This window comes from Mytilus galloprovincialis, chromosome 1 (genome assembly GCF_965363235.1).
Source record: "Mytilus galloprovincialis chromosome 1, xbMytGall1.hap1.1, whole genome shotgun sequence".
Taxonomy (NCBI): domain Eukaryota; kingdom Metazoa; phylum Mollusca; class Bivalvia; order Mytilida; family Mytilidae; genus Mytilus; species Mytilus galloprovincialis.
In genome coordinates, this window is record NC_134838.1 from 78,981,304 (window position 1) to 79,117,646 (window position 136,343).

General features: G+C 31.0%; 5 protein-coding genes across 5 annotated transcripts; 3 read left to right on the plus strand and 2 right to left on the minus strand.

The window, feature by feature from the left end:
- Positions 1–25,703: 25,703 nt before the first annotated feature.
- On the minus strand, positions 25,704–36,872 carry LOC143085148 (PI-PLC X domain-containing protein 3-like). Its single transcript, XM_076261336.1, has 3 exons — positions 36,760–36,872; positions 32,650–32,765; positions 25,704–27,211 (listed from the first exon to the last, which is right to left on the minus strand). Exons 2-3 carry the CDS (start codon positions 32,735–32,737, stop codon positions 26,385–26,387), a joined length of 915 nt encoding a protein of 304 aa, XP_076117451.1. The 5' UTR covers positions 32,738–32,765; positions 36,760–36,872; the 3' UTR covers positions 25,704–26,384.
- On the plus strand, positions 36,862–45,664 carry LOC143085151 (transmembrane protein 243-like). The gene is made up of 4 exons (XM_076261350.1): positions 36,862–37,130; positions 40,031–40,081; positions 42,675–42,779; positions 45,354–45,664. Exons 1-4 carry the CDS (start codon positions 37,068–37,070, stop codon positions 45,480–45,482), a joined length of 348 nt encoding a protein of 115 aa, XP_076117465.1. The 5' UTR covers positions 36,862–37,067; the 3' UTR covers positions 45,483–45,664.
- A 3,244-nt stretch (positions 45,665–48,908) lies between these two features.
- LOC143085158 (cyclin-D-binding Myb-like transcription factor 1) lies at positions 48,909–76,743 on the minus strand. Its single transcript, XM_076261363.1, has 18 exons — positions 76,725–76,743; positions 74,305–74,656; positions 73,771–73,884; positions 73,230–73,282; positions 72,557–72,704; positions 70,866–70,942; positions 69,879–70,069; positions 68,247–68,356; positions 67,815–67,883; positions 66,505–66,664; positions 65,123–65,191; positions 64,538–64,620; positions 63,234–63,371; positions 61,208–61,356; positions 57,141–57,294; positions 52,749–52,780; positions 51,214–51,322; positions 48,909–49,657 (listed from the first exon to the last, which is right to left on the minus strand). The coding sequence occupies exons 2-18, from the start codon at positions 74,645–74,647 to the stop codon at positions 49,548–49,550; spliced, it is 2,109 nt and encodes a 702-aa protein (XP_076117478.1). The 5' UTR covers positions 74,648–74,656; positions 76,725–76,743; the 3' UTR covers positions 48,909–49,547.
- A 259-nt stretch (positions 76,744–77,002) lies between these two features.
- On the plus strand, positions 77,003–94,608 carry LOC143085166 (succinate--CoA ligase [GDP-forming] subunit beta, mitochondrial-like). The gene is made up of 11 exons (XM_076261376.1): positions 77,003–77,110; positions 79,087–79,228; positions 79,676–79,775; positions 80,455–80,545; positions 84,308–84,460; positions 85,159–85,248; positions 87,713–87,809; positions 88,506–88,667; positions 90,163–90,305; positions 91,407–91,527; positions 93,287–94,608. The coding sequence occupies exons 1-11, from the start codon at positions 77,042–77,044 to the stop codon at positions 93,442–93,444; spliced, it is 1,326 nt and encodes a 441-aa protein (XP_076117491.1). The 5' UTR covers positions 77,003–77,041; the 3' UTR covers positions 93,445–94,608.
- Positions 94,609–99,403: 4,795 nt separating this feature from the next.
- On the plus strand, positions 99,404–105,166 carry LOC143085170 (complement C1q-like protein 3). Its single transcript, XM_076261390.1, has 3 exons — positions 99,404–99,521; positions 103,039–103,236; positions 103,649–105,166. Exons 2-3 carry the CDS (start codon positions 103,056–103,058, stop codon positions 104,050–104,052), a joined length of 585 nt encoding a protein of 194 aa, XP_076117505.1. The 5' UTR covers positions 99,404–99,521; positions 103,039–103,055; the 3' UTR covers positions 104,053–105,166.
- Positions 105,167–136,343: the final 31,177 nt, after the last annotated feature.

Genomic DNA, 136,343 nt, shown 5'->3' on the forward strand with positions numbered 1-136,343 from the left:
TTTGTGGAGTGTTGTCTCATTGGCAATCATACCACATTTTTTTTTTATGCAAGCGCTAACACGGTGATTTCATCCCTTCGAACCAAGATCCATCTTCAAACATACGGACATAAAGCAGTTAAAAGGTAGAACGTATAAAAATCAAATAAGGAACAAATGAGTATCGAACATAAAGTAAAAGGATCGGTTGATCACAAACACATATAAATAGGTCATAAAAAGATCATTTTACCTCAACAAATTTAGAACTATTACCAGATATAAGAGTATAAACAATTAAAAAGGGGGAAGGATATTAAAAATCGAATAAGTAACGAATAAGGAATAGGGAATAAGTTACGAATAGGTAACGATAGGGAATAGGGAATAAGTAACGAATAGGTAACGAATAGGGAATAGGGAATAGGTAACGAATAGGGAATATGGAATAGGTAACGAATACTGAGGTAACGAATTGGGAATAGGGAATAGGTAACGAATAGGTAACGAATAGGGAATAGGGAATAGGTAACGAATAGGTAACGAATAGGGAATAAGGAATAGGTAACGAATAGGTAACGAATAGGGAATAGGGAATCAGTAACCAACTTGACGTCCATATGACTCACAAACTTACATCCTATTTTAAACTTGTTTCTTTTATTTTCTTGAATGTCTATTTCGTCGTTGTTAGATGAGTTGTCTAATTGCTGTTTACTTCAGTGTTACCTTTTATATGGTTCTATACTTGCGTGTACATTTTGAAGCATTTTACTTGCATGTTATTAATGGAAACGGGATTATAACGGAAGTTTGATATAGTTCTTACCAAAACTGAAAAAAGCTGAAAAAAATATCTAATAAACTGAATTTCAATTTAAATAGATTCAAGATATTAAACAGCAATTCATTTGAAAAATGTAATTATGAAAAAATAGATTTCTTAAATCTTTAAAATCGGTGATATTTAGTGTCAGAATGTAATACATGCAACAACTTGCCAGTGTCTTCACATAAGGATGAAACATATCTTACACGTGATTCTTTTTCCTTACCACATTTCCTCTTCTATGCCTATTGCTTCAGCACATTCCTTTCATATTGTTCTTTTCCTTCATACCATGAACTGTTTAAACCCCCAAAACAGTACAGAGTTGAATACAAATGTAAAACATCATTTGTATCATGATCCGTGTATCACAATGTAAAGGGAAAAATATCAAATATCAATAAGAAGACGTGGCATGATTGCCAATTCTTCACCGTGAATTTGTAAAAAATAAAAAAAAAATAGGTCAAAGTAAGGCCTATGACAAGGAGCTTGGCCCAAACCGAAAAGCAAGCTATAAATGGCCCAACAATGACTGGTGTAAAACAAATCAAACAGGATAATCAACGGTCTAATCTATATTAAAAAGGAGAACCACTTATGACAACCTTTGAACAACAGGCTGTTGACTTAGCACAGTTGCATACAAAAGTGTGCATAAATCATCGAGGAACTATAGCTATATTACCAAAAGGGACATAAAAAGAATGTTGAAATCTACCTGCGGTTTCCGGAGTTTTCTAATAATTTATACAATTATCAAATGCATAAAGGAATGTAATAATTAACGAGAAGTGCTGTAAACTAAGCTGATGGTACCAGCATAGACTGTTAACGGTGACTTTGATAGAAAATGAAAACGACAATTTATGAAGTGGGTGAGTCTGAATTGCCAGTTTAGGGCCTGTAACAAGGGCAATAACAAAGCATTTCCCCCATCCAAACATTAAAAAGAAGTAAAAATAAGGTGCTAATTATTCAACATTCATCAAAATAGAAATATAAGAGCAGTTGGTCTTTTAATTTTAAAGACTATTAACATTGCAATAGGACCATTAAAATACCATCATAGCATGCTGCAATCCCATTAGAGATGTAATATTGTACATATTATTGTTGGTCAATTGGTGAAATGAAATCTGCACTCGGAAGTTTAAGCAATACAATCGTAGAATGTAGGTCACGATGACTTAGCATCGGTTTTATGGAATATGGTTAATGTAACATTCATCTTTCATCACACGATCACATAACTTAAGCTGCTTCAGTATACTTTTAAATATTTAGTTGAATGGTTTGATTAATTTAAGTTACTCTGAGATCTGGTAGTTGACGCAGACACAGGCATAAACCCCAGGGACACTGCATAATTTTCCCCAACTTCTTTTAGGCTAACTAAAAAGAAAAGGAAACCCTAAACTATTGAAAAAAAAACCCAAGGTTACACTTGCTTTATAAAACATAAAAAAACAAGAATGTGTCCCAAGTACACAGATGCCCCACTCACAAGTATCATTTTCTATGTTCAGTGGACCGTGAAATTGGGGTAAAAACTCTCATTTGGCATTACAATTAGAAAGATCATATCATAGGGAACATGTGTACTCAGTTTCAAGTCGATTGGATTTCAACTTCATCAATAACTACCTCGACCAAAAACTTTAACCTGAAGCGGGACTAACGGGTATATTTTAATCATCGCAGAAACAATGATTGTAGTTTGATAATATTAAAATAGTTTTTCTGCTTTCCAAAATTTCGTAATCGAAGTTGCAAAAATAGTCGACAACAAGATATTAAAAAGTCTTGGTGCTTTTAAGTCTGTAACATATTTTCAAGAAATGTGTTGGTTTCCTTTATCTGTCATATTGACTTAGTTATAATCTTTTAAGTAATAATGAAGTAATGCCAGGCATCAGAAACATGATGAACGGTTTCCCGTTACATCGTATCGAAAAAAGGAACTACATTTCTAGTTCAAACAAATACCCCAATATAAAAAGTCAACAAAGAGAGGCAAATATGTACTGATCTAATAGAATGAATGAATGGTTTAAGGATGTTCGCTACTCTGTTTAAAAATAACAAGCTTTTTAATAGACTATTATGAAATAATAGTTGATGAATAAAAAAAACTAAAAAAGCAGAAAAAAATGGAGGGTCCGTGTGCTTGTTTTCGAGATATAAGCCATAGAAAATTTGGCGGGAAAGAATTCTCTCTAGATTTATCTTATATTTGACATTGGCACAATTTTTGTTTAAAAAAATACGAAAAAATAACAAGGATTTTATAAAATTTTGATATATGGCTTTTAAAACTTTATGTAATAAAATTATGAAAAGAAAAGTAGGGGTTAGTGTGCAAATTTTTTTAATGGCAATACATGGACAAAACCAGGGATTCCGAAAATCTGGCAAAAATTCAAAAAAAGAGAGGAGCAAACATCCTTAAAACAATTATGACAAAAAATCAGAATCAGAGGCTCTGATTCAACTGAAGTATGCTATGAACAGAATATTTTTTGAATAATAAAAAAAAGTTCAAGAACAAATGAAATTACTTTCCTGCGTTTGAAAATGCCTAATCCAATAGCATATTCTCTAATTAGTATCATTTAAAAGTGATCTAGGTATAATTTTGTGAACTGAAATGTAGGCTTATAAGAAAAATTCACGTAGTAACAATTAAGTCATAATTATTCTCTTTAAATCTGTGATATATAATGAACAAAAACATGTTGTTCCTTAAAATTATTTAGTGTTGTAATGTTTCGATTTGTAAGGTTAACTTACGGTTTAGTATGTATATCTTCAATACGGCGTTCATCATGCAATTAAACACTTCTATATAGATGATATTTTCAAAAGTTTTTTCAACTAATTAATCCTTGAATAACCAAAAAGTCTACTGTTCCTTTACAGAAAGTAGTCGGCAAAAAAAAGCATGCACAGAGACAACAAGAATCAAGTTTTTGTATAAAACTATAATAATTCAGGGACTGCATCAATGAAAGATGTTTCTAATTTCACATGGCTAAACACACTGTAGTTATGAATAAAACACGAAAAAGTAAAGAAAAGAATAAGGAAAGAATAAGGAAATTTCTAATCCCAAGTCAGATAAATATTTCGTTTATTCCATGTTACATTTTACATTGTTTTATCGTATGTTACATAATACATAATACATAAAGCTTTATTTAGAGTCGGTATAAGCAAGCAATTACAAACATAAGCTCTGAAGAGCTTTTAAAACCGACATAACAACAAGTAAAAACAAAACACACATATCGAGTCATGCACACAACATTAAACATATAAAGCAAGAGTTCATATCAGTATATAACCATGCAACACAAAAGTTCTTTAAGCATCGTATAAGTTAAACACATACTGATACATGCAATTATGAGATAAAAACAAAAGCACAAATAAAATGGTTTGCACATAGAAAGCACATTAAAAGCACATAAAGTTTCTAAAATTAGCACAAAGCAGCAGAAGCACTATAGTAAAGATAATGAAATAAATTTGCCATGCTGAAATTAAAGCAACAAACCAAAAAAAAAAAAAAAAATAATGAACATAGATTAAGTGGTTTTTAGGCAAAGCATTGGCATGAGCTGCCAGACCAAGAATTTATCAAGTTCTTGAACTGATTTAAAGATGATTGCTTTCGAAGCTCATCTGGCAGCTCATTCCAAAGCCTAGCACCCGCATACCTGAAAGATTGTAGGCCATATGCAGTTGTTCTTACATGTGGTAGATCTGCTGTATTCTGGTATCTGAAAGAGTAAGTGTTTTCCTTTAAGTGGACCAAATCCTGGAGATATACAGGACAATCTTTATTTATAATTTTGAAAACTTCAATCGCCAAAGATCGCATTCTTCTTATTTTTAAAGATGGTAATTTTGATTTGCATAGTAGATCTTCATAACTTGCTGAATGGTCTTCATAGATGAACCTTAGTGCTCTCTCTTGAATTTTCTCTATCTTTTTTGCATTTACCTCCCCACAAAAGTGCCAAACTAGAGGGCAGTAGTTAAAGTTGGACATTATGAAAGAATAATAAATTGTTAATTTTCCGAGTTTAGTCAGGTGTTTAGGCATTTTGGAAAAAAAAGTTTGTTTCCAATTTTTGGAGAAAAAAATAATTTGTTTTTGATTCTGAGAAAAAAAAAATTGTTTGTTTCACCCTCAGCTGCCACTATATGTAATGCTAAAATTGAAAGAAAAAAATTGTTTTCGACTTGTCGCGAAAAAAATAGATTGTTTGTCGCCGCAGGCGAAAAAAAAAATTTGTCCAGAAAAAAAAACCATAGCCCCCCCCCCCCCCCCCCCCAGAAAATCAAATGGTTGCTGCCTTACCTATTCTTTTTAATACATTTAATTGTTTGGAGTTTTTTTTACATATTATAGAGACATGTTCATTGAAATTTAGTTTAAAATCTATTGTTACACCTAGAAGTTTAACGTCATCTTCACACTCTATTTCATTACCTTCTAATTTGAATTTTAGGTTTTTGTCTTTAGTTTTTTTACCTACAGCTATTGCTTGAAATTTTTCTGGATTTGCTTTCATTTTATTAATTGAGAACCAGTTTATCAAAATTTTACTTTCATCTTCTAAAGTTTTAATTAATTTATCTAAATCGTTATCTGCGTATGAAAGGGTGTTGTCATCTGCATAATTATAGAGTTCACTTTTATGAATAAAATAGAAAATGTCATTTAAAAAAATATTAAATAATGTTGGCCTTAATATTGACCCTTGTGGCACCCCTTTAAACATTGTTTGCTAATAGCTTGAATTAGTACCTACTTTAACACACTGTTTTCTATTAGTTAAATAGCTTTCCAAAAGTTTAAGAGATGAGGCGGAAACCCCATAGGATTTTAATTTTAGTAGGAGGAGGTCATGGGGTAGGCAGTCAAAAGCCTTGGACAAGTCCATTAATATAGCTGCTACATATTTATTCTGATCTAAAGCCTTTTTCCAATCTTCAATTATTTTTAATAAAGCGGTTTGGCATCCATATCCTTTTCGAAAAGCTGACAGAAAAATGTGGAAAAATGAATTAAAGTATTCAACAAGTTGATTTTCTATAGACCTCTCAAAAATTTTTGAAATCATGGGCAATATACTTACAGGTCTATAGTTTCCTTTATCAAGGGTGTTTGATTTTTTAGGAAGGAGTATTACTTGTGCTTCTTTTAATTTATCTGGGAAAACAGCTGATTCAAATGATTTATTTATTAGTTTAGAAATTGGATTGGATATTTCAGATTCGGATAATTTTAGTATTTTTGAAGAGATTCCATCTTTTCCTGTTGCCTTTTTGATGTTAATTTTATTGATTTGTTTTTTTAACAAACTCTGAATATACTGGGCTAAAATTTAGTTCTTCTTTTTCTGGTTTATTTTCATTTATTATTTTAATACTTGGATGATGTTCATCTATTACAGTATCTATTGATCCGATATCTTTGGCAACATTTATAAAAAAGTTATTAAATAATTCAGCAACTTCATTTTGATTGTTAATTATCTTATTTTCTTCACAAAGGATTAGGTCTTTTGAAAAATGTGAACCTTTGTTTGTTAGGAAAGGCTTGATTGTTGGCCAAAAATCTTTGCTGTTAGGTCCTCCTTTGCATCTTTCCATGAAATAGTTTCTGATGGATTTCTTTTTAATTTTATTTACTAGATTTCTTTGTTTTCTGTAGCATTCCCAATTTGTTTTATTTTTAAGATTTTGATATTTGTTGTATGCCATTCTTTTTTTATATATTTCCCTTCGTAAAGTTTGATTCATGAATGGTGCTGGTTTGTTGATGGCTTTCTTTTTTTTCATAGGTATGTGTTTGTCTATAACCTCCATGAAAGTAGTTTCAAATGTGTCATATGCTGTATTTACATCTGCTGATTTTTCTATTATATCAGTTAAGTTTTTTCCATTTAAATCTGTCAAAAAAAGTTCCTGATCAAAGTGTTTGAAACTTCTGTAATTTATGAAACCTTTTATGTTAATTGCAATCGAAACTAGTCGGCCTTTCTGGTTGCACGAAGAAATAACTTTGTACTGCATAGCGAGAATGGCCGAGTAGTTACGATTAATGTTAATTGGGAAGGGTCTCTTACCATTTTGATCTCAACTTGATAAAATATTGCATTACTATTCGTCTTCATTATAGGATTAGATAGACGTATTAATATATACGCCAAAGTAGGTCTTAGAATATAGAAACGAAATTGTACGAATTTCATGTGTGTTTGTGTTATATGACAGAATAGTGTCCGGGTGCATTTCGGCGTCAGGCTATGACAACCTGATACATTTTGTCCACTTTAAACATCCTACCTATATTTACCAATACTAGTGGTCTGGAGACTAACGGCTGACTGTCAGTCATCTATGTACACAGACTGTCATCCCAGTCTATTTCGTTACATGACACTATTATACCTTTTTATTTATTCAAACACTCGAACATTTCTCAAGACTACTTATTCTCACCAAAAACAAACTGAACTATCAATGGAAAGATGACCAGAGAATTAATCTTAGTTAAATTATTCATATGATAAAGTAAACTATTTGCTCCAACTTTCTATACGGGATGTATCGTTTTGTTTGCCTTTTTACTGTCATGACCTTGATCACACAAGTTGACGAACAACGTGTTAGGAACTGAAATATACACTGTATATGTTGAACAACTATATTGTGAAAACGTTCTTTCATGATTGTGACGAAAACTAAGAAAGGTGCGTGTCTTTTCAGTAGCTTATTGTGTCAATGACAACACGTCATATTTATCTTTGTTGTTTCTGAACAGATCATAATTAAAAAAAAAATGTTTGATGTTACTATTGATTACATATCTTTTAATACAAATAATAAATAAATAATCTTGCATTATTTGTTTGCAATGGTTAACATTTATCATTTCCAAAACACGATTGTAAAATACAAAATTACAAAATTAAATCTTTTATTCATCAAATAAATTTTTTAACCTATTCCTGCAAAAAATAGTGACAGTGATTAAAAACATTAAAAATTCTTTTCTAGAGATTCACGAAGGCAGTGTCCAATAAAGCTGTTTTATTTTTACCTTGTGTTGATATTTCTTAATATTATTAATCGAATATTTTTAAGGATTTGTGATTCGTTAAAACTTGATCACATGAACATTCGTAATTACTCGGTTTGCACGAAAATACTGTTGTGTTTAGTTTTTCGAAGGTCAAAAACAGCATATTGCACAGGGCATACAGCATGTTACTAAAAATACATTCTAGAATTCCCCAAATTAACATTGTTCATGCAATAACTTTCATTTTTAAGTTTGCATTTTAAGGCAAAGTTGCTGACCCCATCGAATATACTCTCATTTTTAAGTGGCAGTCCAATTGTTTCCATCATCCTCCCGGACGGCTTCTTCAATAGGATCTACATATCGTAATCATTGTTTTTATATTCTCGTTCTAAACATGCAAGAAATATTTACAACTGATTGTTAAGCAACCAACCAATAATCACCCATCAATCAATCATTCATTTGTCCTGATTTTAAAAACAACGAAAAATTCGAAAGGGATAAAAGGACTTGGGATGCTTTTAGTCAGATTGAAACATTCAAGGGATAAAAGGACTTGGAATGCTTTTGAGATTGTTTATGAACAAAAAAAGACGTACATTAATAACCGTGTGCTTGTTACTTTACAAATCCTTGTGACAACAAAGAACATTGCCTTAATAGTAAAGTAACAAGGACACAGTTGTTAATGTACGTCTATTTTTGGTCATAAACAATTTGAGTATTTTTAACGTGTTGGAAATTAATTTTGGAGTTATTAATTTTCCCGTGTTTTAGCTTATTACAAGTATGTGCTACTAAAATATTATCTATCATTGAAAATAGGAATAAAGTGCAAATTGAATACACAATTATATAAGAATGTTACCTTAAGGATCAAAACTTTCTTTAAACATACAAAAAAAAATTTTGCAAAGTATTTTTGATAATAATACTTTTATTCATGCAGGGACATATTATAATAAATAAGTTGTCTTCCAAAAACAGTTCTGCATCAAATTGAAGTCTTCATAGCCTGTGAAGGTTGATAAAACCAATTAGATTTCATATTGTTGTTTAAAATGAGGCTTGTATAGGGTATATCGGGATACGGGATATTTGCCATTTTAATTTTAGGGATATGGGATATTTGTCCTAAAAGTAAATGGGATATGGGATATTGATGCATTTATAAGGATATTGAATTTTTAACATGAAAAAAAATAAGTGGAATTTAAAAGTTAAGTACAGAAATATTTACATCTCACTTGATAAAATTGCCCAAAAAAGTTTAATATTAAAGGTCATTTTAGTGCTTTGTTGATTTTAATTTAGTTTATGGTCGTTTTATTTAAAAGTCATCCAAACCCAAGCGAAAAGTATTGATCTATTTTCGATATTTATCTGCTCATATCAGAGACATATATACACATATGTGTATATATGTCTCTGCTCATATGTACTGATAATTTTAAAAGTATTTGTTTTGCTTTCCATACTTTGTTCCTTATTGTTAATTTTCCTTTTTTGGATGGTGATGTTCCTTTGGCACTATCTTACGGTGTTTGTATATATATCACAACACCTCCGCTATGCCCGTGTCTGTTGTAACGTTTTGGATTTTAATGAACGAAATCTATGAAACGTCGCACGCTACTGGTGTTACTTTGGTAAAATCACGGACAAGACACATTCATCTTCTTAATTTTTAAACATAAAAATTGATATTATAAAGTGTTGTATATCATTTTAAAGCTTTTGAACTCTTCTTTCAGATTATTGCAATTTTGTATATGTAACAGACCATTTTCATTAATTAAAACTCAACAAAACCTTTATTTTGCAATATGATTTCCTTGTCCCGCGTTACTACACTTTTAGTTTTGTGAAATTCTGAATACAGTAAAAAACATATAAATTTTATTACCAAACGATTTAAAAGTTTGTCTAGATCAAGCAATTCATAATTGGGCGATGACGTAATGTCTATTTTTTTCTCTCGAAAAGACTGAAATATAAAAAAAAGGGATCAAGATGATACAAATTATGTGTCCCATGCACGAAAGGTTGCCGTAATTTTTGTTTAATTGTCCCAAAAAAGGGAATTCCAGAGCAATCCCAATGTCGAAAGTACTAGTACTATTATTTTTTACAAAGATCACACTTTCGCCTCATGCAATAATCAGGAATTTTTAAAATAAATTCTTATTATTCGAGTTGAATAGCAATGTCCGACATTTTGTCCCCTTCAAACCAAATTAAACGTAGGGTTACGTTTTCTATTTTTTCATGATGTTTATTTAATACAGTGCCATTCGCTACATAAAAAAATATAATGGATAAAAGTACAAAAAATTATCTATTCTGATATTAAATTCCCATAAATTAAATCGAATATACGAGATATCAGATAAAACTAAAATGTCCGATACAATGTCCCCACACACGATTTTGACGTTATTTAATAAATATACTTCTAACGTTCCGTCTAATTGTCATTATTGTGGTTTTCACAGACGATTTGGAATACGGCTATTTTATTTTGTTGCTTAATAAGAAAACTTTAAAATTAATATTTTATGTTGAAACTCTACCGATTCATAGAGAAGGGGTTGGGAGAGATTTTCTCGCGGAACTGAAGTGTTTTCCGGACTATAATAGTCGAATCCGCTATAATACAAATGAATAGAAAAAAACCAGCAGCATATATTTGTGCAGAACTGACATGCTAGATATGCCGTAGTCCTTTCGCCTTGAAATTCTGGAGTGCAAAGATTAGTGCATAGTTTATCCATAAAAAAAAGTAATCGATTGCCTTTAAAATTAAAATGTATATAAAACAAATGGTTTTAATTCAAGTTATTTTTTTATTTTTAATTTGTTAATAAAACTAAAGCTTAACATCTTTTATCTAAGAAAAAACAATTAATCCTTTCTTAGGGAAAAAAAATCAATTCTTTAAAAAATTTTAAAAATTTATTGTAAAAAGCCATCTAAACAACATGCATTCCAACGTTTTTATTTTGGCTTACGTCTTTGATTGTGTAACGTTAGGTGACACCAGTATCGTTCGACGTTTCTATGTATTACTGGTAAATTATTAAGTTAGGGATTTCGTTACCACAAATCACTTAAAATCTTTACTAAATTCTAGATTTGGTTTTGAAGTTTGGTTCTACCTGAAGAAAACTTATTTCATTTTCACGGAGATGTTGTTTACCGTGCCATTGGATGCTGGAAGTGTAATAATTGATAATTTAGTCTCAGATGCATTACTTTTATTAGTTGTAATTGGCTTTGAACTAGCTGTCAGTAACTGCGAGTACTCTCAGATCTGTACTTAGTGTCTTTTTGTTGATGGGATGTACAAGTACTCGGTCACGTCCACTCTCTGTTTTTGTTAGATGTATTTCTATTTGTATCCATCTGATGAGTTAAGCCCTTTTCAACTGATTGTATAGTTCGTTCTTATGTTGTACTGTTACACCACTGTCCCAGGTTAAGGGGAGGGTTGGGATCCCGCTAACATGTTTAACCTTGCCACATTCTGTATGTATGTGCCTGTCCAAAGTCAGGAGTCTTTAATACAGTGGTTGTCGTTTGTTGCTGTGTTACATATTTGTTTTTTGTTCATTTTTTTATACATAAATTAGGCCGTTAGTTTTCTCGTTTGAATTGTAACAGTTCTACATTTGACTTTCAGGACCTTTTATAGCTAACTATGCGGTATGAGCTTTGCTCATTGTTGAAGGTCGTACGGTGACCTATAGTTGTTAATTTCTGTGTCAAATGGTCTCTTGTGAAGAGTTGTCTCATTGGCAATCATACCACATCTTTTTTTATATTATAATTATGCTCATATGCATTGATAATTTTCTTGAAATAATCATAGATTTTTGTTAGATGTATCCATCTGATGATTTAAGCCTTATTGTTGTCAATGTTTTTATTTGTTTTGATGCTTTATATGATTACAGGATATTTTCTTGTGTTTTACCTCTTATTTTTTACGTGGCGAGGATCTTCAGAGGTCTCCACGTTTCACAGATTGCTCTGATGTGCAACGGCTGTTTTGCCAGACAAGCTGGGGCCGAGGGACGTCAGAGCACGTCCCATATCAAAAAGTAGATATTTCACCGTATAAACTATGTTAATAACGAATAATTACTAAATAATCAATGTAAATTAATATATTTTCTTTCTATTACTGGTGTTGTGAGGAAGGAAATTAAAAAAAAGTAACAAAAATATTGGGATCTATGTAATTCATAAAGTTGAAGATCACAGAGTCAAATGTTGTGTTATTTCTTTGCAAAACAAGGGCTATGCAAATTTTACCTGCTGTAAAAATATTGCGACAGTTAAGTGTAATGTAGGTACATTAGCAGAAAGCTTTCTTGTGTTAAATTTTGAGTTATTGAACTTGCATGCTAAATATCCACTTTTTGATATGGACGTGCTCTGACGTCACACAGTCTCAGCTTGTCTGGCAAAACAGCCGTTGGATGTCAGAGCAATCTCAGACAAGAGACAGGGTTGAGTCCTTCTGTTCTTTCCAACACAGGTTAACGTGTAGGATGAAGTTTCTTATCAATGAAAGAAGAATGCTATCAAAATGAAATTTTACAGTCATATACATCACGGTTTGAACAATTAAGAAAAAAGTCTGAAATTAGACCCCTTACACTAAATTTATCGTTTAAGATCACATAAAAAGAGATTGTTATACAAGGCTCTAAGATGGAACACTTCATCGTTTGAACACATATACTCTTATTTAACACTGGAAGTATGCACTGTAAATTTCCTTTAACACAGTTTGTTTTCCCAGTCAAAATTATTGACGTTGTGATGATGAGGAAACAAATGGGTTTGGGAATGAATTTATAATGATTTTTTGGGATATTTCAAAATAGTTTTAGGGATATGGGATATTTGTAAAAAATATTTATTGAGATATTAGAGGTAAACATTATAGGGATACGGGATATTGGGATAAAAACTTAATGGGATATGGGATATTGATACCCCCCTAAACAAGCCTCTAAAATGGTAATCATGTCTTGTAACTCTGCAAAAAAGACCTACTGTATTTGGGAGTCCAGTGAGACAAATACAATTTTATTATTAATGCCTGTCTATATGATGATATTATATTTTTGTTTTATCAATAATTTTATTAAAGTTCAAAAGAATCTTTAAAACTACCATTCAGAGTTAATTCTTATGTTGAAATCTAACAAAATGACTGTTCTAATGCAAATTTTATATATTCATACATATATATATTTACTATTTATTGTATTTTTTCAAAACACGTAATGCATAATCCGGATAATATAGGTATATAAATTAATTATTCGTACACATATTGTTTCATTTATTAAAATGTTCTATTTTTGATTATTTTTACTAGGGAGTCACCGAGAAACTGGGACTGATCAACATCTGACTCCATTAATAATTAGCAGCGGTAAAACAATTCCATGAGATCTGTTCAGACCAGGAGCAGAGTTTCAGTATTGGAACTGGAGTTAAAAAGAGGGATAACAGTTACTAAAAATGAGTTGAAGAAATGGAAAGGTGCTGGCAATAGCCATTATAATAAAAGGTATTTGCCTTGTGAGAGAAAACTTTCCCAAAGAGCGCTATAACCAAACATTGTTACTATGGTCACAGAGTCAATCAGTCATGAGAACAACGAAGGAGCTATTTAATCGAAATTTATTACCACAGACGCCGCATCTGTCAGATATTCGGTAAACAATCAACCACCCAAAGTTCAGTTAACACAATCAGACAATAATTGTATTCAGAATAAGTTCAACAGACATATTGCAAGACAATTAAAACAAAACGGAGGGTACGCAATTGTTGTTCCAAAATACAAATTGATTTTTGTTTGGTGCGAAAAATCAACGTGTACTTATGATTCACTTATTGGAAAAGGATATTACAATTCATCCAAGGTATTAACAGAACAATATTGCATGATCCAATAAATGGCTTAAAGACAAGCGGACAACGGAGCAAGCAGTTATAAGAGCTCCGGAATATTTATATAAACAAATGATGGTTGGAAAATTCTCCGATATATCTTCTTTCACAGAACGACTTTTAAAAAGGATTGGAAAATGGAATGAAAAAGTTGAGAATTGCATCACATCTAGTAAACATATATACCAACCACATGCTACAAACTCAAAAAACAAACTCTTGACATTTTACAATTATAATACAAAAAGCCAGGATTTGATTTTTAATTTATTTTCTAATGATGACAGAGTTTTTGGTTATGACAGAACTTATCTTAAGTAACTATGATTATGTGCAGCCTCAACAACGTCTCTAATTTATACTTATATTACTTATATAAATGTATATTAAAAGAAAGATACACATATGGCACGCCGTTATTATATTTATTCAATTTCGAGATATCTTATTTAGTTAAATAAGATATGTTATAAACTAATTGAGATATCTTAATAACAAAATGAGATATCTTATAATATATTAATTGAGATATCTGATTTATTAAATAAGATATCTTATTAAAATGTTTATAAAGATATCTTATCAAATATATAAGATATCTTATTTAAAATATAAGATATCTCTATTAATTTATAAGATATCTCTATTAATTTATAAGATATCTTATTAACTATATAAGATATCTTTTATATAGTTAATAATAGAGATATCTTATTTACTTAATAAGATATCTCCATAAGTTAATAAGATATCTCTATTAGTTTATAAGATATCTCTATTAATTAATAAGATATCTTGTAAAGTATGTATTTAAAAGATATTTTTATAAAGAAGTAAGATATCTTATATACTTTATAAGATATCTTATTAATTAATAGAGATATCTTATTAATTAATAGAGATATCTTATTAACTTATAGAGATATCTTATAAACTAATAGAGATATCTTATAAACTTTTAGAGATATATTATTAACTTATAGAGATATCTTATTAACTTATAGAGATATCTTATAAACTAATAGAGATATCTTATAAACTAATAGAGATATCTTATTAACTTATAGAGACATCTTATTTAATATATAAGATATCTCCATAAGTTAATAAGATATCTCTATTAGTTTATAAGATATCTCTATTAATTAATAAGATATCTTTATAAAGAAGTAAGATATCTTATATACTTTATAAGATATCTTATTTATTAATAGAGATATCTTATTAACTTATAGAGATATCTTATAAACTAATAGAGATATCTTATTTACTTTCAAATTAATTAAGATATCTTATAAACATTAAAGATATCTTAATACTTAATAAAATATCTTGTTAAATAATTAAGATATCTTCAAATTTGAATAAATATAAAAACGGCGTGCCATATACACAGCCTGAGTGACTTTAACATGCATTAGATGACAGGTGTGTCATCACTGCAAGTCACAAAATTTTGTTTTATTTGAATAATTCTTATAGGATTTACATATTAGGGAATACGTTGATATGATTGGTCGAGAAGACTTCCGGTAGTTGATCTTGACGTTGGTTATTTTTCGATAGACGAAGTTGACAGAACTTCTTTTCGTAACCAATATAAACCAGATGGCGGCGATAATAACAACGACGTTGAAAAAAATTATTTTCACTAAAAGTTAATCGTTAAATAAAACAATACACAAAAACGTTCGTTTGAATGATAATAAGAGTTTTTGTAGTTTAATTTTTATCAGATAGCAAATTTCATTGAGTACATATTTTTTCGTTAACCAACAAATAGATTCATCGCCAGTTGTATTCAATGACATAATTTATATACAATTTACGTGTAATAGAGGTAACGAGTGTGAAAAAATATATTCCCTATATCCAATTTAAAAGAATTATAAGAATTAAACGCCTTTTTAAAGTAATTTATTGGTGTATAAACTGGACCAAGTCACTCACAAACATATCATAAAAGTCCTGCGGACTTTTATTTGTTTGTTAGTGAATTGGTCGAGTTCATACACCAATAAATTCCTTTAAAAAGGCGTTTAATCCTATAATATTCAACCAACTAATGTATTATTGAAAGTACAACGAAACACACTTTTGACGTTTAAACTTTTCCCAAAAATATAGTTTGTCAAACATTTGTGAACATACCTCCCTTAATGTTATATTTAAAAGTATATAAAAATAATTATGTTTATTTGTGGGCAGATTTTTCTCCCCACATTTGCTATTATTTGTCATTTATTCAATTGATATGATATAAGTTGATGTAATTTCGTATTAATTATATATTATTATTTCTTATTAAATATGAACTTTTATATCAAATGTTGCAACATGTATTTTTGTATTTTATTATTTTTATATAAATGAACTTTTTTTGTCATGTTGAATGTCTTAAAGTACATAACAGCTATGTTTGCCTATTCTCCAGGACCCAACACATCGTGTTTCTGCATTACAGAATAGGACAAACTCTACGATATTCCGTGGCTCATATGAAGGGTGGGTGCTAATTCTTCAGGAGTCCTGACCTAATCATGCATGTTGTACTAAACTTTGACTACCTAGCTAGTTAGTATTTCTTTTAAGTTCAGATGTCTACTATACGCCACTATTGGTGATTTGGGAATTAGCTCCCTACATTTCGCATTGCGAAGTATTTTTTTATAATGTTAACGCAAAACTTTATTTATATTTCCTAACATAAAGTGATATTTAGTTACAAAAATTAGTGGTATCTGCTTGTTAGATTCGTGTTTAAAGCGGAGTAACTATGACCATTCGATATTGAGAGCCGATTCACAGTTGCGATGTATTTCATGCTCCTTATATCCCCTTTGCTTAAGATGGCCTTTGAATTTACAGATTGTATCTTTTAAATTATCCGTGTTGTTGTTGTTTCGGTGGCGGCTGATAGCTCCCATTTTTATAAATCCAGAGAATCTAATATCACAAATTTCTGGGCTGCATTTACTTCCCATACTAGCGCATATTTTCTTTACAAAGTATCGGTCATTAAATTCAAAATAATTGTTTTTCAACACGGTGGCTACTAACGATTTAATTGTTCCACAGCTAGGTAATTTTATCGGATAATCTTCTTTTACCGCACTGCAATAAGCCCGTCCAACAGAATGAATGAATGCATTGAACTCAATGTTGGTATACATACTGGTGCAGTCAAAAGAGATTAAAAGGCAATTCCTATCAGGCATTCCCACTATCTTTAATGTAACCGGTCTGACTTTTAACTATAGGTATCAATAAGTAATCAATTAATTTGCTAACCCTTTCGGTGACATCGAGAACCATTGAGAAATAATTGGTCTGCCAGGGGACAATTCATTTACTGCCATCGTTTGTATTTATATCCATTGAATAACTTAGTTTGTGAAATTTAGGAAGGAGAAAAGGCGACCCAATCTGGGTCCCTCTTTCAGTGGATGAGCCACGGAGAAAATCAAGAGTTATCCAATCAATCTCACCATTGTCAAACATACTGCTAATTTGTGTTTGTATATTATTTCTAATCAGTAATGTATATGTTCTTGTATCTCCGTGTAATGGATAGAGTTTAACTGTATTAACACTTCTTTAATGCGATACTAGAATCTCTAAAAGTATATGTTGTGGCAAATGAAACAAAAACACGTATGAATTCTGAAGCAGCAAGCATCACAAACATAAGCACCAGTGATATCCGTACATTTGAATTTGTTGTTTTAAAAGTAAGGTGCTTCTTTTAAGTGATTAAGTAAAGGACGTTAATACTGCTATTGACGATTTTTAGACAAAAGTTAATTCATCTATGACATCCACAAGTGAATTACAAAGACGTGTTGTTAATGTCGAAAAGAACTTTCAAGCAAGTAAACGTGAAGTAATTACTAATGGAGCAGCCGCAGTTCAAACAGCAGATAATTCTGTATCTGCTGTACCTTTAAATCCTCCAATTAAACCCTAGACACCTCGCGCTTCAACAGCATGTCCGATATTACTAGCACAGATTGAATTCATGTATCTTTTAAGACAATACCTAAAACGAATAATTATCAGGTCAATAATATGTCAACTTTACCAAAGAAAATCGTGGAATCAAAAAACATTCAAGCAAATGATACAAAATATATTTCGTTACATTTTCGGAGATCAGTATGTAACACCAAAACCTCGGATTTTAGGGTTTCAATCGCAAAAGTAGACATTTTAGTCAATTTTATATTTGCAGGATCGATAAATCTCGTAGTACTGAAGATGCTTTGCGATATTTTCTTTCCGAGAAGAATATACGTGTGACATTTTAAAGATATTTCAATAGACAATCAAAACGTATTGCCGCCGCTCAACTCAATTTTTGTAGCAGATGATGAACATCTAATACCTCATCCAGAATTTTGGTCCCAAGGTATTTACATATAATAGTAACCAAAGTTACCATGGGAACAACTTGCCAGTGAATATTCTATAAACTCAACTTAATTTCATATGTTGGAATTGTAGAGGTGTTTTTTCGTGTATACCATTATATACCGTACTTCTGAATGTCTTAGGATGTATAATGTTAATGTAATTATTCTCGCCTTATCTGAACATTAGCTACGTACATGATCTTGATTCGATTGATTATTTCTTATGCAGCAAAAATACTGCAATCTGATTGGTTAATAACCCCGGTGTAAATAACACCCCACCCTTGTTCACCCCGGGATAAATAAAACGTTGCCAAAAAAAAAAATTCAAAATAATAATTAAATGTCGAAAAAAAAATATATATATAAAAAATTTGAGGACAAAAATTTTCTGAATTTTCCCAAAAATAAAGAAAAAAAAAGTATTCGACAATGCGCAGGAACATCGACATTGAAAAAATGTTACACTGGAACTTTTTCATTACCATTTTTCAATTTTACATCCTGGTTTAAAAATGAGTAAAGGAATATAAATTCGTTATCTTGGTGTAATCAGGGGTGTACGGAATTTTACACCGGTTGCGCCTCAGGGTGTTTGAATTTTCAACAACGGTATAAAATTCTGTACATCCCTGATTACACCAAGATAACTAATATTATGATTATATCTCCATTGCAAAAGGAACTGTTGAGCGTATTACTAATCCTGGATAACTTAACTGGAATACCATTTATCATATCCAAAGACATGAAGCCGTCTACATCTTTAATTAAGGATAAAAGCGACAGAATTATCGGTATTGAAGTAAATATACCAAACAGTTAAAGATATCATGTGTTCTCCTTATACTTACCTGCAGTAACTCAACCGTACAGGTATTTCATTGAAGAAGTAGATATGCTGTTCAAATTGTCGTCCGTCTAAGTAGAATTTGGTTCTGTATATTAAATGAAAGACTTTAATTCGAAAACTGGCAGTCCGAGATGAAAAATAAAATCAAAGAACTGATAGCTCTGAGGTGGAAGAAGGTGAAAAAAGTGTAACTTGAATTACCATAAAAGCAGCCCCACTAACCCAGCCTGCTTTGTTCCATTATTGTTATGACATATTTTTTTTCTTTAAACAAGAATGTGTCATAAGTATATGGATTTCCCATCAATACAATCATTTTCTATGTTCAGTGGACTGTGGAAATTAGGTAAAAACTTTAATTTGGCAGTAAAATTAGAAAGATCATATCATAAGGAACACATGTGTACTTAGTTTCAAGTTGATTGGATTTCAATTTCATCAAAAACTACTTCGACCATAAACTTTAACCTGAAGCAGGATGGACGGACAGACCAGAAAACATAATGACCATAAATGGGGCATAAAAATAGTAAGACTTGTTACATACCCCCAACTTTTGAAAGTTCCCATGGTTTTTTTTAGTGCGCGACAACAATTTTAAAGGTTACAATTTTTAGTGAAGTATTAAGCACGATCGATTGTCTAGAAAAAGTGTCATATTTGTATGATGAACTTACATGCCTTTTTCTTAAGTCTGTTTGATTGATTCTAGTTATTAAATCGGTAGAAAAGATGAACATGTAGCTAGCAGACGAGGGTTTATTTTCTTGTGTAAGATTATTAGATGCTTGTTGAAATTTTCAATTTTGAATTATGCACAAAGATGAACCTTTAACAGGTTGGGAACAACACTCCAAATGAGGGGTAACCCTCATTGGAAGAACATTTCAACCCACTGTAATAAATGAGCACCTTTCTATTCATATTATTTGATGAAACTTGTCCCCAAGAACTATGCATCTATCAAGTATTAAATGGTCAAAACATGTCAAAAGAATTTTGTGATGTTTCTAGACTTATATCTTCTTTATTAATTTGACCCCTCATTTAGAAAATTTGTACCAAATATAATGAATTTTCCCACTTTTGAGTTACAAATCTTAGAAATTTTCTATCTTTTTTTTATCAACAGTAAATGACACCTTGTTTTAGGGACAGTCCCTCATTTAAGGGACAGCATTCATAATGGGGGAGGGGGTGTCTCAACCTGTTTATTGGTCTTTGTGAAAAAAAATAGTACATTTCCTTTAAATGATTTAATTGAATACAAAGATAAAATATGTTAAAACAAGTATTATGTCAATAAATTAGTGAAAAAAAACTTTTTATTATCTTTATGGTAGTACTGCATCATTGAATTTTGTCAATCAGCCGTGCTTTTATCCTTAAGCTGTGTAAGAACCTGCTTGCAGATGAAAATTCACATTCCATGTTAACTATTTTCACCGATTAGATGAAAATAACACAAGTTCAAAATCTAGCATGTAAGAATAATCTTCAGAGAAAACGTTTTTGATTTGCTTATTTATTGATCATGAGAAACACAGAATTTGATTGGCTGAACACCTCGGCAACAAAATAAGGAACAGATGATTTTCACTAAATCGGATTTCAGAGTTTTTTAACTATACCCTTAATATTATTATTTTTTAATAAATACAAGGACGTATTATAAAACGTCCTCGTTAAGAGCAAAGAGAATGAACACAGGGCGAACGTACTATACGGGCGAAAGAACTCAGGACGAACAGATCAAGGGCGAACACGTAAACAGGGCGAGTTGTCCCGATACCAACTTAACGCATGCGTACTACAAATATCTACATTAAAAACATCCGGTTACGAGTAAACAAATAACGTTCATGTAGATGAGATGAGATTAATTTACATCAATAAAAGGGTGCATATTTACGATAGTGATTGTTTTTCAATCCTAATTTACAAATTAAATGATGCAGATGGCTAATCATGTGTACAAATCGGTGTCAGGAATCAGAAGTTGTTATGAAATTGTAATACACAGAAACGAATGCGGCATACGGAGGCTCAATGATTTTAAAGTTGGCAACATATAGGCCTTCAGAAGACTTCTTCCACCAAAAACGACCAAAGAAGTAAACTTTGTAAACCTTTGATATCAACTCACAACCTTTGTTCAGTGAATATGGAATGAATGTGTAATGGACCTGTTAATACGTTTCAATCTTAAGAAGTTGGTCCTTCGACTTGTATTAATCACATCTTAATTAACCGTTCAAAATTGAAACACGTTAAACAAGCCAGTAAGGTAATTGACAATCATTCATTCAGCACATCCGATCATCACCCAATATTATTAACCTTAGAAACAGAATCTCATCTTCATAATCAAGAGACCAATGACCCAACTGTATCTTGTGAACGCGCACGAAATACAAACTGTATAGAGGATAACCCTTTTCCAGTATCATCAAATCTGTGGACGGTAAAATTCATTCTTGCATAGTTAGTGCTATAAAGAAAGCCGAAAAGATACTTTACTGTATAAAAAGTTCAATCGCCCACTCGAAACCGTATTGGAATCACAACCTACCACAGTTTTACAAGACTCGATGCGTAGTATTCGGAATAAATAGATAAACAACTGTTACTGTCATGATACACACTGTGGGTATTTTCATAAATACCAGTCTGCAATTAACAGAGAATTTCGAACAGCTTTAAGAAAAGTATTTCTTGAAGATGAAAGTAATCAATTTAGCAAAAACTATTGAAAGTAACCTTGATATTGATCAGAAAACGGTTTAGACAATAATAAATAATCGGGAAAGAAATCAACTACTTGTAATACGTCAGTGAAAGAAGGCATGACATATACTGATCCTTAAAAGATCGACGACATTTTGCCGTCTCATTTCCTAGATGTATTCTTTAAAATAGAGAAACAACAAAGCGTGTGTGGCCACGACAGCTTGTTTAATGAACACATACGATCGATTATAAAACATTTACATCACCTTTTCAACTTGTGTATCAAATGCGTGTACATTCCGAAAGACTGGAGAAAAATTATTATAATACTTCTTTAGTAAGGTGGTAACAAGCCAACAACAGATAAAAACTCACACAGAGGCATCTTGTTAGTGCCGAGAATCACAAATTCTTCGAGAAGATGGTTGATTTGCTACTTACATTATTGCGTACTGACTTTTCGAATGTCCAAAATGTAGCTAACCAAAAACTCCTGTCTAGTTTAAATGCTTCATTCAACCTTAATAAAGTAACTTTTCATCACATAGAAAAGAACAGAACAGTTATAGTTATTTTATTTGACAGCACTAAAGCATTTGACACAACTCCTCCTGATGGATTACGTATTAAACGTTTTGAATATGGTGCGACCGGCAAATTTTGGATACTATTAGATAACATGTACACAGATTCTTTCTGTTTTTCTATCTGGTGGAAAATTTTCTAGATTGTTTAAGCTGAACTGTGGTGTACGTCAAGGCAGTGCTTTGTCATGTGCACAATTTATTTTGTATACTCTGTAGAATGAAATTGATAACAGTGTAACTGTGGCCATTGATTGACGAATTAAATTCATCCATTTACTGGGACAATCAGGTGAACGTTTGTCTGTAACGACCACTGTTCACGACGTTAATTTTTTTTCCGGACATATATTTTTTTGTCAAAAATATTTTTTTCTTTCGGTTTTAGCATTACATACAGTGGCAGCTGAGGGTGTAACAAACATTTTTTTTTCTCAGGGTCAATAACAATTTTTCTCTCTCCCAAAACTGGATACAAACTATTTTTTCTCCAAAAAAATCCATTTTGATTTATAATATCGAAAATCTAAAAAAAAGTCTTTACTAGCGTACTAAATTATAATCCTGGTACCTTTGATAACTATTTACACCACTGGGTCGATGCAACTGCTGGTGGACGTTTCGTCCCCGAGAGTATCACCAGCCCAGTAGTCAACACTTCGGTGTTGGTTGACATGAATATCAATAATGTGTTTATTTTTATAAATTTCCTGTTTACAAAACTTTGAATTATTTGAAAAACTAAGGATTTTCTTATCCCAGGCATAGATTACCTAGCCGTATTTGGCACAACTTTTTGGAATTTTGGATCCTCAATGCTCTTCAACTTTGTACTTGTTTGGCTTTATAAATATTTTGATATGAGCGTCACTGATGAGTCTTATGTAGACGAAACGTGCGTCTGGCGTACTAAAGTATAATCCTGGTACCTTTGATAACTATTTGTTATGTTTTGATAATCAATTAATATGATATTGCACGTACTTTTAGAGATTATTTTTTAACTGACTTTAAAAATTATAATGCATGTGTTGCCGGATAATTATCTTTTTCGGACGTTATAGGGATTTATCAATTGCGGTTGTCGAATTATGTCATCTTTTTAACTCTTATCTGGTCTGAAATTTTATTTTTGAAAGAATGCATGATCAACCCAAAAGTTGTACAAAATCAAGACATATGATATAGACAAAATATACTTCTGCTCTGTCTTTTTCGTACTTGCAAGTAATTGGATAGTAAAAAAGGTATTTGGATCAAACCTTCTGAAATTTCATTATTTGCATTTACGTTATTTCATACATACACAAAATGTATAATTTGGTGTATATAGGAAAGTTGAACTGTTCTGTTCACTACTATACTTGTGAAAAACTCTTGCCAAAAGAAATCTTCAAGGGTTGTCTCATTAAAGACGATGTCCTCTCAACGTTTGGTGACTATATTGAACCAGAGACATATATACGTATATATGTCTCTGATTGAACGTATATATACAAACGAACATGCGATAAAAGATACAACAGATACAATTAACTGAGTAACATTAAGAAATTGACAAAACTTTATTACAAAAGAGATGATTTCAGCTTCCCGATTGTGAACGGCTTTCCATTTCTATGTAGCACTATATAAATAAACTATCAGAAAATGAGGCAACTTTGCTTAACTTCACAGTATAGCTTAACAAGAGTTCACACGCTAAAATGTCTCGCCTTCTTTACCAATCATTGATATTATGTTGATAGTCCTAAATATAAAGCATTATTAAAACTTACCATTAACCAAGAGAACTAAACATTGACAAATGAACAATGAAAATGAGGTTAAGGTCAGATGAACCATGCCAGGCAGGCATATACAGCTACAAATTCTTCCATACAACAAATATAGTTGACCTATTGCTGATAGTTTAAGAAAAACAGACTAAAACACAAAAACTTAACACTGAGCAATGAACCATACAAATGAGGTCAAGGTCAAATGAAACCTGCACGACTGACATAGATCATAAAATATTTCCATACACCAAATATAGTTGACCTTTTGCATATAGTATTAGAATAAAAGATCAAAACTCAAAAACTTAACCTTGCCCACTGAACCATGAAAATGAGGTCAAGGTCAGATTACACCTGCCAGCTAGACATGTACACTCTACAATAATTCCATACACCAAATATAGTAGACCTATTGCATACAGTATAAGAAAACCAGACCAAAACACCTGTAATTCAGTGGTTGTCGTTTGTTTATGCGTTACATATTTGTTTTTCGTTCATTTTTTTATATAAATAAGGCCGTTAGTTTTCCTGTTTGAATTGTTTTACATTGTTATATAGGGGCCTTTAATAGCTAACCATGCGGTATGGGCTTTGCTCATTTGCTCATCATACCACATCTTCCTTTTTTATACAGAACACAAAAACTTAACAATAACCACTGAACCATGAAAATGAGGTCAAGGTTAGATGACACATGTCAGTTGGACAAGTACACCTTCAAATGAGGTTGAGGTCAAGTGAAAACTGTCTGACGGGCATGAGGACATTGCAAGGTACTCACATGCCATGTATAATTACCCTATTACTTATTATAAAAGAGAATTTAATATTATAAAAGATCTTAACTTTTTGTTCAAGTAGTCACTGAACCATTAAAATGAGGACAATGAACATGTGACTGACGGAAACTTCGTAACATGAGGCATCCATATTCAAAGTATGAAGTACCCAAGTCTTCCATCTTCTAAAATATAAAGCTTTTAAGAAGTTAGCTAATTCCACCACCGTGCCGCTGGATCACTATCCCTATGTCGAGCTTTCTGCGACTAAAGTCACAGGCTTGACAAAATTGCATGGGGACCTTTACTATTTATTAAATTTAAAATTAACCATGTTTAATGTACATTTTGGCAAAGTATTCGAAAATTTTATCTGAGTTTAATATATAGTAATGATCCACCCTTATAAAGTTCCTTGGTCCAATGCTTTTAAACAGAACTCAAGGTCTTATTATGCACACTCCACATTCTGCTTGTAAATGTTTGTTTTCTACATGTATCTTCATTTTATAAGATGTTTTTGGCTATATTTTAGGTCCACTTTGTTCATATCACTCTACAACTGCTTAGATCTTGTACATGTTATTGGCTTTCAAATCTTTAGATTTTAGTGTTCTTGATGAAGGTAAATCTAGAATAGCGCTTTGGATGCAAGAAATTAATGAAGTGTTGTTTTCAATTTTTTTATTTTTAAATATTTATCACAACTACATATAATAAATTGTTCACAATATTTATGAATTGAAGAAATGACCTATAATCATGATAATAATTGAACCTCTAGCTCACGACAATTTTTCAAAACATGGATATATTAACCAATATCTTTTATCTCACTTTAAAATGGTGTGGTATACTGCTGTGAATCAATTAATTCGTTGGCGATTTGATTTGTTGTTTTTTCATTAAAACTTTTCTTACAAGCCTAAAAAAAATTGTACTCTGTAGAACATTTAAATTCATGGTGTGCCTTAAGGTGGTACCCAACACTTTCACTAAAATTAATTTGGCTCGTTTAATTTTCATAAAATTTTGTCAAAGTATTTACTTTGAGACTTTAATAAAAATATAAAAATTTACAAATTTTTGAACTAACCGTTATGTCAGAAAAATTACACTGGTTATATAGCAATTTGACAAACACCAATTTTGATCATTGAGAAGCTTAATATTCCTTTTACAACACAACATAATTAAAACGTTTAGCTGACTTTACAGAGTTATCTCCCTGTAGTGTTAGGTACCACCTTAATCAACAAAATCCAGGAATAATGATGAATCTACAGTATTAAAAAAACATTAAAAAGTTAGTTAGAGTGATTATAAATTTTTAATAAAACATTTATTACAACATTATTTATTTAGTTTTAATACATTTGGAATGAAGTTTGCTTTTTCTACAAAATCAATCATACAAATATTGATTCCATGAACTCCAGTCTGTTTTTCTTTTAACCACATAACAACTCTAGGAGCTACTTTCTCAGCAAGAACATTGTGTAAACTGCTGTTTAAATGTGCCATGATAGTACCAGCCCCTGGCGTGAGAACTCCTTGTGTAACGATAAACATGTCTGTCGTTTTACTCGACTTATAATTGGACTCGAGGAAAGTGATAAGATCTTGCACATTTGTAGTATTGGCCCATGGAGCTTTTATCGTAGTGTTTGGCCAAAACATCATATTGCCTTTGATAACCTCATTGTGATAGAACACAATCACTTGCAAACCCTGTTCCCACATCGTAGATAAATTAACACTATCCATGTCTAAATGTGGACACATTTTACTTTCGAATGTTTTAAAAATCAAATCTAATAGTTTTTCATGGTGATTTGAAGTCATATCATAGAGGTGATTAAAATCCAATAATACAATTTCTTTCGGATGTTCATCCAAAAAAGATTTTATTTCATCTAACCCTGTGGCTACTGGCATGCCATATAAGGAATGCAAAAAGAATATGCCTTCTTTGTCCTTTCTCGATGCTACTCTTAAATCAAAGTATCTGACCCCATGTTCTAATTGTTGTCGGAATGTCAAGTACTGAGTGACCGACCATTCTTTCATCACAGATTTTCCCATATCTCCAAACATAGAAATAAATGGTCTAATATCAGCCTTGTCTGGCCCTATCTCTGAGGTGGTGTCCAACTCATATGAAAAGGAATTATGGCTGCCTGAAAAAGCATAATAAGAAATGATATTAAATTCAATATTTAATAAAAGTATTGACATTTCACATTTCATTCAAAACTGGGCATCATGAAGGAGGGACTGGATGGGGGTCCCCTATTCCTCTAAATTCTTCATTGTTTAAGGCCATTTTTTGTTATTCTTTATATTTTTTGCCCATTATTCTCCATTCTTTATATTTTTGCCCATTATTCTGTTTTCTTTATATTGTTTGCCCATTTTTCTCTATTTTTGGTATTGTTTTGCCCATTATCATCTATTTTTTATATTTTAGGTCCACTTTTCTCTATACTCTATTGTTTGCACATTATTCTCTTTTCGGTTGACCCCCATTCAGACCCTCATGAAGAATGACTGTCATCCAAATTCCAACCAGATCTGAAAAATCAAATTCCGTCATCAGATAGAACAGGAATCTACCTATATAAATATATCAAATATATCAATGTAATAGTATTAGTATACAACATATAAAGCTGCCATTCATTTACTCAATTACTTTTTAAATCATGTTTATAGATGTTATATTCAAAAACCTTATTTTCCTGCGATAATTTAAATACGGTGACCATAAAGACAACAATAGGGTGCATCTAGACAATTTATCAAGTATAATCAATCTAAAGATAGATAACTGTTACAACCATCATTTTTTTTTCTAATCTGATAACTGTTACAACCATCATTTATTTTCTAAATCTATGTGAGGAACTGTCAGAAAACAAGTTTTATATAATTTTCTATCAGCTTTCATTTTTGGATTGCAAAGTATGTATGCATATAAAAGGTTTGAAAAATGAATAAAAACAAATTATCTCCCCTGAATATCACAATGTTTAGAAAGCTTTGTGTGAGGATGAAAATATTTGTATAGAAATTCTCTTTCAGGTTTCATCCTTCTTCAGACATTTTTGTAGGCACTGTAAAATGTACTTGTATACTTTATTTTCAAATCACAATTTATTCATTTTTGTCACGGAAAATAGAGGTTTTCAATATAATTCTTGCAAACTGTATATATATCTAAAATAAAAAACAAAAAAAACCACCCATCTTAAGATTATAAGAATCAATTCTAATTTAATTTTTTTTCATCAAATCCATGCAGTGCTTTGTTGCTAATTTTAATTATGCAATTAATTGTACAACTGTACTGTATAGAAAGTCATGCTATATACTTTGCTTGGCATTAGGTCAGTTAATAGCTTCTACAGATAAATTTAGATGACATTTTTTTAGTGTGAAACGACGTTAAAAATGGACATTAATTTTATTCCGACCTTCTTTTACAATTGTCTTCCTGCCTTTTAACTTTACAAAGTGTCTCATCCAGCCTTTTTTTACTCAAAACACCTGTCCTGCCTATTTTTTTCAAATTTCATCCTAGCCCTCCACCCTTAAACTCAAATGGTAGCTCCCTTAACTGGTAAGGATGATCACATATGAAAGTCATGCATGGTTGATGCATTTACATCAGTGGTAATCAAGGTTCATTAGTAGATGCATATATACTGAAATGTAGAGATTTTTATATATTTCTCAAATAGTAATGAAGTCTTTAGTAGCACAGAAAGCATGTATATGAAGTATATTGAATCACATATTTTCATTAAACATAAATTATTATGCAATGTATAAAAAAACTTAATGTAAAATTAGAATAAATTTCAAAATCACTTACAAATGTATAATGTACAATTAATTGATTGTAAATGTATGATGGATTAAAGTAAGCTCTCATTTAAAAACAAGAGGACAGGCAAGGTCCTTTCACAATTAAACAACCTGAACATGCATATATATATCCTGTTAGAACAAGAATCCATCACTGTCTGTTTGTTGCTTAGAACTCATAAAAGAAGTTGTTTAGCTGACAGTTTTGATGTAAATGAACAAGAGTAAAATAAAAGCATTACTCCTTAATACATGTATATTGAGTCCATGTAGTTATCAAAGCAGCTGTAAACAATGAAATAGTTTCATTTAATTTAGTTAATAATTAAATGAGCACCTAAAAAGTCAAGCAGGTTATGCATTTATAGTTTTGAAATTGGAATACCCTAAATAACTATTCCTCCTTTTTGATGAACAGTTAGTTTAAACATATTTATTTAAAGTGGATTGGGAAACAAGTTTTGCAACTTATATTAATCCCTTTTCACTTTGCGGGTGCAAGTGCTGCCTTGAAGCGGCATTAGCCTGCTCTTATTCAAAATCTACAAGGGTGTCTTTTACCTGCAAGAGATATGGCTTTTCAGGGAGGATGTCACAATAAGTTATAAACAAATTACCATCTTTTTTGAAAGTCTATACTCATGATACTAAAATAATAAAATAATAAAATTTTAAAAGTGACAGACACTACAAATAAAGGGTGATATATAATTGTTTTTGGGGATGAAAATATGAAAAGTTTACATGACAATAGATAAAAAGAGGTTGAATGCTTAAGAAAGACCTAACATGTCTCATGGTGTAAATGACAAGGCACATGGAGTCATAAAGCCAAGCAAAGATGCTGTATATCACAAATTCATTTTATATCAAGTCATATGGCAGGGCATTATATCTGTTAATAATGCCAGTTGTTGCTTGCATCCTACTTACCACAGCTGTCAAAAGTAAAAATGTGTTTGAATAGTATATCATTTTCCATTTATTAAATTATTTATCAAAAAAAGGGGGGACCTTGATGGAGGATGATAATATCAGTTACTCACTTTGACACTGTATTTTGTATTTATCACATTAGGGAACTACAAACTGTTTATCAAATTCATCTTACCGACTATCTTAAAGGGGCACTATAGCTACGAGATATATAAAAATCTAAAGAATGATTTGTTTTTGTTCAATCAATAAGGAAAGTGAAAAAGTGAAATAATAATTCGCTTTTAGCAGCCAAAATGGTTCAATTTTGTCAAATTAAGCTAAATAATATTGATAATGAATTATTTACTTGCAAGTCAATAATTCAACCTCATTAAATCCCTATTCATGTGAACTTCAATTTAACCCCTTAACTAGAGATGGACAACGCATGCATTTTACGTGTGCTGGTTATTTAAAGGACTAGAATGTCAACATTGAAAGTGAAACAAAGGTTAATCATTTAATGACTAATTCGATCCACATAAAATCTTTATTATACAGTTAAAAATGATGAGAAGCATATATTTTTAATCTAAAAATATAAATAAACAGACCTATAAAAATTGAATTGCACGAGTTGGCTTAATCTATTTATATCTATATTCATTTTTACATAGCTTATATGGTCAACTGAGGTCAACTCATTAGTTAATTAGATGGCGTCTTAACAAAAATACACACGAAACGAAACTACATATTATCGACCTTATGCTCTGTAAATTGTTTACTATAGACCTTTGATAGTTTTGATAAATGTTTAACATTGTTATTAATAAAATATGAGAATTTGAGTCAAATCGGTGACCACAAATTTGACAGCTAGTGCCCCTTTAACATATGTAATTCAGACTAGAGGCATGTGATGAAGTCTTCAATATTAAGAACCTACTTTAATTGGTTTATACTAAAACAACTACAAATATTAACAATTTGTTAGCTTTTAATGTGTTTTTGCATTCTGCTTGTTTATCGTCAATTTCTTCACCTGAGATCTGGGCAAAACATTTCAGATTTTTCTTCAACATAATGTTTGTTCTTAAGGGATTTAACATTGCCACTACATGCGTAAAATAAAAAAAACGCCCTCCAACCCAATATTAAATATACATGGGCTCTATGTGCTTGCTTTTAACCAATTATATTCCTAGAAATGTAAAAGGAGGTATAAAAGATAAAGACATATATCATTTGTATATCATGTATATTGTGACTTAAATTATTGCTATAAACAAAAAGTCTGGATTGCTATGGACAATTTGATTTAACCTAGTTTTAACCAGATATTTGATAAATTTATGTTAGTAAAAAAATTTGGTGTAAATAATGGCATTAGTCTTTGATACTTTTTGTTCAATTTATTCATTTTATTTTGCCATAAATGATACAGGGCTTGACATACTGTATCGACTGTTTATTGTTGAAGGGTGTCGATATATTGCTTGCTCTGTTTCTACATGTGTTGTTATTTGTGTCATTTGGGTTGCTGTCGCATTGATGTTAAGGATGTTTGCTCCTCAACATTTTGATTTTTTGCCAGATTTTCGGAATCCCCTGGTTTTATCCATGTATTAACATTGAAAAAAATTGCCCACTAACACCTAATTTTCTTTTCATATTTCTATTACATATTATTTAAAAAGCCATATTTCAAAATCTTGTGAAATCCTTGTTATTTTTTCATAGTTTTTTAAACAAAAAAGGTGTTAATGTTAAGTGAAAGAAAAATCTAGAGAGATTTATTTCCCGCCAAATTTTCAACGCCTTTTATCTCGAAAACAAGCACACGGACCCTCCATTTTTTTCTGCTTTTTTTGTTTCTTTATCTATGTACTTTCAATTTATAACAGTCTTTTAAAAAGCTCATTATTTTTAAACTGAGTAGCGAACATCCTTAACTCCATTTCTTCTTTTATTGATATCATTAGACACAAATATCACAGATGATAGTGAAAAAGGATATTTGCTACATGACGGGGAAATGGTTAAAATGACATGTAGGTTTCAGGTAGTTGATTCCTAAAAGATTTCTACTATCTTCATAAAAAAGAACTATTCATCTACAAAATCTTCTTGATGCTATAAGTGTGTGTAAGCTAGATTTTATAAATAAATAAATACATTTGTTTCAAAACTGACCACTGGTTTTGTATGAATATTAAAAAAAAATCTTAAAGGTAAAAGTGTTGAATATAAAGATAAAAAACAACTGTCCTTTGGAACCAAACACACAGTTGTATATAATTATACTTTTGAAAGTAATACTTCAATATCAATATTCAAAAAGCCTATTACTTATAATTTTAAAATCAATATCAATCAGTAACGCAACCTGATCAGCTATTTTCTTCACAATCTTGTACTTTTACTTTCCAACTTATGTCTCACGATTCCACTAACTGAATTCAGTTCAATGTCAAACAAAAAAAATCTAGTGAGATAAGATAATTGGATAAGGGAAGATAAGATAATTTATTAGTATAAAATCCAAACAAACTAATTGTTACTTAATACAAACACAAATAAACAATACAAAAATGTAACATTTAATATTAAACCGATTGTCTCCCCTTTAACTTATTTATCTAGGGCATGCTATGCCTTAAAACTTTTCAAGCTGCACAGGTTTGTCTGTACTCAAGAGTAAATTTTAAGGTGAAAATGCAGCCAGTTTAGACGAAGTGTTCACATGAACTGCAAGATTACATTATTGAGAGGGAATGGTGCTTAACTCAAAGAGTTAAGTGAGAAGAATATCAATAGTAAAAGATACCTGGAATAGCCAACTGATTGAGTGGAACTGTATGTAAATGCTCTGGTAATTTTGACATCCAGTTAATAAAATCTTTACTTTCTGCCATGTTTACGGTCAGTTAAAGATTATCATTTCTGAAAGAAAAAGAGATATATATTAAAGCTGATATTCCTTCCTACTTATAAGGTATAGAAACAGTAATTTGGCCTGGTCAGAAATATTACATACAAGAAAGAATAGTACATATTTTAAACAAAATAGTTCCTACCATCGTTTTTACCATAGCTGTTACTGTGTCAACATGGTCAATAAATAAAATATTTGGATAATTCTTGTATATACATGTAATCAAATGAAAGCTTAAGGACTTGAGATTACTGAAGAACCTTTATTGAAAATATCTTTTGATTAATTATTAAAAATATATGAAATTAGAATAGGAGGGCACGTTTGCTCTGATATTCAAATTAGAAGTACATATTTCATAACTTCCATGAACACTAAACTTAAAGGTATGTTGAATTTTTCATCACAAGTCAAGATAAGTTATAGTTTTGACATGAAATGACTGCAACTTTATTAAACTTAAGACAAAATAGCCATTAAAGCTTCAAATTGCAGAATTTAACATAGAAAGCAATGGGGCTATATATACATGATAAATGAATTATTGATTTTATTCCTTATACATGTTATACTGAAATGCATAAATGTGAAATTCAAATTTTAAAATCATACCCAATCATACCATTACAATCAAAATTGGTCACATTTGTTAACTGTTAGTTATCATGTTACATGTACATTAATATTTTATGTAACAATTTATGCTGATGTCAAATTACAGCCCTCAAATTTTTACATTGTAAAGGGTATTTCAACCTTTTTTTCATTCATATAATTAGCATGCATACAGCATGTACAGTCATGACAGTTAAGACTTAAAATCAAAGTTTGATTTATTTTTATTATTTAAGACTGAAATCAATGAAACATATACATGTATATTATTATCACTGGATTAAAGTAAAAATACAGCTTATGGTCTACTTTTGAAATTAACAGATATATACTGTTATTGATTTGAAAAAAAGTAAGTTCAATCACAGCACCCTTCAGCAATGAGAAAGTATTTCACTCGAAGTAGCCATATATTTTCATGATTTTTATTTATTCACAAAAATAAGTTAAAATAACCTTACTAATTAGCGACAAGGAGCAACAAGAAGAAAAAATTAGCAACAAGCATTACAAGTAAGTTTATTTACTGTTAAGGTGGCTCGTGGGTACAAAAATTTCAGCAAAAAATTAAACCTTTTTTTTTTCATTACAAATTTTATTTATTACACTATTAGTTATTACTTTATGATATGGTACAAAAATCAACCCAAAAAAACGATTCGGTTTGTCCCCAGATGACTTTTTAAATGTTTATATCATTGAAAAAGCTCCAAATTATCTCCCTTCGGTGCAAAAATGCCATTTTTTGGCATTAAATTTGAAATATCTTTTTTAACTCATCGGTGACCTATATTTTTTCTGTAAATAAACTAAATAATTGTAAAATTTAAGCTATTTCTGTAATTAGGTTATTTTTTTATTTCGATATTACCTCTATTTCTCCTATTAGCTCAACAGAAAAAAAGGACATTAAGGATGTTCGCTACTCAGTTTCAAAATAAACAACTTTTCATAAAACTAGTATGCATTGATAGGGAATAAATTGAGAATCAAAAAAGCAAAAAATATATATAGTGGTCAATGTGCTTGTTTTCGAGATATTAGCCATTGTAATTTTGGCGGGAAAATGTTCTCTCTTGATTTATCATAGCTTTATCATTGACCAGTTAAAGTTCTCAAATACTATTAAAAAAATAAAAATTTTATAAGACTTTTACAAATTACTTATAATTATCATGATTATACTTGTTAAAGAATTATAAAAAGAAAAATGAGGGTTCATGGGGAATTTTTTTTTAAGGCATTCAAATGGATAAAACCAGAGGATTCCGTAAATCTGACAAAAATTCCAAAACCTGACCAGCAGACAAGCTTAAAGTCATAAAAAACGAGTGACCGGTGAAAAATAATGTTCTTCCAATTCTTGAACCAATGCATACAAACATCATAAACTTAGTCTTCTATGCACGAATTTATCATTTTTTTCGTGTAAACTTTGTATGATAGTTAATTTTTTTTTTCAATCAGTCAGTGTTGTTGTGAAAATATGGCAGGTAATTAAAGTTCGTGTTTTGAAGCCAAAGTTTAACGATTGTCACCTGTTTGTCAACAATCGACAAAAAATCAACAAAAAAGCATGGAAATTGAGCACGTGTTTAACATGTAAATTCAGATAATAGTTTATTTTAAGGACATCCATGCGTATTGTGATCACCAGATTTTTACGAGATGGGTCACACTGAGGTCACTTTGCAAACAGAAAATATATCGGGAAGCAATTCAAATAAAGTAAAAATCTTCTAAATATGAATAAATTTTAAAGGAATTTTCTTCAGAAAAAAGTATATATACATAAGTTTTATAATGAAAACTATCCATTGAGTTTTAAAAAAAAGTATGCATATTTTTTTTGATTTGAGGTTTCTTGTGACTTTAACAAAAATGTATGCTTCTTCCGGAGGCAGATTGTGAGCTTAAATGAACAGTGACCCCATTTTTTTATTTCATTTTTCTTTTAAGTATATGATAAAGTTCATTTATAAAAAAATATAGTGAAATCCTATATTAGAAAAAAAAAAGATTTATATCCTGGAGCCCCCTTAAAACAACAGGTTTATATAAAGTATGATTAATTACAGTTTACATGTTTAAGTTAAAATTATGAAGCATGCAAGTCAAGAATTTAAATGCCTTGCTTGCAAACTTTATTGGTTGTTTGATCAGACATAATCCATGTAATCACTGAACTTATAACATATTCGTTTAGGGGCCAACTGAAGGACTCCCCTGGGTGCGGGAGTTTCTTGCTGCATTGAAGACCCATTGGTGGACTTTGGCTGTTGTTTGCTATCATGGTCAGGTTGTTGTCTCTTTGACACATTCCCAATTTCATTATGAATTATGAATGGTAGGGGTGTAACAGTCTGTTTACTATATTTCACTATACAAATCATTGGCTACCCATTTGATGAAGTTGTCAATCTTAATTACAATGTCTGATCAAATAACCAAACAAATTTTGCAAGCAAGGCACTTTATAAACCCTTGAGTGCATGCTTTATTATTTTAACTGCAAGAGTCCATAAACATGATAAAATATAGAGAAAAATGGAAGTTAAAAATTAAAAAGAACCACCTCTTTCATTTGTGAGGGAGGGGACAGGGCCCTTTTCAGGACATTGGGATCAGGTGTTTTTAAGTTCAGGATTTCGGGATTGACCCTTTCATGATTCGTGAATTCTTTTTTCAAATTTTGGGATGTCAGGATTTAAATTACTTTAAATTTGGGCCCTAAGGATTTCATGTTTTTAAGCCTTGGATTTCAGGATCAGGACCCCTCCGACCCCCCTCATTTGTCTTTTTTTTATCCAAGTATTTGTGTATACTTTTTTTTTGAATTTTTTTATTAATAATATTTTAAAATTTGTTTTCTTAATTGTCATTAAATTATACCTCTTGTTGCTAAATTATAATTAATTATTGTCCCTAATTTGTTTCATCTTGTTTATTCAATTCATCTCTTCATGTTAATACCAGAAGGCAGAGTTGTTATTGTCATGATTGTCCGAGTATCCTGTAGGCCGACTTCGAGTTTGTTTAAGGTCGACTTAACCAATGTGACTTTTGAGTTAAAGAGAGAGCCATATATATATCTCTTGCACGTTAAAGACACACTTGTAGATTTCGAAAAAGAGCAGGCTTATGCCGCTACAAGGCAGCACTCGCAACCGCAAAGTGGAAAGGGATTAATATAAGTTGCAAAACTTGTTTCCCAATCCACTATATTTTTAAATATGTTTAAACTAACAAATGTGAGTTAAAATCTAGAGTTGTCTTCCCTCTTTTCTTTCATAACATAACAATGCCATTCAATTATTATATTTTCATATATTAATTGTATATTTGATTATCAATTTATTTATGAAAGTAAATCAAACCATAAGATACCTTAAAACATTTCAATTTCATCTGAAAAGATGAAAAACTTGCTTGTCATCATTACTGAATTTAGTCACAGTTGTCCGTTTTTGGTCCCGAATTTGTAACCAGATGTATACTTCCGGTTGTCACATGAAGCAGGAAGTTTCATTTTAACTTTTTATAAACAACTCTGAAAAGTCTCCTGATGAAGGAAATTTGTTTATTTATGCTTCATTAATGTACAAAAATATAGACACACGATTTTTTAACGAATGACAGTTCGTGTAAATTGATATTATGTGTTACTAATAGTCCTTTGACTTTGTATTGTAACGATGAGCGCTACTAAATATGATGAATCAGCTGAAAGACCCTTGTTTGGAGAGCCTCAACCAAGGGTAATAATATGAATCTATAATAATTGCAATAGGCATATCAGTTTTCATTAGAGATATATGCATCAACCCTGATCCTGACCCTAACTTGCCTTAAAGGCCAAGACTAAGCAATACACCTTATCCCTATTTGTCCGCCATTATTGGACATCACACAAGTTCCTGTTAAAATTTTGACGTCATAAATAGAAAATATCTAACCACAATAGAAAAGTGATTGTTGTATGATGTCAAAAGTTCAAGTGGGACAGATTCTTGGGTCAACATGGTCAAGCGAGAATAGCGATATGGTATATGATAAGGCCAAGGAGCAAAATGAGGAATAAGGTCAAGCATCACATATTTTCAAATAGCCTGGTCTATTTGATACAACCTTTCTCTATAGATTTGTTTCCTCTTATGGTACAACATTGCTCAATGTAATATCTCATGGTAATTTAGACTGTTTTCATGGTTTTGTGCAGGATCTAGATTCAGGGCTTGTCAGTTCTTGAAATTACCTGGATCTATTCTTGCTTTATAAATTATAGTCATCTACAATTTGAGCTGTTGCATTGTAGGTTTCAATATTTGGTGATGACAACATTGATTTAATGTCTGTCATTATTTCCATTGATCTAGACCTTTCTTCTTTTTTTGGTTGCTGTCTTGGGTAGTATAGTAAGGCCAAATAAAATAGTATGTGTGGTTCCAGTTACATCTGAAAAAAAAGTTAGGGTAGGTAGGTAGGGATTTTTTTTTATTTTATGTTTTTTTTTTTACATTGAGTCTATGGGAGCATCATTCTGACTTTAACAGTGCTTAATGAAAAATGACAATAAAATCTTTAGGGTAGGCTATTTTTAAGCCGAAAAAGTAGGGACGGTAGGGTTACTGGAACCACACATATATTTTTATTTGGCCTAAGAAATGTTACATGTATATGTGTTGTTCATCTTCCTATCCACACAAACTAAATGAGTTGTTCCAGCTGAACAGATGCCTGCTACATTTTTCCTTTGTTTTTGGGATACGATTGCTTTCAAGCAATCTGTAGACTTATACCAGTGGCTCAGAACAATGCCCTCACGTCAACCGTTTTATTCTAAACATTAAGGACCATCTCAGATTCTTATGATTGTCTTGGTTTGAAAGGTAAAAACAAACAAAGGGATTGAACTTACTGGTAAACAACTTTCCTATAATGTTCTTTTCATAATCTTCATGTTTGATATTTCCTTTGACTTATATGCATGTTTTTAACAACACGGAAAATCAGAATCAAGCAGTATTTATATTCAGTGTTTTTATAAATTTAGAAACACATCAGAGGGAATTCCCCAGTTGTGATAAAAATGTCTTCCATATTATCGTTTCAAGTTGTCTCCCTTCCGGAAGTCACTTCTGTGAATTCTGAATCAAAACATTACGTTGAGCAAAATTAACTCGTTCTGTCGATAAATGTCATATTATATTAAAAACGATCGCAATTTAAACCGAGGAATGTGTACGGAAAGGAGTCATGATCACTGACCCAAAGGAAATTAAATATTTAAAGAGTTAGGAATGGGGTTCCTCATAGAATTAACGTAGGAAAATAGGTGATAAGATACTAAGTGAAATACTTCTCTCACTCTGAGTCTCAGTGACTGCTGTCATGGCTGTGGAAAGTAAACTTGGAATTGATTGTACAAAAATAAAACACAATAGGCCTAAGTACATTTTTCATACACTTTTAACCAGGATTCGCTATTTTGTAACTATTCAGATTACGTAAATTACATTTAACATGTGCAGTTGAAAAAGTTTTGAAAATAATAGTATCCATTATATTGACCAAACTGTGTGTTTTTCATTTTTAAAAAACCTTCAATGTTTTACTCACACCAAGCTATAAATACATTCAGTATTTACACCAAAGCGATTTAAAACAACAATCATGATTTTCCAATTATTCAACTGGAATTTGAATTAAAATTGGGCGCGAACGTGTAGAGTGCGAACGGACCTTGGGTGCGAACGTGTAGGGTGCAAAAGTGTATTGGGCGCAAACAGACCTGATACCATCCAGCTACATGCATGACATGTATACATGTGTCAATGAAAACAATGGCAATCATATCCCTCAGAGCAATCTGCTCTTTGATTTTTGTAACTCACCACATAAGCAGCTGTTGTGTTCCATAGATCATATTACTCACGCCTTTCTGTCAAAATCTAGATATCTGACATGTCTGAAGATGGTGAAAATACCAGGTGTCAGCTAAAAAAATATTTCTTAAAGAAGTAATTTCTGAGCAGGAAATTAAATGACCAGAACTCAAACTAAATGATATTTACATGAAGGTCTTGATAACAACACTAGTTAACTAGCAATAACTAACATGACTATTAAACTGTGTAAAATTATATCAGAGTATTTCTACTCAGTTTGATTATCTATTTTATATTCTCTATGACATATGTTTTGAATTGAAGAAAAAGTATCATGATATAAAATCACTCCCTCTCTAGTTCTGACATATACATGTTCATTAAACATGTTAAACATTCTACTCATTTTTGTAAAATTGCAAACTTGTATTAAAGGGAGATAACTGTCATTTTAAATAATTTTGAAAATAACGACTGAAATATCACTTATTTAAATAGTACTTATTTAAAGTTAATATATTATATTATTATATTTAGAACTATGTTGAATGTTGAATAGGCATCTATATATATATTTTTTTTAAGTGAGAGGTCTAACATGGAGCACTTAATTTCAAGTAAAAATACCATTTATCATGTTTATTGTGAAGTTTATTACAATATTACCCTTACAAAACTTTAACATGTGAAATGATTTTATCAACAAATCACTTAAAAGCTGAATTTAAGTATAAATTATCAATACTGACAAATTTTATTTTTCATTTCAGGACCGTATGCTGAATCTAATTGTTGGTGTTTTCACTTCAATTGCAGTAGTTGTAAGTATAACTGAATTTGATCTGATTCAATCAAAGGAATTAGGTTTGAGAATTTGTATTAATAGATTTGAAGCTAATTAAGTTACAAAATGAAATCCACATACCAGTTTTGCTATAGATGTTTTTAACTTAATCAATATACATTTTTGAGCAGCAAAATTGTGGAATGTTTGTCGTAATTTTTAAAATGGGACAATTTTGATATAAATACATTTCTTTGTGATTCATATTTTGTACAGTGCAAGATAAAATGTTTTTCAACTTCTATATTATTATTATGACATAATTTGCACAACCTGCAGGTACCTGCTTCTTTCAATTTCAAGATTGTGTGCACTTAGCCTAAGTTTTGCCAAAGGTGCCCCATCTTTCAACATATTCAATTGATCAACATATTGTGCATGTTTATTTGAAAACCAGAAATGGTCGTAAAAGTGATAATTTTGAAGATTCCGTAATATATGAATTCTGTTCCTGTAAAATTTGATCATGAGTTCGTTGCTTTATCTAAGCAAGCATAGGTTTAATAGGTAGAGGAAAAGAAGTTAAATACAAGAAGCCCAGATTTTGATTACATTTCTTATATTACTAATGTCCATAGGAAATTGTTTCCTCTTGTTTTAATAAATATCTCATGAGCTTAAGATCTTGTCAGATGAGATTAAATGATCTTAGAATTTCATGGAAGACAACAATATTTTACCGATAGGTTTTAAGGGGAGTCTTACAAAGCTCACTGATCAATCTTTACAATGAGCATTAAATTACTCTTCTAGTATGTGAATGAAATCATAAGTTGTGATAGACAATTCTGAGTGGGCAACATGAAAAAAACAAACCCAAGAAGGCATATAATTGACAATTTTCACTGAATAATCAAGTACCTTTTGCACTCTGACTGATCACATAGATGGTGGAAGATACATGTATTAGACAGGTTAGAGGGAACATTCAAAATTCATAATTCTAAGAGAATCAGACAGTGCCATGGCAAAAATGACAAAGACCAACAACAAGTCCAAAAACACTGTAGAAAACTAGAGACAGAACAACACAAACCACATACAAAAATGGATGTTCTCAGGTGTTCTAGAACAGTATTGATTATACAGTGTTCTCCCCAGATATTTCATATAGCATCTTGGTAAAAAAGGAAATCTTGTTTCTAAAAATTATAGCATCACATTCATAACACAATCTATAAGAAAATCATTTCAGATAGCATCACATTCAGAAATATAGCATCACATTACCAGGATGCTAAAAGGTCCTGGGGAGAACACTGTGATAAAGCAGATCCTGCACCAGAGTGTAAAAAGATGTAAAATTTTGAATGAACAGTCACTTTTAATAGGTGAATTCGAAGAGATTCAAGAGAAAGACTCATACTGTAAAACAACTTAATTTCGCAGATACTTTATCATGTTTATTTCGTATTCAGACCTTTCTAGCCCATTTTGCGATTCTCAAATTTACTTCATGAAGTTAAGTAAGGAAACATCTAAGTTTTACATATTCACGATGATTTATATTCGCGAAAATAAATCGCTGGCGAAAATTAGTTGGTTTGGCCAAATAAAAAAGTATGTGTGGTTCCAGTTACATCTGAAAAAAAGTTAGGTTAGGTAGGTAGGGATTTTTTTTATTTTATGTTTTTTTTTACATTGAGTCTATGAGAGCAACATTTTGACTTTAACAGTGCTTAATGAAAAATGACAATAAAATCTTTAGGGTAGGCTATTTTTAAGATGAAAAAGTAGGGACGGTAGGGATACTGGAACCACACATATATTATTATGGGCCTTTACAGTAATCAAACCATCTGTAAAATGGTAACAACAATTTTATATGGTTTTAAAAATTTGTATATGCTCTGTAAAAATACAATGCACCTTGGTATATATATATCAATTTACATGTATTATAGCTATTTTGTGCATTTTTCCTTTGATCTTTTTTTGTGATAATTTTCATATCATGCTACTTGCTTGAGATGGAAAATTATCCCTAGAAACTGAGGAGGCACATGCCGTTGCTAATGAAATTGACATGAAATTGACAACATTGTCATAGGTACGTTGTAAAATAGCAATAAACAGATTATCATTGGTCATCTCAATTCAAGTGATTTTCTCGCTTTCGCCGTACCGGCTCAAACGAGAAAATCAATCTCGTTGAGATGATAATCGATAATCTATAATTATCACTTCCTATGATAACTCAAATTTCTCATGAATTTTAACTCAAAATTAGGATTGACACAAGTCCTAATGTACACTTTTTTTATATGTTATTCTAGAGTTTCATGGCAGCGGACTCCAGTCCTGTTTTGACTTAGCATTAACTGGAAATAACTGCCTTTTTAATATATATTTTATCTGCATTCTAAATTTTAGTTTATACAAATTCAAATCATTTTAGTAATATTAAGGAAGTAGAATATAGGATGAAATGTCTACATAAATCATTTTCTTATATATATCATGTATATTGTAGCTTATTTCAAATATGTTCAGTGTTTCAATGATCATTGCTTAGTTTCACAATGAATAATCATATATCAAAATGTACTTATATTGTAATTCTATTTCAGGTAACCTTAATAAGTGCTTTTATATTCCCTCCAGGAAAAATAAATGGAGTTAATGTATTTTTTGCCTGTATTATTGTGCTTATTTGTGGATCACATTTAATATTGGTAGGTAAAAAGTTAAAAATCATTTTGTAAATTATAGGTTCATAAATTCATACATAGTTTCCCAAATACATTGTACTTACCAGTACCAATCATATATCTTCTTCAAATAAATTTTTCTATGATAACATTCTTAAATCCATATTTTAAAAAAGGATATTTTTGTTTTTGGAAATTTAAAAAAAAAAATATTCAACTGTGGTTAAATGCATTTATTTTATTAATGTATGATATGTATTTAAGAAAGTTATCTTATTTGAAAAAATTATCTGAAAAACAGTTATCAAACAACAACAACTGATGAATTAAAGGCTCTTGACATGTGACATGCACATACATAATGTGGCAGATTTATATAAAGAAAAAAATGTGGTATGAACTATTGCCAATGAGACAACACTCCACCCAAGTAACAATATTATAATATTTCAATAGGATGTCAGAGGTTGAACCCTGAACAGTCTAAGTCTAGCAAGCATAGACATAACATTAAAGCTTAAAACAGCTCTGAACTTGGATTGTGATTGAATATTTTACACAACATATGTTTGTGACACAAAATGAATGTGGTAAAAATCTGATTTTTTATACGACCACAAAAAAAATTTGCGGTCGTATATTGATATGGCGTCAGCGTTGTCGTTGTCGTCATCGTCCAAAGACACATTGCTTTTCGCACTATAACTTTAGTTTAAGTATATAGAAATATATGAAATTTAAACACAAGGTTTATGACCATAAAAGGAAGGTTGGGATTGATTTTGGGAGTTTTGGTTCTAACAGTTTAGGAATTAGGGGCCAAAAAAGGGCCCAAATAAGCATTTTTCTTGGGTTTTGCACAATAACTTTAGTATAAGTAAATAGAAATCTATGAAATTTAAACACAAGGTTTATGACCATAAAAAGAAGCTTGGGATTGATTTACAGAGTTTTGGTCCCAACAGTTTAGGAATTAGGGCCCAAAGGGTCCAAAATTAAACTTTGTTTGATTTCATCAAAAAAGGTTCTTTGATATGCCGAATCTAACTATCTATGTAGATTCTTAATTTTTTGTCCCGTTTTCAAATTGGTCTACATTAAGGTCCAAAGGGTCCAAAATTAAACTTTAGTTTGATTTTAACAAAAATTGAATTCTTGGGGTACTTTGATATGCTGAATCTAATCATGTACTTAGATTTTTGATTTTGGCCCAGTTTTCAAGTTGGTCATGTTGGTCCAAATCAGAGTCCAAAATTAAACTTTGTTTGATTTCAACAAAAATTGAATTCTTGGGGTTTTTTGATATGCTGAATCTAAACATGAAGGGGTACTTAGGTTTTTGATTATGGGCCCAGTTTTCAAGTTGGTCCAAATCGGGGTCCAAAATTAAACTTTGTTTGATTTCAACAAAAATGGAATCCTTGGGGTTCTTTGATATGCTGAATCTAACCATTTATTTAGATTTTTGATATTTGGGCCCGGTTATCAAATTGGTCCACATTGAGGTCTTAAGGGTCCAAAATTGAACTTTACTTGATTTCATCAAAAATTGAATTCTTAGGGTTCTTTGATATGATGAATCTAACCATGTATTTAGATTTTGGATATCGGACCATAATAGGTAAATGTCCAATTTAAAATTTTTAAGTTTAAGTTCTTAAGACCATATTCATTCTGTGTCAGAAACCTATGTTGTGTCAAATATTTAATCACAATCCAAATTCAGAGCTGTATCAAGCTTGAATGTTGTGTCCATACTTGGCCCAACTATTCAGGGTTCAAACTCTGCAGTCTGTAAAGCTGCGCCCTGCGGAGCATCTTGTTAAAAATTGGACATCTTTCATGGTTTAATATCCAAAATCTATTAAAGTGTACATATCAAAGAACCCTTAGAATTTAATTTTGATGAAATACTTATTAGTAACACCATTTCTGTTCAATTGAAAGTTAAAAATAAACAATATAAACTATAAATTATTAATTATGAAAAATAAGATGTTTTATGATTGCCATTGAGACAATTCTTCACAAGAGACAAAACGACACAGAAAGTAACAACTACAGGTCACTATACAGCCTTCAACAATGAGCAAATCTCATATGGTAAATTACACCATTTCTTTTCTAAGGGAAATAACTCAAAACTCATAAAAAAATAAGTTTTTCTACTGAAAAGTCTACAACTCAACAACTTGAGCAGATAAAATCTTGAAATTTAAACTAGACCTTCATTAAGTCACAGGAAACAACATATCTCAATTTGAAAATATTTAGCCAAAGCTTTTTCATTGTAATGAAAAAACAAACACTGTTTGAAAGCCACCTGCCCACCCTCCACACATCCCCAAATAAAAATCCATTTTTTTTTCAAAAATTCTGGTTAAAAAGTAAACAATCATAGGTCAAATTACAGCCTTTAACACAGGGAGCCTCAACTCACACCAAACAACAAGCTATAAACATAACCAAAATTTATGAAATATAACCAGAATATTTTAAGTATTGAAATTGTGAATGGTTTTATTATTTCACATGAAAATCCATTACACATTTTATAAATAAATATGCAATAAATGTGTTTTCTTTATTCATTCACAGATATACTGGTATAGACAAGGTGACTTGGAGCCAAAATTCAGGAAAATGATAATTTATAACGCAATTACAATAGTTTTTCTTTGTTTATGTGGAAATTTGTACATACATGACTTGGGAAACAATAAATAGAGTCTCAGAAAATGCCAAAAACTAATATTTAATATTTACATGCATGCTGGTGAATAATTTATGGTTGTATTATATGTATTTATGTATATTTTCATTACAAATGTATGCTTTATATACCGGTATGCAATCCATGAAATGGATAAATTGTTAATTTATTTTAAAATAAAATATATTGCTTTTTTATAATTTAGCTGGTTTTTTAATTTATTGGTTTAAAGTGTTTGGTTGAATAAAAAGGTCCAGGAAATTTAAATCCATATAAGAATGTCAACAGACACCCAAACGTCAATTTTTGTTGCCCATGCATGTTGGAGCTAAGTACTGTAAATCAACTAATTTTCACAAGTAATTTATTTTCGCTAGCAGAAAAATAAGGCGAATATAAATGGTTGTGAATATATCAAACTTCAATCTTTCCTTATTGAACTACATCAAGTAAATTAGCAAATCGCAAAATTAAATAGCTGTGAATCTGACTAGCAAGGGTTAAACAGGAAATAAAGTATCTGTGAAAAATTTATTTAAAGTTGGTTTACGGTATTTGAAACATGATCGGAAAAATGGCTGTGGTAGGATTGCCAATGCTATAACTCTACACATAAGACCAAATGGTGTAGAAGTTATCAATCATAGGTCACCTTACAGCCTTTAACAATGATCAATACCCTTACCTATACTACAGCATAGCAACATATGAAAGGCGCTGACTGACATGACAAATTTAAACTACATCCTGATTTATGTACAATACATGATAAACAAATATGATATATAGCAGCAAAGGAAAATTACAGGCTCCTGACTTGGGAGAGACATGTATATAACATTGTAGGATTATTCCAATAAAGACAATTTTTAAAGAATTTCCTCTCAAAATGATAAAAAAAACAATTATCTTTGAACTTAAGGATCAGTCTGTTTCTACAGATCCTTTGTCAATTCCTTCCTTACAAGGGTCTCACAATGCTGTTCTTCATTTAATTTTGATGACTATTTTGGGGATCCATGAGTTTTTCTCGAACCTACGATATAAGTCGCAGAAAGCTAGACATAGGGATAGTGATCTATTGGCGGCGGCATATGGTTGCTTCTTAAAAGCTTTATATTTTAGAAGGTGGAAGACCTGGATGCTTCATACTGTGTTTATAGTTAGCTTATGTTATGAAGTTTCTGTCTGTCATATGTCCATTGTCCCGGAACTCATTTTCATGGCGATCAATGACTATCTGAGAAAAAAAGTTAGATTTTTGTAATGTTAACTTCTTTCTTATTATGAGTAATAGGATAACTATATTCAGTATGTGCATACCTTGCAAGGTCCTCATACCCGTCAAGTTTTCTTTTGACCTCTACCTCATTTTCATGTTTCAGTGGTCAAAGATAAGTTTTTGTGTTTCATTTTTTTTTTATACAACCACAAAAATTACAAAAACAATTTTAGTCGTATATTGCGATCACGTCATCGCCTTCGTCGTTGTTGTCAGCGTCGTCCCAAGACAGATGGTTTCTGGATAATAACTTTAGTATAAAAATGGGGGGGGGGGGGGGGGGGGGGGGGGGAAATAAGAATTTGTGGGGGTACAATTTTTCTCATTTCAGATTTCAGAAATTAAAAAGAAAATTTTTTCAAATATTTTTTTATGAGGGGATTTATATTCAACAGCATAGTGTATTGCTCAAAAGCAAAAAAAAATGTTGAAGTTCATTAGACCACATTCATTCTGTGTCAGAAACCTATGCTGTGTTAACTATTTAATCACAATCTAAATTCAGAGCTGTATCAAGCTTGAATGTTGTGTTCATACTTGCCCCAACTGTTCAGAGTTCGATATAAAGGTCATATAAAGCTGCGCCCTGCAGAGCATCTGGTTTCTAATAAGATATGCAATATTTGGTGTATGGAAATACTTTATGATCAGATGTATATGTCAGTCTTGCTGGTTTAATTTGACCTTGACCTCATTTTCATGGTTCATTGTTTTGGTTGTTTTTTTTACACTTAAAGTATTAGGTCAACTATATTTGGTGTAAGGAATGATTGAAAGGTGTGAGGGTCTCTCTGGCAGGTATTATCTGACCTTGACCTCATTTCATGGTACTTTGGTCTATTTTTAATTTTCATAGTAAAGTTTGTTGCTTGGTTACGATTAGCAAGTCAACTATATTTAATTCATATATTAATTGTAAGGTGTACTTGTCTGGCTGGCATGTTACATCTGACCTTGACCTCATTTTCATGGTTCTTTGGTCAATGTTAAATTTTCCTTGTTAAGTTTGTTTCTTAGAAACTTTAATCAATGGGTCAACTATATTTTGTGTACACAATGATTGTAAGTGTACATGTATTTCTCGTTTGGTTTATCGGACTTTCGCCTCTTTACTTAGATCATGTTAAGTTTATTTGATACTTATACTAGCTTGTTGTAAAGGTTTATATTTAGGACTATTAACATAAAATTGACGATCAGTTAGAACTGCGAGACATTTCAGCCAGTCTACTCTTTGTTGTCACAATGATACATACTGTCAAAACCTTTGAGCTTGACCTTTTATTGGTTGGCCTATAATTATCAGAACAAAAGGGTATAAGCATTTTTTCAAATGTGTCTAGGCAATATATCAACCTTGGATGCCTCCGATCTGTATTGCAATCAGATCAATTGATTAGTTGTTGTTTGATGACACTTTCATCCTCTTAGCTACTAGTATATCATGGCAGCCAGTTTTTATTGGTAAAACCAGAGTGTTTTGAGAAAACCACCAATCTTAGGCAGGAAAACAAACAATTCTAGTCAAATAAGATTGAAGCATCTGCACATGCAAGGTTCGAACTCACAACCTCAGTGTTGACAGGCTAGTAATACTGTAGCTGAACTACTTAGACCACTCGGCTTTCAAGGCTGATTGAAAGTAATCCTCTAGAAAACCAGTCATTATTATATACTGTATGTTGACCTCAATAATGTGTGGGTTTGTTTTTTTACAGTTGAACAAGAATATGTGTCCATAGGTCACCATGTTTCTTTTCAGTTTATGACATTCCCATGTTCTGTGAACTGTGAAATATGAGTTTAAATTGTTAATTTCAATTTAAAACATTCACATAAAATGAATATGTGCACCAAGTTGAGAGTGGATGTGACCTTAAATTATGTCTTCAGTATAATTGTAAAAGAGTTCAATTATTACAAGTTAATAAATTGGGGTCCTAAATCAAAAGGTCATTAGAACTGAGGACAGGGGACACTGGAATATTTACTGTAAATGAATGATTGTGTATATATAAATATGTGAAGTACAGTTATATTGTTTACTTTTTTTGTATGTCACAAACTAAAAGTTTAAAGTATAAATGGCAATTCATATTTGAATTTGAAATATATACAAGATTTGGCATGACACTCTAGGAAATAGTATACTAGTATGTTTAAAGTCACAAAATAATTTTTATTTCAACAAATTGACAAACATAAAAATTACAAATAAATGTTTTCTATCACAATCAATATATGCATTATATTAACTATGGTAAAGTTCTCAACTTTTAATTCAATTCTACATCAAACAAACATGTGAAGAAAAGGGATAACAAAAACAAAATAAACATTAATTGCACAGTAAATACAAATTTCGAATATAAAGAACTAGAAGTAGTCATCATTGTAATCTGATAATATACTATTCCATCAAATGCCAATTCTATAAACAAATAAATTAGGAAAGAAACATTTAATAAATAAAGCTGATTCTAAATCAAGGAATTCATCAAACTTTAAAATGCAGTTACAGACATTTTACATATCTCATTTGAAATTTAGCACTTATATTATATCATAACTTTTGAGGCATGATTTTTCATGGAATTAGAGCTCCTTTAAAGACTTGAAAATATTATGCCATTTTTATGACAGCAGAAAAACTTTGACATATAGGTTCAGAAATTGTAATTTATCTTCCTTGTCCAATTCACAAAATATGTCCCAAATTTACAAGATCTATATTATGCTTGTGTGTTGTTGTATTTTTAGATAGACATTCTGATCAACACATATATTTCTACTAGATCTAGGCAGTATTAGAATGTTCTAAGTCTGAATCATGGTGATGTGTCTTGTCAATCTCAGCATCAGATGAAGATCCAATCAGATCACCTCCTCCTGATGGCAGCATGGGATCTGTAATAAATATATTTGTCAATTATACTATGCTATCTAAATGAATTTGGATTACTGTAAATTCAGAAAATTATTGCGAATAAATGCGATAGGGTTATAATCGCAATAATTTGAACCCACATTTTGAATTTTCTTATAAGAATTAAACAGATTTTTTTTCAATGTCACAAAAATAAAAATAACATTTTAGTCTAAAAAAAATTGCACTAATAAATACATGCAATAATTTCTGAATTTACAATATAACTAGGACATTTTGAATGTTCTTGGAGTATAGTAAGTCACAATCCAATTGATATTAATGCTTATCAAACACAAAAAAATAAAGTGAAAGGTAAACTGTTGCTCACTTATGACACCTCATGTCTGCTACAAGTATTTGTTAAACAGGTAGCTGATGAGCAATGGATGTGTAAATAAGTCATACAGTTAACTTTTTCTCAAAAAGCTTGACTCTAAATTTCAGAAAGCCTTGATTTTTATTTTGTGAATAAAAAGGATCATAAGTAATAAATCCTTAGTGTTGCATACACATAAATAGATTGATAATTTTTTGTATGTACATCATGTGAGCATCAAAATTTCATTATTTGCATGTAAATTTACCTGAAATGGTTGTACAAAGTTTTATATGTAAATTTACCAGAGAGTGTACACATGACATTATTCTGTAAAAAGTGTTGGTTGTAAACTTACCTCAGAGAGTACAAATGTCATTATTCTGTACAAAGTATTTTATGCTCATTTACATGAGTGTTAACATGACATTAATCTGTACAAAGTTTTGTATTTACCTAACAGTGTACACATGACACTATTCTGTACAAAATTTTGTTTTTACCTGAGAGCTTAAACATGACATTATTCTGTACAAAGAATTGTAATTACCTGAGAGTGTACACATGACATTACTCTGTACACATTTTTACATTTACCTGAGAGTGTACACATGACATTATTCTGTACTAAGTTTTATATTTACATGAGAGTGTATAAATTAATGACACCATTCTGTACAAAGTTTTGTATTTACCTAAGAGTGTACACATGCCATTATTCTGTACAAAGTTTTGTATTTACCTGAGAGTGTACACATCACATTACTCTGTACAAAGTTTTGAATTTACCTGAGAGTGTACACATGACATTACTCTGTACACATTTTTACATTTACCTGAGTGTACACATGACATTATTCTGTACAAAGTTTTGTATTTACCTGAGAGTGTACACATGACATTACTCTATACAAAGCTTTGTATTTACCTGAGAGTTTACATATTACATTACTCTGTACCAAGTTTTATATTTACCTGAGAGTGTACACATGACATTATTCTGTACAAAGTTTTGTATTTACCTGAGAGTGTACACATGCCATTATTCTGTACAAAGTTTGTTTTGTATTTACCTGAGAGAGTACACATGACATTATTCCGTACAAAGTTTTATGTTTACCTGAGAGTGTACACATGACATTATTCTATACAAAGTTTTGTATTTACCTGAGAGTGTACACATGACATTATTCTGTACAAAGTTTGTTTTGTATTTACCTGAGAGTGTACACATGACATTATTCTGTACAAAGTTTGTTGATGTATCATTTAAATCCCCATCAGCTGTAGATGAAGACTGACTCATGTCTGTTACTTGTGGAATTGACTGTGGGAAATACAAAAAAAAAATTATAAATCAATACATTGATTTCAATTTGGATGTTCATTACAAAACTAAATAACGTTTCAAGCCAAAGATGATCTTCCATTGTTTATGACCATACAGTGACATATATAACTATGACAAGTTTTGATGTGCTTGTGTTGATGGGTAACGGTCTTATTCAAAGGAGTAGGTCCGGTAAGAACCAATTTTGGCCTCAAATTTCAGGTTCATCTGACGAAAGATTTTGACCACTTTTTAAACACTTAAGTGTCTATTTTATTTGATTCAAATAGTTTATGTGAAAGATTTTAACTGATTTAATCATAAAAAACGACCCTATATAAGCTCAAATATGACAAATCTACCAAATATGCTGAAAAATGTCACTTTTTAGATGGTTTTTGTCAAAAATGAAAGTGGCCGCATCCGTGTTCATCCTCAACCTTTATATATGTTATGTATTATCATCAAATACATCTTACATTTCAACATTAAGGATGAACACGAATGCGACCACTTTCGTTTTACACGGAAACCGTCTAAATTTTAACTAAAATGCTAGAATTGTGAAGATTTCAGTAATTTAGCATGACTTAATGGTGCTAGTACTCGATATATGTGCATTATATTGTCAAAAACAGCCCATATCTATGTAGCAGTCACATTTTACTGTCCAATAAATAACTTATAGTTTATATTTTAACAATTTTGTAAAACTGCTATATTTTGGGGCCAAAAAGGGGTCTTACTGAACCTACTCCTTTATACCATTTCTTTAAGTCTGGTCAATATATTTATTCATCATTGTTCCATAGAACCCTTTCTGTTGCATGCTGTTGGTATTTGATAATAGAAGAAAACACTGCAGGATACTACTGTTAATATTTGAATCAATGTTCTTGTGAGCAATGAAGGATAATAATTGCTTTCATTTTGCAATGTGAATGTCAAATTATACAGTGAATTTCATTTAGCAATATAACACATTTAGGCATACTATATAAACTATAATTGTTTAAATCTACATATGATGAATACTTGTAATTGTCTATTTGACAATCAAACAATATCTCCTTATTTCTATATGAAAGGTAAAGAGGTCTTCTAACCACCATGTGGTATTCTTAACCAATTTTGTTTAATATATTGTTTATGGCTCCAATTATTTTATCTAGATACTGAAGCGATTTAAATTTTTGCAATATTGAGAAAAAATCTGGTTAAATTCATATACAATAAATGTGAGTTTAAATTATTGCGATTATAACCCTGTCGCAATTTTCGGAATAATAAAAACATCGCATTAATTCTGAATTTAATACAGTAGGTTTGCCTTTTTTTGCATCAAAGCTAATATTAAATCTCAATTAAAAGAAAAAGCTCAATTCTTTAATCCTCTTCTTTTTCTATGTGTTCATATACTTACTGGAGATTCAAAATCTGTGGAAGGCTGAAGCTCTAAAAATATAAAATTATTTACTGTGAACACATTTTTGCCAAATTTTCCAATTTTGATTGTGCAATTTTCTTTGTTTTGTTATCAATCATTTACAAATAGATCAAATAAATAGTATGTGGTAATTCATATAGGTAACACATTATTCCATTTATTATTTAATTAACAAGAACGCACCATGACTGAATAAATGTACCTATGCCTTATTTTCTGCCTGGACTTTTAGTATTCGTTTTTTCATTTGATAAAGTCATGCTGATTATAAGATCACAGTTTTCTCTGATTTCAAAATCTCTCTGTTTGAATCGGTCCTGGTTTTCTTAATACAACTACTCTTGAATGAATTAAATAGTGTCAATCCCTATATAATGACAAAGTTCAGGTGTGATTATGACTTTTGTATATAGCAAATCCCAACTACACCATTTGGTAGTGCACCTGACAGGGTGGAACATACAGATTAGGTAACAGCTACCATTGGTATATGTATTGATTCGACCAGGAAGTTATAAATAATTGGTTATGTTTATTATGTGGACAACAAAAGGGCCTGGAAATTGTGTAATTTGTAATTAACACCATTGTCCTATATATTGGTTATAAATAAAGTTCTTTTGACAAAGTCAGTGTTAAATGATAAAAAGAAAGGTTGATATAAGCATGGAAGTATTATATTGACAGGAACTCCAACGAAAAATTAGCACATTCCCATCCCACTGATTTCTTTAAGAAAATAAAAGGTTCCGACTCAGTTTGTCAAGTACGTGATAACTCCTTTGTGGGGTATCTGTGATGCCGCCTTCGCCTGTTCTCTTAACTGAAGTTGGTTTTATCACGTGATTTGATATCGATTGTCTTTTCTACCTGCCAATGTAAATAAACACGGAAACTCCCGTGGTTATTTGTGAATCGCCACATGAATAACAACACCTGTTTCCGTTCAATAAATGAAGAACAACGCTGAAAAGATTGAAAAAATCGGTCCATATTTAACAGAATGACATAAGAAAATTAACTGCATTCGGAAAGAGGGCAAACTTATTTTTAGTTTTGTTGAGTATGTTTTAATCATTGGAACTTGGAAATCGGGAAATATCCGATTATGAAAATTACATGATTCTGAAGCAGAGTGTTTGCAGAAAATAATGTGATGCGCTTGTAGTGTGCCAGATGGTGCCAGATAACTCAAATTTTAAGTTAAAGATTGTAAACTTTTATCGAGTGTTAGGCCTAAATTAAAATATTGTTTGCCCTTTTCCGACCCTAATGTTTTGAAACAGGGTAGGTAGGTAGGTAAAATATTTTATTTTTCTTTCCCAAAAAATAACTTAGCTCAGTACATTTTTTGTCATGGGTAGGCAGGTAGGTATAATATTTTATTTTATAGATACAAAATCTGCATGATGTCATTTTTGTCTGTATTGCTTTTGTTTAAGTATGCTTTTGCTAATAAGTTTCTAGGACTATTAGTATAATAGTCCCAAGTTTTGAAGAAAAAAATATCATGTAGAATGTGAAGTTAATTCATATGCACTACAATTTTTTTCAAATATCAAAATATAGGGCTGTGCGGCATATTTTAAACGTTTACATACCTGGAATTTTTAAGAATTTTAACTTTCACTAATATTCTGTACTATGTACCTTGTACGCTTACCTAGACCTAAAGTTTTTCTGTAAGAGATAACTTTGTCCTGGTAAAATATGTCCGGGCAGAAATACATTGTATATTACTAGTAGAAAAAGTCCCTAGAGTGTTTAAATTTTTGTGTGTGCCTGTGTTTCCAATAAAAATGCTACAAGACTTGAAACTCAATTGTCACGTATTTTACATTGCATTTATAAATGATCTGTATGGAAAAATTTGGCGATTTTAGTGCCAAATATTCTCCCCTTTACAGACCTTTGGTTCATGTCAGATATAAATCAGAATATATCAATGCTGGTCGAAGGCATCGGCATAATCATCCTAATCTACGGACCACCAAAGGCCATCCCTACATAGGATACAAAGTCTGTTTACAAAATATTTTGTACACACGTTGATAATTTAGTATTGGACGAACTTTTTTTTAATGAACCCTATTCTTCAAGCATAAAGACACTGAGTAACGTTCCTTAAATCATGATTTCAAAGCTTTCAACATAGATTTCAAACAAATGCTTTGAAACTCCAAATGCAAGTGTTCATTCATGTCAAACGCTCATGTGATACCAAACGGACTAGACCTTATACAGGAAAGATAAAACCCGAGAATTCCGGTAAAAAAGTTTTGAGCGGGAAATACAAATATAAGATTTTTGGTAGGAACAAAAAATAAAATAAAATAAAATCTTGCTGGTAAACACAAATAAAAGATGTTCAGGCGGAACGAATTTATAGGGTCGGTCGGTAAAGGGCAAACAAACAATATTTTAATTTAAGCCTTACACAAATATTTATGATTTTCTCTATCGTAAAATGTTGTTAACTTATTTATCAAATATGTTTTAAAGACTTAAAGAGGTTAATAATTACACGCATGTGATGACCTCTACATAGCAATATCAAGTTACGAGACATGCAGATGAATTGTTACACCTTTTATGATAATTCCAAAGTTGTAAACAACATTAAACATAACCTAGTCCGAGATTACTCGATCTGACGTCTGACATTTATTTTTACGGATGGCTTTTAATATTTCTGGATGCATTTAAAGAACGATCACCATGATGGGCCCTAAGCAGTTTATTTTTTTTTATCATGGAAACCAATTTAGAATTTATTTATGTGTTTAAAAGGTTAACAGTTCTGAAACATCTTACACCGTTTGCTAAGCAATTTATGTTTCTGTTTCTTGATAAATTGCATGAAATATTTACCATTGTACTTTCAGTAAACAATAAATCAAAATATTTGATATTTTTTTCGGATCAAAGCTCTTTTACTCTTCAGGTTTTTGGGATTTCGTTTCTTTTCTTTTTATTTGTTTTTAAGCAGCAAAACCCGTAAAAACTGACATATTTGTCATTCACATGGTCGGTAAATTCTTTCCTTGACAATTAAGTACAAATCCGGTTATTTCGGTATGTTCCATAATTACGATCATTCACGAGGTTCCAAAAATTTGATCGGAACCCATGCATCCATAAGACATGTCAAGTTAATTAACAGATACTTAACGATTTTGCGGCATCGCACTATAAACGTTTGAAGTCCGCTTGCTGGAGTTCCTGTCAATATAATACTTCCATGATATAAGTGATATTATACTATATTTAGATAAAATCATAGGAAATGAAATAGAAAGGGAGATAATTTTCAATCATAAGTGATAGCCAAATCTTAAAAGATAGAACAAAGGGAGATAATTCAACCTTATAAACTACTGGTAGCAAGAATATATATCTCAATAGAAATAAATATAAAGGACTGACAAGGTGAATATCTCTGTAAAATAATATTGAAGTCAAATTAAGAAAGATAACTTTACAAAACATGTGAGTGACTTGAATGTCTCTGAAGAAAGTAATATTGAAGTTGTACAATGGGAGATATCTTAACCTGATAAGCTTCAGACAAGGATATTGCTCTAGAAAGAACAAGAATGTGTCCAAAGTACACGGATGCCCCACTCGCACTATCATTTTCCATGTTTTATGGACTTTGAAATTGGGTAAATATCTAATTTGGCATTTAAATTAGAAAGATTATACTATAGGGAACATGTGTACTAAGTTTCAAGTTGATTGGACTTCAATTTCATCAAAAACTATCTTGACCAAAAACTTTAACCTGAAGCGGGATGAACGAACGAACGGACGGACAGACGGACGAACGAACGAACGAACGGAGCCACAGACCAGAAAACATAATGCCCCTCTACTATCGTAGGTGGGGCATAAAAATTGGGCTAGAACTATGGGAGATAATTATAAGCTAGTTTCATCTCCAGTTAAGGAAAGATTATATAAAAAAAAATTATAAACCATCAGAAGTTTTTAAAACCGGGTTCATCTCTATAAAAAATAAAAGTGATGTGAAAACAGGGGAGATAATTAAACACAATAGCCATTGGCACTAGGTCTTATGGTCATACAAAGTTACAAGTTGTTTAAACCTGCTATGCTTGTATGCACCTGTCTAAAGCCAGGAACCTGTTGTTCAGTGGTTGTCTTTTGTTAATGAGGTGCATAAGTGTCATATATAGATTCAATTTGGTTTTCCTGTTTGAGTTGTTTTTTTACTTTTAATTTTGGAAACAAGTACAAATTATCTCCCCTATCTACATTTCAATTAAATTTTGCACAGATACACCTTGTGGCTAATTGGAATCAGAGATAGTTTTATTCACATATCAAAATTAAGTGACAACTTACCTCCATTACTAACTGAAAGAGAGTCTTGTTCTATTGGTAATGAGATGGTTGTGGAATCAAGGGAGGTCACTACACTGTCATTTTCATTTGAGAGTATCACAGACTGAGGGTTCATTTCTACAGATACACTTTCACTTGTTGATATGTTAGTTGTCTATAATAAAAAAAAAATGAATGAATTAAAATATATCTGATCATCAATATGCTGTTGAATATCAGTATATTCCAAAAGAATAAGCAACTTTAATACTTATAATTCGATTTTAAATCATTTTACAGAGATTTCCAATACATTATAAAATACAATATTTTTATTCATTAATATCCTTACAAATATATATTATAAAATATTCTTTTTTTAAAAACTGATGGAAGACAAAAGTCTGGTCATTTCATTTAATAAGCACACCTTTAAGATCACATATGTATTTATTAAGTAAAAAAAGTAAAATAATATCAAATTATCCCAAGATCTCTAAAAGAGATAACAAGAGTGCACATGCTGAAATGTCTCGCCTTCTTTACTAATCATTGATATTATGTTGGAAGACCTAAATATAAAGCTTTATTACAACTGTCACATAAACTCAACATTAACCAAGAAAACGAAACATTGATCAATGAACCATGAAAATGAGGTCAAGGTCAGATGAACCATGCTAGGCAGACATGTACAGCTGACAATTCTTCAATACAACAAATATAGTTGACTTATTGCTTATAAATTAAGAAAAACAGACCAAAACACAAACACTTAACACTTAGTAATGGACCGTGAAAATGAGGTCAAGGTCAAATAAAACCTGCGTAACAGACATATAGATCATAAAATATTTCCATACACCAAATATAGTTGACCTAATGCATAAAGTATTAGAAAAATAGACCAAAACTCAAAAACTTAACTTTGACCACTGAACTATGAAAATGAGGTCAAGGTCAGATGACACCTGTCAGCTAAACATGTACACCTTACAATCATTCCATACACCAAATATAGTAGACCTATTGCATATAGTATAAGAAAAACAGACCAAAACACAAAAACTTAACTATAACCACTGAACCATGAAAATGAGGTCAAGGTCAGATGACATCAACCAGTTGGACATGTACACCTTACAGTCCTTCCATACACCGAATATACTAGACCTATTGCTTGTAGTATCTAAGATATGGACTTGACCACCAAAACTTAACCTTGTTCACTGATCCATGAAATGAGGTCGTGGTCAAGTGAAAACTGTCTGACAGGCATGAGGACCTTGCAAGGTACGCACATACCAAATATAGTTATCCAATTACTTATAATAAGAGAGAATTAAACATTACAAAAAATCTTAACTTTTTTTTCAAGTAGTCACTGAACCATGAAAATGAAGTCAAGGTTATTGGACATGTGACTGACAGAAACTTCATAACATGAAGCATCTATATACAAAGTATGAAGCATCCAGGTCTTCCACCTTCTAAAATATAAAGCTTTTAAGAAGTGAGCTAACACCGCCACCGCCGTAGCCGCCGGATCACTATCCCAATGTCGAGCTTTCTGCAACAAAAGCTGCAGGCTGGACAAAAAACGAAAGTGGGCTACTGCTCACTAATGATACCCCGCCAAAATATTTCAGTAAACAGGAAGTTGTTGAGTGGCGAATCTTAAAACACATCACACATTATAGCTGACATATATAAACCCTGAAACCAAATTTTTGTAGTTCCTGAGAAAAATGTGGTGAAAATTTTCAACTTGGCTTTCATGTGTATTCATTAGTGCATTTAAATTGCTGGGAAGTTGGAAAGTTTGAGAAATTTTGCTGGTAATCAAAACCATTAAAAGACCAATACTTTTAATAAAAAACCAGATGCTCCGCAGGGCGCAGCTTTATACGACCGCAGAGGTTGAACCCTGAACGGTTGGGGCAAGTATGGACACAACATTAAGCTCTAAATTTGGATTGTGATTAAATAGTTGACACAGCATAGGTTTCTGACACAGAATGAATGTGGTCTAATGAACTTAAAATTTTTTTTTTTTGCTTTTGAGCAATTCACTATGCTGTTGAATATATATCCTCTCAAAAAAATGTTTAAAGAAATTTTCTTTTTATTTATGAAATCTGAAATGAGAAAAATTTACCCCCCCCCCCATTTTTTTTTCACATCCCCCTTTCCCTTTTTCCAAAACTGATCTCAATTCAAATTTCTAATGGAGTTTGCAACAATAAATACTCATTTAAATACATCATAAAATATTAAAATGTAACAAAAGGTGCTTGTTATCACTGAATGGTAAAGATTGTTTTAATTTATCAGTTGGTAGTAAAAGTGAATATACATTGTATATTGTATAAAACAATGATTTAAGTTGACTCAACTACTATTCTGGACAAAGAAAGATAACTCCAATCAATTGAAAATTTCTTGCTATTGCACAATATTGTGCAATTAGATATTTCTGGCTATTGCGCAATACTGTGCAATTGAAAATATTTGCTATTGCACAATACTGTGCAATTGAAGATTTCTTGCTATTGCGCAATACTGAGCAATTGAAAATTTCTTGCTATTGCACAATACTGTGCAATTGAAGATTTCTTGCTATTGCTGAATACTGTGCAATTGAAAATTTCTTGCTATTGCACAATACTTAATATAATAATTTTGGATCCTGATTTGAACCAACTTGAAAACTGGGCTCATAAACAAAAATCTAAGTACATGTTTAGATTCAGCATATCAAAAAAGCCCAAGAATTCAATTTTTGTTAAAATCAAATTTAGTTCAATTTTGGACCCTTTGGACTTTAATGTAGACCAATTTGAAAACGGGACCAAAAATTAAGATTCTACATACACAGTTAGATTTGGCATATCAAAGAACCCCAATTATTCAATTTTTGATGAAATCAAACAAAGTTTAATTTTGGACCCGATTTGGACCAACTTGAAAACTGGGACAATAATCAAAAATCTAAGTACATTTTTAGATTCAACATATTAAAGAACCCCAAGGATTCAATTTTTGTTAACATCAAACTAAGTTTAATTTTGGACCCTTTGGATCTTAATGTAGACCAATTTGAAAACGGGACCAAAAATTAAGAATCTACATACACAGTTAGATTTAGAATATCAAAGAACCCCAATTATTCAATTTTGATGAAATCAAACAAAGTTCAATTTTGGACCCTTTGGGCCCCTTATTCCTAAACTGTTGGGACCAAAACTCCCAAAATCAAACCCAACCTTCCTTTTATGGTCATAAACCTTGTGTTTAACTTTCATAGATTTCTATTTACTTATACTTAAGTTATGGTGCGAAAACCAAGAATAATGCTTATTTGGGCCCCTTTTTGGCCCCTAATTCCTAAACTGTTGGGACCTCAACTCCCAAAATCAATCCCAACCTTCCTTTTGTAGTCATAAACATTGTGTTTAAATTTCACTGATTTCTATTTACTTATACTAAAGTTATTGTGCGAAAACCAAAAATAATGCTTATTTGGGCCCTTTTTTGGCCCCTAATTCCTAAACTGTTGGAACCAAAACTCCCAAAATCAATCCCAACCTTCCTTTTGTGGTCATAAACCTTGTGTCAAAATTTCATAGATTTCTATTCACTTAAACTAAAGTTATAGTGCGAAAACCAAGAAAATACTTATTTGGGCCCTTTTTGGCCCCTAATTCCTAAAATGTTGGGACCAAAACTCCCAAAATCAATCCCAACCTTCCTTTTGTGGTCATAAACCTTGTGTCAAAATTTCATCGATTTCTATTCACTTTTACTAAAGTTAGAGTGCGAAAACTAAATGTATTCGGACGACGACGACGCAAGACAACGACGACGCCAACGTCATAGCAATATACGACGAAAAATTAAAATTTTTGAGGTCGTATAAAAATTTGTGATATTTTTATTATTGTGCTAAATTGCGACATGATATATTAAGCAAAATAAAAACTCATTAGCATACATTATCTGCAGAATTTCTAGAAATCACAATAATAGATGCACGCAATAATTTCTGAAATTACAATATTTTAGTATCAGCAATAACAAAAGCTTACTGGTAGAGAATGAACAATAATATGATCTGTTCCCATGGCCATGCTACTGAGTGAGATAGGCGTACTATTGGCTGGTGCGATAAGGTACATCCCTGAATCTGATTGGTGGAGAACTTCATACTGAATACTATCCCCACCATCATCTACCCCTGAAAGTAAAGTATCACACATATAATTATCTCTATAATTATTGTTTTTTTCATAAAAAGTATCATAAAGAATATTTGGAACTACTAAACATCAGATTTTTTTCGTGTTTGTAAAGAATATTTGGAAGTACTAAACATTAATTTTTTTTCTTGTTTGTAAAGAATATTTGAAAGTACTAAACATCAGTTTTTTTTTGTGTTTGTTTAATTTTCACCTGTTCTGAAAGGTTGCTGCATAAACTGAAAACAGAAAACCACCATCAAAATGAAAAAGTCTGTTAATACATCATCTGATAGAAAGAATGGATAGTGACTGTTTGTGTCACAAAATATGTATTTAACATTAACCCTTTCTAAGAATAATTGTGTATAATTTGATTGCTTTTAACTAATAAATTTATTCATGGGTAAAAGTACAGCTTTACATAAATGTATTGTATAGACATCTGTCTATTACTGAACACTATATGTTGACTTTCAAATACCAATGGTTATTTATGTCATTGTGTCACAGTTTCCTTATCTTATGTCTTGCATCTCGTTCTATTTATATGGTATGTTATTATACATTATTATACTTCATGTCAAAATGCCAGATTTTGATTGGCTAATACGAGGGTGTCAATTTACTCTATTACCCTTCATGGAGACGCTTGATCAAGTGTGCGCTTTATTAAATACGACTCTATCCTATGACATATACTCTATCACCCTTCACAGAGACGCTTGATCAAGTGTGCGCTTTATTAAATACGAATCTATCCTTTGGCAAATACTCTATTACCATTTACGGAGACGTCTGATCAAGTGTGCGCTTTATTAAATACGGAAGGTTATGTACAAGATGTCATAGTTTATTACTTTGAATTTAAAATTTAATCTACAGTAATAACAGAACATTCAGTATAATAAATTAAATAACACATATCTGAGAGGGTGATAGAGCAGATTGTTACCCCTCGAAAAGACATTGTCAACCTTGGCTTTGCCGCGGTTGACAATGTTTTCTCGGGGTAACAATCTGCTCTATCACCCTCTCAGCTATGTGTTATTTATATATTGACCAAATAAAATTGAGAATTGAAATGTGGAATGTGTCATAGAGACAACCACTTGACCAAAGAGCAGAAACAGCTCAAGGCCACCAATAGGTCTTCAACATAGCTAGAAAATCCTGCACCTGGAGTCAGCTTCAACATAGTTTATGTAAACTGCTTGTATACATCAAATTAAAATGTTATTTCTTTCTACCAGAATTTACTGACATATGCTGCTGAGTAACTTTGTCTTGTAATCCTGTAAACTACACACTATTGTTTCATACCTGAATTTAATTGTATAGGTATATACTGTGTGGTGACATTATTCTGTTATCCTATAAACATCACACCATTGTATCATACCTGAATTTAATTGTATAGGTATATACTGTGTTGTGACATCATTCTGTAGACCTATAAACATCACACCATTGTATCATACCTGAATTTAATTGTATAGGTATATACTGTGTTGTGACATCATTCTGTAGACCTATAAACATCACACCATTGTATCATACCTGAATTTAATTGTATAGGTATATACTGTGTGGTGACATCATTCTGTAGACCTATAAACATCACACTATTGTTTCATACCTGAATTTAATTGTATAGGTATATACTGTGTGGTGACATCATTCTGTAGACCTATAAACTTCACACCATTGTATCATACCTGAATTTAATTGTATAGGTATATACTGTGTTGTGACATCATTCTGTAGACCTATAAACATCACACCATTGTATCATACCTGAATTTAATTATATAGGTATATACTGTGTGGTGACATCATTCTGCAGACCTATAAACTTCATACCATTGTTTCATACCTGAATTTAATTGTATAGGTATATACTGTGTGGTGACATCATTCTGTAGACCTATAAACTTCATACCACTGCCTGCCTGTGGGGTCTGTTTTACTTTCAGATTTTGTAAATGTACTGTCTTAAGGTACTCTAACATATCTGCAATACAAATATATCATATAATGGAGCAACTATTAAGTTTTGTATGTGGATATATCATAAAAGAGCTAAATAGGGATTTCTGGGTGAGAAATGATAGGAAGTAACTTATGTAGATAGCTCTTTAGGTTGCACTTTGTAAATACGACTGTTTTTTCAAGCCACACCTCTTTGGGGAGATTTATAATATTCATAAGTATGTTAATTTGTTAACGTACTGGTTCCCAGATATGATCTCTATGTTTCATCTCATATAGAGACATAGAAGAGGGACAAAAGATACGAGAGGGACAGTCAAACTCATAACTTGGGACTGTTACCAGTATAAAAACATACTATTGCGGTGAAAAATGAATTCTGAAGTAGGCAAAAAGTAAAGGTAAGGTTTAAACTTTTAACAAGTTTAGGGCATATAAATGTTGAAAATATGTGGCACAGCCCTATGTTTTGACCTTTGAATAAAATAGTAGTGCATATCAACTTTGCATTAAGGATGTTTGCTACTCTGTTTCAAAATAACAAGCTTTTAAAAAGACTGTTATAAATTGATAGTATATAAATAAAGGAGCCAAAAAAGCAGAAAAAAATAAAGGGTCTGTGTGCTTGTTTTCGAGATATAAGCCATTGAAAATTTGGCGGGAAATAATTATCTCTAGACTTTTCGTATATTTAACATTGGAACCGTTTCCTTTTAAAATCATTGGAAAAATAACAAGGATTTTATAATATTTTCAAATATGGCTTTTTAAACAATGTGTAATAAGATTCTGTAAAGAAAAGTAGGGGTCAGTGGGCAAATTAATTAATGACTATACATGGATAAAACTAGAGGATTCCGAATATCTGACAAAAAGTCAAAAACAAGGGTAGCGAACATCCTTAAAGGATACAATTTTTATGAAGCTTCATAGTAAAAGTGTCACAGTTTTAGCCGCAAAAGGGAGTTCCTATTGGAATTTGCATTGTCTATATTTAAAGAAATGCAACCTATACTTTTGTTTCCTGCCTCCTTTCAAACAATAACAAATTGTATGCTTATCTTACACTGATATTGTCTATAAAAATATATTGTAAAATAACATCATTTCCAGCTCAATTTTTTTCTGCCAGGAGGTTGGAATCTAAACTTTTAATGTAATCATAATAAAATTAACAAAGTGTCATACCTTTGAATTCCATACTTTGATATTCTGTACAATGTCTTTTTAATGACCACCATTTTCCTCTAAGCCACTGGGGAGATCTCACACTAATAATAAATAAAGTAAACAAAATGTATCAGATTTGCATTAGAAACACAAATAACAACTTTGAAGTTTATATCAGTCAAATTTCAAAAGAACATTTATATTAAAGAAATCTTTACATTTGCGTTACTGTCAACTATTCATTATTTATGTGCAGATTTTAAGTGCAAGAGATCTTAATTAAAGCTCCTCTTGTATTGCCATAAGTGTTTCAATCAAATACCATTATAAATATTGTTTTAATGAGAATGTATATGCTTAAATAACAGTTTTACCCATTTGAATGCCTGTTTTGAGGTATTCAGTTTATATTATAAAGAATTTCAAAATTCAAGTCACCTCTCATATCCCCATAAATGGGGAAAGTTGGTAGGTTACACTTTTTATTTATGAAATCAGAAGGTGAAATCACTCATTAAAATTAAAATTATTTATCTGTGATAATATAACAAGAAGATAGACTGAGCCACATTTTAAATGATATACTATGTGACTCCAACCAACCTTGGCCAGTTACTGGCTAGATCATTCCAATCAATCTCTGTGTCATCATTAACATCTAAATTAGCTATTCTGTAATAAAGTAACATGTCATCTTTAACATCTAAATTAGCTATTCTGTAATAAAGTAACATGTCATCATTAACATCTAAATTAGCTATTCTGTAATAAAGTAACATGTCATCTTTAACATCTAAATTAGCTATTCTGTAATAAAGTAACATGTCATCATTAACATCTAAATTAGCTATTCTGTAATAAAGTAACATGGAATATTTATATGAAATTTTAGAATGTCTTGGTAATATTGATCAATAAAAAAGGAGAAAGGCAGTTGCAAATTATTATTGCCATACACTATACAGGTAATAAGTTACAGGTGCCACATGTGGAGCAGGATCTGCTTACCCTTCCAGAGCACCTGAGATCACCCCTAGTTTTTGGTGGGGTTCATGTTGTTTATTCTTTAATTTTCTATGTTGTGTCATGTGTACTATTGTTTGTCTGTTTGTCTTTTTCATTTTTAGCCATGGCGTTGTCAGTTTATTTTAGATTTCTGAGTTTGACTGTCCCTTTGGTATCTTTCATCACTCTTTTACAGTAAACAATGAGTCTCTAATGTTATGAAGTTGAAAATTTCGTAAAATTTATGGACGCCATCATGAGTTGGTAAACCATTATACTGATTATGGTATATTTGTGTCTCAAATTTTAGCCGATATGTTTCAATTGTCATAACGACTAACAAGTTTGTGAGATCGGAAGTGATCAATCAATACAGATCATGTGACTATTCTAAGGATATTTGTTCATTCCTTTAAAATAAAGCTAAGATCAAGTGTTCATATTTTGACACTAGCACACAAAGGAGAAGGTTCAAGAAGGGTTAAAATTGGCCCTAAGTTTATGATGTTTTTTCAATCAGGCCTAAAAATTACAAATTTTGCATAGAAATACTTGTGATAATACTATTAAGACAAAAATGTTTTTAACAAAATGTTCAAAATGGGCCTACTTTGGAGAATATTATGTACTTTTTATGAAAAAAACTGAATTATTTAGCAATAAGGCTTTTGAAATAGACCCATTTACGAACTTTTAGGTGTTTTATGATAAAGTTGATATTTTAGGCCATTTTGTGAACCTTGTCCTTTATTTTACTTTTTAAATTACAATATATCAATGCATGTATATTCAGATAATTATTGATTATGGTCCTTAATTACTGTTGTAAATTCTGATGTTGATAAATTTATCCTGATTCTAGTTTACATTTAAACTGTGTTTTTTTTTTGAAAGGTGACAAATCTTCCTCAGAGAGAAAAAGATACACATGATTGAGCAATGTAAAATAACGAAAATCAAAGTCTGAGTGGTAAACATACTTTAGAACTAAGTTTATATCATCCTCACGAGTCCATTCTGTACCTCCTTTCTGTTTCCAATTAAGATAATTCAACCATTTTGTTCGACATTGTTTTTCTGACCTGGTTTGAACTCTCTCTGCAACTAATGCCCAGGATAATCCAGTTGTGACATTTTCACCTGTGTAATAGACAGATGTCATCTTAAAAGTTTCATCAAATTTTTATACTTTTAAAATAATTATAAATCTCAAACATGCTATGTAAACATGGTAAATCAAACATCAACAATTTTTTGCTTTAAACAATGATCATGTAACCATGTTCGTGGATTCAAATGTTTTGACACTAAGCCTACTAATGATGATTAAGGAAACAGATTTTTGCTCTGTATAAATGAACACTGCACTTTGTTTTCAACATCTTTTCCCAGCATTGTTTGGAAAAAAATAAACAGATGATGCCCCACTTGCATATAAAATTGTAAAGAGACATCACTAGAGAACCTTTAAGTGACACCACTCACATTCGAACTTGGTCTGTGTTTTATGGTAATAAGTATTGTGTATTTATTTCATTACATTTGGTTGAGGCAAAACTAAAGTTAGAAAACAAAATGTAAGGTTGTCACATACAGACTGTTAACATACTGTTAGACAAGGTTAACACTTAAAGCCCCCACTGCAGCTATGGGTATATAAAAAGACTTTCCACTAACTATTAAGGGGGCTCGCGGGTCTAAATCAAATTTTTTATTTAATATAAGATTTCGCCAATTTTTTCTATAAATGAACTTTATCTTATACCTAATAGAAAAATAAAATAAAAAAGGGGGGTCACCGATCATTTACGCTCACAATCTGACTTCGAAAGAAGCATACATTTTTGTAAAGATACTTTTTTTCTGTTGAACTAATAGGAGAAAAAGAGGTAATATCGAAATAAAAAACGAATTTAATTACAGAAATCGCTTAAATTTTACAATTATTTAGTTAATGTATAGCTTATTTGAAAACAATAATAAAAAATATAGGTCACCTATGAGTAAAAAAAGATATTTCAATTTTAATGACAAAAAATAGCATTTTTGCACCAAAGGGAGATAATTTGGAGCTTTTTTCATGATATAAACATTTTCAAAGTCACCTGGGGCCAACACAAATTGATTTTTTGGAATAATTTTTGTACCACATGATAAAGTAACAACTACTAAAGGTAATAAATAAAATTTGTAATGAAAAATAAAAGTTTATTTTTTTTCTGAAAATCTTATACCCGCGAGCCTCCTTAAGAACCACAATTTTAATTTTTCATTATTTAGCCACTCTTACCTGGTTTGACACCTGCCAGATCATATACAGCTGAAGCTAATCTCCTCTCTTCTTCCCTCAACCATTTACCTAAACAATATAAATTTTTTAAACTCAGCTATGGTTAACTTTAATGAACAGACAATTTTGAATTAACATTTTTTTCTGGCAGACAACTTTATATCAAACAACATAATAAAGAAAACTGTATCCTATATATATAAAAGCATTATTGTACCAACTGAGCACATCAATAAATGAAGGAAAACGTTTAGACGGTAGACAAAGGTAAAATAGAACTGACTACATTTCTAATGTGTCTATACCAAAATAGTGTGCCAAATTTTTTTTCAATAAATATCATTATACACTTTGTTCTAATCATTTCTGCTAATAATAAAACGTTTGTAAGAATTTTAAAAACTTTCATTATTTTTACTATTTAATTTCTACCTGAATTACAAGTTTCCCTCATCAGTCTGAATTTATCCTTTACAGATGAAGCACTTCTACCCAGAGCAGCACCAATTGACGACCAATCATTACCAAACCTTCCACGAAGACTGAAAATATACAAACAGACAGGTTCATTATAAACATTGTATATCAAATTTAAAGAGAAAATATTTGTACCCTCTATATTAAGAATCTGTTGTCATTAAAATGTCTCTGATAACCTAATATCATAGACTGTATCTTGCCCTTTAGATACCTCTTGGTTATTTTCAATGTTGAGTTGTTGTTTCGTTAATACCCAACAAATTTTATTTCTAAAAAACAAATAATAATGGATCTTCCTAGTGCTATGAGAAGACCCTCTCCAAACAAGGGATGCATATTCAATACATTCTTCAAAACTATAAGCAGTCTAATGTAAGGTGCAGATTTTAGTTCTCAGTCTGAGAAACTGGGTCCAATATCTTTGTTCCCTCAAGGGGAAGTACAATGTCAGTAATTATTTAAAATTAGACACGTATGCATAAAACCAGGTGCTCCGCAGGGCGCAGCTTTATACGACCCCTAGTGGTTGAACCCTGAACAGTTGGGGCAAATTTGGTCACAATATTCAAGCTTGATTCTGTCTGAATTTGGATTGTGATCAAATTTTTGACATAATATAGGTTTTTGTCACAAAATTAATGTGGTCAAAGATCTAATAAATCTATTGCACAATACTGTGCAACTGAAGATTTCTTCTTGAAACTTTTCAAAATTCGAAATTTGAAAATTTTTGAAAAAAAAAAAATGGTAAACAAAAAATCCCCCCCAACTTTTTGAAACCCCCTTGGAGCAATAACCCTTAAACTCAATCCCATGCTTTCCATTGCAGTATTGAACCTTGTAGTACAATTTCAGAGAGATCCATACACTTAAACACAAGTTATTGTCATGATTGTTTGGAAACTAGAAACATCCTTCTTTTTGGCCCTTTTTTTGGCCCCTAATTCCTACATATTTCAGGCAATTAACCCAAAACTTAATCCCAGCCTCCCCTTTGTTATATGGTACATTGTGGTACAATTTCAGAGAGATCCATACAATTACACATAAGTTATTGTCTTGAAACTAGAAAAATGCTTGTTTTGACTCCTTTTTGTCCCTTAATTCCTAAACTTTGGCCCCATAACCCCTAAAATGAATCCAAACCTTCTACTTGTGGTTTTAAACATTGCGGTATGATTTCAGAGCAATTGAAATACTTCTACACAAGTTATTATCCTGAAACTAAAAAAATGCTTGTTTTGGGCCCCTAATTCCTAATCGGTTGGGACCATCATCCCCAAAATCATTCCCAACCTTCCTTTTGTGATATTGAACCTTCTGAAAAATTTCATGAAGATCTATTCACTTAAACTAAAGTTATTATCTGGAACCCAATGTGTCTTCGGACGACGCAGACGACAGCATCATACCATTATACGATCCCAAAATTTGTTTGGGGTTGTATAAAAATCAGAGACTAAATTAAGAAGGGTACACAACAAATTGTTAACTTACATGCAACTACCAAATTAAACTTTTTTTATATTCTTCAAAATATCTGTAAATTGTCTGTTTTGTTAAACTGTCACTCTATCTACTCACTCTTTAAGTTTGTTAATTTCATCAGGTGTATATTTTCCAATGTGATTTTTCTGATCATACATCCTAGTCACTCTTCTATAGACAGAGAACAATGGTCGCTGTAAACCTCTAGCAATGTTACGATAGAAATCTTTTCTTTCATCTTTGGACATCTCAAATATGATGTGTGTAGGGTCAACTATATTACGTTCCTACAGAAACACAAATATGAAATTGCTATAACAAAAGAATATTATATATAATAATAATGCAGTAAGGCATATTATCTAGATTATTTGTCTATTTTTGTGGACCATATGTTAACCTCTAGATGTTTTTTTTTGTTGGATTGCTTTCTCATAGTCATATAAAACAAGTGTCCGTTTATTCATATAAATTTTAATTATCATAATGATTTTTGACTATGATGTAGTTGATATATATATTTTTTTCTCTTGAGAATCTGTAGTATTAAAAGTTAAGTTCCAGTCTCTTTTAACATTTGCATAACGCATTTACTTTTCAAAGCATGTGGTAGTCAAATGTTCATGATAGCAAGTCAAACTTAGCAAACCATTCCAATGAGGGAAGGCTATTAGAGTCATAGTTAATTTAATTTTCAATGCAATTTTTACTGTTTAATATTTCCATATTTGTTTGTCAATTTGAGATGACACAACTTAAGAACAGGTAGACTTGTATTTATGACATCTTATGAAAGTTACAATTTTAAAAGTGTTATTGTGAAAATTCATAGAATTTGGTTGATTAATGTTTGGTTTTCGGACCTGCATGTACAGAGTTCAACAAAGAAATACAGTGTTACATACATTTTAGAAAGCCTTGCAGTGAGTTATAACATTTGAAATAAAATGTGTGTCAGTAAAACAGATGTTGTCCAATATATTAAGAAAATAATCCAGAACTTCAAACTTTTAAATCCAGCTATTATCTATTCATCCCCAATAAAGGTCAAAGTTTAACTACACAATATTTATAAATATTTACTGCACAATAACTGTTAATATTCTGCTGTAATACAGCAACTTCTTCCTTTGTCCACTGTCCTTGTTTCCATGTTGCACCTTTGAAGACATATTAAAAAAAATCAATAAGATCAAAGTGCACCTTATTCAGTAAAACTATGATTTTTGCTTTTAAAAGTGTGTTTTAATAAGAGTTTCAATCTGTTATACATATTGCATTTCCAATAGTCAGAAATACTAAAGATCATCTCAAAGGGAAGCCGTTTCAAGATCACCTTCAACTTAAATTTAGACTATTTTTCAAATAACATCTTTTTTGTCCCAAATTGTAAAGATAATCAGTCAGGGGACTTACCAAAATAAGTGATTTTTAAATTACTTATTTGAGTAACAAATTCAAAGTTTTGTCACAAATTAGGATTTTGTAGTTTTTTCAAAATTTTAAACACATAGGTGTTAAATAATATCTTTTAATTATTAAAATTGAAAAAAATGAACTTTTTGCTTCTTTTAAGTAGCAAGGTTTATGCCTTTGATGCTATCATTTAGCTGAAAATTCTATTTTAGTTGAAACAAGAATGTGTCCAAAGTACACGGATGCCCCACTCGCACTATCCTTTTCCATGTTCCATGGACCGTGAAATTGGGTAATTATCTAATTTGGCATTAAAATTAGAAAGATCATATCATAAGCAACAAGTGTACTAAGTTTCAAGTTGATTGGACTTCAGCTGCATCAAAAACTACCTTGACCAAAAACTTTAACCTGAAACTCCCACTTTCATTTTCTATGTTCAGTGGACCGTGAAATTGGGGTCAAAAGTCTAATTTGGCTTAAAAATTAGAAAGATCATCTCATAAGCAACAAGTGTACTAAGTTTCAAGTTGATTGGACTTCAGCTTCATCAAGAACTACCTTGACCAAAAACTTTAACCTGGACGGACGAACGGAACCACAGACGGACGGACGGATGGACGAAGGGAGCCACAGACCAGAAAATATAATGCCCCTCTACTATCGTAGGTGGGGCATAAAAATGCTATAATAATGGCTTTACATAATGAACTGATACTTTCTTCAAAGATTTTTTCCAGCAGTGGGAGTATTTTTCCTGTGAAGTTCAAGGTTTCATCTTTCAGATTATGTAATAAAATTCTATCCGATAAAAATTTCACTGTTCAGGATGTTGAAATTAGTGGGGTTATTAAAATAATGATACTTAAAGAAGTGATTTTTGGGAAGGAAATTGAGGTATGGTACTTAAACAAGTTATTTTTATGTCATTATCCTAGATTCAGTACAAGGTCATCACCTGAAATGACCTGGTCATCCTAGACAACACAGATGTTGGTTCTGATCAGTTTAGAAACATAATTAGTCCCTGGATCATTAGTATTCTATATTAAAAACTACAATAAAATTAAATCACTTAGTCTAGTGATAAATTTGTATTACTTAAATAGGTGATTATTAAAGAAAGACAACTCTTACCTTCAACCTTTATGAACAAAATGTTACTTGAATCAGTGATTTAGAAAATCACTCATTTTTTAAGTAAGTCCCCTGGCTGATAATATTGATACTTCATAAACCATTTAGACTGTATCCGTATGTCAAATATCTTTTTTGTGTTTTATCATTATTGAATTATTATTTCAATGAAGTTCTCCCTCAAATCTTATTTTATTCATATGCTTCATTAATGTGTATACCTTTGCTATGAAGAGCATCCTTTTCATCTCTAGTTGTGAACCAAGCCTGAGAAATATCTGAGCTTTCTAAAGCTTTTCTGTTCCCAGAACCTGACTGTTTAGGGCCTCCAGCATCTCCTGCACCCAATAAGACTGATCCATTGGTTGCCTTAAACATAAAAGAGTATTTATTAAAATAAATTAAAAAAAAACATTTTTGTGTAGTAGAAAACACATGGTTATGCATACATGTACATGGAGTAAATGAATTCCAGAAAATAAAACAAACTTATTTTTAAATTATATTGAAATAATGTGAATCAGATACACGATAAAATTATAATACTTATCTCATGATTAATTTAACTTATTTAATTCAATCATTTACAGACAAAAAGGTTATTTTCAAATCTCAAATTATTGCAAGTTCATTTACTAATTATATAGTTTAGTGAAATGTTCCTTGCATAATAAAACAAAAATGGTTCACAGGACATTTTCACTTTGAACAACGATCCTTCTGAAGTTTGTTAAAAAGTCAAAGAAAACTTAAGAACTTAAAAATTTGGTACGTTTTTTTTTAACTTGCATCGAAATCTGGGGAAAAAGAAAGAGACTGTTCTCCTTCTCTCCCATGATAAAGTTGTATGCCTATCAAATTATTTTTTTCATCCTTATACATCATTAAATTTACCTGAACTGTTTCCACTTTTTCTACAATGGTTTCATCAGTTGTCAAAGAATCATCTGTAAAAGAAATGAAACGTCTTAAATGCTATATATGGTACTTCTTTTAAATGTCTGTTTTTGGTTATTTTGAGTTGTTTTGTTGCTGTCTTATAAAATTTGAAGGTACATATGTTATAAAACACAAATGTAAGAAAGATAGTAGAAAAATGTATGACTGTTTGTATAAAATCTGCACTTGTATAGTTATTTGTTATGATTTTAACATAACACCGAGAAAAGTTGACTCAGATTTATAAAAAAAAACAAACTATATCTATATTTATCTATTTTTAATGTTTTGTAAATATTTTAAACATTCTAATATTTACATACTAAATTATTTATTACGTGTGTTAAAATAAAATTGTCAATGATTGTTCGGCACTCTATAATTTTATTTGTGTAATTGAATTAGTCTCTGTACTGATTAATCCACACTCCCATAGATTTGTATGTCATGTGTTGCTATTTCTAGGTACTTTTTGGCTATTCATATATACATCTACCTGGAGCCACAGATAGCACATAAGACTGGCCATCACCACCTTCAATACGAAATCTTTTGGCTGCAGGTTCATCTCCATTTTGAGTATTTTCAATAGAATCCATTCCAAGGGATGCTAAAATTATATAAGAACCATATTAATATGGTATAATGTTTTAAACAAAACTTAAGCAATGATATTATAGGGGGATTCCTCTAATCTGACTGTATAGTCAAATGTGTGGGTGGAACAGGTTATTTTTTTTTATTATGTAAAACAAAACAATGAATTGCAATTTTGTATGCCTGACTCCATGCTTAATTAACTAGGATTGTCAGTTTTCCTACCAAAGATCAGTGTTTTTTCACCAGGTACTTTATAAATTAAGAATGTGAGACATCTTAGTTTTAAATCTCAGATTCTCAAGATTTTAATGCAATATACATATTTATGATTTTTTTATTTTAAAATACCAGTCTCACATCTGTCTCTACCCAAAATCATATTTTGAGACCGTGCCTACCACCCTGACCCCTCAGTGTAATTTTCACTTACCAGCAGCTTCTTTTGACAGAATAAGGAACCCAGCTGTTGAAGATGGATCCATGTCTACAATGTTCTCTATGTCCTTCCATTCCTCAACAGCTACATCTGTTTGTTCCAAATCTGCTTCCCCATCTGGTACCTCTATCTTCAAAAGATGAGGCTTGTGAATTGTCTCCCCTTCATCACCATTGTCAATGGCCTCTCCTTGTAAATTTGCATTGATTGTAACATCTTCTATAGACGTTGTAGACTGTGTTAGGTCATGTTGTTCATTATATTGTATTTCTGATGTTCCATTTGTACATATTTCTTGTACAACTGGTTCTGAAGTTTCCTGATTTGCTGTCTCCATAAAAAGCACCTGCAATATAAAGATTCATTAATTATCTAAAATGCCATTTCTTAATTTGACTTAAATATATTTTTTATCTTGGATTTTCAAATTCAGTGTATACATTGTATATATATAGAAATCAATTATGGAAATTTGAATTTGGTAAAGATTTATGTTTTCATATATTTTTTAAGAAAATGAAATTAATACATTTAGTGTCTCCTGCTTCTCCATAATACATTGTACATCTATTTTGGTTAGGACTTCAAAAAGATCCTTACAAGTCAACACTGGAAAACATGGTGTCTTTCAGTAACTGAGAGTACAAATGTATATGTGACAGTACACAGTGTCACTTATTAACAATTAGCTGGTGCTTTTATTCCACAGGTTAAAATATCCTAGTGGAACTCAACATCCCGAAATATTACCCTTATTGATTTACTAGAAATTCTAGAAAGACAAATACAAAATGTATAATACAGAGGGTCTTTCTTTAGCATGTTGAAGGTAATCTATAAAAATGGAGGACATGCATTTTTCATTTGGAGAAAATTACATTATACTAGTCTAGTGTTTTCCACTCAAGTTTAAAAATAACTCTGCTATTTTTTCTATCATTGATAAAATGCACTAGCATATTTTTTAGTCAACATGGTAATGGAATAAGGATACAATACAGTAGTATTTTTAGGTATGATATAATATTTTAGATTTCTTTTAAAATAAAGTATTTTGTACCATAAGAATATAAAACCAAAGTTGTTAAGGTTGTTATAATTTTCAAGCAAAAAAACCCATCTACATTTGTACATGTAGGAGTAAAATGTCAATAGCACATTTCCTCTTCCTCTATCATGTCTATGTTACTTTAACCCTTTCCTCCATAGTGACGCCTTTTGACGCCACCCCCTTTACTCCACAATGACGCCTTTTGACGCCTGTGTAGTACCTCAGTTGAAATGCTTTGACTACAAAGTGTCTGCAGTAGACTTAATAAAATTTGTATACAATATGAAAAGGAATATCGTAGGAATATCTGACTTTAATTTATTGAAATATTTATTTTTCGCAATGCATTAATACTTTAAAGCATATTTTTAGCATTTTATTGAAAAATCCTTATGCGAATCAAGTATGCAAAAAAATAAAATCAATGGAGGACAGGGTTAACTTGTTGAATGAATGAAAAATATATGATAAATATAATCAAATTAATTATTATTCAATTATATCAATTTCATAAAGATTGTTGCATTATCTGCCATAGTAGGTTTTCTTTTTCATTTGTTTAATATGTTGTCATGTCTGGATCTATTTTAATATGTTCTATACAGTACAAGTTTGGCTTTGTTGACGACAGGTTTGGTTGTTTACAAAACGTAAGGACAAAAGAGATGATTTCAGCTTCTCAATTGTGAACTTTCCATTCCTATATAGCAACATTCCAGCAGTGCCTGCATACGAAATATACAGATGTGTGGATCTGCTTACCCTTCCAGAGCACCTGAGATCAACCCAAGATTTTTTGTGACGACCATGTTGTTCAGTCTTTAGTACTATGTTGTGTTCTGTGAATTAATTGTTTCTCAGTCTTTTTTTCTTTTTTTAGCCATGGCATTGACAATACACCTTATATCACTATTCCTGGCTGATTGAACTTTTGACCTTATACAACAAGGACTTGTCCATTGTGGTGTCAGATATTTTGTTTTATGACTTCAAAATTATACGGGGACCTGTTTGATATCCAGTAATAGGGGATAAAAAGCGATATTAAGGTGGATTTATTTTTGACTTACAAATGACTAATGAGTTTGAATGGCGCTCCAGTATCTTTCGCCTCTCTCTTTTACAATGGCGCTTTTAAATATAACAGATAATTATTATTTATACATGTTAACAAATGTTCCAATTTAAACAATGCAGTTGAGTTTTAAAAATTTATGATTGAAAGTGATTTTGTGCACTCATAACAGATTTGTTTTGATATTATAATTTTGTCAACATATTGATTTTGATTTATTTAGATTTAGTCAGCCACGGAATCATTTCATTTATCAAAACTTGAAAATGTAAAAGCACACAATATTACAGCTGATAAACACGTGGGTTTGACATTTTACAATGTTTTCGTACGGGTGATCAAAGAAGAGCCAGGATGAAAATCTTGAAGTCCCAGGATGAACAGAAGAAAGTATTGCGGATTAATTTAGACTTATTGTTAAGTGATAATAAATAAGATATAGATACATCAATTCAATAACTTACTAATTTTAATGAGCAGAATTTGTATGTTTTATCATTTTTTTGACGGCAATAACAATCGTGTTGCTGATAATCATAGGACTATTTTGTTTGTACAAAAGAAGTTCGAAGTATCGCGAGAGTTTGAGTTTCTTTTCGAGAAAAATGGCTGCGCCCATGAAAATGATAAGAACGTCAGTTAGACACGGTTTATTGCAAAGACTGTGGAATAAGGTAAATGTCAATGAGATCTGATTTATTTTCCAACACAATATATATATATTTGATTATATAAGGTGCCTGATTGCTTATGTTCTTCAACAAAATTACACTTTATAGCATCTATCAACATTACCAAGTTTTGACTTTCAAGCCGATAAGGTGACCAGTCGCTATACAAATGTAAACATACACATGGAAAAGGTTTAAACTAGAACATCCTGGTCAGCATTGTTTCCTGAATAAATTTCGCACTGTCCTTGGTATATACCTCCCCTTATTCATGTAATTGGCTAATATTTTGTGCTATCCCTTGGCTTAGATACATCAGCAAGGACCTGCCTCGTCGGGAGCACATTAAGCAGTCTTCACGCAGAGAGGCAGCCCAGGCTGGTAAAATTGCTCTCGGTACTGTAAAAATCAGACCTACAGGCCAACAGAATCTAACTAAAAATTTTCAAAAATTGAGCTGCGGGCCTGTAGATTTAGCAGTTCAGCGTGAAGACTGCATTAAGTAACCTATATGTGCTAATATTAAAATTTCAGGTGTTATTCTGATGATATCAGTGTTAGTCAGTCATTCATGTTACCCCAGAACTAGCCGTCTTAGGTCTTTATGATATTTGCACCATGGTACCCAAATAGAAAAAAAATGTCATAAGCATGATAAGGAACGAAGAGCTACAGTTCTGCAGCTACATTTACATTTGCATGAAATGCCTTAAAAGATAATCTGGCAGATGGTCTTAGATTAATCTGATGTCCAATGGTTGTTTAGCCAGACAAAGCTGGGGCTGTGGGACTAGGATGTAAGATATCATCCCATATCAAAAAGGTTGATGTTTGACTACTTAAACTATTTAACTGTTCGAGACAATGTAGTGGGTGTGAATTTAAGACAACTTTCTTAGAAGGGGGTAATTCTGAGACATTTAAATTTATTGCATTCTAGTTAGTCCCAGGGCCAGGGAATTGTAGCTTTGATTGGTATAAACATGTCAGATCTGAAAGTTATTTTGTGCTTCTAAAAAACAATGCATATACATGTACTCCTTGTCTAACGTGCTAGTCAGGTTACCTACACAACACATTCATTGCTATGGACATTGTGTCTATATATATAGACAATCAGCTGCAGTGATTCAGTATTAAAGTGTAAACAGGAGTTATTCAAGAGGCAGTTGCACTATCTAGATTCTATTATTTAAGTCGAGAAGTGATAATATTATTACACTAATGATTAAATTAATCATTTTAAATTTAATTTTTGATGTATCATATTTTCTCTACTGATCAGCTGAAAAGTTTTTTTGTCTTTTAGCTCGTAGACTATTTTGTCATGTGACTGAAATCATCAACGTTTTTTCATGATTTACTCCTAAAGTACAGAATTTTATAGAATTAAATTATAAGGAATGACTGTAATATTTTTTTTGTCTAAATGAAATAAACTCAGAAATGTGTGCGACACTTTTAAATAACCGATACACAGGTTATTCAGTGACCGTTTAAGAGAGCAATAGCACATTATTGTCCTTGAGATATCAACTATATTTGTGGTGAAACATCAGGTTTTGTAATGCATGTAATAATTAAATACCAATCTACAAATGAAGGCACTTCATTTATTTTTGTAGGTAACAATTTTTGTGGATTTAAAAATACTTGAGATATTTGAATTTTATGGTTTTTCAAAAGTCTGCATATATTCTTAGAGCAAATTTGTAATTCGGTGAATACTTCAATTTATATCCGTGTACCTACAAAATCAATGAAAATTGATAAACAACAAATAAAGATAAATCCACAGTATGTTCATGGTATAAACATCCATTTCTTGTCCTGCTTATGACTTGTGCATGCTATTGAAGTTAATAGTAAAATTTGATACTGAACATAACAATATATTTATACCTAACATCCTGTTACCATGGTTACATAACATCACAATATCTTATATAGTAGTAACATTCTGATTTTCTTCTTTTCAGGCAAGCGTTTTAGGATCAGTAAGATGTTTACATTTACAAGAATATCAGAGTAAAAAGTTGATGCAAGAGAATGGAATATCTGTACAAAAATTTGTTGTTGCTAGCAATTTTGAGGAAGCCGAACATGCTACAGATCATTTAGGTTTGTGAAATAAATACACATTTAAAATTAATTCTGTACTTTCTCAATTTTAATTGCCATTCCTTTTTATGCAACCTTTTAAACTTATTTGATAAGTTTAACGCTCATCACAATACACATGATACAATTGACTATATGGAGGAGAAAGTAAAATCACAAAAATACTGAACTCTGAGGTTAATTCAAAACGGAAAGTCCCCATTCGAATGTCAAAATCAAAATATCAAACATATCAATTGAATGAAATTATGAATAGCAACTGTCATATTTCTGAATTGGTACAGGCAGCTTTTGATGTATAAAAGTGAGAAGTGACTTTCTGAGGAGAAATAAGGAGAAACATTTTCTTCAGATAATCTTCATTCAGAGGTTTTCTGCTGCAATTTGAAATCAGAATCAAATTCTTATTAAATAAACTTCTAAAATCACCTAAAATTGTACTTTTAGATGTGAAAGAATATGTGATAAAGGCACAGATTTTGGCGGGTGGTCGAGGGAAAGGAGTTTTCTCAAATGGCTTCCAAGGTGGTGTACATTTAACGAAAGAGTAAGTTTTCAAGTGTTTACAGATTAAGATTGATTCATTTGTTTGATTATCTTTATCATGATAGTTTGTTTGATTATCTTAATCATGATAGTTTGTTTGATTATCTTAATCATGATAGTCATTTTAATAAATTGATACAAGGTCAGATCCATTTTAAAAACATTATATATTCTTAGGAAATAAACAGTAATTTTCAAAAGCAAGAAAATATATTATTCAGTGTTGTTTTGTAAACAGCCTTTATAATGAAATATTTTTTTAGAGCAAATCTGCAATCTTTTTGTTTCTGATAAATAATAACTAACCACTTTGTATGTTCTTTTCTTGATTGAAAGATATCATTGATGATAGAAGAATAACTGAATTTTACCACAATTGAATGTAAATTATAATTTTCTGACTGTGTTGACGTAACACCACCTTTCGTCAGCTTCATGGATGAGTGACTGAGAGCACTATTATAATAATATTCAATCGATAAACATGTTAAAGATGAAATTATAAAGTTTGAAGAACTTGCAGGGAACTTCATTTTTTAGAAATTAGTTTGAAACCATTATTTATATTCTCTTGCCTGATCCTTACCTGACTTTTAGTGAACAAAAGAATATTCATAACGAAAAAAATGTTTTGCATATTTTAAACCAATATTACATGGATCTTTCTTCATAAATTATAGCAAAAAACAAGTACCATTTATAGTAGAAAATATGTTAGGAAGTAAACTAAAGACTAAACAGACTGTTGGTGATGGTGTACTTGTACAGAAGGTAATATTTAGATTACATGGTGTCCAAATAATAGAGTGTAGATTATGTTAGATTATGTCAATCTTCACAGGGGGGATACAATGGCAGAGTGGTCTAACATGACAGAATGTTTAAATATAGAAAAAAAGATGTGGTATGATTGCCAATGAGACAACTGTCCACAAGAGACCAAAATGACACAGAAATTTAAAACAACTATGGGTCATCATACGACCTTGAACAATGAGCAAAGCCCATACTGCATAGTCAGGTATAAAAGGCCCCGAAATGACAATGTAAAACATTCAAACGAGAAAACTAATGGTCTTATTTATATAAAAAAATGAACAAAAAACAAATATGTAACACATAAACAAACGACAACCACTGAATTAAATTTACACTGTCAAGTTGCTCAGGAGCAGTATTGGATGGTAGCAGGGTTGGCAAAAACCAGGGTTTTATGAGTATTGCCCAGGTCCAGTGGGAAGTACTGGGAAAACCTGGGTTTTATTGAGTAATACTGGGCAATACTGGGTAATATGAAATACTGTCCTGAATTTTGAAGAGATTCAGTGATTAAACACAAATACAATACGTTAAAGATCTTTATAAACTCATTTTCATTTATAAATAAGTTTCATAATTGTTTCAGAGACTTATAATAAAAGTGTATACATTTGAGAAAGAATTACTCTAGCAACTCTGAGACAATTGTACAAGAAGACACATTAGACAAATATAAATAGCAAAAATCCTTTCTCAACAATTATCCTAAAAATGTATTAAATCACCCTTCTGTCTAGGTCAAACTGTTAACATTCATGTAAAGCCAAGTAATTCATTTATTTCAAATATATATAGCTAATATTAAGAATTAACAATTCCATGTAAGAAAAAATCCTTTTAAATAATATCTTTGTACATTGTACATCACTAATTAGTAAGTAATTACAGATATGTTTATATAACAATAATCAGCCTTTTCATTTCTATTAGTGCTAATGACATGACCCTGTAGGGTGTTTATTTAGCAATATGATTTCTATTTGAATTTACCACACTGCAATAAAATGTATTTTTATGCCCCACCTAAAATAGTAGAGGGGCATTATGTTTTCTGGTCTGTGCGTACTTTTGTCCCTCTGTCCGTCTGTCCTTCTGTCCGTATTTCCTGTCCAATCAACTTGAAACTCAGTACACATGTACCCTATGATATGATCTTTCTAATTATACCCCCGCTTTAAAAAAGGGGGGGTATACTGTTTTACCTCTGTCTTTATACCCCCGCTTTAAAAAAGGGTACCCCCGCTTTAAAAAAGGGGGGGTATACTGTTTTACCTCTGTCTGTCAGTCCGTCCGTCCGTCCATCAGTCCGTCCATCAGTCCGTCCATCAGTCCGTCCGTCAGTCAGTCCGTCCCATGAAACTTTCGTCACATTTTTCTCAGGAACTACACATCCACCCTTTCTGTAATTTGGTATCAACATTTATATATGTCAGCCACACCGTGTGATGCGTTTTCAGATTCATCACTTGACAACTTCCTGTTTACCGAACACTTGTCTGATTTTACACATGATAGCCAAGTTGAAAATTTTCGTCACATTTTTCTCAGGAACTACAATACAAGGATTTCTGAAATTTGGTTTCAGGATTTATATAAGTCAGCTATACCGTGTGATGCGTTTTCAGATTCATCACTTGACAACTTCCTGTTTACCGAACACTTGTCTGATTTTACACATGATAGCCAAGTTGAAAATTTTCGTCACATTTTTCTCAGGAACTACAATACAAGGATTTCTGAAATTTGGTTTCAGGATTTATATAAGTCAGCTATACCGTGTGATGCGTTTTCAGATTCATCACTCGACAACTTCCTGTTTACCGAACACTTGTATGATTTTACACATGATAGCCAAGTTGAAAATTTTCGTCACATTTTTCTCAGGAACTACAATACAAGGATTTTTGAAATTTGGTTTCAGGATTTATATAAGTCAGCTATACCGTGTGATGCGTTTTCAGATTCATCACTCGACTACTTCCTGTTTACCGAACACTTGTATGATTTTACACATGATAACCAAGTTAAAAATTTTTGTCACATTTTTCTCAGGAACTACAATACAAGGATTTCTGAAATTTGGTTTCAGGATTTTTATAAGTCAGCTATACCGTGTGATGCGTTTTCAGATTCATCACTCGACAACTTCCTGTTTACCGAACACTTGCATATTTTTACACTATTAATATTATCCACTTGCGGCGGGGGTATCATCAGTGAGCAGTAGCTCACAGTTTCACTTGTTTTAATTTCAAATTAGTGTTTTGACCCCTATTTCATGGTTCACTGAACATAGAAAATGATAGTGCAAATTTCAAGTTCAAGTTTTTGGTCAAGGTAGTTTTTGATGAAGTTGAAGTCCAACCAACTTGAAGCTTAGTATACATGTTCCTTGTGATATGATCTTTCTAATATAAATGCTAAATTAGACTTTTTACCCCAAATTCACGGTCCACTAAACACAGAAAATGATAGTGTGAGTGGGGCATCCGTGTACTATGGACACATTCTTGTTTTTGATAGTTTGAATTACTGAAACAATGCTAGAAAATCAATACGGTATCCTAAAATGTACTAATCTGGTATTCTGCCTACATAGAATTAGTGGAGAAGAGAATGAAATTGAATTTTCAATCTTCTAGCAATGACTCTCTATGGTTATCTACATAAAATGTATAAATTTAGCTATAACACAAGAAACTACCACAAGTCTTTACTCTTTAGTGTTGAAATAAGCTTAAAAAATCATATTGCCCAGTAATTATACCCATTTCAGGGAGTTTTGCCCAGCCCAGGAAAACCCGGGTTTTCCCACCTGGGTTTTCCCACCTGGGTAATACTTTGCCAACCCTGTAGCTGTGACTTTAATACATAAATAAGGAGATATGGTATGATTGCCAATGAGAAAACTGCTCACCAGAATTCAAATGACTAAGATAGAAGCAAATACTGTAAACCAACTAAATTTCAGGAGATTCATTTTTCATGGCTTTCACGAGTAGAAAAATAATGTTCAAGTAAATTGTTGCAAAGATGTAAAACTTGGATCTTTCCTTTTCTAACTTCATCAAGTAAATTAGAAAATCATGAAAGAAAGGGATAAACACCAAAAAAAGTATCTGCGAAAATAAGTTGGTTTACAGTATAGCTCATCATTAGGCCTTCAACAATAAAAAAAAAACAAAAAAACACACAAATATTAAAATAAGGAGATTTTAGATTGCCAATGAAACAACTATCCACCAGAGTTAAAATGAAGTAGTTACCCTAGAAAGCAATGATAGGCAACTATAAAGCTTTTAACAATGAGAAAACCCCATACTGTGTACTGTCTCTAAAAGGCAATGACATGAAAAATGTGAAAAAAATCCAATCAGAAAACTAACAGGCTCATTTATAATAAAACAATTTATGAAGAAAATATATGAAAGACATGAACCAATAACAACCACTGAAGAGACTGTACTACTGGAACATAAAAAAATGTGGCAGGGTTAAACGTGTTTGTTTATAATAGCAATCTACCCTCCTCTAACCTGGGCTGGTACAGTGTTGTAACATCATTACATAAGAACAAACTGCAAAAGTTAGCTGCAATTAGCTCAACTCAAAAGACCAGTACAAGACACAAGAAACACTAACAGAAAAACAATAGACAAAAAGCATCAAAATAAATGTATGCTTTGCAATATTAATGATTTGTAATTTTTGTAGGTAATGGTAGCTGAAGCTTTAGATATAGGGAGAGAAGCTTACTTTGCCATACTGATGGATCGTACATACATGGGACCAGTAATGATTGGTAGTCGGCATGGTGGAGTAGACATTGAAGAAACAGCTGATACTGATCCTGATTCCATTGTCAAGGTGCTGAAAATTTAACCTTTGAACTGGAAATTCCTTTCCAAAAATATTTTTTACAATGTTTATGTGTGGAAATTTTGAGAAATTAACATAAATTCTTTCTTAATTAAGGAAGATTCACGAAATATTAACTCACTTTTCTTACCATTTTAATAATATTTACAAATTTATTGAAATTTTCTATTTCCAAATGGAAAATGTAAACAACATATTCAAAAGGTGAAATATAACTCTACAGTATTAAATGATATCAGAAACTGTAAGTCATTTACAAAGATGGGAAACATTTAAAATATCATCTGAGGTAATAAATGAATTTTTACAGTAACACAACTTAACTGTTAAGTGCAGGCCTTTTGCATGGAAATGCTAATATTAATGTGTTGATTGTTGAATATATGTTTTATCTCAGTTTAAGGTTTCAATGATTTCAGTGCAAGACTTATCTTTGAAACTTATAACACTAAATACACTAGGAAGTTTATATCATCCGGTGAAAATTACACTAAAACTTTCACAGGAAAAAATATGAGACTAAGTATTGAAATGTGTTAGTGCTGATTATTATGATGGTTTGTTACGTGAAGTTATAAACTTTCTAACTAAAAAATTTCCATACTTCAAGATAATGTAAAAATGATATCAGATGCCATGTACAAAAAATGATGTATTTGGGTTAAATTATTTTTTTACCTTTTCAGGAGCCAGTAGATATTCTTACTGGTATTAAAGATGAGCAAGCCTTATCTATGGCACAGAGGTTAGGTTTTGAAGGTGTTCATTTACAAGAGGTAAGATATTCTAATAAAATATACCTAAATTTTTTAAAAGATGTATGGGAAAAAGGTACATAGGATTGTTTCAACATTAAATTTATAGTAGCGCTTTTACATATATTTAACCATATTTTTGGGTAATAAAGCACTATTGCTATGCACTATATAACACAAGACATGTATAGTGTTAATTTTGTCTGTGCATCCTTTTATTGTTAAGTTGTACATGTATGTAGTTTTGTTCCTGAAAAAAGAACTTTTGTAGCATATCAAACATATCAAAGATATTTCCCAATTTAGATTTTGTTGGACAGTACATCTATACTCTGAGTACTGTAGGTTTCTCTACCAATACAAACTGGCTGCCATTATAAAACCAAGAGTGCTTAAAGTGGTTTTAAACAACAACAACCAATCAATTCAAGTATAATACATTTACATTTACAAAATATATGAAAAGTTATATTAGATCTCAACTTTAGGTGGTACATAAGAGGGAGATAACTCTGTAAAAATAAAAAAAAACCAACGTTTTTATCATATTCTATTAAGGCAATATTAAGCTTCTCAATGATCAAAATTAATATTTGAAATACGAGTGAACCAACACCTGAAGTTGTGATCGTGCGGTAGGGTAAAAACGAGTGGATACCGCTAGGTATTCCCAGTCATCTTGAAAATAAAGAATGTGTCGACAATAAAGACAACAACACTCATGTTTTTACCGCATAGTATCTGTTTATTGGGTCTACATGTTTCGCCTAATCGATAGGCATCATCAGGACAATTGTACAAAGAAATATGACAGTGAAGTATGAATTTAGCGGTTAGCGGTTTTAACCCGGAAGTGTAAGTTACATAATAGTAGTTATGGTGACGTTATATGAATAGAAAGTGAAAGGGAAAGTAAATAGAAAATATATAAATAGAAATGTTAGTGTTTTCTTGAAAGGTAACAGCATCTCGTGTGGTTGACATCTATCCCGTTCTGTGTAGTTAATCTCATGGGAGGTCTTTGGTTGTATTGTACGTTATTGTTATCTAATAATCATGTCAGTGAATTCCAAATTGGACAACACCTCACTGTTCATTCCGTACAGCCAACTGGCTTCGCTCTGGGACCCTCGAGTTACTGCTTCCAATTGTGTCAGTAATGGTGTGAAGTGTATTATCGTCGCACATTTTGGAAATTAAAATAGTGGTAGATCTGTAAATATTTAATTATGAGTTGTGTTAATGATTAAAGCTTTTGCTGTGGTTTTTACCCTACCGCACGATCACAACTTCAGGTGTTGGTTCACTCGTATTTCTATTTTTTTTCTGTGAACCCCTGCATCCGCAAGGATCCACCCTGCCACACTTGCGTTGTACCTTACGACCAACAGCATGAATGATACCACAGACCAATACCAAGATTCCCGATCTTTTCCTGAAAATGATCAAGATTCTGCACTGTCCAAGAAGAGAAGGAGCAAGAGAAGAAGAAACCGCTACAACCGCTGATAAAACTAATAAGAAATCAAGACCACCTAGCTGAAGTTATGACACTACGCAAAATTAACATAAAGATTTAACAGAGTATTACAATACTTTACCACCGGTTTAGAAAGAAGAAACCTGCTGGAAGCCCTTACAGATTCAACATCAAACCACAGCAAAAGCTTTAATCATTAACACAACTCATAATTAAATATTTACAGATCTACCACTATTTTAATTTCCAAAATGTGCGACGATAATACACTTCACACCATTACCGACACAATTGGAAGCAGTAACTCGAGGGTCCCAGAGCGAAGCCAGTTGGCTGTACGGAATGAACAGTGAGGTGTTGTCCAATTTGGAATTCACTGACATGATTATTAGATAACAATAACGTACAATACAACCAAAGACCTCCCATGAGATTAACTACACAGAACGGGATAGATGTCAACCACACGAGATGCTGTTACCTTTCAAGAAAACACTAACATTTCTATTTATATATTTTCTATTTACTTTCCCTTTCACTTTCTATTCATATAACGTCACCATAACTACTATTATGTAACTTACACTTCCGGGTTAAAACCGCTAACCGCTAAATTCATACTTCACTGTCATATTTCTTTGTACAATTGTCCTGATGATGCCTATCGATTAGGCGAAACATGTAGACCCAATAAACAGATACTATGCGGTAAAAACATGAGTGTTGTTGTCTTTATTGTCGACACAAAATTAATATTTGTCAAACTGCTTTATATTTAATGAAGTTTTGCCGATAAAGTGGTTCAAGTTTGATTTTTTTATATATTTTGGTCAAAGGATCTAAGAAAGTATTTTGTCCAAGTTTTATAAAGTTTAAACGAGCCAAGTTAAACTTAGTGTAAGTGTTTTGTACCACCTTAAAGGTAATTTTCCTCATAGGGTCAGTTTTCTTCTGGTCCTAATAATGACATTTTCATTAAGAGTTAACTGTGTATGTTTGTTTCAGGCAGCAGATCAGATAAAAAGTCTATATAACCTATTTATAAAGGTTGATGCATCCCAGGTAGAGATCAATCCATTTGGGGAGACACCTGATGGCAGAGGTAGTACTATAGTAGCTATCTACATTAAAACTTGCAATGAAATATATATTTTCACAAAAAGTGGTCACTTGAAATGGTATTTCAGGGTTGCTATTCTGTGCATACAGAAAAGTTATAGATTTTTTGATTTTAATAGTTTCACTATTAAGATAAAATTGATAGAATATAACCAATGATCTTGATTTTTTTTTTATGCCAGTTCATATTCGTAGACAAAAAAGACAAGAAAACAAAAGCTTGCATTCATTTCTGTAAAAATTGTTAAAATAAATTACTTTATAGTATATTACTATAGTTAACCATTTAATTAACTGTAATTTATGAAATCAAGCTTAAACATGGATTTGTAGAACCTTTTTCAACTATACATTCTATTTGCCATTAAAAAATGCATATGCATAGTTTACCAGTTATTTTTCAAGGGTCAAGAAGATTTAAAATATGTTTTCCAGTACTCGTAAATGATAAGGATCATTTGCCTGTTTAACATGTCTAAAACCAAATCTGATAAATAAACTTTTAAAAGGCCATTTTGTTTCTTCTTTTAGGGCTTTTTAGTGTACAATAGGACATTAGTTTAATAAGGCATTATTTATTATTTATTTGGTTTTCAATCCTGTTTTTATCAGAAACTGATAATATTAAAATGGAATTTAGACATTTTTGTTATGAATATTCTAATCATTATTATTTCAGTTGTTTGTTTTGATGCCAAGGTAAACTTTGATGATAATGCAGCTTACAGACAGAAAGAGATTTTTGCCATGGATGACATGTCAGAGACAGACCCTAGGGAGGTGGAAGCTACACGATTAAAACTTAATTATATAGGATTGGAAGGCAGTATAGGTTGTCTTGGTAAGGTTCAACTTTATTGATAGTTGAGAAACATTGGTTATTTTGGTTAATTTCATATTTAAAGTAAATTATAAGCAAATTTGTCAGCAATGTAATCCATTCAGAGATTTTACACTTTAAGAACAGTAAAAAGATAATTGCTTAAATAGACCAACAAATTTAATAAAATGGCTTAACATTTGATGTTGATTACTGAATAATAGAAAGTCACACCCAGGCCTCTACAATAACTTTTTTTTCAACTTGTCCTGTAGGACAAGTACATACCAAAATTTACTTGTCCGAATGAAATTATTACTTGTCCAAAAAATTTCTATTAAAAATAACCTTTTTACATTTTTAGTTGATTAAAGGAGCAAAACGAATTTAAACAATATAACAGAATTTGATTTATTTCTTTTGAAATACTTTTCAAAAATAAGAGTCAAGTACAACTGCGAAACTAGTCATGTCACAGGAATTAGGTTCTAGTTTTCATCAATGCCAGTCTCATCAGACTCTAAACATGGGGCACCATCCAATAGGCCAATGTACACTCACTGGATTTGTATCCTGTTTTTTTAAAGTTGAAAAAAGCTTATTTAAATGCAATCAATAAAAAGAAGAAGAGGTCTGATTGCTAATGAGACAACTCTCTGCAAGAGACCAAATGACACAGAAATTAACAACTACAGGTCACCATATTGCAAGTATTGTTTTTTCTACTTATGATCAAATATGATTTTGTGAATTTTAAAAAAAAATTTTTGATAAAAATTACAGTATGGTATTTATTATAAGGAACAGAATAAGGTACTGTTTTGTCTTGGTCCCGAAATGTCTTCTGCCTTGACAAAGGGTCTATTAATCATGTCTACTAAATATGTCTCCTATGGTGCCAAACTGTCTATTAAACTTGGAGCTGAATCTTTGGAGGTGACGAACCTTATCTACAAAGCGCATCATTGATTCGGATCAGTAAGACTGGTTTCCAAGAATAGTATAACTTTTACCTGTTAAAAAGTACCTGGCAAAGAACCAGTTAAAAATTATCGATTGCAAGTAAACACGTTGAAGAAAAAGGCTTTGCATTTGAATAAACAGAATACAGAAACATGTCAAATTAATATTTGTTTTCTTGTTATTTGTTTATAATTACTTTGTTCATCAAAGTTGAATTAAATTTATTTTCTGCAGTATAATAATGTACTTGTCCCGACGGACAAGCTTGATACAGCTTTTACTTGTCCGACCTTTTTTCCCTCTGGTACTGGACAATCGGACAAGCGTTATTGTCGAGGCCTGACACCTCAAAATGTTATCATGTGATATCAATAAATTCATATGACTGAATTGGCACATTTGTTACATATAAATGACAGGAACTTCCAAATTAAGGAATGATAGTACTTGTACTATATTTGAAAACATCACCAGTAAAATATATATTTACAACTGTCATATCCCTGCTACCCCTTTTATGTATTATTATGTATTTTACACACTTATTTTGTAGTAAATGGTGCTGGACTTGCCATGGCTACCATGGATATTATAAAATTACATGGAGGTGAACCTGCTAATTTCCTGGATGTAGGAGGGGGTGTATCAGAACAGCAAGTTTATGATGCTTTTCATCTCCTCACAGGGGATGCTCATGTAAGTGGTAGTTCCTACTAGTAGTATAGTATATGTGTTGATTACCGTAAGGTTCATTAAAGAAAATTTTACTATCATGCAATATACTATTTTTATATTAACGACTTTTGACTCTGGACTGTATAATTTTTTAAAATGTAATCTACTCTATGGTAGGACAACCTTGTACTTGGGCAAGTAAGAGCAACCAAAAAAATCATGCATATAATTGTAGCACTTTGAGGAGAAGTTAACTGTTTTTCAATGATTTTGTTATGTAACAGGATTTCCTAGACTAAATAAGATAACCTGTTGAAAAACCTGAAGTAAAAAGTCTGTAATATGAATTAATTAATCAGTCGGGACTTATGTGAATGAGTTATTTCCTAAATCAGTTATTCCAGTAACATTATGTCCACAAAGGTTGGACGTAAGAGTTGTGTTTCTTTAAAAATCACCTATTTAAGTAGTACTAGATTAAGTGATGATTTAATTTTATTGTAGCTTAAAATATACAATACTAATAATCCAGGGACTAATTATGGTGCTAAAATTATCCGAACCAACATTTGTATTGATAGGATGAATAGGCATGTCAGGTGTTATAGCTTAACATGGAACTTTAATTATCAATAAATTCTATTGAAACAAAACAGAACTTTCATTCAATACAATTTGAATACTGAGGATTCGTCAAGTTTTGGTGAATACAAAGTTTCATAGATATGGGATTTTGCCAAAGTGTACATACAAGTATACTCAGTCTATTCCTCTATCAAAAAGCTTTAATTTGGTGTATAAATTTTGCCTTGATTAGGGACTGAAGGGTTGCAGCAGTCCATTCCATTATTCAAAATAAGCTATTTTTTAAATTTTCAAGCTTATTTCGATATTTAAATCCTTCGTTACTCCTAAACTATAAAAAAAATCAAATTAGTGGTTTAGCTATACCCAAGAAATCCCCGAAAATTGGTAATCCACAAAGGAATTTTATTTCTTCACAGTATTCAATTGATAATGTATCACATGGTTATTTACAACACCAAGTATTTTTGGTGGTATTCATATTATAAAAAAGAAAAGGTTAACTGTGTGCTTAATAATCCATTATTTATTTTCTAGGTGAAAACCATTCTAGTCAATGTATTTGGTGGCATTGTTGATTGTGCTACTGTCGCCAAAGGTATTGTGGAAGCCTGTAAAATTATAAATCTAAAGCTGCCTCTGGTAGTCAGACTTGAAGGTATGAATATTATCTCCATAACAAAAACATATTTAATGTCAGTTTCATTTCCAAGTATTTGTACTTCTTGGTATTATTGGTGAGAAAATCACAAAAATAGAGACCTGTTAAAGAAGAAAAATATAAAAAAGTGAAAAAAAAGTGCAAATAATCATTATACAAAAGTAACTCAGCTTCAAAATTTATCCGTTGTGATAGTTTGTGTTAGATGGGTGTCTTTCATTTAATGATGTACGTGTTTGTCTTTGAAAATAAAAGATTGACTGAATATCTAACAGTTTGGTGTTAAAGAGTTTGATTCATAAATTACTTTTTCAAACTTTCATTGAAAATTCAATGACAGTAACTGGATACTGGTTCAGAGATCTTGTCAAAGGAGTAGGTTCAGTAAGACCCCTTTTTGGCCCCAAAATATAGCAGTTTTAGAAAATTGTGAAAATGTTATCTTTAAGTTATATTTTGGAAAGTAAAATGCTTCTGCTACATAAATATGAGCTGTTTTTTACAATACAATGCACAAATATCGCGTTCTAGCATCATTAAGTCATGCTAAATTACTGAAATCTTCAAAATGTTAGCATTTTGGTTAATTTTTGGACGGTTTCCGTCTGAAATGAAAGTGGCTGCATTCGTGTTCATTCATAATATTTAAATGTAAGTTGTATTTGATGATTATACAACACATATTTAAAGGTTGAGGATGAACACGGATGCGGCCACTTTCATTTTTGACAAAAACCATCTGAAAAGTGACGTTTTTTTGCATATTTGATAGATTTTTCATATTTAAGCTTGAATCAGAGCGTTTTTAATGACTAAATCAGTTAAAATCTTTTACATAAACTAATCGAATCAATTCCAATAGACACTTAAGTGTTTAAAAAGTGTCCAAAAACTTACGTTAGATGAACCTGAAATTTGAGGCCAAAATCGGTCCTTACCGGACCTACTCCTTTGAAAAAAAGTATTGTTTTATTTTCCAGTCATTTACTGATGGACAGATTTAGGTTTTTGAAATTATCAATTAAACGATAAGTTTGTAAACCCTCATGGATTTGCATGAATCTTGACAGAGATAAGAATAGAATCTGAATAAAAAAAAAATCTACTTTTTCAAATAATTTCTGTATTTGACTGATAATTGGACTTGATTTTAACAGTCAGCATTACACCTTTACTTAGACAGCAGCATATACAGGCTAGACACAAATTTTCATGAAACCCATTACACATTTTCTTTAGTTGTTCTAGTGATAAATGCCATCAATAATTTCCGAATTCATTGTACTTCAAAGCGACAGTATCCCAATGACACAATTAAACTCTAAGACATCTGGAGTTCAACATACTGCCTTCAACTATTTAGAATTGGTAACTGTTTTTATCACACTAGTGACATGGTCTATATTTAGTCTTTCTCCTGTATCTCTCTGTCTGCTGCTAACAGATTAATTAGTAAAGGACTACTGTAATTTCAGAAACTATTGCATGCAATTATCATTGCTAATTTTGAAGAAAAGACAAAAATGCGACTTTAATTAGATGATTTCAGGTAAAGCTGCACACTAATCTATGTAACAGATATCAAAATGTGAATTCTTATTACTGCGATACCCACCCAGTCGCATTATTCACATTAAGAAAAACCTTTCAATAATTTCTGTCTTTTCAGTACTATAGAATAATTTTTACAAAATTATTGAAATTCAACTATACTGTTCTGCCTAGGTATAATGTGATTTATATTTTTTTATTTCAGGTAGAAATGTAGAGGCGGCTAGGAAGATAATGGAAGAAAGTGATATAGACATACATGTTGCTGATGGCTTCGATCATGCTGCACAATTGGCTGTACAACATGCAAAAGCATATATCGAAGCATCAGCTAAAAAAACAAAATCTGATGACTTTTTATAATTGATTTATTGATTAGAACTGTGATAATTTTGTAATGAATAATAAATTATGTGACAAATTTTTATTTAATCAGGGCTATGTAGGTTAAATATGTTAAAGGTTGCAGAATTAACATTGAAATAATGTATTTGTAGATTAGGTATAGAATCATTATGGGAGGGAAATAGTTTCTCAAATTAGGGTAAAATTATTTAACAGCAATATATTAAAATTATTGTAATTCATTTAAATCCTTTGTTTTTGTAAACTTTATGTATCTTTACACTCTTAGTCCCTTATATCATACAGTTAAAAGTTTATCGGGCGAAAGAATTTGTTTCTTTGAAATTGTGTATTTTTATAATGAATGTGTATTATGGATGAAGTTTTACATGTGTATCATTTATATCACTTTATACCACACTGTTCACATTTTGATATGAGTACTGTGGATTTATTTATTTATGTGGAAAGCCTATTGAAAATATATTATTTGTTGAACATTTGAATTCATGGTTCACCTGTACCAACAAAACCCACTAAAATTGGTATCCAACGATTATTATAATGAATCCACAGTACGTCATTATTTGTATTTTTTCCTTTTGGAAGCACACATTCCTATTCCTGAAAAATTCACACAGATATATGTACTTTCAAATGCAACAAATGTGGCTTTAGGCAAGACATATATTTGTTAATCTGGTAACTGTGTTAACTGTTTGTATACAATTTTGTAGTAAAAAAGGAGAACACTTTATATCTGGTTTGTAGATGTCTTTGTTCTGTTTCTGTGTGGCATATACTGTGGATTAATTTTTATTTGTTGGATACTGATTATTGTGGATTTCGTGGATAAAGGTGAACCACAAAATTAAATGTCCAAGGAATGACTTGTTTCTAAAGGCCTGTTTGTAGACTTTTTAAAAACCAAGAAATTAAATATCCACTAACATATAAGTTTTCCTGAAAATAGATGAATCCACAGTACCAGTATATCGGTTTCATAAATCTTGTAAATGAAAGGGGAAATGAAACTGATAGAAAACAAAGGATATAGAATATCCATCCATGACACAAAATCAGTTCATATAACCAGGATTAACTGACTTTGACCTCATTTTCATGGTTCAATGGTCAACATCTAGTTGTGGTTTATGTCAATCAATAAAAACATCAACTTATGGTAGTTCGCTTCTCAGTTTCAAAGTAATTAACTTTTCGAAACACTAGTTTATATTGATAGAGGATTAATAAAGGAATTCAAAGAGCAAAAAAAATGTATAGGTCACCGTGCTTGTTTTCAATATATTAGCTATTGAAATTTTGGCGGGAAAATGTTCTCTCTTGACTTTTCATAGCTTTATCATTGACAAGTAAAAGTCATCAAAAACTATTAAAAAGTAATTAAAATTTTAAAAGACTTTTACAGACAGCTCATCATTATACATGTAAAAGAATTATAAAAAGAAAAATGGGGGTCACCGGGCAAAATTTGTTAATGCATTCAAATGGATAAAACCAGAGGATTCCGAAAATCTGACCAAAATTCCAAAACATGACAAGCCAGCTACCTTATAACAAAAAGGTCTGCTAAGTTGGTCTTTAGAATAAGTGATAATGCAAATTGATCCTGACATGAGTAGGAACAAGGTTTTGAATTCCGAATATAGCGCTGCTTAATAGGAATTCAAATAAAGAAGTGCAAAAAATGTTATTTTGACCCTTATACTACCTCTGATTAATTTTTTATGAAAAAATATTGCAAAGTTTTGTTTTCTTTTAATTTTGAGAAACAAGATTCTATCTTTAAAGAATGGCTCTTCCCTAGATAGTATTCAAAGTATATAGGTAGAATTCTGTCTGTTACTTGTTGTTTATTATACTTTGTCCTATTGACTTGTTTCATTTTGCATGTACTTATATATACATCGATAAGAAACTACTCAGGGAGCCATCCATTTGTTGCAGGTTTTTGCCACAGTAAATATAAAAGGTTGTGTTTCCAAAGTTTGCAATATAATTTTAAACAAGGACATTCTCAATTAATTTGTAAAAATCTGAAAGTCATGTTGTGTTTAAAATGTACATCAAATCAAAATCCCTTTTCCCAAATCAAACTATCTTTGTTTAATTTATAGAAACTTATGATTTGATACTTGATTCATATTCAGTGTTAGCCTCATTTGGCTGGTGCGTTCGACTCCCTTTATAATTGACTAGGATTTTCATATTCCATAAGCTCAGTTGTTCCTTTCTGGCACTCCAGCTTCCTCAACTCATAACAAATGACTAGCAGGAAATACACAATAGTGCTGAAAGTGGAAAGTGATTTTTTTTTATCCTAATCAGACATGAAATAAATGTTGCACTGAAGCAAAATTGTTTATTCTTTTTTTAAATAATAGTTTTCTAAACAATATGATAGGGTACAGGATCTGAACTGTACTGAAATCTCTATTTATTTAGGATTACCTGCATATGTGATTTTAATAAGTGATTGATATAGTGATATTTTGCCAAGAACGGTTTTAAACCAACATGAAATAAAAGTGATTTAAAATTATGTATACAAAAGTAACATTGAATTTACACACCTCAGATTTTTATTTTAACTAGATTGTGATATTTGAATTCATCGTGTCCAAAACTGTCATATTCCATGACTTCGTTTGATGTATGATAGTCACAATGTTTTGGATATGATTTAAAGTTGAATATGTAAAAATAGATTGTTTTGTTTTTTCAGAGGCATTTATATTCACCATCTGTAAATCTTTTATTAAACCTTACACATTTAAAACAAACATTCCATAAGTACAGCATATAACCAATCATACACATTTAAAACAAACATTCCATAAGTACAGCATATAACAAATCATAAATGAAATTAATAATAATGGACAAATATGGTTTGCAAGAAAACAGAACCTATTAATAGTATCTTAACAGTTTTTTTTTCCAGTAAAATTTATTAAATACTGTTTAAGGAATGTCCGACATTTTGTGCATTTCACAATTTTTGTAATCTGTACTTTCTCATTATAGATTATTTTCTTGTAATTTTTTTCTTTATTAATAAATTGGAGTAACAAAATTGTGAAATTAATAAAGAATGGTTTATGACACATTTATTTATTTTTTGACACTGTTAGCTAAAATGAGATTGATAAGACAGATGTATATTTATTCCCTAAATCTTACAAGAATTTTTAGAAATTTCGTAAATTTTACCAGAATATTTATTCCTAAACTTTACAGGAATATTAATTTCACAAAGCATGCAGATTTGAGATACAATGCTCTAGGATTTTGAAGTTCTGTTTAACGTTTGTGAATTGAGGTATATTTACTGAAAATGTTGCTTAATTTACATGTATTAGTTTGTGATAAGGTCAGTTAAAGATGACTTACTTATGTAAAGTCAATGCTGTTAGATAGACAGATGTATTGGCATCTGCTAGGCGCACTTTCATGCGATTTACATGGTCCCAAACCCTCATCATTGTTCAATCACTTTGATAACGGACACTTTGGCATAGTTTACAAGGTGAAGATTGTGTTTAGGTTTGTTTAAAAGGAACAACAGATTATAAGTGAATGGTATGTAGTTTATTAAGCATTGGCATACCCATTTACATGGAGGTTATTTGGCTCTGTACATTCAGTCATGGTTCATTGATTTTAAATGATTTGGATATAGTATTGCCATTTTGAATTTATCATGTGAATTTCACTATTAAAATTACAAAATGTGAGACATATCTCGGTGTCAACAGTTTATCTTTAGTCCAGCTTGTTACATTTACAAAAAAAATGTGACAGTGAACGTTTGAAGGATGATACATCCATATAGCATGGTGTATCATCTTGTTAAAACTGAATTTCACTCTCCCTGGTGTTTTTGTGGTTTCGATTGCTTGATTGTTTTACCACTGGACCTATTTTAACTCTGTAGGATAGGTCATCAAAGTCGCCAAATGTGAGTATTTAAAAAAAAATCAGGCTTATTTAGTACACCAGACGCGTGTTTCGTCTTCATTAGAGTGAAGACACACCTGTGGCACTCAAAATTAAAACATTTGGGAGGTCAAATCAAATAGTTTTACGAAGTTGAAATGCATTAAAACCGAATAATGGTGCCAAATAAGCTTGCATAATTCTTGTCCGGCGGAACAGCCTAACTGTTTCGAAAAATGAAATTTGATAAACAGCAAAATTATAGAAAAATGAAAATATCAATGATAGTTCATGTCAATACAAAAGTGTTGAGTAGCCGACACTTTGTTAACACCGGTTATGAAGGGCTACCTTGTTTGAAAGACATGGCAATGGAATTTCAACAAAAATTATAATTGTTGGAATGCTGGAACGTAGTGAACATAATTTGTAAACGAGTGTATGATGATATTAATGCATTTTTGTCGAGCCTTCGACTTTAGTCGAAAAAGCGAGACTAAGCGATCCTACGTTCCGTCGGCGTCGGCGTCGTCGGCGGCGTCAACAAATATTCACTCTGTGGTTAAAGTTTTTGAAATTTTAACAACTTTCTTAAACTATACTGGATTTCTACCAAACTTTGACAGAAGCTTGTTTATGATCATAAGATAGTATCCAGAAGTAAATTTTGTAAAAATAAAATTCCTTTATTTCCATATTTTACTATAAATGAACTTAGTTTTTTCTGCTGGGAAACATTACATTCACTCTGTGGTTAAAGTTTTTAGGATTTTAATAACTTTCTCCAACTATCCTGGGTTTGTACCAAACTTGGACAAGAGCTTGTTTATGATCATAAGATAGTATCCAGAAGTAAATTTTGTAAATAAATAAATCCATTTTTTCCATATTTTACTTTTAAATGGACTTAGTTTTTTTCTGCGGGGAACCATTACATTCACTCTGTGGTTAAAGTTTTTAAAATTTTAATAACTTTCTTAAACTGTCCTGGGTTTGTACCAAACTTGGACAGAAGCTTATTTATGATCATAAGATTGTATCCAGTAAAGTTTGTAAAAAGATTACTCCTTTTTTTCTGTAATTTACTTTTAAATTGACTTAGATTTTCTTACAATCATAAAATAGTAACAAGAGGAATATTTTTATTGATGTTTTTCCTCATTGTTGTTGAGCCTGCGATTTACAGCAAAAATAGGCGAGACACTGGGTTCCGCGGAACCCTTACAAATTTTATTTGTTTGGGGTTCACCTGATATTTGTTAATTGAAAAGTGTTTAGATGATTTTGGTGTATTCATTCTTTTTCAGAATTAGCACTACCTAACTTCTTCGTTAGTCTACATTTTCTTTCGTCATGTTTTCTCTCACATTTGAGCTGTGTGGTGGCCGAATTACCAATGAGAGTTATTATGGTTAAGGTCACTGCAAACGGAAAAGGTATTAGTGAATTGGAGAACTGGAAGACATGAATTTATAAAAAAAAGCAGTATATTTCTGAACATTTTGATAGAACAAAGGCTTTTCTTTGAAACGAAAGTCCATATACAACCTTTCAAATATTCATTTTTTTTTAACTCAGAAGTATCATGAGACTTATCTCATACAGTGTTAATACAGCAGCAAACCATGACTACAATTGTAGTACTAGTATGTCATCTGATACCTTAGCCGTATTTGGCAGAACTTTTTGGAATTTTGGGTCCTCATTGCTCTTCAATTTTGTAACTGTTTGGCTTTATGATTATTTTGACCTAAGCGTCACTGATGAGTATTATGTAGACGAAACACGCGTCTGGCGTATCAAATTATAATCCTGATACCTTTGATAACTTTAAAGACCCAAATTGTGATGAAAAGTGACGTAATATGAAATCGACATTGAGGTGTTCTACTTGCATTAAAACTAAGACAAAAACAAACAACACGATATGATATTAACATAAGCTTACATAACCTTATACTGAGTAATTGTTATGACTAATTTTTGTGGTTTTTCAACCTCATTGCTATATGTGGAAAGTAGATAAGTGTTTGATAGTACATGATATATTACATAATGTAACCTTGGCGTGATGTAAATGTATAGCTCTTCTGTTAATTGTCAGAGCTATTAAAAGATTGCAGTTATAAACAGGGGTAAGCAATTTTGAAGTTTTAAAACATCAGTAGTAAACTAGGTGTGTCCAATGGTTTTCTGAAATCACCTTTATCAGAAACTATCGAACCCAAATATCTATAATACAAAAATAACGAGGTCCAATTTGTCAGCCGTCATCACGTAAAAACGATGAATCAACTTCATATATAACTAATATAGTACAATGGTGTTAATTAAAAATAACACCACTCCAGGCCCATTTGTTTTCCACGTAATTAATATTGCAATGATAAAGAAGTTCCGTGTCGAGTCCGACACCGATACCAATAGTATATTCACCTGTTACCTACGCATAGTTATATACTTTAATTCAGTCAGGGACTCGCGATATCACGGGTGTGTTCTAGTTTGATGTATGATTTGCTTATCTAACATTGTAAAGCCAGGTTTAAGAAAGCAGAAGAAACCAAACAAAACATATATCACAATTATTTCATTTTCAGGTGTTTTTTACTCTTTTTATTTAAACCAAAGAACAAATAAAGTTTAAATATTTTGCACTCTTACTGACTTTTGATAATAGTTGGTTTTGTAAAAAAATGCATGATACATGATAAGATCACGTGGTCAGTGGTTTTCCACTTACTTGGCCACTTACCAGTTTTTAGAATAACAACTAACGAAAAAAAGAGGTGGATAGGAGTTAATAGAAAAATGGAGATCAGGAATTTAATTAAAAATACAGCTATATCTTTGAGCTGCCATGAGAAAAAAAATTAAGAGAACTATTTGGAGGTACATGTAAAGAAGGAATCAAAATATAAAAGTATGAAACAAATATAATTGTACTACAATTCGTGTTTAAAATGTTAATGATAAACTCACATTTCCTTGCGGTGAATGTTTAAATGTGAATTCAGTCAGAAATACAACCAATTTGTTTTTCCAACTACAAAAATAGAAAATTCAAGATTATGTAAGACAACATATTTTTATTGTATTCAATCATAATTCTAGAAATCCCCTAGATGAAATCGTTAGACAGATAAACTGATCTATTTTTAATACAGATACAAATAAATCTCTATTTATTTGTGGAAAATGTTAAAAAGATCATAAGATGGAGTGTATACAATCACTGAAGTTGTTTCATCCTTGTATAACCTAATATTCTAATATGATATAGAACGTCTTTGGCAAATATGTCAAATATTGAGATCTATATACAATATCACGTGAATATATTGTCGAAATATCTCCTAACGATGTCTTATATGCAGATTTCTTTCAGTATGCAGTTGAATTCCAATTCATACTTTTGGAAACAGTAGTATACCGCTATTCAAAAGTCATGAATCGAAAGAGAGAAAATAAACTAAAACCGAGAAAAATTAAAATAGGAATTCTGATTTATACTAAAAAAAAACCAACCTATTCCAATATCTATACTAAGTTAAACTAAGTAGTGATATGGATTTGTACTATGGGGAACCTAGATTGTACTAGATTGTGTAAAGTGTAGAAAGGTCAAATGTTTTAATACTATTGAAAGATGAAAGAGTCGTTGATTGAATATAACTTAAAAAATCTGATTCACGCAACCTCTAGAATAGGTACAATGACTTTGAACGGCTTTGTCCGCTAATAAAATTGAGGTTTCGTTGAGTGCTTAGAAGACCCAGCAATACACCGTCATTTATAAGAACACTTATGTTGGTATCCAATTCAGAGATGGAAGATCCAGTTCTTCAAATTTGGTTGAAAGTCCAAAGAGACATAGAGCAGACATGTGATTACCCAGGATCTCTTCTTTAGTGAGTGTCATGGGAGTATATACTGAGTTTCCAAGTAAATTTTCAATTCTTTAATTTTTCAAGCATTTTATGTAATTTGATGTAATGCAGCTTTATCTGAGGGGACATCATATTTGTCATGGAGGTAGGACAAGTGTTTTGCATCATTTGGGTCTTTACAGATTAATGTAGCATTGGTATTGATAGACCCAATCAGTTTCTTAATTCTGATTTGTATCATCGACCTCTCAGCCATAATTTATTTGTAAAAAGTATCTTTTTTCTCGCGTTTAACACATTGCCTGGCATAATCATCGACTGAATCTATCAGTGTTATAAAGTTGTGTTTCCAATTTAAATTTCGGGCCTTGGATAACACATTGTCGTAGTGGTATTGACAATGTTTGGCGTATTAAATTATAAGCCTGGTACCTTTAATAACTATTATCATGTCGTAATGTTCTATTGTGTTGTTAATTTGTGTATTTTTCTGTTCTGAATGTTCTTCCATTCATTTGTATTGCAGTCCTGTCATGTAATGTTGTCATTTTAGTGTTATATTTAAAATTACCATAAAAGCGATAGGTTTGGCTAGCAACAAAACCAGGTTCAACCCACCATCCTTTCTTAAAATGTTTTGTACCAATGAGGGAGTCAGGAAAATGGCAATTGTTATCTTATAGTTTGTTTCTGTATGTTGCATTGTCGTTTGGTTTTTTGTTGAACTTGAGAATTTCTGTTGTTTCATTGTTTTCCTCTTATATTTGATGTGTTTCCTTCAGTTTTAGTTTGTTATCCGGATTTGTTTTCTCTCATTTATGACTTTCGAACAACGGTATACTACTGTTGATTTTATTCAGGTCACCTATAATAACATTTCCAGCCGGATTATATTTGAATAGGGAACTAGCACAGGTGCAATCAGGAGAGTTACACTTAAAGTCGTCAATATTCAGATCCTGTGTGTGAATATTTTATTTGAAATTTGTTTTTGTATAGCTATAAGAAATGAAATAAAGGTGCAGAATGAACTTTAAAATAGGGAGGTATTTTCGATTGAACTGATTTATGATGACGGATATTGGTCAAGTTGATGGCATCGAGACCATTGTTTGCAAAGAATAGTTTAAGAAAGAATCATTTACTATTTTCCAATGCGAAATATTTAAAAAGTTTTCGACTTGTTATATCCGAAATATTAGATGTAAGTTTATATTTGTTTGAATGAGGGTTTGTAACAGTGGTGTCAAACGTATGAAGGTTTTGAATAAAGGTTCCTGCGAATCTGATAAACACCTAACGTTTTTTTTATATAAATAGTAACAGGCCAATAATAGACACATCATAGAGGGTAGTTGACGTATAATAATAGTTCTTTTTAAATTTAAATAGTAACAGGCTATTAATAGACACATCATAGAGGGTAGTTGACGTCTAATAACAGGTTGTTTTTTAATATATATAAATGATATAGTAACAGGCCATTAATAGACACATCATAGAGGGTAGTTGACGTATAATGACGATGATCATGACTGCATCTACGTCGAGGAGTAGAGTTAAAATGTTCATCACATTCACTTAACTACAGGAAATACTTGATATGATACCAACTTGATTGTTATCTCTTCTTACCTTAATTAGCAATTGCAAACAAAAGATAATTATACATTTTTCGAAAGTTTGTTGTTTTGATTTACTCATTTGAAATTCATGTGTGTTATTACTTTTCATTTTCTATTTTCTACATGTTTCTTTATAGATAAATATCAGAACAAAATGTCCAATACATATTTACGGTTAATTCTAATCATTGAATATGGAACCCTGGCATTTGGTCAACATGGTCACCTCTTCCGAGAAATAAATGCATGTTATAAAGAACACAGACAATTGTTGACCAGGGTAGAGGCACTCGAAAGGAGTACAGTCCAACTGCAAAACGAAATCCAGCTGAAAAGTAAGAAACTTATAAATGAATTGGATATTGAAACAGCTAGCAGTTTTGATAAATGACAATACAATAACGTGTTTGTCTTGTGCCCTAAATTTTCACGCAGTGGGTTTCACTGTCCACTGTTTGTTTATTTGCTATTTATAATTAAATAGACAATGATGCATAAATGAAATAATATCTTTTCACTGTCTAAGCTGGCTGCCATCTACACATATTCTTTTTCAACGGTCTCCATTTCTTTTTTATCCTTCAAAATTGAGTGGTCTCGGAGGATTTAGTGTTTGTGAGCGACTTTTTGTCTTGAAGTGTATAAAACTAATAGCTTATTTTCTGGACAACTATAATATTATATTTTTGCCATTAGTGCAAGAGAAACATGTTTTATTGTTTGTAACATTGCACTTTCTTTCCATAGCTAATCCTGAACCAGTGGCATTTCAAGCACACCTTTCAGTGGACCATGCTTTGTACCCGACCAGTGCTACGATTAAGTTTGATGATGTTGTTCTTAATAGCGGTAGTGGATACAATCCAGCAACAGGAAAGTTCACGTGTCCAATTGATGGCTTTTACAGCTTTACATGGACCATAACAACACGAGCACGGAAAGTGTGCCACACTATGTTTATGATTGATTCACAGCCGGTAATGCGAGGTTATCTTGATCTAAAAAAATCAACCAATTCTTTTGCAGCAACAAAAAGTGTTGTCGCTGAAATGAAAAATGGAAGTGAAGCTTGGATCGAAGTCAAACATTCATGCACATATGCAACTGGTGCACATACTGGTCTAACTATGTTCAATGGATTCAAAATTTAATCGACCAGGTTATACTCAGTATTCAAATGCATTCCAAATAATTGTTGATTTTTTTTCCAAAAATGTTGTCTTTGAAATATGGTTCTGTCTGTCAAACATGTTAAAATCAACGAATGGGATTTAACAGTACTGGTTAAAGTTATTCAGTAAATAAAGACAAAATGGTAATGCACATTCCTATATCTACGTACTATATGCTGATATTTAAAATATAAGGCATATATGGGATGTTTATAAAGGAAAAGCTGTAATCTTCACGTCCAATCATGTTTCATCAATATAGATATAATATAATTTTGAAATTACTAAGAAACCCAGGTTGGAATTCCTTTAACAATAATTGACCGTTACCGGATTTTCTATTCTTTTTCTGTACTATTCGATGACACAGCTTCTAATGTTTTACGTATTCATATACGATTTGGCATCGAACGTTCCGGTGAAGGTAAATACAGAAAAGCACTGCGTAAGAAACACGAAATCAAAGTGTTATTTCAATGATTTTAGCATTGGTTCTATCTGCTTTTAATGGACTGTAAGTCTCCGATGGTATCATTAGCTTAGTAGTGATGCTTCGGTACAGACATGATTTATGTCATACATTTATAAATATATTATCCGTTGATGAATTGATAAATGAATTAAAATTAAATTTCCAATTTATTTAGGCAAGTTGACATTTGAAGAGTTGGCTATTCTAGTATGCTCTATTGGTCATAGGGGTTCTCGCGTGATTATATACTAGTTAGTTATGCATCATCAACTTTCATGTTTTTGAGTATGAAACTCATCTGCTGACAAAAGTTAAAAATAATACTTCATAAATATGTTGCATATATCGCGCTTTTCTGGGTTTACCCTCACCAGGAACGCTGATATATATTATTGTAAATCGTTTGTCACCAGAAGAGCTACATTCTCCAGGAACAATATTTGAGTAAGACACTGTCGTTTCCATTCCGGTATATCATTTAACTTTTGCATGTATATATTTATTTTAAGATTTTGGATTTCATTATCTAATTGTATGTGTTAAGGTTTACAAATTTAACGTTCAAGTGACTCGTTTTTCTCTCCATTTCATTAAAAAATAAAAAGAATTGCTTCCACTTTTGTATACTTTTTATCAAATCCCTATTTTCCTTATACAGGTACGTTGTGCAATTGACAAAATTCTTACGAATATGTCTAGATCAAGGTCACAGCATATGGACACGTTGTTGGAGTATTAGGATACGAGCAAACAATAATTCAAAAGCAGTATATAAGGAGATTTTTGTTCAATTCGAAGGATCAAGTGATTTTCAAAACTATCCATGCACTTTGATATTAAATATTCGGCCTTGAACGTTACTGGTGAATGTAAATCCAGAAAAGCGTTCTAGACGCATTTAATTTATACCGTGTTGTTTTTATTTTGTGCAAAAGTCTTTACATTTGTATAATTTCATTTCTGTTTGTGCAGTTTTGTGTTATTACAAACGATATAACTAGATATAGGAAGATGTGGTGTGAGTGCCAATGAGACAACTCTCCATCCAAATAACAATTTAAAAAAAGTAAACCATTATAGGTCAATGTACGGCCTTCAACACGGAGCCTGGGCTCACACCGAACAACAAGCTATAAATGGCCCCAAAATTACTTCAAAACCATTCAAACGGGAAAACCAACAATCTAATCTATATAAAATTAAAAAAACAAGAAACGAGAAACACGTATAAATTACATAAACAAACGACAACTGCTGTACATCAGATTCCTGGCTTAGGACAGGTGCAAACATTTGCAGCAGGATTAAACGTTTAATGGATTCAAACCTTCTCCCTTTTTCTGAAACAATAGCATAACATCACAACATAGAAAAACACACAACAAATATCAATTGGCAGGCTTAACTTAATCAAAAACGTACATTAATACACTATAAACGAATAAATTTGATCTGCGATATCTGAATGCAAATGAACAGTTAATAAAATATAAGGGACAATCATTCAAGGTAAAAAAAAGTCCAAACTAAGCCATGGCAAGTCTCCACTGTGTAATATTTAACCCTTCGAAAATATTCACTTTAGAAAAAAAAAGGTTTTAAAAAAATACAGTTAAATCTTGAAGTTTATACAAATGTAGTAAGAAGACGTGAAACTTAGAATATATTTCAAATAATCAAAGCTGGTATAAAGACAAGATCCATATAAATATGAAATAACAAAAAAGCATTGTAAACAGTATCAACAGGTCGAATGAACAAGAAAACACGATTTGAGAGTACTCGCAGTTACTGACAGCTAGTTACAAGCCAAAAACAATTAATAATAAAAATTCATGCATCAGAGACTAAAACCAACTAAAACACATCCCAGGGATTTAGTATTTTGACGTCATGAACAGTCAGAGAAGACATGACTTGCGCAATGCCAAAAATAAATGTATCGACAGGTAGTAGGATAGTGAGGAGCGACTTCTATAGAGATAAAAAGTAACGTGTCTGTGTCTCTATACATCCCTCCTCAAAAGAAGATACAATTTAGTTATGTTTTAATTTGCTAATGACAACATCGATATTAACGCCAATGTAAACTATATTCAGAGATCTAATTACAATATTGCTACGATAATCTTTACTTATAAGTTTGTTTAAAGGTTCGATGAGTTTACACGGATCACATAGTGATTTCCTCGCTTTAAGTACAATATTACCATAAAATTTAGGATGTGAAATACCATTTTTAATAAATTTTCTATAGCCAAATTTACTAATCAAATCTTCGTATCTATGAAAGAATTTAGTAAAAGTTTTAAGTAATTTATGGTATCGAAATCCCTGACACATCAATTTCCCAGTGATGCATTGATTACGTAACACCTGTTTAATTTTCTGTGCTGGTTGGAGGTTTTCTTAAATTGGGACTATTGTACATACAAATATGTAGATAACTTTCAATATCCCTGTTCATACGGACTCACTATTAAAGTCATATTTGTTAAATGCTCTACTTTATCTTTCTAAAAGATTTCACTTGAAAAAAATCGGTATGAGTGTTTTTCATTGCATAAAAAAATTAACAGCAGTTTAATAATGTATTTTAAAAATAAAAAAAATAAATAAAAATTTACCTAACTCCAAGTAACATTCTAAACGGAAAGTCCCTTTAATAAATTGCAGAATCTCAAACATATTAAAGGAACATAAAACAACTGTCATATCTCTCACTGGGTAAATGTATTTCCTTAACCTGGTTTTATAGCTAAGGAAATCATTCACTTCGATGACAGTCGCATACAATTTCATTACATTGACAACAATATACATATGATAAAAGTAAGTTCTCCGTTTTTTATATTTTGTTGTGCGGAACTTATTGATTGTAAATTTCTGTGAATTTTTGATACCGTTCTCGCTTAGTTTCACTGGATTACTTCGCTGAATTAGGCTCTTTAAGTTTTCTTTTATGATCCACGATACGTTGCCTTCTTGGACTTTTTTTGTTTTGTTTTGTTTGAGTAAAAGTTTACTGTTTGCAATAGTATGAATTATTCTAAATAATAAGGATGTTCTTATCACAGACAGAAAACCCTAGCCGTATTAGGCACAACTTTTTGGAACTTTTGGTCCTCAGTGCTCTACAACTTTGTACTTGTTTTGGCTTTCGAACTTTTTTCATCTAAGCATTATTGGTTAGTCTTGTGAGGACGAAACACGCGTCTGGCGTATCAAATTTTAACCCTAGTACCTTTTGTTAGCTATTATTCGTGTGTTTCTCTGTCCTATAATTTATTTCATTTATTTGTATTGTAGTCCTGTCATGCAATGTTGTCATTTTAATGTTATATTTAACATTTTATAAAAGCGGGAGGTTTGGCATGCCACAAAACCAGTTCAACCCACCATTTTTTTTCTGAAAATGTCCTGTACCAAGTCAGGAAATTGGCCAGTTTTATTATAGTTCGTTTCTGTGTGTGTTACATTTTAGTGTTGTGTATCTGTTGTGTTAGTTTGTAACCCGTATTTGTTTTTTTTTCTCAATCGATTTATGAATTTCGAAAAGTGGTATACTACTGTTGCCTTTATTTGTTTCCTCTTTTTCTCTCCATTTCAAGTAATATGAATACGAAAGCACGTTAAAGTCATTCATTTTCTTCTGAATTTGAAATGCTGGTCTTTTTTAATATCTTAGATTTAAATTTGAAATGAAACTAATAAACATTAAATATATTATTTTGATGTTCATGTTTTTATATCTATTTTGCCAGTAATCCTTTTTTGTATGCACGTGTTAATAATGAAACAATTAACAGCTTGGCTTTGCATACATTCTCAGTATCAAAGCTATGATATGGACATTTATCCAATATTAAATAATATTAATTTTCATGATTCAAATTATTTCTGTTAGTTAAACATAAATGTTTGTCATACCAGTTTACCTTTCACGAAGTGGATATGACCCCTCGGGGAGGTAGTCCACAGATCATGCCTTTGTTGGGAATGTAAAAGTTGACATGTTAAGGGATTAAGTGTATACACTGTTTAGGTTTTAATGAACCCACTTGCTCATACATATTTCTTGTCCAGAGATACAGAACTAGAATAACAATTTCAGATCAATTTGTATCGATCTAGACTTAAAAATTAAGATTTTTAGCTTCCATATCATTGTAACTTTGATGAATTGTTTTAAATAGATTAAATTAGATTAGAATACAACACCCGTACAAATCCATATTGATAATGCATTTATGTAATTTTAATAAGTATGATTTTGACAAGTATTCCCTTGTTGAGTTCAGTAAGTAGTTCACTGTCAAGTAAATTATAAACAAAAATTGACGAATTTATATACAAATGAAAATTATGATGCTAATGAGAAAGTTTGTTCTCCATGCAACAGATTGCGTTTCGGAAGCTTAAAAGTTAAGACTCATCTAAACTGTGCCTTTTTATTTGCATTATGCAATTCGCAAACATAATATACTAGTCAACAAAAGAAACGATACACGACTTTGAAATAAAATTTATCAAAAATTATTAAATATAAAACAAAATGAAATACACTATTTTAAAAAGCTTTCATTTGCAATGTATGCACATGTGATAATGAAAATCAAAACTTGTCGGAAAGTATCTAAATTCCCTGTAAACGACTATAGGGTGCAAATAAGTTTTGCGGAAAGTTGAATAAAAAATCGAAACGTAATTTTCTAAGTACTAAATAAAATTTCAACTTTGTTTAAAAATATTCAATATGCTAATCAAGTTGTGTTTCATGTTGTAACTAATGGGTTGAAATATTGTTTTTTCAAATTTTTGGGAAAAAAAGTGTTTTTTTGAAATCTCAAAAAATGCAAAACAATTTATTTTTTATTTTTGTCTCAAATCAATGCTTTGGATATGAAAACAACACACAGTAAATTTGGAACATTTCGGATTAGTTTTAAGATTGTGACCGCATTTTGAATATCACTTTACACGTACTGTCTATGGTAAGTCAGTTGATAATGTATACATTTTAACGATTTCTCGTGGGGCCGAACTTTGGTAAACAAATAAACGAAGAAACTGTATGATTTTTAAAAACAAATTGATGGCAACCATTGTCTATACCTTTAAATGAGAGGTTGGCATCATTAGTCGAAACTTCTATTTTTCAAATTGTCGTTTTATGTAAATTTTGTAAAAAACAAAAAAAATCGTCAAAAAACATCACGAATGCAAAAAAATATTTTTTTTAAACGGATTTATATTTCCATAATGATTAAGTATTACTACTAGTACCTTCTATATTGGTCCTATAAACGGAAAACTTTATCTTAAATTTGAAAAAAGTCTTGTACCGTTTCTTTTGGTGACTAGTATAGAAGTACAGAGTGGTCGTCTTTGATGAAACAGCAACAATCCATACACTTCAATAAAACTCAAAAAGACATCGATCTTTCATGGTAAAAAAGATAAATGCGCATAGGTTGTACAAATACATTCAACAAAGACATTAAAATGGATGTTAATACTACTTGTAAAATGAAAGCGAGAACCATTGACAAGTTTTTTGATTATTCTTCACACTAATCTGTAAATCTGTGGGAAAATTCAAATCTTATAATGATTCTTGGAATATTCCTTCCTGCTCTATTTTTATTGCACGATAAAATACCAAAACAACAGACAAAGAATAGTGCGTAATAAAATGGAGCTCATAACGTCGTTTGACAAGAGCGTCAATGACGAGTCTTTTATAGACAAAACGCGAGTACATAATTTTAATCATTATTTTTATGGCTTCCTATTTAGAATATATTCGTCGCAGTTCCTGAATTTGACCTAGCTCAAAGCCCGCGACTCATAATCAAAACTCCCTAGCTGACTTTCTTGTTTCACCTCTCAGTGTTGAAATTTTCATACTGTATTATGAGATAATAAAGAATAATGGTATACAATATCAATTATTCATATAATAAATTAATAACCATTTAGATTCAGAAACAAGGACCAAGTTTTCATGTTTTTAATCTCTATATTTCCATTTGGATAGCTTTACTGTAGGAAAAGAGGCAAAATATACCCCAAAAATGGGAGAGAAAATAAAGATAAACTACACTATGCAACTGAACAATACAAATTTGGATTTTACATGATATTTAATACTACAGTTTAGATAAATACAGCAGAATACACCATCTTGTGGAATTCTCTAATGTTTGTCAGAAATAATTAACAATCTTAAAAGGCTTTCCTTAGATTGAAAAAAACAAAACAATCAAAAACTGAAAAAAGGAATTAAAAAAAGTTAAACAATATGATACCACATGAATATTCGTTGGTTAAAAGATGGCAATCTTTATATATTCAATATTCCTTTAATTAATTGTTAGATGCTAAAGATAACCACACGACTGTATTTCTAGGCATATGGCCATTTGAAGGCGAACATGTCAAGTGTACATTAAAACAATTCTTTTCGGTGGATATTTAAAAAACAACTACATCTAACGTTTAAAGATCTAATATATTTCTATCCCAAATTCATGTATTTAGTTTTAGTTTATACAGTATTTATTGATGAAAAATTACAAGATATATATTACAATGTTACATAAAGTTCAAATATGGGATCCGGAAACAAGTTTGGAAAAACTTTTTTTAATCCGTCTCCATAAAAAAATATTAACATCTATATAACAAACAATATTACGTGCCAACAGTATACTCAGTTTATGGTAGCATAATTATGATAAATTGAATACACACACACACACACACACACACACACACACACACACACACACACACACACACACACACACACACACACACACACACACACACACACACACAAAATACAACAAATAAAATAAATAGAAAAAATAAAAATGTGGAAAAAAAAAGTTTTGATGTTATATATGTCATTCTTATCAGATTTTGGCTAATGCTTAGTCTGTTGTGTCGTTGTTTTCCTCTTATATTTGATGCGTTTCCCTCAGTTTTGGTTTTTAACCCGGATTTGTTTTTTTTTTCTGTCGATTTATGAGTTTCGAACAGCGGTATACTACTGTTGCCTTTATTTGTAACTTGCAACATTGATATTCCTACCCTGGTGGTAAAATTGTGACTGTCATTTTTAAATAATGATTCCGTTGTTTTGTTATTGAATGATTTAACAAGAAAAAGATTATTTTAAATGTTGTTTGTGCTACTTTAAGAAAAAACTCAGTAAATACATATTTCTTTTGTTGAGATATCGTACAGCAATAACTATTTAAAATGATTCACAAACGTAAAAATAGTGATTGTTTTTACTGCTCACTTAATAAATTGTATTTGTATAAATTATAGGGAAACACCTATTGACATATATTTGAGAATGTGATATTTTGTATTATTCTACACCTTGTCTCTGAACAATTTATAACAGTTCACAAATATAATGGCTACTTTAGATATTGATGCTACTTCATAGTTTCATAGGTTTAGTCCTTCATAACTTGGTCTTACTGCTTATGCTGTAAAAGACACTATTTGTCATTGAATTATCATTTTCACTATGGGTTTAGAATGAAGCTGTTGGATAACAGAACCCCTATACTTCCCCTTTCACAAACCCTCCTGGCTTGTAACACATTCTGTTGTCTGCTCTTTGGTGGGGTTGTTGTCTCTTTCACATATTCCCGATTTCCATTCTCAATTTTATGTTGAAATAATCAAAGGACATCGGATCGTCTTGCACGATGCAGTCAACTCTGGAAATAATTTTTTAAAAAATCAACATTTATCCATATTCTGTTAGTCTAGCTAACCTTACTGAAATTTTGTGTATTTGAATCAATAAAGAAATGAAACATGCATACCTTTAAAGTAAACAGTTCGCTCAGCAAATGATGCAAAAGAGGGAAGAAAGATACAAGAGGGACAGTCAAACTTATAAATCGAAAATAAACTGACAACACCATGGCTAAAAATTAAAATGACTACGTATGACGGAGAATCCTGCCCGTTCTGTTGTGAGTATTTCATATTTGCTTGAGGACATTCGTATTTCCAATCAATACCATGCTTCAAAACCTGGACAAACCAAATGTTTTTCAGAGCTGCACAAATACCCTGTTGAGTCTGGTTTTTACTACGGCATTCGTATAAGCATATGGGGTTAAGGGGTTACATGCATCATCACCGAAGGGAAAGGAATAATCAACATAAAAAACATTGCCTTCAAAGGCTTCCAACGTTTCTTTTTTTCCGCTTTATTAATAAAACTGAGATTGCTATTTTCCAGCTTTAAGTTCGATTGATACATGGGAAAGAAACATATTTCTTAGCCGAAACAATACAAACATACAATTTTGTCGATTATTAATTGGTTCAGATTGCCATTTTATGACTTATTAGAATAGACTTCATTATACAGCGTTCACGTGTTCTTTCGTCACATTGAATGTTTTACATATTAGTTACGGTAATTAAACAAAACACAATAAACACTTAGTGATTCAGTACAAGATGCAGACACTTATGTAGTCTTTCAACTCCATTGACCTTGTTTGATTGCATTTTGTTCTTTTAAGGAAACAGAGAAAGTCAGTCGCTTCTAGAAATACTATTGCATTTACTTCTTTCTACATGAAATATTTTTTTACAAGGCGCAACTGTTTTATTAGGTCAAATCATGAATACATTAAAATGTTAAACAGAAAAGCTTGCGAACGTAATATTTTTATTTAATCTGTCTTTTGCCACGTATATTCCTTGCCTTTATTGCAAAAACATTGCGCAATGTTAGTTTAAGATAATCTAAGTAAAACAACCACTTAAATTCTAAAGCTCACTTGAAGTTTGAATTGTAGTTTCTTGTTTGATTTCACGTACTGTTGCGTTCATTGTTTTTCATTAATGAAGGCTATATTTGTGAAACTGTGTTAGATTTCGAAAGTATATATTCTTAATGTTTGAAGTACTAAATGTATTCATTCATAATATACGGAAGTGTAAAATTTGTTTGAAAAAGCTTAAGAAGCAAATAAAACCTTTATTTTGCAGCTAGTACATATGGACCTGATATATCAGACATTGAATTATATTGTTTTTTTATCATGCATTTTGATATGAAGAGGTTTATTGTCAAAGCAAATTAGAGTAGAAAGTAACAACTATCATTTCAACAGATTTACAGGATAATATAAATCAAATGTAAATTAAAAATATTGTCTTTGTTCCTTATTAGATAAGTGCAAGAAACATGTATGGACGAAAGTCTAATTGAGACCCTTTTCACTGAGTAGTAATTTAAAATTGAAAAATTCAATAGCTTATTTTGAATACGATATCTTCCTGTGTACAAAGGTTGGTAAGTCAGTGCAATTATGTACACTTCATTTACTAATATACGTATTAATTGTGACATAGAAAGCTCTTTTTAACCTTAAAGGTCATTTTCCATACTAATATATCATATTAAATATAAAGTAGGAGTTCATGTGTCAAAATATGATTTATTAACAACAATGGTAAGACCTAATTAAGTGGTGATAAATTGTTAAACCCACAGTTGCAATGATGGCACTTTTATCAATCATACTATCAAATAGAAAGAGAGTAAACACACTTGAGACATATGCAATGACTTATTTGTAATATGTGAAGTTACCACACCAAGTCGCTTAGAGTAAATAAATCATAAGACCACCGTTAAGAATTTTTAATGCATTGGTATATAGACATAGGTGTCGTTACACGACATCCAACCTTTCAGACTGCTGACCTTCAATTTGAATTAAATGTGAAGCTTCAATTAATTATTCCTTTATAATTGCAGAAGACAAAATACTATTTTACACTGTATTGTGTAAGTGTGAATTAATATTTTGGATTCAAAACATTTTTCTTTGATTCTTATACTATAGTATTGTATCTTAACAATATTTTTCATTATTATATGAGGAAAGAGTTTGAAGTTTCCTCCCTTGGTCTTGTTGTTTGTATCTTTTTACATGTTAAATGGTTCTCGGTCCAGTTCTCACTGGAAAGTTAAAATTAAAAGTGAGAATGAAAATGGGGAATGTGTCAAAGAGACAACAACCCAGGTTTTGTATCTCATTCATTATTGTTAGCATTGCAGGAGATAACAACTCGATTTAGATACCAGATTGCACTCATAGATATAAGTAGTGTCGAAAATGCAAACTTGGGTTTGGTTCAAGATATCATTCATTGATTGAAGCAATGCTAATACAAGCGATGCTAACGCGACATAGGAACCAGGTCTCACTTAGGCTCAATCATTGTAGAAGATGTGCTCTGGCCACACATATCACTCGTTGTTACAAGCATCTTTGCAAGAGATGGTGACTCAATCTAGATATAACAACTCACACAGTAATAATGCAAGAAATCGAATAACCTGATCGAACGCAATGATACATGTACTGCCAAAAAAGTATAACAAAAATATCCATTTCCAACGCAAAAATATTCCACCTTACTGACACCCCAATAACCTTAGATCCGACAACTAACGTTTCCGCCAAACTTTTGAATCTTAACGACGCTTTTCTCGAGTGTGAAACACGAATTTCTTTAAGGAGTTTCTGTTGTGTCGTAGTTCTCCTGTTATATTTGATGCGTTTTCCTCAGTTTTAGTTTGTAACCCGGATTTGTTTTTTTCTCAATCGATTTATGAATTTCGAACAGCGGTAAACTACTGTTGCCTTTATTTGCTAATCTGTAAATAACGACCAATTACAATTAAATTACATTTATATGCATGTAAGTAGACTGACATGCAATTTCAATTATTCAAACGGTATAACCATTTCGCCATGTTTAGACAATTATCCATCTTGTTTGATCTCAGCTGGAATTAGATATCAAAGCTAAAAGCACACTTAAATTAAGTGCAAAGAATCGATGGAAATGGAATTTAAAAAGGTTACAGTAAATTTAATAAATTGCCATTAGTTTCAATATAACTAACACATGAGTGTTGGTATTTGATAGTGGAAGAAGGGCTATTAAACTTTCTTTGAAATGGTGCGTGCATTGTGTTAAGATGTGATATAATGCATCAACTGTATAAGAAAGACCTATAAAAAAAACTAGCAACAGAGTTCTAGAAAGAAGAAAATAGCAAAAACACCGAACTCTTAGAAAGGTCAAAACGAAACGTCCTTTATCAAATGGCAAAAATCAAAAACTCGAACTTATCAAACGGATGGAAAACAACTGGTGCAGTTTTTTATGTAGAAAACGGTGAACTAAACCTGGTCGTACATCTAGGAAAATCAATCTTCAGCTCCTTTGTATAATTCCTACAAAACATAGATTCTTTCTAAAGCTAGGTTTTTGTGAAGAAAATACACTTTACTGAGTTATAAATTATTCAGATGTAGAAAAGGAAGATCACAGTGTGCAACACCCCATGCATGTGATAAGATTAACCTTTATATATGTATAAAATGTGTGAGAAATAGAATTCAAATTTTAATGTTGAAATTTGTGTGATGATTTATTGTTTAAATGCAATAATCCAGCTTTCATTATACAATCATTAAGATGTGGTACTAGTTTTCACTAATACCGTTTTTATTTTGATATGCATTCCTCCGTCTTTCGGATATGAAGGTAGACAAACATTTCAATTGTAATAATTTGAACATCAGGAAAGTGTTTGTGTGCTATATGTAATGACTTATTTCCTGTTTTTATTTCAAAATTTTTTTTTTTAAGGAAATGACAAAATCATCATCTCTATTTTCAACAACAATAAGACTTGATGGCAAATTTTCTCTTCTTTTGTATTGACGAAATCGCGTGTTATCTACCCTTCTTTACTTTTTGTCATTTTGATATTTTAATGTATAAATTAGCTAGGTTTTAATCAACCTTTTATCAAAGAAGAATCAGTAGCTTCTTTATGGTTTGTTTGATACGTTTTCGGCTAGTTCCTTCTGTGGAATTGATTTAACTTGCAACTTTTATGTTACTATATATGATATGAAAATAAAAGATATAGGCTTTTGCTATACTTTTTGTCCTTTTTGATTTATGACTCTTCATCTTTTAAATAAGCTTTGGATTGTTAAATATTTTTGCTTGAAAAATCACTGAAGATAAATTTATTGTCGAAATGCTCATCTGGCAACTTTATGTTATTACTATCCACAAAGACCAAAAGACAAAGATTTGAACCGTTTCAGATCACAGTTCGAGCACCAACAGATTAACATGGAAATAACTCCATACATTTTAGTAAGCGACAAAAGATACCACAAACTTAATTTGCCACAGCGATACGCAAAAACAATAATAACAAATTGCAACAATGGCAACCACTAAATTATATTATTCATGGCTGGCGATAGATATTGAAGAATATGACTGGCTTAAACATGTTCGTCAACGATCAACACTAACATCTACTTGAGAAAGTGGTATACCAACACACAATGTGAAATTCAGAATCAACGAAGAAATTTGTCTTTTTTAATAAACTATCTTAGGATTGAGAATCCCCGGGAAGAAAAGTATGATTGAATGTTAATCAGATATGTGCATAGAAAGAAAAGTTATCAAACCAAACATCTGTATTAAACTACCATATTGTCAACAAAGAGATTCGAAAATGGTTTACTGAATGCATTCTTGGATAGCAGAGAAAAGTAAAATCACAAAAATACTGAATTCCGTGGAATACTCAAAACGGAAAGTCCCTAATTAAATGGCAAAATCAAATGATAAAACACATCAAACGAATAGACAACAACTGTAATATTTCTGACTTGGTACAAGAATTTTCAAAAGTAGAAAATGGTGGTTTGAACCTGGTTTAATAGTGCTAAACCTTTCACTTGCATGACAGTCGCTTCAAATGCCATTATATGTACAACGATGCGTGAACAAAACAGACATTATAGGTAAAATTAGGGGTGTAGCAGTCATCACTGTGTCACAATATAAATTAGAACAAAAGAAAACCCAAATATTAAACAAAGAAGCACAAAAAGCATCTAACAACATCAACGATCGTGATGTCTGATGCAGTAAACTTTGAAAATCAAAAAGGACTTTAACATGAAAAAAAAAAAAAAAAAAAAATACTTCACAAATTTTGTGCGTCCGAATTGCTTTTCTTTATTTATCTCCATAAGGAACGTTCAATCCAAACCATTTGGAAGCCATAGACGTGAAGAAGCATGTTAGGTTAGGAGTTGAATGAAAAAAAAAAAAGAGAATACGAATCAAGGCAACGTGGTCATTACAAAATGACACCGGTATAAAGTGTTATTTTTTTTTATTGCAAATCATTTTTTTTCACTCATTTTTACATAATAGAGTGTCGACCGAGGACATGGTCTTTTAAGTATGATATATGAATATGAACTCTTTATCAATATACATCTTAGTAGAATTTAAGACCTAAATTAAGGGGGAAATGAGATGTGTTATGTTGACTATTGGCCTGGTTTTTTTTCTGAACTCACATTTTGTTACTTTTTTTGTTTGTTATAAATAAATGAAATCTATATATTTCTTTTTGTAACTGATAGTATCATAACACTTATATTCAATGAGTAATTTATGAGTTTACAGTTATGTACTTACAAAGCAATGATGGTTTGAATGAAAATAAAGGCAATAACATAGTAATAATTTTTTTAAAACATTCGCTAATTGACCATAACCATATCATCAAAAGATAAATTTGCAACTCTTGGTGATGGATTTTTCTGGGATTTTGTTAGTTTCTTAAAAAAAAAATCTTTAAAAAAACCCTAATAATTTTCGAACTTTTTTTTTTGAAGGAATTTAGAAAATGTATGTTTGTAGTTAGGTCTCTGCACATGAATAATATTAATTGCAATTTCTTTTATCAACATATTGATCTAATTGATAAACGTATTTGCATTAGTCGATAATTCTTTTAATAAAAATGTTTATTGTAGAATTTCACTAGTATTACATAACCTTTATTTGAATAAATCTGATGCAAATGAACAACTCTGATATAGAAAATAATTCTTTCTTCTTTAAAACGTGTTCAAATCGTGTTCATTTTGCAGAAAAACCCAAAGAAACACAAACCGACGAAATTATTTGATATCAGTGGTTGTAACCCGGGGAACTCGAGTCGTGGGAACGTACTTTTTGCAAAAGATAAGACACATTTACTTCGTAAAATGTTGTGCATCTATATTATCGTGTGCATAACGTACAAGAAAAAGGCGTTCCGTATTGAGAATGCTAGTAATGAACTTATAATGGAAACCCACAACAAAGGAAACAACTTCTAAATAAACTAATGTCGTATTATTTATGAATTATCAAAAAATAATACTTACTGTAATGATATTTTAATGATCATTTTGGTAAGTTATTTCTATGTTACAGGGACGCTTTATTTGGAATTAATGACAATTTATCATATTTGAATAGGTTATATAAACTATGGTAAATCTTCAACAGAATTATTGGAACGTTTATCTCCTGATGGAATCCATGTAAGTATTTCAATTAGTTTAAGCAGTCTGTTTGTAGCTTTATTAGTGTATAAGAAAAACATATATAAAATAGAACAGATTTAAGGTTGAAATGCATACGAAAACTAACAAATCTGTGTGTTGAAGATTAAATAAACGAAGGAAGGAAAATGGTGTGTAGAAACGATCGAAAAGCATTAATAACATGAAGATTACTGAAGTATATATCCTGGCTTTTGACTGGTACGATTACATGTAGCAACGCTAACAGTTTAATAATCGTCAACATCCTCTTCCATTCAAACGTCCACGGAAACAACAATTCCAGACAAACCATTTAACGGAGAGCAGAAAAGATGTAAAAAGTCTTATGAGTAAACATGGTACAGGTGTTAGGACAATATTTCAAAAGAGTCACCACATTTGCCAAGTCAGAGATCCAAAAACCTTGTAAAATATTTTTTTTAGTGCCATTAATAAGAATGATATTTCGTCCGTTACTATATGAAACCGTCATTCTACAGAAAGGACATTTGTGCGAAGATATGAAATCGCACGCATTTAATGAAAAATTGATAATGGTTATATGCATATGTTACAAATTCTGCGATTCAATACATTCTCCATCATTTCAACACTAACATTAAGTACTTTCTTAGCATTGCAAATAAAATATTTCCATGTCAGCCCGTTTATATCAACATCTTACTTTTTATTCATAGTTGATTTTAAAACTGTCACATGATGTATATGGTCTATATTATTTTTGGCAGCAGAAAGCGCTAATTGTGTACAAAGTTGGAGATAGAAAGCTACTGATACAGTATGAGAATCTGTTCATTGTAGTGTTTTTCGCACTAGAATTACCTTGTTTTAACGCTTTTTTATTTTCAATAAATTGGAGGTTTTGACATTTGAGCTAATATAAACATATATATTACTGGATAATAGTTCTTCGCTTACCAATTAGTTTTAAGTGCAGCTGTTGGATAAGATAAGATCAAAAATTTGTAAAATATTCCATCCCCAACAATACTGATATACAACTGAGCGTTTGCTTTCCAAAAGTTTAAAAAAACCCTTTATTTTTGGCTGCATGAATATATACTTTGTAGGCTAAATTGAAGATGGTATGTTCTATGTTTATTAGGAAAAGATTGCTTCTAAAATTGTAAACAATTGTCGCCTCCGGGTGCGGGAATTTCTCGCTGCATTGACCTGTTGATGATCTTCTGCTGTTGTCTGTTCTATGGTCAGGTTGTTGTCTCTTTGACACATTCCCCATTTCCATTTTCAATTTTATAAAATATCTATAAATGTGTCAGAAAAAATAGATAAAGTTAAGAAAAATCATAGGCTATAGGAGATAAATATTATTATGAATTATAAATAATATAAATAAAGTTGCCTTCAAAAAAGTTCGTATATAGCAAGTTTATATAGAATTTTGAAAGGACTTTAAGTTAGTGGTAATTCTAATTTTCTTCCAAAAAATATAGGTGAAATACTTTACAGTCAACCTACTCGATAGTATTTTGTTCAAAATGTATTGCTCAGGTATGATAATAACATAACTACGAGTAAATTATAACTTAATTGGTCAGATGCATATAATTGGCTAGAGTATAAAAATATTGTCAACATGGACGTTTACCAGTCTGTGATGGATACCTTATTTGGCTTTTAAACTGTTCTCTATTCGAGCGAGTCTTTTTGTAGACGAAACGGGCGTTTCGCGTACGAAATTAATATTCTGATATCTTTGAAGAATATTTCCAGTTGATGAGTTTTTTCTAAACAAGTAACAACATTCAGTGTTAAGTAAGCAAGCATTCAATTACCAATGACATCAATAGGAAACAATTTGAAAGCAGTCAAGTCGGCGATGTCCACATAAATAGAGAATCTATTTTAGTTTGAAATGTATACGCAAAAGATTTTTTGCACAACATTTCATATAATATAAGAATAAAAACTTGAGGTATCATTGTAAGTGATTGGGTTGAAGCAACACTCCGTCAGCAGCTGTTGGGAGACGGTGTAAACAAACAATATAGGTCACCATTGATCCTTCACACCATACATTGAATTATTTGCAGTGAAAACTTCAAAATAAACATAAAGAACGTCTATTACACTTCAACAAATACAACAAAGAATAAACTGTAATTTGGTTGGCTAGTTCAACCATCGTATTCACGTACTATATTTCTGAATAATGGCAACAGTAGTATACCGCTGTTCAAAACTCTTAAATCGATAAACAAAAACCAAAATCGGGGTAACTAACTAAAACTGAGGGAAGCGCATTAAATATAAGAGGAGAACAACGACAAAACATTAAAATGTAACACACACACAAACGGACTAAGCATAGACAAAATCCGATGAGAACAATAAATGTAACATCAAAACCAAATACATGAATTTGGGATAGAAAAGTACCGTTACACGTCTTAGAGTAATGTGAATTCACACGGAAATATAAGAGAAGACAAATGACACAACGGAAACACAACGTTAAAATGTAACACACACAGAAACGAACTATAATATAACAATGGCCATATTCCTGACTTGGTACAGGACATTTTTTAAAGAAAAAAATGGTGAGTTGAACCTGGTTTTGTGGCATGACAAACCTCCTGCTTTAATGGCAATAATAAATATAACATAAAAATGACAACATAACATTACAGGACTAATACAAATAAATAAGGGAACATATTAGACTAAGAAACACATGAATAATAGCTAACAAAAGGCACCAGGTTTAAAATTCAATACGCCAGAAGGGCGCCTCGTCCACACAAGACCCACCAGTGACGCCCAGTTATAAAAAGTTCGAAAGTCAAAACAAATACAAAGCTGTGCAACACTGAGGATCAAAAGTTCAAAAAGGTTGTGTCAAATATGGCTAGGGTTTTCTGTTTGGGATTAGAGAACATCCTTATCATTTAGAACAATTTTTGCTATTTCAAACAGTAAATTTTATCAAAGGAATATAAAAGATATACATGATAAAACTGAAGTATTAACTAATTACAGAAATCAAAACCCGGATACATTACATAAATCAACACAAAAAATAGACACACCCGACTTAGTCAAGGCCTCTGAGTCTGGATAACGGAATATGTATTATCTTTATCATTTAAGCAAAAGATCAAAAGACAAATCGATCCAGTCGAACCTAATAAAAAATAACTTAACATGTGTCGGTTTCATTGATGGGTTTTCCAACATCGTATATTTTATTTGATCTTTGTTTGAAATTATCGAGACATATCATACTAAGAGATAGAACTTCGTCGTGTTGTAGGTGCATATGTACTTGATCTGATTTTGAAAATTCACAGTTGAACCACGTCAAATTGTTATGAATGACAAATTTAAGGCTTCAAACACTTGTTATTACCATTATTGATGAATTTATTTTTTTTATGTGCGGCCAACCTATTTCTCTCCTTGTTTCTCTCACAATTTTCAGACAATATGATTTCTTCCATTATCTGAATCTATGATTGTGTTCTTTCTATGTAACGATATCGTGCATGGTCGCTCTTTTGCGTGCCGATGCAAAAGAAGATCAGAGAACTACGAAAGCGAATTTTAAATTGATTATCCAAAATATATTGACTTTGCTATGATATTGAACATTTTAGGACGTTAGAGTATTTTTAGTAACACCTTAATTTTTTATATTTTGTAAAATTAAATTAGACAACAACTTCTTGTGATAGAATGTTGATTTAGGGAACCTTTTAAAACATGTTTTTCCTGAACTCTACCGGCATTTTTTAACTATATTTATCCGTGAAAATAAGAGAAGTAAATGAATCATATTCTATATTTGAGTTCACCATGTCTCAATTGTATACAAAACCGCATGCACAAATTTGGGACATAGTCAAATTATCATATTTCAAACACAATTGACCTTTTTTCAGACGATGAATAATACAGTTACGTACGGAAAGCATAGTCCAACGTTTGACTTTGTCATTTTGTATGGACCGCCCCTTTTAGAATTTACTTTGAAGTTCGGTCTTTTTTCTAATCCTTCCATACCCAGTCCCGGCATCGGTTTTCTTGTATAATCCATATAATTATTTTCTCTTCGTCATAAATAATGGAAGAACACGATGAATTTTTCTCATGTCAATATTGTAATTTCAACTGATATCTATATGAACGAATTACAATAGGTTAATCCGATACCACATTAATTAAGAGTACCCATATTTTTTTCACACCATTATTTGACAAAGTTTTAAAAGTCTATTTTGACCACCAATGTGGTTATAGAAAGTAGAACTTTTACATCTCTCTTTTTTTTTTTTATCTAAATGTAGGTATTTTCCCGTTTTATGATACCGAACGTACGAATTGCTTTCGATATTAATACAAAAAGCATATGTTATTTTTTTTTATTGGAAAACATATCTAAAACAATACTATCTAGGACTAATTTATTAATATACACTTTATATGAATGGAAACATTGCATTTCATAGCATTTAATTGACAAAGAGAAAATATATTTTTCTATGATATTATTTAACATGTTTAATGTTGTTCAAAATTTTAACTCGAGTAAAATATTCAATTTAAGATTAATTGCTTTTCACTCCAATAAATTTGCAACCATGAAAGAGCAACTTTTGAAATTTGATGTTAACTAGATTTATTGAACATTATCTATCTTTTTAATCTGACAACATATACAATATAGAGTTAAATATAACTTTATATTTTTTTTCGTCACTTATATATATATACCAAAGAATTGGGGTTGACTACCGTATATATAGAATAATGAACCCGGACACTTCCAATCTTATGCAGAAGAGGCGAACGGGCGTAAACATTTACAGCACCGTCTACTAATGATTAAACCGTATTTTTTTCAAGAACGACAAATGTGAAAATATTGAAATTTGAATAACGGCTTCTTGCCAACCCTCCCTAAAATTCTGTTAAACAATGCTTTAAATTTCCGACAGCAAATTTATATCATGGTTAGACGTAGGAGGATGTTCTAACCTTTCAATATAAGATATCCCAGTTTATGAACCCTAAAAATTGCGGTTAAAAACATATACATTTATACTGCACATATCATTGAAAGTAAATTTGATTTAACGATAAACAATTTGCTGAGGCAACTTTTTTAATGCAACGAGTTGCGCGCACCCACATAAAGTTTGGCGTGTCCAAATGACCATTTAAAATATAAGTACAAGGTACGTAATCGAATTTAATTGAGACCATACCAATCTTTATTCATATAACCACGACATTGGTTTATACTCATTTGAATATAAAAAAGCATGATTAATTAGATCAAATTTATTTCTTTGAGAAATAAAACTATTTTTTGAGACACGACTCCCATTGCAAAGAGGTAAATTACTGTGATCAATTTGTTTGGTTAACCACAACATTTGTTTTATTCCATACCTCTTTTATGGCAGAGAGTGTTCTATTTTTTAACCTTTTAAGCAATAATATATGCAGACAAACCCATTTACTGCGCTTGATTAAATTTTGATAAACATATATCGGTAAAAAAATCTGGGTTTTCCATTCTTGAAGGCTGGGGATATTTGGCTTGTTACATACGAAATTAAGACAAAGAATGAATGGGTTCGCAGCGTTTAAGTTTTAATTTTTATCGTATATCTTGTTGGAATACAGGATATTAGTTGAGACATGAACGTGTCAAAAATACAGACGTAATATTTTCGTGTAAAAAAAGTCTCATCTGAACCATGTAATATGTCACAAAAAAATTAAAGATTCAGGGCTATATATATATGATTCATATACGATATCTCACCACACAAACCATATACAATAAGTAATTTTGTTTAGAAAATATAACGAAAAAATCTAGGAATAAGTAAAATAACAAAAATACAAAAAAAAAAAAAAACTCCGAGGAAAATCAAAAACAGAAAGACCATAATCAAAATGCATTCACAAAAAAACCGGACTCTTAGGTGAACCAAAAAAGGGTTAAAAAAAACCTGACAAAATGAAATGATAAAAAATATCAACGAATAGAACGAACGGCTGTCATATGTTTAATCATATGTTTGTCTTTTTCATTTTAGCCATGGCGTTGTCATTTTTATTTTCGATTTATGAGTTTGACTGTCCCTCTGGTATCTTTCGTCCTTTTTGTTTAACTTGAACAAATAATTTCCTCGAAAAAAAACCCTGGTTAAACCTGGTTTTACAGCTGTCTAAAACATCTCACTCGTATGACAGCTGTTTATAATTCCGTTAAGATGCAAGTCACATGTTAATACTATACATGTAAAACGCTTTTTTTTTATGGTTAAACAACATTAAAAAAAAAAACATTCAGAAACTTTGAAATAAAATATACATTTTCTTTCTATTTTATTCAAATAAAAATCATCTTCCATAATCACGCATAACTTATGTTTTTCGATACTTAGGGTAACTAATTATGCGATTAAATTAATTTGGGGAAACAAGTCCCAACTGTAATGTAACGAATAAAAAGCTTTAATGAGATTTATAGAACCACACGATTTTTTCGTGTATTTAAATTTTGAAAGTCGTTATACATATTAACAAAATACTTCAATTTACAATATTTAGGTAGACAAGGTGATACATGATTGAGATATTAGTCTGTCATTATTTGAGTATTATAACTTCAAAACATCAATACATCAAAAATCGTTACACACAATTAGAAGTATATTCTGTTTTGTAGAATAACTTAACTCATGCAGGGATAATTATTATTACATTAAGTATTATATATTTTTTCGTTCTTTAGTTTCACTGTTACGCAAGTGAACATTCCTAAAATTCTAAATTTATTATCATTTGTTCTCATACCAATAGTTTAGTTTCATATTTTAATAAAACTTTAATTAGAATGACCGATTTCCTCATTTGAAATTAAATTGTCTAACGTAATGAGAAACGTTGTTTGTTTATGTTTGCAAAATTGATGACAAACATATCAAAATGAAACTTTTAGCTAGTATGTAATAACAAGACTGTAGTCACTTTTGCGAAGGAGTGTTATTGTTCATTTCACTGAGAGGACAAGTGTATACAATCATTACATCATCTCAGCTGCTAAGGCCTTTCCCTCATTCCCTAATGAGCATTTAAAGGTCTCTACTACATGTATGCAAACGACGCACGCACACAAAAGTACGTTTGATAAAATTTCGTCTCTGCTTCCAGTTAGTAACATTAAGCAGTCTGTACCTTTCACGTGTTCTGTTATAACAGTTAAAAACCCTATAATATTAATAATGTTAATATATCAAATGAAATTAATTGAAATAGTTATTTTTGGAGTGTAAAAAACTGTTTACATTTTTAGATACGTTTCGTGTGATGATTATAATGCGAACATTAAATGCTAGGCAGACGGCATATAGTTCCATATAATCCATGTCAACTGTTAAGCGTCGTACAAACAGGTGTTTGTTTTAATAAGTTTTTACTTTTTATTCAAGTTACTTTAGCATACATCGAAAGTGACAAGTTCAAGTAAAGCTCTATAATATTATATGAAGGGTTTTAAATTATGATGTTTTTAATTTGTATATTAGACATGTTTAACTTCTGTCAAAGGGTAATTAAGGACGAAGTATACATTTCATTCTGTCATAATTATTTGGTTTTGGGGTTGACTGTTTTGCTAAAGCTTTTAAGATAACTTAGAACTAATATGACATTTGTAGAAGGAAAACAACTTAGTAAGTGCTAAGTGCACGATCTATTTACAATATGATTTGAAGGGTTGACAATTTGTCTTATGGCACGGGATAATACAATGTACCAATACAATCCTATACATTTAATAAATCAAAAGTATCGATGGAAACTTTTACAAAGCATTTTACCAACCAAAAAGTTATTATTTAGATGGAAGGTAACAAACAATGATTTATGTAATAAATGCTTTACTGAAGAAGATTATCAACATTACTTTATGTCATGTTCTTTTTTGCACAATTTTTGGAGAAAAATTCATAATTTATTGCAAAAAGTAAATATAGAAAAAGATGTCACATTGAAAGATATTGTTTTTGGCTATAAAATATCTGATAAATATTACTTTGGCTTTAACTTTCTTATAACTATTATTGGGTTTTCAATTTATAAATCCTACTATGGATCTGATCAGAAAATGAAAAGACTTGATGTTTTTTGTCTATTCATTAGAGAATTTACAAAACGAATGTATTATTCAAAGAAGTTAAAAGAAGATAATTTTTTAGTTAATGTTAAGAAACATTTATTAGATTGATGTTTTATTTATTAATATATAATAGAATTGAAATTTATATGTATTCTTCACAAGGTGCTTGGACTTGTTGAAGACAATGTAACAAGCAACTGATGGAAATAAAGGAATTTTAAAAATAAAAAAAAATAAATCAAAAGTACGAATTATCATTGCAACTCTACGACATAATATCATATATATAAAAGGGAAATACAAATCACGATATGACGAAAAAACAGAAAACACGAATTGAAAAAGAAATAAATATACAATAAGACAGACAACTTTTAATCTGACATGCTACGGAAAAGCAAGCAGCTTGTACCCCACTGCTGAAATTTGTTATGTTACTAATTAAAAGATTAAAAATATCTGACGATTTGGTGCAAGCTCTAAAATGAATACAGTGGTTAACATATTGGCTACGACAAATGGATAGAATATAACTTCGGTCGCTTTTAACTAAAATGAAACGAGTTTCATAGTGACATTGAAATAAAAAAAAAAAAAAAAAAATGCAACACAAACTCTGTTCCATTGTTATTGGTTTTGACTGACGCATCAAGAAATTTCGTGTCCAATTCTAAATAGAGAGAAAAAGTAAAATCATAAAAATGCTGAACTCTGAGGAAAATTCAAAACGGAAAGTCTCTAATCAAATGGCAAAATCAAAAGCTCAAACCCATCAATTAAACAAATGGACAACAACTGTCACATTCATGACGTGGTACAGACATTTTCTCATGTAGAAAATCGTGGTTAAAAACCTAGTTTTATAGCTAGCCAAACCTCTCACTTGTATGACAGTCGTTTAAAATTCCATTATATTGACAATAATGTGTGAACAAAACAAACATATATAATAGGTAAAAATGTCAAAAATAGGTGTATAGCAGTCAACATGGTGTTATTATCTTAATCACTATAAAACAAACAGATATATAAACAAACATTTACCATGACATAATAACACAATGACGGGATATTTAAGTACATAGCCTAGTCACATACAAGAAAGAAACTCAAAAAGACACACAAACAAAGCACATTAGAAAAAACCAAGTACAAGAATATGGAAATTATCATTGAATAATAACACAATGACGGGATTGATAAATATAAAGCCATGTCATATGTAACCAAGAAACATAAGAAGACTTCCTATCAAAAAATAAAGACACGTTTTGTAAGTTGCACTGTGCAATTATATAGCTCGTATTCGGTAAATTGTAGTCATCACATTATTTTAATAGTAATGTGTACATGTTTTAAATGGAATCGGAACGTAAGTCGGAAATTGACATTAAAAGCATCATTAAATATATTAAAAACACATAAAATTTACATTTCATAGTTTATTAGTTTTTGTTAAAACAAATAATTAAGTTTTATAAAAAAAACTTTGATCATACATTCTCAACATATATGTAACGTGATTGCACTTACTGGTGTATAACTTCATGTTGGCGTAACAAATTAAATGGCGGGATTGCAATCTAACGAAAATCTTGACTGTAGGTGTACCTTCAGATCATATTTTCCATGAAAACATCAAGTGTGCTAGAGCATGTATAATGTATTTGGAAAATCTGATTATATCGGATTATCCACTTAAATATTTAGTTATGATATAAGTGTGTGATAACTTAAAAGCATTCGAGAGAGATATGCTGCATCCTTAAACTTTGAAAAATGATTTATTGATGATCTACATGTTCTGCCATGTTTGTATACAATTCAGTACATTATGTAGATACTAAGAACTATCTGTGTATTTTTTTAAAATAGTATCTTTGCTTTTTCAATTTTAATTGTAAAGATTATATGAAAGATGCCGAACGGACTGAGTAAAAAATACCCACCTACACACATACAAAAACCCTGCAAACTCCCTCACCTTTCCCAAAAACACCCCACCAAAAAAAAATATTATAATAAATGATAGTTATTTGTGAATCATAAATGTTAGTTTTATTGCAGTCTAAAATAACGAACAGATTGCATTTTTGTTACAAACTTTACACGTGCGAGTTGATAAAATGCATGGAAAACTATTTTGATAATAGGAAAAAACCAGGTTCATTTTTTTCTATTTACATTTGGTAGTACAAAATACTTATTGACTTTATTTTTAGACTATAACTACATATAAAGGAGGTCTATATGTAGTACAATAAGCTAGAATTGTTCTGAGTTTGCGTTTGATAACCCCTGATAATCTTAATACTGTGTTACCTTGGGAACAGACAAATATATATATTGCAAGCTAAATTTGAAATGTATGTGATTTATATTATTAGTACAATATTGACAAGTGCATTCAATAGTGTCACTACTTTGTACTCCAAGTATTCGTTAGAGTTCATGAAAGCAGGTAAATGTCACAGCATATGTAATCTTCATTCAACATTCTGTTTACCTTATGCAATAGATACACAAAAAGGCGTACACGTTGACTTAAAAATCAAATATATCCTTAAGTGTTATATAATCATGAACAATATTACATTTTATAATTATCTGCGTTCTAAAAAGTGCAATTTACATTACACCCTTGTAATATTCATATTTCGCTAATGTTTGGGAATATACATCAGTCAAGATTTAACAAATTATTATTTCCTAGTGCTGAGTCGAAAACGTAGAAGCTTTTTTTGGTTCTTGGGGTGAATGCTCTCATAATATTACAGTATATTTTCTTGAGATAACTTTACTTATGTCAATAACTTTATGTTTTCTTTGTTCGTCTGTATAATCATTAAAATTGTAATGATGTAGGCCTACATTCGAATTGTTTCCCTAAATATACAAAATATATCTTTCCAAGTTATCTAACTTTATACAAATCAAAAAAATGAAATTTAATTCTTGAAATTAGAAATTGTTGACGGTATGATACGTCAGCCACATGAAAAATGATATAGTTGTACAATTGGATAGGTGAATAGACTAGAGGGTTAGTTTAGCTTTATACCAAGATATAACAAACTATTCGCCCAATTAAAAATTGTTGTCAAAGTCTGTCTATAGTAACATTTTAGATTTCAATTAGCGTATTCTATGTATTACTGGTAAATTATTAAGTCAAAGAATTTCGTTACCAAAAATTACTTTAAGCCTTGACTAAATTCTTGCATAGATACACACATTTTGTAAGCGATGATGGCAGAACGTGCAGAAAAAATTACTTATTTCAAACGAAATAATACAGCCCAACTTGTACGGTGATGATGTTTAACGTGCAGAATAGTTAGAACAAATCCAGGTAAAGTTATCAATACTATTAAAAACATATTCTAAAAGGTTACAAATTTAATACTGTAATAAGATCTTTGAATACTAGTATTGAGTTTTTGGTATAACATTTTGAATATCGTTATCCTTAAATTTAAACCATACTTAATATTATTTTTAGACATATGCACTTTTACTGTTTGCGAGACGTTCTACCCGAACAAGCACTGACAGTACCAGTATCCGAACCAGTACTGATTGGTACCAAGTCTCCTGCGGGACCGGATACTAAAGACGTGCTGCATAACCGAAAAAGATCTTGATTTTTTTCTTGCGGTAAATTAAGGAATTTTATAGTCGATCAGATTTACCGTTTTAGTGGTAAAACCGTTACTAGTTTTAACTTCATTCTGTCAATACCTATGTTTGACGTTGCACAATGTCATGTTGTCTCTGACTGTTAAAACATCTAACCTTAAAACATCCTATCTGTGCTTTTGTTTAATTGTTTCTGATTGGTAGCGATCTTATGAGTTAAGCTGTTTTCAAATGAATTTTATTGTTTGTTCTTATTTTTGGTTGTAACACGACAGTCCGATGTTATAGGGAGGGTTGAGTGCTCACAAATTTGTTTAACTATGCCACCTTCTGTATGAGCCTGTCCTAAATCATTAGCCTGTAGTTCAGTGATGTCATGTCTGTTATATTTGTTTTTTCGCAAATTGTTTTGTTTAACTTAGGCCGTTAGTTTCTTAATTGAATTGTTCCATATTTTTCATATCGATATCTTTTAAAGTCGACTAAAGGGTATGGGTTTTTTTACATCCCTGAACACTGTACGGTTGCCTATAATTGCCAACATTTAACTTTTTTTGCGACACAAAACATCTTTTTGTACACTTTGAAAATAAAATGTTATCAAAATAAAGAATGTTGTTCATTTGAGTTTGGGAGTTGATGCCTTAATAATCGAAAATTGATATCGATAAAAATGTACATAATAATGTGTAGATTTTATTCATTTATCTAATCAATTGCAATTTTCAACGTTTTTACATGTCAAACTACAATGTATATATCAGATCTTAATATTCTTATCACGGTTTCTTTTAAAAAGTTAATCATTGCTTTAAAAGAAGTTACTTACACAAGGGGTCTTAATCAAAATAGCTGAAGTTATCTCTGTTTTAACAATGATTCCAGAATAATAGAAACTGTATTTATCTCTCCATACGTTACTGGAAGTTCAAACGGATGTACTTTAGTCGCGAAAATTATACTAGATAAGACTTCGGGTGCAGTATTAAAAGAGCAATTATTCTATATGAGTCTTCTGTAATGATACATAAATACCATCAGATGTAAGATTATCTTGTGTATAATTTTAAGGTTAAAACCCCCAAATTAAGACCTCCAGTAATCTATCAAATTTCTTAACTTATTTTAAAGAATTAAATAACATGCATTTGGGTGTTTGAAAATAATATTTCATTTATGTCAAATACAATAATGTTTAAATCTTTATTTCAATATAGTGACTTCTTATATTGAAAAGGACATAAAGTAGAATGAAATAGCGGTATCTTTTTAATACTTTTTTTAAAATTTCAATGCCTTTGCCTCTCATATGCATGTGACCTTGTGGTTTGAGTAGGTTTTCAGTATTAAGTGCTTTAAAAAACGGATCAATTAAGACTAAACGTAGGAATAAAAAAAAACAAAGCACAAAACGCACCTGCTTAATTCTTTCTTCATAAAAAAAACCTTATATGGTAAGAACTATTACGTCTTATCATGTCTGTAATGTTAACCAAGCGAAACGTCAAAATCCAACTGATGGTATAAGCATGAAGGAGGCCAAATTATATCTCTGTCTTATTAAAGTTAATAAGTTAGAAACTATTGTCTTTATGTGCAAAACTTTGAATTATCTAGTTAGAGAAAAATATATGCATAGAGGAAAACCAAGTTAAAGGCTAATGCTAGCTCTTTTCCATTCCCCTTGAGAATTTCATGTATACAGTCTGCCTAAGTACATGCCATGTGTTAATAGAATGCGACAAAATTATAGTGTCGCATGTATAAAATCTTGACGTCCACTCATCAGAATCGGTATGAATGAATGCAAACAATATTTCTAAATATAGTTATTCATTGTTATTAATACATGCATAGTTGTTAACGCTTACCATGTCGACGCACCCGGTCGCGCATCTTTTGGAATTCACGCGATATTTACTCAAGTTTCTGTAAGTTATTTGATTTGTTTATTCTAAATCGATCTACGAGATTTGAACATCGGTAAATAATTGTCGCATTAACTATTCACTAAAGTCAAAATCATGCGGTTCAAACATGTAGCCCAGGTTTTTAAAATAAATTCTGGCAGTCTGTTCGTCAAAAATTTCATGAAGCATTAACACATGTTCAGCTATAGCAGTCCTTTTCTAGATTTTGATATTTCAGATTAAAACTAGAAAATCAAAACAAAAAATGTAAGATAAAATAGAGAAGTCACGCTCCTTATTGGTAATTTTATTTTATTTGGTCGATGTGAAGCCCTGGTGGATTAACCCTTACACGGGATATTCACCTCCTTATCAGTCCATAATTGTATATGGTAATGAGCAGCAACTTAATTTTTTTTTTAAATGACAGTCTGTTAAGAGTATATATATATATATATATATAAAGGATTAACGTTTTTGATTTACGTCTGGAAGTGATTTTTGTTACAAACTAATAAAATTGAGAATGGAAATGGGGAATGTGTCAAAGAGACAACAACCCGACCATAGAGAAGACAACAGCAGAAGGTCACCAACAAGTCTTCAATGCAGCGAGAAATTCCCGCACCCGGAGGCGTCCTTCAGCTGGCCCCTAAAGATGCAAAAATGCAGCAGGGCTAAACATGTTTAAGAGATCTCATCCCTCCCCCTATACCTCTAGACAATGCAGAAACGCAAACGCATAAAATACGCACATTAAAATTCAGTTCAAGAGAAGTCCGGGTCTGATGTCAGAAGATGTAACCAAAGAAAATAAACAAAATGACAATAATACATAAATAACATCAGACATCTAGCAGTTAACTGACATGCCAGCTCCAGACTTCAATTAAACTGATTGAAAGATTATGTCTTCATCATAATTATCAGGCACAACACTTCCCGTGAGGGCTTTAGTATCATACCATTATAACATATATGAGAAGAACATAACCCGTGTCATGCCAACAACTGGTTTTTATATAAATAAATGTGTTTAGTTCCGATGCAAAGACCCTATAAGTGAATCAATATTAACGCCAAAATATGCAATCTTTAATGACCTGACAACAGTATCGTAACTATATCCCTTCTTAATAAGTCTATTCAAAGGTTTTGTTAGCTTCTGAGGTGAATACTGACATTTTTGTGCTTTATAAAGAATATTCCCATAAAATATCGGATGTGAAATACCTGAACGTATAAGAAGTCTGCATGTTGAGCTATAATTACGAATGATGTCCTTATACCGATAATAAAATTTAGTAAATGTTTTGACTAGTTTGTGATATCGAAAACCCTGGTGTAATATTTTTCAGTAATACATAAATTTCTCTAGTTAAAATCTAAAACATTGTTACATACACGAGCGAATCGTACAAGCAATATATAAACACCGTAAGATGGTGACAAGGGAACGTCACCATCTAAAAATGGACAATTAACGATAGGAAATGAAAAATTATCTCTTTTATCATAAATTTTAGTATTAAGCTTCCCGTTAATGATATAGATATCAAGATCGAGGAAAGGGCAGTGGTCATTGTTAGTATTAGATTTATTTAAAGTAAGTCCAACAGGATAAATGTCTGTAGTATACATACTGAAGTCGTCATTATTGAGAGCCAAAATATCATCCAAATATCTAAAAGTATTATTAAATTTGTGTATCAGATGTTGTTTCGATGGGTCTTTGCTGATTTTTGTCATAAATTGTAACTCATAGCAATACAAAAAAAGGTCCGCAATAAGTGGTGCACAGTTAGTCCCCATTGGAATTCCGATAACCTGGCGATATACGGAATCTCCAAAGCGAACAAAAATGTTATCTAGTTAAAATTCAAGGCCAGATATAGTATCAAAGCATGTCCAATTGACATAGTTTTTTTGTTTATTGCTACTAAAAAATGACCTTAAAGAGTTTGAACATATATATTCACATTCTGACTTTTTAAATGCACAATTAATTAGGTGTGTGAATTTTTTCTTCATGAGTTTGTGAGGCAATGTGGTATATAGGGTAGAAAAATCAAAACTTTGAACAGATTCAAAATCACCAATATAAGCATGTAATTTATCAAGTACTTCCAACGAGTTTTTGACACTCCAAAAGTAATTAATTCCACTATTTTCGAAGGCCTTATTTTTACAATTTGTTATCAGGTTTTTGATTGTACCAAGTGTACTGGTAAGAAGAATAGATAATTTAGTAGTGAAACAATGGCTTGAAGACAAAATAAATTTATATTTGTAAGGTGTTTTGTGTAGCTTCGGTAGCCAATACGTAGTTGGGACTTTCATTGTTTTTGGTTCTGCTTGTAAAGCGGTAGGTAAAAGTTCATGTTTGTTACATATGTCGTTTTCTGAAAATGGAGTCAGTTGGAATGTTGGTGAATTGGTGATTTCTTTTTGTAGAACCTCAATGTAAAATTTACGCCAAACAATTATAATATTATTAGCAGCTTTATCGGCCGGGACAAAAACAAACGGTTATATGTTGTTGAAACGCGAGTCTGGAGCTAATACAAAATTTCAATCCTGGTATCTCTGATGAGATTTTTTTAGATAAAAATTCAATGTTTTAATTTCAATTTGCTATAACTGTTTTGTGCTTAGTTTTCGGTCGCAGCAAATATTTTGAGATTTAAAAGACAATGAAAGTGCTTTCTACATAAAGTTTTAGAAATAAAGTTGTTCATCAAATTGTTTTGTAGAAATTTGTTTATTCTACATTCTTAAAGAACACACACAATCGACAATTGCGATGAACGTTATTTCGATGGTATAAAAAAAGCAGCATAACAACTGAGATAAAATCGTTTTAAAATTATAAATCAAATAAAAAAAATAATCACTTGAATTTATTGTAATACTCATCCGGTGTAAAACTTTAAAAATTATAATCGAGTTTAGACAGAAATCATCAAATTGTTTTACCGTCCAATTATCTGACATCCGTACACCTACGGAAAACACTGTCATTTCCAAATAAAACCTACATAGATATATAATGTAACAACTATGTAACAATATGTTATTTAAATAAAGAGTAGTTTGTATCTGGTGGTTGATATGGCTGTGTCTTCCAAAACGGTTGGTATTTCTTTTTTTTCTGTTATACTAAATGCAAACATATATATGTGTAAATATCAACCGAAATTTTGATTGTTACAATTTTGTTGTCTGAAATCCTGCAGAAGACAATTCTTAGAATAATAAGTTAACCAAAATTAAAACCATCATTTAAATATATAGAAATAAGCAACATGTTACCTCAAAACTAGACAGACCGATAAATATTCAAGTTCATTCATAGTATTAAACATTTCAAGCCCATTACTTTTATTAAAAATGAAAAACATTTAGATCCACCTTTATGATGTTATGCATAAATTGAAACTATATATATATTCTTCTCTCTCATATGCATCATAATTTTGTCAGATATAAGCTACAATAACGTGTTTAAATGTTTTACGTGTTCATGTTTTTAAATGAGAAATTATTTATATAAAAAAAGTACAGGATCA

Bases quoted from the DNA above. Each gene is read 5' to 3' on its own strand.
- LOC143085148 (XM_076261336.1), bottom strand. From the start codon at position 32,737: ATGGCAGAAAGTAAAGATTTTATTAACTGGATGTCAAAATTACCAGAG. The intron at 27,212-32,649 runs GTATCTTTTACT...ATGCTTTTTCAG, and splicing joins CAATCAGTTGGCTATTCCAG to GCAGCCATAATTCCTTTTCA.
- LOC143085151 (XM_076261350.1), top strand. From the start codon at position 37,068: ATGAGCGCTACTAAATATGATGAATCAGCTGAAAGACCCTTGTTTGGA. The intron at 40,082-42,674 runs GTAAGTATAACT...ATTCTATTTCAG, and splicing joins TCACTTCAATTGCAGTAGTT to GTAACCTTAATAAGTGCTTT. The intron at 42,780-45,353 runs GTAGGTAAAAAG...ATTCATTCACAG, and splicing joins GTGGATCACATTTAATATTG to ATATACTGGTATAGACAAGG.
- LOC143085158 (XM_076261363.1), bottom strand. From the start codon at position 74,647: ATGGAGACAGCAAATCAGGAAACTTCAGAACCAGTTGTACAAGAAATA. The intron at 66,665-67,814 runs GTAAGAGTGGCT...TCTATTACACAG, and splicing joins TCTGGCAGGTGTCAAACCAG to GTGAAAATGTCACAACTGGA. The intron at 65,192-66,504 runs GTATGTTTACCA...ACTTTATTACAG, and splicing joins GATATAAACTTAGTTCTAAA to AATAGCTAATTTAGATGTTA.
- LOC143085166 (XM_076261376.1), top strand. From the start codon at position 77,042: ATGGCTGCGCCCATGAAAATGATAAGAACGTCAGTTAGACACGGTTTA. The intron at 84,461-85,158 runs GTGCTGAAAATT...TTACCTTTTCAG, and splicing joins ATCCTGATTCCATTGTCAAG to GAGCCAGTAGATATTCTTAC. The intron at 87,810-88,505 runs GTAGTACTATAG...TTATTATTTCAG, and splicing joins GGAGACACCTGATGGCAGAG to TTGTTTGTTTTGATGCCAAG.
- LOC143085170 (XM_076261390.1), top strand. From the start codon at position 103,056: ATGTCCAATACATATTTACGGTTAATTCTAATCATTGAATATGGAACC. The intron at 103,237-103,648 runs GTAAGAAACTTA...TTCTTTCCATAG, and splicing joins AAACGAAATCCAGCTGAAAA to CTAATCCTGAACCAGTGGCA.